Raw genomic sequence first — 125,685 nt, 5'->3', positions numbered from 1 at the left:
CCAAAGTCCCACACCCCTATTCCCACCACCTGGGCTTCGGTGCAACACACAGGGAAACTGAGGCACACACAGTATTCATGCAAAACAGTAAGACTCACATAGGCTCACATACAACATAACAAGGGAAAATCCCCACTTTGTCACGCCCATATCGGGTAGGTAACATGCTCTTCCATTCATCCCCAGGCCTTATGCACACTAGATTGTGTGTCCCCTGCAGATCTAGTTTAGTGACAATCTTGGCAGTACTCAGGCAGTCCAACAACTCTGGGCTGAGGGGCAGGGGAAAGCCCAGATGTGGATTGGCGTCTCCCAAAGGCCGTTAAGTGTTTCTTGATTGGGCACTTCCTGAGAATAGTCCTTTCTCCAGAAGCTGACCAAATGCTTCACTGAGGCTACTTGGAATCAAATACATCTGAGATACAAGTACATAGCCCATATTCATAACTTCAAATATAAAAATGAAACACACATACAGACAACATAATTATAACCAGCAAATCCTAACCTTTCCATAGACACCTCACACAACAACCTTTGTACAATATTTGCTGCAAATATATAACAGTGGTTGCAACAATGATCTATATGGTCATAGCTTACGTCAATAACATCACACCTCCTTCAGTGTGACAGCCCTTCTCAGGGGTCCACTCCCTCTCGGGGGTTAATTCATAGGCCCCTCCGCCTCCTGGAACCACACCTTGCTGAGCCTTAGCACGTCTGTATCTCGCCGTCGTCCCCCTCACGGAGTCCACTCGCTCTGGACCCCCGGGGCCTCCACTCCCAGAGGGAATAATGCCCCCTGTTCTCTAGCCTAGAGCGACTCTCAGCCAGCGTAAAACAGGAGGGTTTATTGAGCGTCTGAACACAACACAGGAAACTCTTTGGACCTCAGCCCTGGCATCCCTCAGCCCAGTATATCTAGGTCTCTCCTGCCTCCAGTGGGTCTCTGGTTGCTCTCTCTCCAGTCCAGAAGCCCCCTCTTTCCAGCTGAAGCATCCTATATCACCGGCCCCAACAGCTCCTCCCCTGTCCTTTGTCTTCGGTCGCAGGTAAACAGGTCACTGGGGCCCTCCCTCGTCCATCCTTCGTTCCCCTATGATAGAACTGGTTGGTCAGGTCACTGGGGTCCTCTCTCCTCAGCCCATTGTCCTCCCACTGGCCAGAACCGGCTGCCTTCCAAGCTGGGGTGGGCCTCTTGGTCACCAGTCGCCAGGGTCTCCCATCTCCAGGCCGTTGTCCGGGGATCCCGGCTGCTAGGCGAGGTCACACCTGGTCCCCTGCAACAGCAAACCCTCTCCCACCACCTTGTTAAACATGCAGCACACAGGGAAACTGAGGCGCGCACACGCTATTCATGTAAAACACTACAAAAATCCCCAACTTCATCACATCTCTCCCCCTTCGAGTCTGAACTGAGCGGGGTCACTCCAGCCAGTGACTTGGGGATGTTTAGGCCCCCCTCTCTGGGACAAAGCATCGGCTTTAAAATTCGCACTTCTCTTAACATGGATAGGGTGACCAGGTGTCTGGTTTTGGACAGGAACACCCAGTCAAAAAGGAATCCAGTCGGCTCCAGTCATAGGTGCCGACGCCATGGGAGCTCCGGGGCTGGAGCACCAATGTGGAAAAATTGGTGGGTGCTCTGCACCCATCAGCAGCTCCCCACTCCCCCCCCGCCCCAGCTCACCTCTGCCTCCGCTCCGCCTCCTTCCCTGAGCGCGTTGCAGCTCCGCTTCTCCCCCTAGCTCCCAGGGCTCGCTCGCAGCCGCAAAACAGCTGTTTCACGGCGCAAGCGCTGGGAGGGAGGTGAGAGGAGGGGGAACGTGGCGCTCTCGGGGAAGAGGCGGGGCTGGGGCAGGGAGTTCGGGAAGGGGGTGGGGCAGGGGTGAAGTCGGGGCAGGGCCGGGGGCAGGCGGGGGTTCAGCACCCACCGGCGCTGGGAAAAGTTGGTGCCTATGGCTCCAATCAGGCCATTTCCGGTTTGCGGTGCTGCAGCAGGGCTGGCAGGCTCCCTGCTAGCGCTGCGCCGCGACCTGCGTGGCTCCCGGGTCCGGAAGCAGCTGGCATGTTCGGCTCCTAGCCTAAGGGGCTGCTGGGAGGTCCGTGTGATACCTGCCCCTCACCTGCAGGGCACAGCGCCCATTGGCTGGCTGCCTGGGTCAGGGCAGGGGAGGAACTAGCACCACTCATGAGCACTCAGCAGGCGGCTGTTGAGGGGTCAGATGGCGGGTGCCTCTCCCGCTGCTGCCCGGCCTCTTCACTGAATCACAGACCATCCGGGTTGGAAGGGACCTCGGGAGGTATCTAGTCCAACCCCTGCTCAAAGCAGGACCAACACCAACTAAATCATCCCAGCCAGGGCCTTGTCAAGCCGGGCCTTAAAAACCTCCAAGGAGATTCCACCACCTCCCTAGGTAACCCACTCCAGTGCTTCACCACCCTCCTAGTGAAATAGTGTTTCCTAATATCCAACCTGGACCTCCCCCACTGCAACTTGAGACCATTACTCCTTGTTCTGTCATCTGGGACCACTGAGAACAGTCTAGATCCATCCTCTTTGGAACCCCCCTTCAGGTAGTTGAAAGCAGCTATCAAATCCCCCCTCACTCGTCTCTTCTGCAGACTAAACAATCCCAGTTCCCTCAGCCTCTCCTCATAAGTCATGTGCTCCAGCCCCCTAATGATTTTTGTTGCCCTCTGCTGGACTCTTTCCAATTTTTCCACATCCTTCTTGTAGTGTGTGGCCCAGAACTGGACCCAGTACTCCAGATGAGGCCTCACCAATGTCGAATAGAGGGGAATGATCACGTACCTCGATCTGCTGGCAATGCCCCTACTTATACAGCCCAAAATGCCATTAGCCTTCTTGGCAACAAGGCACACTGTCGACTCATATCCAGCTTCTCGTCCACTATCAGGGGGTAGCCGTGCTAGTCTGTATCTACAAAAACAACAAGGAGTCTGGTGGCACCTTAAAGACTAACAGATTTATTTGGGCATAAGCTTTCGTGGGTAAAAACCTCACTTCTTCAGATGCAACTGAAGAAGTGAGGTTTTTACCCACGAAAGCTTATGCCCAAATAAATCTGTTAGTCTTTAAGGTGCCACCAGACTCCTTGTTGTTCTTCTCGTCCACCGTAACCCCTAGGTCCTTTTCTGCAGAACTGCTGCCAAGCTACTCGGTCCCTAGTCTGTAGCAGTGCATGGGATTCTTCCGTCCTAAGTGCAGGACTCTGCACTTGTCCTTGTTGAACCTCATCAGGTTTCTTTTGGCCCAATCCTCCAATTTGTCTAGGTCCCTCTGTATCCTATCCCTGCCCTCCAGCGTATCTACCACTCCTCCCAGTTTAGTGTCATCTGCAAACTTGCTGAGAGTGCAGTCCACGCCATCCTCCAGATCATTAATGAAGATATTGAACAAAACCGGCCCCAGGACCGACCCTTGGGACACTCCGCTTGAAACCGGCTGCCAACTAGACATGGAGCCATTGATCACGACCCATTGAGCCCGACAATCTAGCCAGCTTTCTATCCACCTTACAGTCCATTCATCCAGCCCATACTTCTTTAATTTGCTGGCAAGAATACTGTGGGAGACCGTATCAAAAGCTTTGCTAAAGTCAAGGAATAACACATCCACTGCTTTCCCTTCATCCACAGACCAAGTTATCGCCTCATAGAAGGCAATTAGGTTAGTCAGGCACGACTTCCCCTTGGTGAATCCATGCTGACTGTTCCTGATTACTTTCCTCTCCTCTAAGTGCTTCAGAATTGATTCCTTGAGGACCTGCTCCATGATTTTTCCAGGGACTGAGGTGAGACTGACTGGCCTGTAGTTCCCCGGATCCTCCTTCTTCCCTTTTTTAAAGATGGGCACTACATTAGCCTTTTTCCAGTCATCTGGGACCTCCCCCGATCGCCATGAGTTTTCAAAGATAATGGCCAATAGCTCTGCAAGCACATCCGCCAACTCCTTTAGCACCCTCGGATGCAGCACATCCGGCCCCATGGACTTGTGCTCGTCCAGTTTTTCTAAATAGTCCCGAACCACTTCTTTCTCCACAGAGGGCTGGTCACCTCCTCCCCAGGCTCTGCTGCCCAGTGCAGCAGTCTGGGAGCTGACCTTGTTTGTGAAGACAGAGGCAAAAAAAGCATTGAGTACATTAGCTTTTCCCACATCTTCTGTCACTAGGTTGCCTCCCCCATTCAGTAAGGGGCCCACACTTTCCTTGACTTTCTTCTTGTTGCTAACATACCTGAAGAAACCCTTCTTGTTACTCTTAACATCTCTTGCTAGCTGTAACTCCAAGTGCGATTTGGCCTTCCTGATTTCACTCCTGCATGCCTGAGCAATATTTTTATACTCCTTCCTGGTCATTTGTCCAATCTTCCACTTCTTGTAAGCTTCTTTTTTGCATTTAAGATCAGCAAGGATTTCACTGTTTAGCCAAGCTGGTCGCCTGCCATATTTACTATTCTTTCTACACATCGGGATGTTTTTTTCCTGCAACCTCAATAAGGATTCTTTAAAATACAGCCAGCTCTCCTGGACTCCTTTCCCCCCCATGTTATTCTCCCAGGGGATCCTGCCCATCAGTTCCCTGAGGGAGTCAAAGTCTGCTTTTCTGAAGCCCAGGGTTCGTATTCTGCTGCTCTCCTTTCTTCCTTGTGTCAGGATCCTGAACTCAACCATCTTATGGTCACTGCCTTCCAGGTTCCCATCCACTTTTGCTTCCCCTACTAATTCTTCCCTGTTTGTGAGCAGCAGGTCAAGAAAAGCTCTGACCCTAGTTGGTTTCTTCAGCTCTTTTTCACCAGGAAATTGTCCCCTACACTTTCCAAAAACTTCCTGGATTGTCTGTGCACCGCTGTATTGCTCTTCCAGCAGATATCAGGGTGATTAAAATCTCCCATGAGAACCAGGGCCTGCGATCTAGTAACTTGTGCTAGTTGCTGGAAGGAAGCCTCGTCCACCTCATCCCCCTGGTCTGGTGGTCTATAGCAGACTCCCACCATGACATCACCCTTGTTGCTCACACTTCTAAACTTAATCCAGAGACTCTCAGGTTTTTCTGCAGTTTCATACCAGAGCTCTGAGCATTCATACTCTTCTCTTACATACAATGCAACTCCCCCACCTTTTCTGCCCTGCCTGTCCTTCCCGAATAGTTTATATCCATCCATGACAGTACTCCAGTCATGTGAGTTATCCCACCGAGTCTCTGTTATTCCAATGACATCATAGTTCCTTGACTGTGCCCGGACTTCCAGTTCTCCCTGCTTGTTTCCCAGGCTTCTTGCATTTGTGTATAGGCACTTAAGATAACTTGCTGATTGTCTCGCTTTCTCAGTCTGAGACAGGAGTCCTCCCCTCTTGGCACTCTCCTGCTCGTGCTTCCTCCCGGTATCCCATTTCGCCACTTACCTCAGGGCTTTGGTCTCCTTCCCCCGGTGAACCTAGTTTAAAGCCCTCCTCACTAGGTTAGCCAGCCTGCTGGCGAAGATGCTCTTCCCTCTCTTCGTTAGGTGGAGCCCGTCTCTGCCTAGCACTCCTCCTTCTTGGAACAGCATCCCATGGTCGAAGAATCCAAAGCCTTCTCCCCGACACCACCTGCGTAGCCATGCGTTGACTTCCACGATTCGACGGTCTCTACCCAGGCCTTTTCCTTGCACAGGGAGGATGGACGAGAACACCCCTTGCACCTCAAACTCCTTTATCCGTCTTCCCAGAGCCACGTAGTCTGCAGTGATCTGCTCAAGGTCATTCTTGGCAGTACCATTGTTGCCCACGTGGAGAAGCAGGAAGGGGTAGCCATCCGAGGGCTTGATGAGTCTCGGCAGTCTCTCCGTCACATTGTGAATCCTAGCTCCTGGCAAGCAGCACACTTCTCGGTTTTCCCGGTCGGGGCGGCAGATAGACTCAGTCCCCCTGAGGAGGGAGTTCCCGACCACCACCACCCTCCTCCTCCTCTTGGGAGTGGTGGTCGTGGAACCCCCATCCCTCGGACAGTGCATCTCATGCCTTCCAATCAGTGGAGTCTCCTTCTGCTCCCTTCCCTCAGATGGGTCATCTAGTCCACTCTCCGCATTAGTACCTGTAGAGAGAACATGGAAACGATTGCTCACCTGTATCTCCATTGCTGGTGCATGGACGCTCCTCTTTCTTCTTCTGGAGGTCACATGCTACCAAATTTCTTCACCCTCCTTCTGTCCCCGCTGCACAGCCTGCTCCGATTCTTCAGAACGTTGTGCCCGTAGAAGCATATCCTGACGTCTGTCCAGGAAATCTTCTCCTCGCACCGCTGGGCTCGAGCTGCAGCACCCCATCGCCGGCACCCAGGAGTTGGAGGTATGTGTATCCCCATCTCTGAGTGCTGGGAATGTGGCTGCACCCCCATCCCCCCGTCACTGCATCCCTCCCCGTCCCAACCCTCCTCACCCCCATCCTCTGTCACTGCATCCCTCCCCGTCCCAACCCTCCTCACCCCCATCCTCTGTCACTGCATCCCTCCCCGTCCCAACCCTCCTCACCCCCATCCTCTGTCACTGCATCCCTCCCCGTCCCAACCCCCCCACCCCCATCCTCTGTCACTGCATCCCTCCCCGTCCCAACCCTCCTCACCCCCATCCTCTGTCACTGCATCCCTCCCCGTCCCAACCCTCCTCACCCCCATCCTCTGTCACTGCATCCCTCCCCGTCCCAACCCTCCTCACCCCCATCCTCTGTCACTGCATCCCTCCCCGTCCCAACCCCCCCACCCCCATCCTCTGTCACTGCATCCCTCCCCGTCCCAACCCCCCCCACCCCCATCCTCTGTCACTGCATCCCTCCCCATCTCAACCCTCCTCACCCCCATCCTCTGTCACTGCATCCCTCCCCGTCTCAACTCCCCAATGTGACGGTGCTGCCCATGGGAGCCAGCTGAGGTGACTCAATTAGGGTGAACTGCAAACAGAAACGGGGCAGACAAACCCCAAACGCTGGTGGATATTCCAATACTTAGATTTACCAACCAGCACAGAACAGCTTCTGTAGTACCTCACTGGTTACTCAGAGTCCAAACAACGCAGTTCCCTTAAAGTGCCCAGCCTCAGGCCTCCGTCCAGACACACCTGTCAGATATGATGATGATTACTGAAAATCTTCTCTCATCATATAAAAGAAAAGGTTCTTCCAACCCCAAAGGATCAGCCACACACCCAGGTCCAATTATAACTTAGATCTTACCCCAAATACACACATAGCCAATTCTTATTAACTAAACTAAAATTTATTAAAAAGGAAAAGAGAGAGAGTGTTGGTTAAAAGATCAATATACAGACAGACTTGAATTCAATTCTTGAGGTTCAGATACATAGCAGAGATGAGCTTCTAGTTGCCAAAAGTCCTTTTAGAAATAGTCCAGAGGTTATAGTCCAATGTCCATATTCAGGGTGACTCCAGTCAGTGACTGGGGATCTCAATCCTTGTGGCTTAAGGTTTCCCCCTCTTGAAACCCAAAGCAGATCTGAGATGAAGCAGGATCGTGTCCCAATGTTTTTATACATTTCCAGCAGCCTTTTGGCCTGAGAAAACAATAGGCTTAATTCTCCTTCTTCCAAACATCCTGGCAATTAGCACAGGGTAATTTATCCATTAAACAGTTCAGATACAGGTTACCACAACCTTCAAAGAGACATAGAGACAATAATACTATTTCACTCAAGTGTCTTCCTCAGTGTTAATATTCCTTTTTTGATCTTTGAATTAAAGCTATAGCAATAGACAAGACTTGTTTGCTTACATCACAAGCCCTGAGCAAACATCTACCCTTGAGATCTCTAACAATGCCGGCTGCATTTCAAAGCTCTATTCATTTACAGATCTTCCTAACCAGTCTTTAAAGTTCGCCCATGGGTCAGCTCAGTCTGTGAGTTAATTAACTCTTTTGGCCCTGTCACCTTTCAATGAGATATTATATTACACTCATAACGTCATGCCCCGCACCCCCATCCCCCCCTCACTGCATCCCTCCCCATCCCAAGCCCCTGCACCCCCATACCTCCTCACTGCATCCCTCCCTATCCCAACCCCCTGCACCCCCATTCCTCAAACACTGCATCCCTCCCCGTCCCCACCCCTCGTACCCATCCCCCTGTCACTGCATCCCTCCCTGTCCCAACCCCCCCACACACTTATGCCCCAGTGAGAGTGTGACCCTCAGGGGGTGACACACTGAAGGGGTCCCCCTGGGACTGTTCCGGAGCCACGCGAGAGCACCAGGCCTGTGGATCCATGACACGAGGCTAGCCCCAATAAGCAAACCCAAGACAGAGCCCCCCGGTTCCATGGGCACGGCTCCCGTGCCAGGGCCCCCGATACCACAGGCACGGCCCCCGTACACTCTGAGCAGGGGCCTGGCTCAGGACTTAGGCCAGGCCCAGAGGTGTGCAGTGAGGGTAATTCTTCAATGGGTGGCTGCAGAGGAGAAGAAATTCTCACATTTCCTCTACCCCAGTGCCAGGCGCCTGGAATTGCTCAGGGACGAGCACAGACTCGATCTAGCTGCTATTACAGAGACCTGCGGGAGGGTTCGCTCGGTGAATGTTCCAATCAAGGGCTGTAACCTCGTTAGGAAGGATCGAGTGGGCAGAAGGGGGAGGGGAGAGGGTGCCACTCTAATCAAAGTTGGCGTTCCCTGTTTCCGAGTCGCTGAGTGCTGGGGAGCAAAGGGGCGTGAATGCTGACGGATCAATGGCTGAGAACAGCACCAGTTACTGTCTGCTCCAGAGCCCAGCTCACACGAGGGACCAGGCTGAGAGGCTCCTTACGCACGTGTCTCCCATGGGGGACGTCAACCCAAGGGCCGTGCTGCAGCCAAAACTAAAACATCCTTGGAATTTCTCACCATCGCAGACGGCAACCTCCGGACGCCACACGTGCTGCACCAAAAGTGGGGAATTCTGTGCTGGACTCTGTCTACACTGGCCCTGTGTCGCGGCTGCTGCGCTGCTGTCAGGGCGCCCGGGTAGCCGCTCCCTGCCGATGGGAGACGCTCTCCTGCTGGCAATGAGCAGCGGTAGCTGTGGCCCCGGAGAGCATCTCCCGCCAACATAGCACTGTCCACACCGGCGCTTCTGGCGGTGAACGTTTCGTCGGTCAGGAGGGTGTGTTTTTCACACCCCTGACCGACAAAAGTGCTTGTGTAGACAAAGCCTCGGGGGTTCTCAGACTGGGGGTCGGGACCCCTCAGGGGGCCATGAGGTTATTACATGGGGGGTCGCGAGCTGTCAGCCTCCACCCCAAACCCCACTTTACCTCCAGCATTTATAATGGTGTTAAATATATAAAAAGTGTTTTTAATTTATAAGGGGCGGTCGCACTCAGAGGCTTGCTGTGTGAAAGGGGTCACCCGTACAAACGTTTGAGAGCCGCTGTGATAGACCTCGACCTACCAGATAAAGGAGAACTGATCACAGAACTGATAGTGAACAATGGCTTAAGAGCAAGTCATCGTGACTTGATCACAGTTATAATGTGTGAGCAGAATGACGTCCAGACCCATAACACGAACACTTGGTGCTTTAACAGGGACAGCGTCACAAAGCCGAAAACTATTCTGAGCCAGCTCAGCTGGGAGGAAGAATTTAATCAGAAAAGTGTGAATGACAATTGGGAATTGTTTAAGAACATCTTCCGAGGTGCCCAAAAAGCCGCAATGGAGGGAGAAGGCCAGGCTGGTTAAAACACGCACCTGGGTTAGAGGGCAAGTGAAGGCAACTATAAAAAATAGAAAAAGAATATGCAACAAATGGAAGAAAGAGAAGGTGACGGTAATTCATATAAATCAGAAGCTATGGATTGTAAAAAATTGGTAAGGGAAGCAAAAGGACACATGGAGACTGCTATGGCCAACAGCTCTAAGGAGGCTAAGGAGGAGGTTTTTAAGCATATTAAATCCTAGCAATGGTATTCGTCCATAACCCGGTGGCAATGGCAGAATGAGCGATAACAATGCGGAGGTAGACGGGTGACAGTTCTCCGAAAAGGGCCATGTGTTTGCAGATTAATGTACCCACCCTACACACGCCCACATCACCGGTCATTTGAGAGCTTTCGTTAGGTGTGGTGAGGCTGTGTGCTGGAGCTGTCAAGTGGTGCCAGGCGCCTGTAGGCGAGGGGGAACAACCGTCTGCAGAATGAGAACGTGCCATTTTCTGCACAGTTCCAGAACCACTGCAACATGGCTGTGACTGCAGTCTGTACTGGTCACGTTCATTTCAACAGCTGAGTGCGGGGTTTATCGGCCAAAGCTACCGAACAGCCAGGTGTGAAAAGCTTTGTATTGGTTTGGCCGTGGGTTTTGTCCAGAAATGCAGAAGCTGTTTAGCATGTGACAAAAGGGGGAATATCAACAGTTTGCAATGTGCTAACATGAAATGGTTTCATGGCTCATATCTTCATTTTCAGAGTATCTCATAAGTGATGATTTTTTCTCTAGTTTCAATTGAAATTTGCTGGCCAGCTCAGCGTCACGCTGCAGGTTGTGCACCAGTAGCACCAGATTGTGTGCCCGTAGCTTGCACTGCGCAGTGGGGAGATGTGAATTCCTAAGGGAACGCTTCTACATTTGTAAGCTTTTGCACAATGTAGCAAGTGTGCTTGTTAGAAGGTTTTACTCTGTAATTACCTATGCATGCAGTACTAGCCTTTAAAACGGGGGGGGGGGGGGCAGCAAACTTTGTGGCCCAAGGGCCACATTGGCGCTGCAAAACTGTATGGAGGGCGGGGTCAGGAAGGCTGTGCCTCCCCAAACAGCCGGGCCCTTGCCCCCTATCCGCCCCCTCCCACTTCCTGCCCCCTGACTGCCCCCCTCAGAACCCCCGACCCATCCAACCCCCCCGCTCCTTGTCCCCTGACTGCCCCCTCCTGGAACCCCCCGACCCTAACTGGCCCCTGGGACCCCACCCCCTATCCAACCCCCCCGCTCCCTGTCCCCTGACTGCTCCCCCCAGAACCCCTGAGCCATCCAACTCTCCCTGCTCCTTGTCACCTGACTGCCCCGACCCTTATCCACACCCCCGCTCCCTGACAGGCCCCCTGGGACTCCCACACCTATCCAACCACCCCCTGCTCCCTGTCTCCTGACTGCCCCCGGGACCCCCTGCCCCTTATCCCCCCCCCCCCATTCCCCACCCTCTTACTGGCTGGAGCCAGCCACGCTGCCGCGCTGCCCGGCAGGAGCTCGCAGCCCCACTGCCCAGAGTGCTGGTGACGTGGCGAGCTGAGGCTGCAAGGGAGGGGGGACAGTCTCCCTGGCCAGGAGCTCAGGGGCCGGGCAGGACAGTCCTGCAGGCCGGATGTGGCCCACGGGCCGTAGTTTGCCCACCTCTGCTTTAAAATATTCTAGTGTAACCCCTCTGCAAAGTGGTATCATAAGAACATAAGAATGGTGCTACTGGGTCAGACCAAAGGTCCATCCAGCCCAGAATCCTGTCTTCTGACAGTGGCCAAGGCCAGGTGCCCCAGAGGGAATGAACAGAACAGGGAATCATCCAGTGATCCATCCCCTGTCGCCCATTCCCAGCTTCCATACCCAGTTATGGTCTTGGCCTTCACAACATCCTCTGGCAAGGAGTCCCACAGGTTGACTGTGCGTTGTGTGAAGAAATACTTCTTTTGTTTGTTTTAAACCTGCTGCCCATTCATTTCATTGGGTGACCCCAATTCTTGTGTTCTGAGAAGGAGTAAATAACACGTCCTTCTCCACTTTCTCTACACCAGACATGATTTTCTCAGCAGCAGCAAGGGCCGGGTTTGATGTCTACAGGTTCCTCTTAACAACACAGCACAGAACCAGCTTGAGCCCCCATCCAGTAATCTGGGAAAATTACACCCCACGCCTGGGCGCCTCTCAGAGGCAAAGCTTCCCCTCTCCCAAGTCCTGAGTCTAAGTACAATAAAAGAAAACTTCTATTAGAAGGGAAGGGAACCCAGCATTAATCTGGGAAAACGCCACCACAATCATTCAAAAGCTTGTGACCACAAGCAAACACCCACCCCCCCAGTGTGTTGGACAGCGTCCTTTGCCTCAGTTTCCTACCTCATGGTGTGAAAGTCTGACAAAGGAACGTCCCTTTAATGAGCCCCTCTCCCTCCGCCGTGTACTTGGGGAATTTTATCTCTACAGGGATGTTGCAGTGTATGAAGACATGGACGAGACAAGCCCTTTAAAGACTCGCCACAAACTTTGAAAAACTTGTTATTTGTCAAGAAAACCACCCTCTGCCCAGGCCCCAGTGCAGGACTGAACTCTGTGCTTGTGGCCGCACAAGCAGGAGAGATGAATTGTAGCTACTGGACGAGGTTTCTCATTTGGATGATGTGCTATCAATCCTCTAGCACAGGGGTTGTTTTCAGAAATAAACAAGCAAGTCGATTTGGCACATGTCAGAGTTGTACTGGACCCAGGAAAGAAAACAGACTCTGAGTCTGATCAGAAAGCATCACGTTCACCAGTTCTGTAGCCACCAGAGCAAGCACGTCCTCCAGCAACTGGTCCTTTTGCGTTGTTTGCTTGAGAAAAACACACAGGACAGACAAGAAACTTCATAAAATAGAAACATCTGAGAGCACAACCAATCTAAGTGAGGCAGCACTTCAAAGAGAAGCTGCTGCTGCTGTGCAGAAGATCTGTGGAAGACTTGATTGCTAACGATGCAGTTTGTGACGGGATCCCCGGGGTGCAGCCTGGGATTGCGGGACCGCTGTGCCCCCTGAACTCTCTCCAGCCTGGGCTGTGTCTCACAATGCCTTGCTAGTGACCAGCAGCAAACCCCTCCAGGCGCTGTGATCACTCAGCCACCAGCATGTGGAGCCCCACACCCAGCTAGATTCCATGAATGCTCCCAGAGCAACTCATGAATCACCCAGAGACAGGCACCAGCCAAATCCCCCCGCAGCTCCCAGCACTGTACCCCAGGAATATACCGGCTTGTACTACTCAAGATGAGCGGCGCAAATTATTAATTGGTTCAGCACTTGATCAATGGAAAGTGGATATACACCAGCCTTTGCAACCCTGAGCAGATTTACCAACCACTTCAGGCAAACTCACTGGCAAAGATAAACAATTAAACAAATGTATTGACTACAAAAGATAGATTTTAAATAATATTAAGTGATAGGCAAAAAGTCAGCGTTAGTTACCAAAATAAAGTCAAATATAAGCACGCAGTCTAAACTCTCAACCCTATTAGACTGGGCAACATCTAGATTAAGCAGTTTTTCTCATCCCACTGGATATTGCAGTTCATAGTACGCAGGTTTCCCCCTTGAAACCTGGGCCAGGCCCTCTGTTGGAGTCTTCAGTCTTCTCAGTGTCCTTGTTGCTTGCAGCATAGGTGGGGGCAGGAGAAAAGGCCGAGCATGGGGCCCCCGTGTCCTGTTTTATACCCTCAGTCCATGTGCTTGGAGAACACAAGTCCAGGCACGTCTGGGGCATTGCTGAGTCCCCAGGTGAGGTTGAGCAATTCCCCTAGTGTGGCCTCATGCAGGTGACTCATTGCATTGTAGCTCCCTTGCTGGACAATGGCTGGTGATGGTTATTTTGACACCCGCCCGGGTGTCGATCACTTTCCTGGCTGTTGCCTCTGGGGAGCTAATGTCTGGCTGATTCCCCAACTTACAGCATGTTTTAGTGACAACCATACAACACAATTCTCACAACTTCATACGCACTAATGATGTACATATTTAGATGGAACAGTGGGTGTCAGCAGATCAGAACCTTTCCTTGATACCATCCCAGGCCTGCTTTAGATGCAGTAGCACAATTCTATACAGATGAGGAATATGGGGGTTACAGGGCACTCCCCCGAGGTACAAAGTGTCACACAGTTATCACTCCACATGCCTTCCTTCTTTGCTGATGCGATCCAAGCTGCTGGTAATCAGAAGCAGGAACTTGAATCATCCACATGTTTTGTGGGCGTTCTTCTGGCGAGTGAGGCTGACGAACAGCTTTCAAACGAGCAAGCGGGTTCGTATAACCCGGCTCCAATCCTAGCCAGAGTGAAAGCCTCCGAACATTAGCCAAGGTGACTGTAGCCTACAGAGCTCAGCGAGGCGTGAGCCCCAACAGAGACAGAGGTTGGCCTTTGGTTGATAGATAAAGAACGGATAATTCAGCAGCATTGAGTACCAGCCTTCAGAAGACACTCAAAGATGGTGCCACTCAACTGCACAGCGCCTAGCATTCAACAGTTCCAGAGTGTTGACCCCACTGCACACAAGGCTGCCTGCACGGCTACCCCACGAGTTTGGGGCTCAGACTTTCATTGGCAGACTGTATCCTCATGGATTCTGCATCCGGTACGCGGAGCCGAGGCCGTCCATCACTAGTGTGGCAAACACGGAAGTGGAAAGACTCCAGGGAAGCGTCTTCATTCTAAATGGAATCGTGCCATGTCACGCTGGTGGAATCTCATCCAGGAAGGAGGGAATCATATAGACATCAGCACAGAGCCGACTGATGGGAAGCACACCTTCCATCAATGGCTAGAATGGGATTTCAAGAACAGCCTGCAGAGAGCCAGCACCCCAAGAAATAACACTGACGGGTGGGAAAGAAAAGGCACTTACTCTCCCCTGGCAATCAGAGTCTCATAAGAACAAAAGAACGGCCAGACTGGGTCACACCAAAGGTCCATCCAGCCCAGTATCCTGTCTGCCGACAGTGGCCAGTGCCAGGTGCCCCAGAGGGAATGAACAGAACAGGGAACCAGCAAGTGATCCATCCCCTGTCGCCCATCCCCAGCTTCCTGGACCTATCCTCCATGAACGTTCCTAGTTCTTTTTTGAACCCTGTTATAGTCTCTTATGCAATGCGCAGCATTCGCAAAACCTAGCCCACGTCCAGAACCAATCTGCCGTGGCAAAGTCCTCGAGAATATCAACGGTGTCTGTAGTCAGAACAATCTGCCTTGCACTGAACTGTGTCCCTGCCAAGGCAACGGAGACTGTGGTAAGCCGCACACTCAGCAGAGAGCAGAACGATGAACAAGACGAAGATAATGATGTCAACGAGAAATGTCACCCGCGCTATCACATTGCAGCGATGCCGGCACAGACTGATTATTGGTAAGGCCCTACTTCATTTGCGATATGGCGGATCCTGCAGTATTAGGGTTCCAGTGCAATTCTGTCAGTCAGACAGGCTGACGGCAGGAACCCCTCATGCACCCCAGGCAATTGCCTTGCTCACCCCTCCAGAGCTGGTCAAGGCCAAGAAAGAAATTGAAGAGCAACTAGCAAAAGACTCAAAAACTAACAGCAAAAACGTCTTTAAATACATCAGAAGCAGGAAGGCTGCCTAGCAACCAGTGGGGCCACTGGAAGATCAAGGTGCTAAAGGAGCACGCAGGGAAGACAAAGCCATTGTGGAAATGCTAAATGAATTATTTCCATTGGTCTTCACTGGAGAAGACAGGAGGGAGATTCCCACACCTGAACCATTCTTTTGAGGTGACAAATCTGATGAACGGTCCCAGATTGAGGTGTCATTAGAGGAGGTTTTGGAACAAATTGATAAATTAAACAGCAACAAGTCACCAGATGGTATCACCCAAGAGTTCTGAAGGAACTCAAATGTGAAATTGCGGAACTACTAACTGTCGTCTGTAACCTATCATTTAAATCAGCTTATGACGAGGATAGCTAATGTAATACCCATTTTTTTTAAAGGCTCCAGAGGGGATCTTGGCAATTACAGGCTGTAAGCCTGACTTCAGTACCAGGCAAATTGATTGAAACTGGTCTATGCTGGTTATGTGATATGTATGTATCTCGTGATCCTTGCAGCCGATACCTGTAATCCCTCATAACTCAAGCCGGACCCCAGATGTACAGTACCTTCCCTCTTAACTTGTGTCTATTTAATTTTAAACATTAACTTTAATAAAAATTTTAAATCTGTTCTTAAAAAAAACAAAACGGAATTGTCATACATGTAGATCAACATGATTTGTTGTGCAAGAGTCAACATGGCTTTGTAAAAAGAAATCATGCCTCACCAATCTACTAGAATTCTTTGAGGGTGTCAACAAACATGCGGAAAAGGGAGATCCAGGGGATGTAGTGTACTTGGACTTTCAGAAAGCCTTTGACAAGGTCCCTCATCAAAGGCTCTTAAGCAAAGTAAGCTGTCATGGGATAAAAGGGAAGGTCCTCTTATGGATTGGTAACTGGTTAAAAGACAGGAAACAAAGGGTAGGAATAAATGGTCAGTTCTCAGAATGGAGAGAGGCAAATAGTGATGTCCCCCAGGGGTCTGTACTGGGACCAGGGCTGTTTAATGTATTCACAAATGATCTGGAAAAAGGAGTAAACAGTGAGGTGGCAAAATTTGCAGACAATAAAAATTACTCAAGATAGTTAAGTCCCAGGCAGACTGCGAAGAGCTACAAACAGATCTTACTAAACTGTGTGACTGGGAAACAAAAGGCAGATGAAATTCAGAGTTGATAAATGCAAAGTAATGCACATCGGAAAACATAATCCCAACTATCCTTATAAAATGATGGGGGTCTAGATTAGCTGTTACCACTCAAGAAAGATCTTGGAGTCCTTGTGGAGAGTTCTCTGAAAACATCCACTCAATGTGCAGCGACCGGCAAAAAAGTGAACAGAATGTTGGGAATCATTAAGAATGGGAGAGATAATAAGACAGAAAATATCATATTGCCTCTATATAAATCCATGGTACACCCACATCTTGAATACTGCGTGCAGATCTCATCACTCCATCTCAGAAAAGATATATTGGAATTGGAAAAGGTTCAGAGAAAGGCAACAAAATGATTAGGGGTTTGGAATAGCTTCCATATGAGGAGAGATGAATAAATCTGGGAATGTTTAGCTTGGAAAAGAGATGACTAAGGGGGGGATATGATAGAGGTCTATAAAAGCATGACCAGTGTGGAGAAACTGAATAAGTGTTATTTACCCCTTCATGTAACACAAGAACTGGGGTCACCCAATGAACTTAATAGGCAGCAGGTGTAAAACAAACAGAAGGAAGTATTTCTTCACACAATGCACAGTCAACCTGTGGAACTCCTTGCCAGGGGATGTTGTGAAGGCCAAAAGTATAAGAGGGTTCAGAAAAGAATTAGATCAATTCATGGAGCACAGGTCCATCAATGGCTATTAGCCAAGATGGTCAGGGACACAACGCCATGGTCTGGGTGTCCCTAAACCTCTGACCGCCAGGAGCTGGGACTGGAGGACAGAGGATGGATCTCTTGATAAAGTGTCCTGTTCTGTTCATTCCCTCTGGGGCACCTGGCACCGGCCCCTGTCAGCAGACAGGACACTGGGCTGGACGGACCATTGGTCTGACCCAGTCTGGCTGTGTCACAGGTTCACAGGCCCCGTGCTCTCTCGGCTTCGTGCAGACCCTGAGAGGACCCCCCTTCAGTGCGACAGCCTTTCTTGGGCGTCCCACTCTGTCTCTCCTGGGCTCCAGCGCCTCCTGGAGCCGCACCTCTCTGAGCCTTAGCAGCCTGTCTGTGCCGTGGGCCCCCTCAGGGAGTCTCCTCGCTCTGGCCCCTGGGGCCTCCACCCCCAGGCAGCGGGAGCAATGCCCCCCACTCTCTAGCCTGCAGTGACTCTCAGCAGGGTTTATTGGGCTCAGGCCGCTCTTTGACCCCAGTCCCAAAGCGACCTCCTCCCAGCGGCCCCCACTGAATCGCCTCCCAGCCCCTCCTCCGTCCTTTGTCTTCCTTCCGGCAAACACATCACCTGGGGTCTCTCTTCATCCTTGGTTCTCCTGCGGGTCACAAGCAGCATTGGGGCATCAGTCGCTAAGTTACAGTGTCCAGGCTGTCTGTACCCATGCCGCTAGGTGAGGTCACACCTGGTACTCCACAACAACAAACACCCTCTCCCACCACCTCGTTATACACACCGCACATAGGGGAAACTGAGGCACACACAGCATTCATACAAAACATTAACAAAACACTTTGTCACAGGCCATTCTTGTGTTCTTATGAGAGCAAAGGCCGGGACGGAGGGTTGGAGTGGGGGGTGGTGTGGGGAGCAGACGCCAGGAGGGAGATTGGGGGAGGGGGCGGTGTGAGAGGCGCAGGCCAGGATGAGGGACTGGGGAGGTGGACAGTGTGGGAGGCACAGGCCAGGTGGGAGGATGGGGGAGGGGGCAGTGTGGGGAACGCAGGCCAGGGGAGGGGATCAGGGGAAGGGGTGGTATGGGGAGCACAGGCAGAGGGAGACGGTCGAGGGGGGCGGTGTGGGGAGTGCAGGCCAAAGGAGGGGGTCGGGTGGTTGGTGTGGGGAGCGCAGGCCGGGGGAAGGGATCAGGAGAAGGGGCGGTGTGGGGAGCGCAGGCCCGGGGAGGGGATCGGGGTGGTGGTGTGGGGAGCACAGGTTGGAGGAGGAGATCGGGGGAGGGGATGGTGTGGGGAGCACAGGCCGGGGGAGGTGGTTGAGGGGGGCACTGTGGGGAGCGCAGGCCGAAGGAGGGGGTCTGGTGGTCGGTGTGGGGTGTGCAGGCCGGGGGAGGGGGTCTGGTGGTCGGTGTGGGGTGCGCAGGCCGGGGGAGGGGGTCGGGGTGGTGGTGTGGGGAGCGCAGGCTGGGAGAGGGAATCGGGGAGGGGGCACTCAGACCGTGGGGGCGGGGAGAGCCTGACAGACAGGGGCACCATCTCTGGGCCCTCACCAGCCTCCCAGGGCAGAGCCGCGCCTCTGTGGGGAGAAGCCCTTAATGGGAGGTTGGGGGGGTTGCCAACCCTCCAGGATTGTCCGGGAGTCTCCAGGAATCAATTCATCATTAATTAAAGATTGTGTCATGGGATGAAACCTCCGGGGATACGTCCAGCCCAAGTTGGCAGCCCTAGCTGAGGCCCCGCACGCCCCTCCCGGTCACACAGCGGGGGCTGGACTGCCGCGCTGGACGAGCAGTGCCAGGCGGGTGCAGGGCTGCGTGGGAGCGGGGACCCCCCCACAGGAGGGTGCTCCCGGTGTCTGGGGGTTACCCCAACCCCCCCGCAGGAGGGGGCGGGCGCTGGGTGGCTGCATGGCCCCGGGGGGCCTGGAGCGGGGGGGTTGGATGCGATTCCCTCGGCGTCACTGCTGCAGGCCTGGGCTATTCTTAGCAGTGGGGCCGGGGAAGCAGGTGCTGAGCCGGCCGCAGCAGGGCCTGGAACCGGCCCCTCCCCACCGCCTGGCCACAGCTGCCAGACTAATTGCTGGGCCTCCTGCAGCAGAGCCCGTTAATTGGGCGCTAACTGGCCGCGGGGGCCCTGCTGCTGCACGTCTGAGCCGGAGCCCGGCGGGGGCAGGGCAGGCCCCGAGTGCTCGGCCGGGCACCGTGGGATTCTCCTCTGCACGGCCGGCTGCAGCTCCTCCCCCCTGTGCGGGGCGCTCAGCCCTGCGCCCCCAAGCTGCACCTGCCCCCCCACCCCGGCCCTCTCACCCCACAGCCCTGCCTGGGGCCGGGCCCCTCCCACGCTCACCCACTTGGGCGGTTCTAGGCCTGCTGGCGCAGCATTGTCATCGCGGAGCGGGCAGTAAATACAAGACCCACTGAGACGCAGCCTGGCGCAGACCGATGGGGACGGGCCTGGCACACAGAGCGAGCGGGATCGCTTGGTAAGCTGGGCCCAGGCAAACAGCGGCAGAGCCCTCCCCTTGGGGAGCAGGACCGCAGCCGGCGGGCAAAGCGGGGACCGTAGCGGCTCGATAGAGGATGATCTAGGCGTGTCACGGAGCCACAGGGTCGGTGCTACACCCCCAGCTTTGCAACAGGCTCTAGGAGGAACCCGTCAGTGGGCCGGACCTCCTATGGGCTTCGCTCTTCCTCCAGGGTCAGCCATGCGGCCTCTTCGTCTCCTCAGACTGGACCTCTGGGCCTGCAGCCTCCCTGCGTCACCCCGTGAGCTCTGCCTAGCGAGTCCCACTGAGACTGACCCTGATGGAGACCTGTCCACCTGGGGAGCAACGTCTGTATCTCTACAGCTCCATGGTCCATGCGGCAGGTGCAGTCCCTGCCCGTCTCTGTTCCCCGTTTGCCTCTGTGTTGACTGTGCGCCCCACGGCCGGTGGCAAAGGGGGAGCAATAGAGGGTCATTCACTTCAAGTGTCGGAGTTGGAGGACAGAAGGGCCCCCCCCCAGATCTCCCCGTCTGACTCCTGTGTAGCGCAGGCCACCAACACCCACTAGCCCCAGGGCCCCGCAGGCCCCGGAGACCCATCGTCGTGTGCCCAGGCAGAGACTAGTCGGGCCCGCAGGGCACCAGTGCCAGAGGCACCTTCGCTCTAGACGCGCCTGGCTCCCAGCCGGAACGGGTTTGCCAGGGGAGAGGCTGTTTGGCCACACACTCAGCTGGTGGGTCTGGGGTCCGCTGGGGAGCAGCATACTGGCAGAGTGTGAAGGGCAGGCACAGCTCGAGGTGAGGGGCACTAGCTGGGTGAACTGGGGGAGACCTGCCGCCCTGAGCCCCACTCGCCCTAGGGGAGGGGACATGAGATGCAGGCCGGGGCGGCGATGGGCACAGCCGGGAGGGAGGCGTTGGCCGGGGATAAGGATGGTGTAATGAAACTGCCTTTGGTGGGACACTTCTGAGAGCATCAATTCAAGACAAATTGCTCAGAGCAGGGCATTTTTAAATGCAAAAATGATTCATGCATACAGACAGCATAATCATAACCGGCAAACCATAACCTTGTGATAGACACCTTACTTGACCTCCTTTGTACAAGATTTGGGTGCCACTACAGGACCTTGGTTGTAACAATGGTCTATACGTCCCAGTTTGTGTCAATAACGTCACACCCCCAACAGAAAATGGATGCAGGAAGGGATGTCACAAACATCACTGACTGCAGCCTAAGGACTCCTCATTCTGGACAATGCGTCAGCCACAATATTTTCCTTCCCCCTTATGTGGATTATTTCCATTTCATACTCCTGAAGGGCTAAACTCCAACGCAGCAACCTGGAGTTGGTGCCCTTGGTCTTGTGCAGCCAGACCAGAGGGGCTGATCACTCAACACAGTGAATTTTTTGTTGTACAAATAGGGCTTAAACTGCTTGGCAGCCCAGACAATGGCGTAACATTCCTTCTCAATGGGAGCGTCATTTTGCTCAGTGGGAGACAACTTTTTGCATAAGTACGCCACGGGATGTCTCTTACCCCCTGCCCTCTCTTGCATGAGCACAGCCCCCAGCCCAATATTGGAAGCGTCCGTACACGGCAAAAAAGGGCTTTTCAAAATCTGGGCTGGCCAAAACAGGCTCTTTGGCCAAAGCGCTCTTTATGCTTTGAAATCCCTGCTCACAGGCCTCCGTCCACAGCACCCGGTCTGGTTTTTCCTTTTTTGTCAGGTCTGTGATGGGAGCAACAATGTCGCTGAATCCCTGCACAAATCTCCTGTAATAGTTGGCCAGCCCAATGAATGACTGGCCCTGCTTTTTAGTTCTAGGGGTTGGCCAGTTCTTAATAGCCTCCACCTTTACAGGCTCTGGGCGCAGTTGCCCATTGCCCACCCTGTGCCCCAGGTAGGTCACCTCAGCAGCTCCCATTCTGCATTTAGAAACCTTAACCGTTAGATTGGCCTCCCTGAGCTGGTGCAGCACAATCCCTATGTGGTTCAGGTGATCTCGCCATGAACTGCTGAATACGGCCAGGTCGTCTATATAGGCCCTTGCAAAAGATTCTAACCCCCGTAGGACCTCATTTATAAATCTCATGAACGTAGCCCCTGAATTTCGCATCCCAAAGGGCAGCACTTTGAACTCATATAGGCCCGATTCCACTATGAAAGCGGATTTTCCTTGTGCCTCGGCATCTAGGGGTATTTGCCAGTACCCCTTAGTCAGGTCCAGGGTGCTTATAAACCTTGCCCCTCCCAGCGTATCCAGTAGATCCTCTATTCTGGGTGTGGGGTAAGGGTCAGGCTGGGTGATAGCATTTAGCTTCCTGTAATCCACACAAAACCTCATGGTCTTATCCTTTTTTGGCACCATCACAATGGGAGAGGCCCAGGGGCTCTGGGATCTGGTGATTATTCCCATTGTCAACATGCTCTCCACCTCTTCCTGGATCTGTCTTTGCATCTCTCCCTTGGCCCTGTAAGCTCTGCTAGGGGCTGGGCGGGGACCCGCCGTCTGAATGGAGTGTGTCATCCTATCTGTGCCCCCTGGCCTGTTGGAGAATATTCGCTTGTGGTGTTTTAACAACATCAGCAGTTCCTTTCTTTGGGGTGGTGTAGCACAGCGCAGACTCACCCCTGCAGCGCCTCCTGCTGGTCATCCTTGGGAATTAGCTCTTCGACCCAGGAGCGCCCTCTGCAGGCTGGTGATCCGCTTGCCGTTGGCCCCCGTGTCCCTCCCAGGACCCCGGTGCCCTTTCTCTGGGTTTCCCCACCCACTATCCCCACTTCGCCTCAGTTTTGGCTACTGCCCAGTCTCCATCTAGCCCCCGTTCACTGGGGCAGACTGCGGTATCAGCCACTCATCACAGGCAAAGGGGTTTGGACTGGCTGCTTTTACCCACCCTCAGGCTGCCCCTCTGCAAGCCCAATCCCTAGGTGGGCCTAGGACCAGGGCCTGCAGCCTGGGGAGTTGCTGGCCTAGGGCTTCCCAGCTCCTAAGGCCTTTCCCCAGTCCTGCCTCCCTCTAGGTCCCCGGCGAGTTCCCAGCCGCCAGGCCTGTCTCCCTCTAGGTCCCCGGCGAGTTCCCTGCAGCCAGGCCTGTCTCCCTCTAGGTCCCCGGCGAGTTCCCAGCAGCCAGGCCTGTCTCCCTCTAGGTCCCCGGCGAGTTCCCAGCAGCCAGGCCTGTCTCCCTCTAGGTCCCCGGCGAGTTCCCAGCAGCCAGGCCTGTCTCCCTCTAGGTCCCCGGCGAGTTCCCAGCAGCCAGGCCTGTCTCCCTCTAGGTCCCCGGCGAGTTCCCTGCAGCCAGGCCTGTCTCCCTCTAGGTCCCCGGCGAGTTCCCTGCAGCCAGGCCTGTCTCCCGCTAGGTCCCCGGCGAGTTCCCAGCAGCCAGGCCTGTCTCCCTCTAGGTCCCCGGCGAGTTCCCAGCAGCCAGGCCTGTCTCCCTCTAGGTCCCCGGCGAGTTCCCTGCAGCCAGGCCTGCCTCCCGCTAGGTCCCCGGCGAGTTCCCTGCAGCCAGGCCTGCCTCCCGCTAGGTCCCCGGCGAGTTCCCAGCAGCCAGGCCTGCCTCCCTCTAGGTCCCCGGCGAGCTCCCTGCAGCCAGGCCTGTCTCCCTCTAGGTCCCCGGCGAGTTCCCTGCAGCCAGGCCTGTCTCCCTCTAGGTCCCCGGCGAGTTCCCTGCAGCCAGGCCTGTCTCCCTCTAGGTCCCCGGCGAGTTCCCTGCAGCCAGGCCTGTCTCCCTCTAGGTCCCCGGCGAGTTCCCTGCAGCCAGGCCTGTCTCCCTCTAGGTCCCCGGCGAGTTCCCTGCAGCCAGGCCTGTCTCCCGCTAGGTCCCCGGCGAGTTCCCTGCAGCCAGGCCTGTCTCCCGCTAGGTCCCCGGCGAGTTCCCTGCAGCCAGGCCTGTCTCCCGCTAGGTCCCCGGCGAGTTCCCTGCAGCCAGGCCTGTCTCCCGCTAGGTCCCCGGCGAGTTCCCAGCAGCCAGGCCTGTCTCCCGCTAGGTCCCCGGCGAGTTCCCTGCAGCCAGGCCTGCCTCCCTCTAGGTCCCCGGCGAGTTCCCTGCAGCCAGGCCTGCCTCCCTCTAGGTCCCCGGTGAGTTCCCTGCAGCCAGGCCTGTCTCCCTCTAGGTCCCCGGCGAGCTCCCTGCAGCCAGGCCTGTCTCCCTCTAGGTCCCCGGCGAGCTCCCAGCAGCCAGGCCTGTCTCCCTCTAGGTCCCCGGCGAGCTCCCAGCAGCCAGGCCTGTCTCCCGCTAGGTCCCCGGCGAGCTCCCAGCAGCCAGGCCTGTCTCCCGCTAGGTCCCCGGCGAGTTCCCAGCAGCCAGGCCTGTCTCCCGCTAGGTCCCCGGCGAGCTCCCTGCAGCCAGGCCTGTCTCCCTCTAGGTCCCCGGCGAGTTCCCTGCAGCCAGGCCTGTCTCCCGCTAGGTCCCCGGCGAGTTCCCTGCAGCCAGGCCTGTCTCCCGCTAGGTCCCCGGCGAGTTCCCAGCAGCCAGGCCTGTCTCCCTCTAGGTCCCCGGCGAGTTCCCAGCAGCCAGGCCTGTCTCCCTCTAGGTCCCCGGCGAGTTCCCAGCAGCCAGGCCTGTCTCCCGCTAGGTCCCCGGCGAGCTCCCTGCAGCCAGGCCTGTCTCCCTCTAGGTCCCCGGCGAGTTCCCAGCAGCCAGGCCTGTCTCCCTCTAGGTCCCCGGCGAGTTCCCAGCAGCCAGGCCTGTCTCCCTCTAGGTCCCCGGCGAGTTCCCAGCAGCCAGGCCTGTCTCCCTCTAGGTCCCCGGTGAGTTCCCAGCAGCCAGGCCTGTCTCCCTCTAGGTCCCCGGTGAGCTCCCTGCAGCCAGGCCTGTCTCCCGCTAGGTCCCCGGTGAGCTCCCAGCAGCCAGGCCTGTCTCCCTCTAGGTCCCCGGTGAGCTCCCAGCAGCCAGGCCTGTCTCCCTCTAGGTCCCCGGTGAGCTCCCAGCAGCCAGGCCTGCCTCCCTCTAGGTCCCCGGTGAGCTCCCAGCAGCCAGGCCTGCCTCCCTCTAGGTCCCCGGTGAGCTCCCAGCAGCCAGGCCTGTCTCCCTCTAGGTCCCCGGTGAGTTCCCTGCAGCCAGGCCTGTCTCCCTCTAGGTCCCCGGTGAGTTCCCTGCAGCCAGGCCTGTCTCCCTCTAGGTCCCCGGTGAGTTCCCTGCAGCCAGGCCTGTCTCCCTCTAGGTCCCCGGTGAGTTCCCTGCAGCCAGGCCTGTCTCCCTCTAGGTCCCCGGTGAGTTCCCTGCAGCCAGGCCTGTCTCCCTCTAGGTCCCCGGTGAGTTCCCTGCAGCCAGGCCTGTCTCCCTCTAGGTCCCCGGTGAGCTCCCTGCAGCCAGGCCTGTCTCCCTCTAGGTCCCCGGTGAGCTCCCTGCAGCCAGGCCTGTCTCCCTCTAGGTCCCCGGTGAGTTCCCTGCAGCCAGGCCTGTCTCCCTCTAGGTCCCCGGTGAGTTCCCTGCAGCCAGGCCTGTCTCCCTCTAGGTCCCCGGTGAGTTCCCAGCAGCCAGGCCTGTCTCCCTCTCCAGCCAGAGAGAGACTCCGAGCTCCTGGCTCAAGCCTTTATACACAGGCCAGCTGTGGCCTGATTGGGGCGTGGTGTTCGCTTGTGGTGTCTTAACAGCCTCAGCAGTTCCTTCCTTTGGGGGGGGTCAAACCCTCCCCCATCTCAATGCTCTCGAGCGGCGTCTCCTCCTGGCTTTCCGCAACCATGTCAATTAAAGGGACGGACCCTGCCTCTTCCTCAGCACAACAGATCATGTTCACATTTACCTCCCTTGCATGGTAGGCCTTCATTCTGTTCACATGCACTGTCTGCACACTTCCCTGGACCTGGGGCTTCCTCACATCATAGGTAACCTCATTAATCCTTTCCACTACCTCCATGGGTCCAGACCAAACATCTTTCATTTTGTTCTTCCGGACAGGATCTAGCACCAACACCATGTCCCCTATTTCAAACGCTCTCTCCTTAGCATCTCTGTCATACCAGGCTTTCTGCGTATCCTGGCTCTCTTTCAGATTCTGCTCAACCAACTTCATCATCTCCTGCAAACTCTCCTTGAATTGAGCCACATACTCGGCCACCAGCTGCTCTGCCTCCTCCACATTACCTTCCCACGAGTCACGAACCAAATCTAGGGGCCCCTGGACCTGTCTCCCATAGAGCAGTTCAAAGGGAGCAAACCCTGTAGACTCTTGGGGCACACTCCTGTACGCATACAATAGATACGGCAGCATAACATCCCAGTCATTCTGCATCTATCCACGTACATCTTCAACATCGACTTCAGGGTTCCATTGAACCTCTCCACTAGACCGTTAGTCGGGGTGTGGTGGGGAGCAGCTTTCAGGTGCTTCACCCATTGCAACTGCTCTTTAGCCAACCAAACTCTCAATACCAACATTCCAATGTGGATAGCGTGGGGTTCTGACCCGACGCTTCATTGACCTGGTTCTGTGTATCCTGCCGACTACACCTCTGTAACGATGCTGCCTTCGGTGGGGCACTTCTGAGAGTGTCAATTCAGGACAAATTGCTTAGAGCAGGGCAGTTACAGTGCAAGGCTGCGGTTTCTGCACTTCTAAAGCACCAAACCAGCTAGACAGAGAAGACTTTGGTCTCAGCCCACTGGCTAACCAGAAGTCACACAAGCAATTCCCTTAGACACTCCAGTTTCCCAGTATCACCACTAGTGCCACTCGTTATGAGGACAAATGGTTATGAAAACCAATACCCCAGTAAAAGAAAAAGGTTCTCCCGATCCCAAAGGTCCAAGGCCCAGACCCAGGTCAATATACAAGTTAGATCTTACCCACAAATCACGCTGTTGCCAATCCTTTAGAATCTAAAATCTAAAGGTTCATTCATAAAAAGAAAGAAATATAGATGAGAGCTAAAATTGGTCAAAGTAATCAGTTACATACAGTAATGGCAAAGTTCTTGGTTCAGGCTTGTAGCAGTGATGGAATAAACTGCAGGTTCAAATCAAGTCTCTGGAACATCCCCCGCTGGGATGGGTCCTCAGTCCTTTGTTCAAAGCTTCAGTTTGTAGCAGAGTCTCTCCAGAGTCAGAAGCAGGATTGAAGCCCAAAAGGAAAAGGTGCAGCTGCCTTTTATAGTCTCTTGCCATGTGGCCTCTGCTTCCTTTGTTCCAACTACAAGCTGCCCAGCACCTGGCCTGGAAAAACCACAGAGTTCTGTCCATAGGCCTGTCCCTGCCTTGCTGAGTCACAAGGTGTATCTGCCGTCTCTCAATGGGTCAGTTGTATTAGCTGATGGTCCTTAATGGGCCATCAAGCAGGCCAGGCAGAGCTGATGCCAAACTGTCTGGGGTGTCACCCAGAAGCACAGCACACGTTTGAAATACAGACAGTATAGAGCCAACACTTATATTTTAAATACAAAAATGATACATGCACCCAGACAGCATAATCATAACCAGCAAATCATAGGCTCTTCATAGACACTTTACTTGACTTTCTTTGTACAAGATTTGGTGCTACTATGGGACCTTGGTTGCAACAATGATCTATACGGTCACAGTTCATGTCAATAACGTCACAGATGGACACAGACAGGAGGGAGGCGTTGGGCAGGGGTGGGGATGGGCACAGCCGAGATGGAGGCATTGGCCGGGGGTGGGGATGGGCACAACCGGGAGGGAGGCATTGCCCGGGGTGGGGATGGGCACAACCAGGAGGGAGGCGTTGCCCGGGGTGGGGATGGGCACAGCCGTGATGCAGACGTTGGCCCGGGGTAGTGTTGGTTGGGGTGCCAATGGGCACAGCTACGCTGGGGTGTGTGGGAGTGGGTGCATTTGGGGGGATGGCAGTGCCAAGGTGAGGATGGGCACAGCTGGGGCTGTGGGACAGGCACAGCTGTAGAGTGGGGATGGGCACATTTGGGGTGAGAGTTTGGGGTGGGGGGATGGGCACAGCTGGGGGCAGGGGCGGCAGGTGACTCCAGTCCTGGTAGAAGTGGCCAATCACCTCCTAGTACATTTTCATCACCACCGGGCACTTCAGCTTCACCGTGGGATATGCCGGGGAGGGAGGGCAAAGGGGCAAGGCTGGCAGGTGGGAGGGCAGAGGGGCAGGGCTGGCAGGCGGGAGGGCAGAAGGGCAGGTGGGAGGGAAGAGGGCAGGGCTGGCAGGCAGGAGAGCAAAGGGGCAGGTGGAAGGGAAGAGGGGCAGGGCTGGCAGGTGGGAGGGCAGAGGGGCAGGTGTGAGGGAAGAGAGGCAGGACTGGGCAGGTGGGAGGGCAGAGGGGCAGGTGGGAGGGAAGAGGGCAGGGCTGGCAGGCAGGAGAGCAAAGGGGCAGGTGGGAGGGCAGAGGGGCAGGTGTGAGGGAAGAGAGGCAGGACTGGGCAGGCGGGAAGGCAGAGGGGCAGGGCTGGCAGGCGAGAGGGCAGCATGTCCGCACGGGGCGGGCACCCCTAGCCTGCCTGGTCACTGCACAGGCCACAATTCTGGGCTTCGCAAGCTGCAGGAGCACGAAACAGAGGGGCCATGAGTGACTAATAACTGCTGGTGCCTTGTGGCCCCCAACAATTCAAAAAGCTCCTCCCCCCTGGCCCCGATACCCCCAACCCAGGATCCCCTTTGGAAGAAAAGCCAGTAAGAAAGCATTCACATCCCGGGAGACACTTTGTCTAAGGCCCCACAGTTCCACTCCCCCATATCAGAAACGAAAATGGCTAAATGAGATTATTGCCAACAGCCTGAGCAAGAATCTACCTTAATCTGAATATGGATAAAACGTCTTTCTCCCTCCACCCTGGCTAAAAGACTCCACGGGTACCAAGGATGGGTCACGCCCAGCTTTCCCCCGCACGCTGCCTCTCTGTGCGGGGATCAAGAGATAGGTGGCAAAGCTACACATGAAGCAAACCAGAAATGTGACGCCAAAGAGGGCGAAATGCCTGTTACCCCAAGAAATCCAAGCGCAAATGATAACCTATCCCTTGCGTTCCTCGTACATCACATATCCCGGGGATAATCGGTCTTTCACCCATGTCAGAATCTGCACATTTGTTTGCCTTATGAGTCAGATCTACGTCCTTCTGTAACTGGGAAGTGTCTCGCTATATTGTAACTTGAAACACTTGCGTACAATCAAAGAATGTCCAGAGCGTGTTCTCCAAATGGAGATTATAAGGGTTTGGTTCGCTGTCGTTGTAAATAATTGCTGCACTCTAGAAGTAATAGGAATTGTCTGGCACAAGGAAGCAGAAATGTTAAAAGATTAAAGCCAGGATGTAACTTTGAGATATCAAGAGAATTGCTTAAAATCATAAAAACAACGAGGAGTCTGGTGGCACCTTAAAGACTAACAGATTTATTTGGGCATAAGCTTTCGTGGGTAAAAAACCCACTTCTTCAGATGCATGGAGTGAAAGTTACAGATGCAGGCAATCCCTCACTCTCACAGACCTTGAGAGGCAGGCCGGTCCTCACTTACAGACAACGCCCCAACCTGAAGCAAATACTCACCAGCAACTACACACCACACCACAGAAACACCAACCCAGGAACCAATCCCCATAACAAACCCCATTGCCAACTCTGTCCCCATATCTTCTCTAGCGACACCATCAGAGGACCCAACCACATCAGCCACACCATCAAGGGCTCATTCACCTGCACGTCCACCAATGTTATATATGCCATCATGTGCCAGCAATGCCCCTCTGCCTTGTACATTGGCCAAACCGGACAGTCTCTACGCAAAAGAATAAATGGACACAAATCAGACATCAGGAATGGTAACATACAAAAGCCAGTAGGAGAACACTGCAATCTCCCTGGACACTCAATAACAGATTTAAAAGTAACTATTCTTGAACAAAAAAACTTCAGAAACAGACTTCAAAGAGAAACAGCAGAACGAAAATTCATTTGCAAATTTAACACCATTAATTTGGGCTTGAATAGGGACTGGGAGTGGCTGGCTCACTACAGAAGCAATTTTCCCTCTCTTGGTGTTGACACCTCCTCATCTATTATTGGGAGTGGACCACATCCACCTGATCGAATTGACCCTGTCAACACTGGTTCTCCACTTGTGAGGTAACTCCCTGCTCTCCATGTGTCAGTATATAATGCCTACATCTGTAATTTTCACTCTATGCATCCGAAGAAGTGAGGTTTTTACCCACAAAAGCTTGTGCCCAAATAAATCTGTTAGTCTTTAAGGTGCCACCGGACTCCTTGTTGTTTTTGTGGATACAGACTAATACGACTACCCCCGATACTTAAAATCATAGAATCATAGAATCTAAGGACTGGAAGGGATCTCAAGAGGTCATCTAGTCCAGTCCCCTGCACTCAGGGCAGGACTAAGTATTATCTAGACCAGGGGTGGGCAACTTATGGCACGTGTGCCAAAGGTGGCACACGAGCTGATTTTCAGTGGCACTCACACTGCCCGGGTCCTGGCTACCGGTCCGGGGCGCACTGCATTTTAATTTAATTTTAAATGAAGCTTCTTAAACATTTTAAAAACCTTATTTACTTTACATACAACAATAGTTTAGTTATATATTATAGACATATAGAAAGAGATCTTCTAAAAACGTTAAAATGTCTGACTGGCACGTGAAACCTTAAATCAGAGTGAATAAATGAAGACTCGGCACAGCACTTCTGAAAGGTTGCCAACCCCTGATCTAGACCATCCCTGACAGGTGCTTGTCCAACCTGCTCTTAAAAATCTCCAATGATGGAGATTCTACAACCTCCCTAGGCAATTTATTTCAGTGCTTAACCACCCTGACAGTTAGGAAGTTTTTCCTAATGTCCAACCTAAACTGCCCTTGCTGCAGTTTAAGCCCATTGCTTCTTGTTCTAGCCTCAGAGGTTAAGAAGAACAATTTTCTCCCTCCTCCTTGTAACAACCTTTTATGTACTTGAAAACTGTTATCATGTCCTCTCTCAGTCTTCTCTTCTCCAGACTAAACAAACCCAATTCTTTCACTCTTCCCTCATAGGTCATGTTTTCTAGACCTTTAATCAGTTTTGTTGCTATTCTCTGGATTCTCTCCAATTTGTTCACATCCTTCCAGAAATGTGGCACCCAGAACTGGACACAATACTCCGGTTGAGGCTTAATCAGTGTGGAGTAGAGCAGAAGAATTACTTCTCACGTCTTGCTTACAACAATCCTGCGGATACATCCCAGAATGATGTTTGCTTTTTTTGCAACTCATATTTAGCTTGTGTTCCACTATGACCCTTTCCGCAGTACTCCTTCCTAGGCAGTCTCTTCCCATTCTGTATGTGTGTAACTGATTGTTCCTTCCTGAGTGGAGTACTTTGAATTTGTCCTTATTGAATTTCATCCTATTTACTTCAGACCATTTCTCCAGTTTGTCCAGATCACTTTGAATTTTAATCCTGTCCTCCAAAGCACTTGCAACCCCTCCCACTTTGGAATCGTCCGTAAACTTTATAAGTGTACTCCCTATGCCATTATCTAAATCATTGATGAAGATATTGAACAGAACCGGACCCAGAACTGATCCCTGCGGGACCCCACTCATTATGCCCTTCCAGCCTGACTGTGAACCACTGATAACTACTCTCTGGGAACCGTTTTCCAACCAGTTTTGCGCCCACCTTATAGTAGCTCCATCTAGGTTGTATTTCTCTAGTTTGTTTATGAGAAGGTCACGCGAGACAGTATCAAAAACCTTACTAAAGTCAAGATATACCATGTCTACTGCGTCCCACCTAGCCACAAGGCTGGTTACCCTGTCAAAGAAAGCTATCAGGTTGGTTTGACATGATTTGTTATTGACAAATCCATGCTGACTGTTACTTATCACCTTATTATCTTCTAGGTGTTTGCAAATTGACTGCTTAATTATTTGATCCATTACGTTTCTGGGTGCGGAAGTTAAGCTGACTGGTCTGTAATTCCCCGGGTTGTCCTTATTTCCCTTTTTATAGATAGGCACTAGATTTGCCCTTTTCCAGTCTTCTGGAATCTCTCCCGTCTCCCATGACTTTATCTCCTCAAAAAGAAGAACAGGAGTACTTGTGGCACCTTAGAGACTAACAAATTTATTAGAGCATAAGCTTTCGTGGACTACAGCCCACTTCTTCGGATGCATATAGAATGGAACATATATTGAGGAGATATATATACACACATACAGAGAGCATAAACAGGTGGGAGTTGTCTTACTAACTCTGAGAGGCCAATTAATTAAGAGAAAAAAAAAAAAAAAAATATATATGCATCCGAAGAAGTGGGCTGTAGTCCACGAAAGCTTATGCTCTAATAAATTTGTTAGTCTCTAAGGTGCCACAAGTACTCCTGTTCTTCTTTTTGCGGATACAGACTAACACGGCTGTTACTCTGAAATTTATCTCCTCAGTCAGCTCCTTGAGTATTCTAGGATGCATTTCATCAGGCCCTGGTGACTTGAAGACATCTAACTTGTCTAAGTCATTTTTAACTTGTTCTTTCCCTATTTTAGACTCTGATCCTACCTCATTTTCACTGGCATTCACCGTGTTAGATGTCCAACCGCTACTAACCTTTGTGGTGAAAACCGAAACAAAAAAGTCATTTAAGATCTCTGCCATCTCCCCATTTTCTGTTATTGTTTTCCCCCCTCACTGAGTAACGGGCCTGCCCTGTCCTTGGTCTTCCTCGTGGGGGATCCCAGCTGACAGTAGGGGCTAATATTGAAATACAATCCTTGAAATGACGAAACTTAAAAAGCTTCCAGGAGGAGGATTGAAGGAATTGGTTACACACCATCGCCATCTACTGGAGACTGACAGAAGCAGCAAAGAAACCGAGAGAGAGAAAACCAGAGCAGTCACTTGGCACATGTCCAGTGACACCCCCTCCCCCCCCCCAAGAGCCCAGAAACGAGGGTGTATAAACGGGTCGCCAGCGGCTACAGAGAGCTGACTGCACCCAAGAGCGGGAGCTGCAGAATCGTACGTGCGACCCAACGCCCGGCCCAGCCATGCGGCCAGGACTCTCCCCCAGCCCAGGGATAACGGGAGAAGTGGTGAGATTTCATTCCAAAGTTTGTATTTCCCCTGCTGGTCTTTAACATCAATGGCTGTGGGTTCTCTTGGTGAGTCTGCGCTCTGTAGCGAGACCTCACGTAACCGTATTTTAGATTTTAACTGCTTTATAAGTCCAAGAAAATTGACCTAAGAGAGCTTGGAAAGAATTGTTTGAAGCAATTACTTTTAATATTCTAAACATGTCCCTTTCAGACCAGTCTGGTGAAAGAGACGTAACCAGCCTTTTCCAAGTGCCTTCAAGTCAAGTGCACCGTGGGAAGTGGGACCCATGTGTGACGGACTAAGGAACTCAGAACCGATGAGCATAAGTAAACGCAAGAAGCAATCTTGGTGGTTTGCACTGTTCCTCGGTACAGCCTCAGCCCTAGCTGTGATAATTGCCTGCAGAACTGGATTGTGCACGTAGTGCACACAACCGGCCGTGTCTCCGTTTGAGTGGGGAACTGCTGATTGCATAGTAACGTGGGGCTGGGGGAATTTATAAATTGTAGGTTGGTTAAGAACACGCCATGTCCTGACATGAGAAATACTGGTCACGTTAAAAGCTGCCCTGAAAAGAATCCAGTGGAAAGGATGCAGATCAGGCCAAGTAAATCAGCGGGGCCGGATGCTATTCACCTCTGGGTACTGAACGAATTAGCTGAAGAACTCTCGGAGCCACTGGCAACGATATTTACAAGCTCATGGCTGACAGGAGAGGTCCCGGAAGCCTGGAGAAGGCTAACGTAGGGCCCATCTTTAAAAGAAGGGGAACAGGAGGAGCCGGGAACAATCGACCAGTCAGCCTGACCTCGAGAAGCGACTAGAGCCATGCATAGAACATTCAATTTGCAAACACCGGGAGGACGGAGGGTGATCACTAGCAGCCAGCATGGATTTACCTAGAACACATCATGCCAAACCAGCTTGATTTCTTTCTCTGACAGGGTAACTGGTTTGGTGGCTGGGGGAATGCAGTGGACATAGTATACCTGGACTTCAGCAAGTCTTTTGACACCGTCCCAGGTGACATTCTGATAGCTAAGCTGGAGAAATGCGGGCTCGACAGAACTACTACTAAGTAGATACATAATTGGCTAAACAACCACAAAGATTAGCTATTAATGGAATGATGTCAGGAGGTCTCAAGTAGGATTCCACAGGGATCTGTTCTGGGTCCAGGGTTGTTTAACATAGAAACATAGGAGTAGAAGAGACCTCGAGGGGTCTCTCGTCCAGTCCCCCGCCTCAGGGCAGGACTAAGTGTTATCTAGACCAGGCGTGTCAAACTCAAATGACCGCGAGGGCCACATGAGGAATAGTACATTGGCCCGAGGGCCGCATCACTGACACACACCCCCATGCTGCCCCCGGCCCCACTCCACCCCTTCCATGAGGCCCAGCCCCTGCCCCCGCCTCTTCACACCCCTGCCCCACCCCCATTCCAACCGCTTCCCTGAAGTCCTCACCCCAACTCTGCCCCCTCCCTGCCCCCATTCCAACCCCTTCCCCAAATCCCCACCCCTGCCCCACCTCTTCCCCGCCTCCTCCCCCTCCCTCCTGGAAACCGCTAAGCACCGCCAAACAGCGGGCAGCGCATGGAGGTGGGCAGAGGAGTGGGGACAAGGCACGCTGGGGGGAGGGTCGCGTGTTTGAGACCCCTGATCTAGACCATCCCTGACAGGCAGAGGCACTGACTTTCTGGTTTCCCCGGGGTCCCTTTCTGACCCGCGCTCCACCTCAAGCCCCGCCCCCACTCCATCCCTTCCTCCAAGGCCCCACCCCGCCCCACCTCTTACCACCCCGCCAGCCGGCCCCAGCATTTCACTACCCCGGCATACAAATAGGAGGAATAGATTCAGTAGATCATAACTTTTACAGAGGTATGTTACATGGCACATGTAGCATAAAACATATTCCAGTTATGTCATAGATACATTCATAAACATATTCCCATAAAGCCTTATGGGGTGCAACGTCACACACACGTCTGCCACTTCCGCCCCCTGCACAGGGCTTGTTACCCTGTCAAAGAAAGCTATCAGGTATGGGCGGCGGGTGAACTACTGGCTCGGGGAGACTAGCCCCCCAGTCCCGCCCCTTCCACCCGAGGCCCCGCCCCTTCTGCCCTTCCCCTGCCTGAGCCCCCCACTCTGGCTGCTGGTCCCCACCCTAGGGTTACCATACGTCCTCTTTTTCCCGGACATGTCTGGCTTTTCGGCAGTCAAACCCCCGTCCGGGGGGAATTGCCAAAAAGCGGAACATGTCCGGGAAAATGGCGGCTCTGTTTAAGAGCCCGGCTGCCTGAACGCTCCCGGCTTCGGGCAGCCCCGTGCCTGGAGACCCTGCGCCGCTGGAGCCCGGGAGGGGAAGTGCCCGGCTGGGGGCGCAGGGTCTGGAGGCACGGGGCTGCCCGAAGCCGGTAGCGCTCGGGCAGCCCGGCTCTTAAATAGAGCCGCGGGGACTGGAGCCTCCAGCCGCCGGGGCTGTGTGTAACTGACCCAGTGTTGCACTTCCCCTCCCGGGCTCCGGCGGCGCAGGGTCCGGAGGCACGGGGGCTGCCCAAAGCCGGTAGCGCTGGGGCAGCCCGGCTCTTAAACAGAGCCGAAGAGGAGCAGAGCCTCCAGCTGCGGAGGCTCTGCTCCTCTTCGGCTCTGTGTAACTTATACAGTGTAAGTTACGCAGAGCCGCCGGAGCCCCGGAGGGGAAGTGCCCGGCTGGGGGCACAGGGTCCGGAGGCAAGGGGGCTGCCCAAAGCCCGAGCGCTACCGGCTTCACGGTTTGCTGGGCAGCCTCCAGACCCTGCACCCCCGGCTGGGCGCTTCCCCTCCCGGGCACCAGCTGCGCTGGGGAAGCGCCGGCCTGGGGCGCAGGGTCTGGGGGCTGCCCAGGAAACCGTGATGCTGGTAGCATTGGGGCAGCCCTTTCCCCCTGGCTGGGAGTGGAAGGGAGGAGGGGGCGGAGTTAGGGTGGGGGAAGGGGCGGAGTTGGGGCGGAGCTAGGGGTGGGGAAATGGGCGGGGCCATGGCCCGTGGAGGGTCCTCTTTTTTTATTTATGAGATATGGTAACCCTACCCCACCCCAGGCTAGTGCCTCCAGCCCCGGAGCGCCAGGAGACCAGGCAGTGCAGACCCAGCCCCAGCGTGTCTGGAGGGCAGGTGGCGCGGCCCCAGCCCACCCAGCCCTGGAGTGCAGGGAGGCCAGGCAGTGCAGACCCAGCCCCAGAGTGCAGGGAGGCCAGGCAGTGCAGACCCAACCCCAGAGTGCAGGGAGGCCGGGCAGTGCAGACCCAGACCCAGCCCCGGAGTGCCAGGAGGCCGGGCAGTGCGGCTGCAGCGCCAGCCCCGGAGCGCCAGGAGGCCGGGCAGTGCGGCTGCAGCGCCAGCCCCAGCTGGGGCCATGGCACAGGGGAAGAGCCGCCCGCAGAGCGGGAAGGAGGAGGAGGACTGGGGGTGAGGCCGCACCTGGCTGTTGGGGGAGGCTCAGCCTCTCCCAGCCTATGATACCCGCTGCTTGTACTATTCGGTTGGTTTGACACAATTTGTTCTTGACAAATCCGTGCTGACTGTTACTTATCATCTCATTATCATCTAGGTGTTTGCAAATCGACTGCTTAATTATTTGATCCATTATGTTTCCGGGTGCAGAATTGAAGCTGACTGGTCTGTAATTCCCTGGATTGTCCTTATTTCCCTTTTTATAGATGGGCACTAGATTTGCCCTTTCCAGTCTTCTGGAATCTCTCCTGTCTCCCATGACTTTTCAGAGATAATCGCTAATGACTCAGATATCTCCTCAGCTCCTTGAGTATTCTAGGATGCATTTCATCAGGCCCTGGTGACTTGTCTAAGTAATTTTTAACTTGTCCTTTCCCTGTTTTAGCCTCTGAGCTACCTCCTTTTCACTGGCATTCACTGTGAGACGTCCAACTGCTACTAAACTTTTTGGTGAAAACCAAAACAAAGAAGTCATTTTGCACGTCTGCCATTTCCACATTTTCCGTTATTGTTTCTGCCTCATTGAGTAACGGGCCTACCCTATCCTTGGTCTTCCTCTTGCTTCCAAAGTATTTGTACAACGTTTTCTTGTCTCACGCTAGTTTAGTCTTGTTTTATGCCTTGGGACTGGAGGAGCTCTCACTCCCCAGTGCAACCCCAGGGTCCTGGTGGGGACAGAGATTCTCCAGTCTTGGGGCCACAGTGGGGCAGGGGGAAGGAGCAAATGAGTTGTAACGATGCTGCCTCTGGTGGGACACTTCTGAGGCTACGTCTTCACTACGGAGGGGTCAGGGGGTCGATTTAAGATACGCAAATTCAGCTACGGGAATAGCGTAGCTGAATTTGACGTATCCGAGCCGACTTACCCCGCTGTGAGGACGGTGGCAAATCAACCTCTGCGGCTCCCCCGTCGCCAGCGCTTACTCTTACCTGCGCTGGTGGAGTACAAGCGTCGATTTGGGGATCGATTGTCGCGTCCCGATGAGACGCGATAATTCGATCCCTGAGAGATCGATTTCTACCCGCCTGGGTAGGCGTAGCCTGAGAGTATCAACTCAGGACAAATTGCTCAGAGCAGGGCAGCTACCGCCCAAGGCTGGGGTTTTTCCACCTCTAAGGCACCAAACCAGCCAGACAGAGAGGACTTTGGTTTTGTCCCACTGGCTAACCACAAGTCACACAAGCAATTCCCTTAGACACTCCAGTTTCCCAGTATCACCACCAGGGCCACTCGTTACGTCACTCATGTCCTGCACTGGGCATTTAACAGGGACACGCACAGGCCAGTCCCAGGGCTGGAGCATCCATAGACAAAAATTAGTGGGTGCCCAGAACCCACTGGCAGGCAGTTTCCCCCTCCTCCCTCCCAGGGCCTCCCACCCACCGTGATCAACTGTTTTGCGGCACGCAGGAAGCTCTGGGAGGGAGAGGGAGAAGTGGGGATGGGGCGACCACATCTGCATGCAGTATTCAAGATGTGGGCATACCAGGGATTTACATAGAGGCAATATGATATTTTCTGTCCTATTATCTATCCCCTTCTTAATGATTACCAACATTCTGTTCACTTTTTTGCCGGCCACTGCACATTGAGTGGATGTTTCAGAGAACTATCCACAATGACTCCGAGATCATTTTCTTGAGTGGTAACAGCTAATTTAGACCCCATCATTTTATATGTAGAGTTGGGATTATGTTTTCCAATGTGCATTACTTTGCATTTATCCACATTGAATTTCATCTGCCATTTTGTTGCCCAGTCACCCAGGTTTGAGAGATCCTTTTGTAGCTCTTCGCAGCCTGCCTGGGACTTAACTTGAGTAATTTTGTTCGACACAACATGGCTCTGCATGGCCGGGCAGGGCTTGATTCAGCACGGCACAGCTCGGCGCAGCATGGCAGAGCACGGCTCGGCACAGTAGAGCATAGCATGGCACAGTTTGGCACAGCACGGCATGGCACGGCACAGCTCAGCACAGCAGAGCCAGCACGGCACAGCACGGCTTGGCGCAGTAGAGCACAGCACGGCAGAGTTTGGCACAGCGTGGCACAGCACGGCTTGGCGCAGTAGAGCACAGCACGGCACAGTTTGGCACAGCATGGCACGGCACAGCTCGGCGCAGTAGAGCACAGCACGGCACAGTTTGGCACAGCATGGCATGGCGCAGTAGAGCACAGCACGGCACAGTTTGACACAGCACAGCATGGCACGGCACAGCTCGGCACAGTTTGGCACAGCATGGCACGGCACAGCACGGCACGGCACAGCTCGGCACAGCACGGCATGGCGCAGCACAGCACAGCTTGACACGGAGCAGCTCAACACCTGGCGGAGGCTCCCTGGGCAGCTGCCACACGGATTGGCTTGGACCTGCCCTTTCTCCAGGGTGATCCCCACAGCTCCAATCAGCAGCACATGGCTCTGCCGCCCACCCCTTCCCAGACAGCCCTGCCCCAGCCCTGCACTCTGACCCAGCCTGGCAGCTTTGAGGCCTTATTGAGAAACTGAGGCTCGGTGCCTCCTGCACCAAGAGCACGAGGCTGGTTCCCAGGGACACAGGATGCAGCCTCATTACTGCAGCCAACATATCACGCCTGGCCAAGGGTGCTCAGGAGAGAAGAGCCCAGGGCTGGGGCCACCGGGGGCTGGGGGGCAGGACAGAGGGGCACTGGCAGGGCTGGGGCAGCCGGGGGCTGGGGGGCAGGACAGAGGGGTACTGGCAGGGTTGGGGCAGCTGGGGGCTAGGGAGCAGGACAGAGGAGCCCAGGGCTGGGGCAGCTGGGTGCAAAGAACAGGACACTGCAGGTCGGCCTGAGGCAATACCATGTTGCACTGAACTTACCTCTCGCTCGGAGTCCTCTGCTCGGGGCTCTGGGCCAGGGGCAGTTATAGGCCTCAGCTCACAGCTCGCACACATCACCGGTTTGGTTTTCCTGCCAGCGCCCTGCCGGCCGGCACAGGGCAGGGACCAAACGAGCCGGTGATGGCGTCACCCGTGGTAATAGCAGCCGCCACCTGGGCTGGGTATTACCCCCTCCCCTCCCCTCCCGGGCATCGTGCGCTTCCCTCCCCAACCCGGCCTGGCGTCGCAGCCCCCACCGGCCCCAGCCCAGGGCGTGGGGGCAGCTGCAGCTGTTGAGGAGTGGATCTGGGTTCTTTGCAGTGGGTGGGAAGCTGCTCCCAGCCCTCTGTGCAGGGCCGGCTCTGGCTCTTTTGCCGCCCCAGGCAAAAAAGCCTCCCACCACCCCCCGCAGGGAGCGCGGCAGGGGAGGGCGGCGAGCCCGGCCGCGGCCCCGCTCTCCCCGGGTGAGCGCCGCCCCCCTCCAGGTACCACCCCAAGCACATGCTTGGAGGGCTGGTGCCTGAAGCCGACCCTGCCTCTGTGCAGGTCCGTGGCCCGGCTCACCCCATGGCAGGGGAGGAAGGAGGCATTCACCCTGGCGGGCGTTCCCCTCCTGAGAGCCTGGGACTCCAGGCCTCAGCCTCTGCCCCTCACCCACAGCTCCCAGCCAGCAGACGCCCCCACCCTGGCACAGCAACTTGTCCCCATGGTGCCCCCCCCGGATCATGGGAACAGCCTGTGACGTGATTGATATACTCTGGGACCATATAGATCATTGTTGCAACCAAGGTCCTGTAGTGGCACCCAAATCTTGTATAAAGGGGGTCAAATGGGGTGTCTAGGACAAGGTTATGGTTTACTGGTTATGATTATGCTGTCTATATGTGTGTATCACTTTTGTAGTTGAAGTTAGGAATATTGGCTCTATACTGTCTGTATTTCAAACTTAGGCTATGCTGCTGGGTGACATCCCAGACAACATGGTGTTAGCTCTGCCTAGCCTGCTTGATGGCCCATTAAGGACCATCAGCTATACAATGGGCCCATTGAGAGAAGGCAGATACGCCTTGTAACTCAGCAAAGTATGCAGGGACTGGCCCATGTGACTCCAGACTCCATTTTGCTGTAATTTTCCACGGTAAGAACAAAGGTGTTCTTACACCTGGAAAAGACTATATAAGACTGATGCCTCATCTCCATCGGGTCTTCAATCCTGCTTCTTACCTCTGGAGGAACTTTGCTACAAGCTGAAGCTTTGAACAAAGGACTGAGGACCCATCCCAGCGGGGGATGTATTCCAGAGACTTGATTTGAACCTGCAGTTTATTCCATCGCTGCTGCAAGCCTGAACCAAGAACTTTGCCATTACTGTATGGAATTGATTCCATTTAACCAATTCTAACTCTCATCTCTACCTTTTTCCTTTTATGAATAAACCTTTAGATGCTAGATTCTAAAGGATTGGCAACAGCGTGATTTGTGGGTAAGACCTGATTTGTATATTGACCTGGGTCTGGGGCTTGGTCCTTTGGGATCAGGAGAACCTTTTTCTTTTACTGGGGTATTGGTTTTCATAACCATTTGTCCCCATAATGAGTGGCACTGGTGGTAATACTGGGAAACTGGGGTGTCTAAGGAGATTGCTTGGAGACTTGCGGTTAGCCAGGAGGTGAGACCGAAGTCCTCCTAGTCTGGCTGGTTTGGTTTGCCTTAGAGGTGGAAAAAACCCCAGCCTTGGGCTGTAACTGCCCTGTTTAAGCAATCTGCCCTGAATTGGCACTCTCAGTTGGGTTCCGCCGGAACCGCATTGTCACAGTGGCGTAGTCGTGCTTGGATCCACAGAACCAGGTCAATTAAGCTTTGGGTCAGAACCCCACGCTATCCAAATTTGAATTTTGGGATTGAGAGTTTTGTTGGTTAAAGAGCTGCTGCAATGGCTGAGCAAAGAGCATATGAGGGACTTGGCAAAAAAGCCCTGGAAAATTTGTGTTCAGAAAAGAGGATAAGCTTTAGAAAGAAAGCTACAAAGGAAGAACTGAGAAATCTGTTAATAGCCAGTGATCAGGGGGCAAGAGCACAGCCCTTACCTGAGGCTACAGAAGATGCAGAAAAAATTAGGATGCAAAGGGTGACAAGTAAACTGCAATTTGAGCATGAACAGAAGCTAGCAGATCTTCGATTGCTGGAGAAGCAAAAAATAGCAGAGTTAGAAGAGAGAGCTTGTAAGGGGCGTCTAGAGCTGCTCTCTGCAGAACAGGAGACGGCCAGACTTCAGCTCCAAGTAATGGAAGATCGGAGAAAGTCATCCCCACCTGGTACTCCACTTCCCCCCCGCCATGAGAAAAACTGGGAAAGGATGTGTCCCATTTACAATGATACTGAGGACATAGAGGAGTTTTTGTCTACCTTTGAACGCCTCTGCAATCTGTACCAGATCCCTGAGGGTCAGCGAATGCCTGTCCTGCTGACCAGACTGACTGGAAAAGCCAGGGAGGTGTTCAATGACTTGGGGGAACAAGAAGCCTTGGATTATGGGCTGTTTAAAGATTCTGTGTTAAGGCGATTCAAGGTTACTCCTGAATCTTACAGAGTTAAGTTTAGAGAGTTTAAAATGTCTAAGGATTGTACTTCTGTAGAATGTGCTCATAAGCTGATGGGTTTTGTTAAAAAGTGGGTTGTGGGGGCCAAGGCGCATGGGAGTTTTGAAAAATTGCTGGATTTAATAACTTTGGAACAGTTCTTAGATATTGTGCCTGACCATGTGAGAGCAGCTGTGTGTGACAGGGACCCTGAGTCCGTCCTACGGGCAGCAGAGATTGCGGATGCCCATATCCAAAACAGGACTCGAGAAGGGTGTAAAACCCCGGGGAAAACTAATCACCATTCTCCCCAGTTCAAGAGGAGGGAGGGATTTAAAAGTAAACCTGTCCCTGACTCTTCTAGAGGAGTTCAAGGGGGCCCGGAGGGTAGGAACTCTCATCCCAGGACAGAACAGATTACATGCTATCACTGTGGTATGCTGGGCCACATGAGACCAGATTGCCCGACCCTGAAGGGCAGCCCAAAGCCAGCAACCCCAAATGCCACGATAAATGCCAACTCCATTACCCTGAGCACTCAGGCTGAACCAAGCCACAACAGCTCCACCTTAAGTTCAGGTGCAAGCACAGCAGTAGCTAATGTTAACCCCATCATCTCCAGTGGCTTGGGAGGAGGTGATAAGCTCACCAGGTATGTCAGGACTGAGGCATGGCAGGGGAGTGAGAGGTTTATCATGGAGGCAAAGGTCAATGATGTTGTTATGCACGGGATGGCGAGACACTGGCTCGGATGTAACTATAGTCAAGGGACATCTGGTGAAGCCGGAGGACATGCTGCCGGGGGAGTATGTGACGGTAGTGGCGTTATCCGAGTATTCTGTGAACCTGCCGATGGCTAGAATCCACCTGGAGTGGGATGGCTTTAAAGGGGATGTGAAGGCTGCTGTCCGGGATTTGATTCCGGCTGATGTCTTGGTAGGAAATAACATATTGGGGGTGCCTGGCCAAGTTAATGTAGTGACCAGGTCTCAGAAAGAATTTGGGGCTGTGGCAGATACCCTGACTGATGGCAGTGAGGGGGGCAGCAAACAGACAGAGAGTGCCTCTCAAGATGGATCAGGTGAGGGTTTGTCTGAAATATCAGAGATGATTCTGAATCCAAACAAAACCCAGAGTGAATTCATTGTGGCTCAGCAGAGTGATGTATCTCTAGAGAGGGCCAGGAATGATGCTCAGAGTCAGGTCCCGGCCTGTGAAGAGAGAGGCAGGTTTTTTATGCAGGATGGGCTGTTGTATAGGGAACCACCTAGGGGAAGGAAGAATTCCCAAGCAGCAGCTCGCAAACAGCTTGTGGTACCTGAGAGTTACCGCAATGATTTGTTGAAGTTGGCTCATGATAGTCCCTTTGCAGGACATCTGGGTATAGGCAAAACGTGTGACAGGCTAGAGCAGAATTTCTACTGGCCTCACCTTTCGGGGTCAGTGAGAGATTACTGCAGGAGCTGTGAGCTGTGCCAGAAGCGTAAGGGGTTAAGGGGGCCTAGCAAGGTGCCCCTCCAGCCTCTGCCCATTATTGGGGAAGCTTTTGCCAGAGTAGCTGTGGATATTGCGGGGCCACTCCCAAAACCTTCCAGAAATGGGAAGAAATACATCCTGGTGTTGGTAGATTTTGCTACCAGATATCCGGAGGCTGTAGCCTTGGCTAATGTCAAGGCAGAGACAGTGGCAGTGGCCTTGTTCTCTATTTTTAGCAGAGTGGGTTTTCCCAAGGAAATATTGTCTGACCGTGGGTCTAACTTTATGTCTGTGGTTTTCAAGCAGTTGTGGGAGTTATGTGGGGTGAAGCACCTGAAAGCTGCTCCCTACCACCCCCAGACTAATGGTCTAGTGGAGAGGTTCAATGGAACCCTGAAGTCTATGTTGAAAATGTATGTGGATAGATGCAGAATGACTGGGATGATATGCTGCCGTATCTATTATATGCATACAGGAGTGTGCCCCAAGAGTCTACAGGGTTTGCTCCCTTTGAACTGCTCTATGGGAGACAGGTCCGGGGGCCCCTAGATTTGGTTCGTGACTCGTGGGAAGGTAATGTGGAGGAGGCAGAGCAGCCGGTGGCCGAGTATGTGGCTCAATTCAAGGAGAGCTTGCAGGAGATGATGAAGTTGGTTGAGCAGAATCTGAAAGAGAGCCAGGATACGCAGAAAGCCTGGTATGACAGAAATGCTAAAGAGAGAGCTTTTGAAATAGGGGACATTGTATTGGTGCTAGATCCTGTCAGGAAGAACAAAATGAAAGATGTTTGGTCTGGACCCATGGAGGTAGTGGAAAGGATTAATGAGGTTACCTATGATGTGAGGAAGCCCCAGGTCCAGGGAAGTGTGCAGACAGTGCATGTGAACAGAATGAAGGCCTACCATGCAAGGGAGGTAAATGTGAACACAATCTGTTATGCTGAGGAAGAGGCAGGATCTGCCCCTTTAATTGACATGGTTGCTGAAAGCCAGGAGGAGACGCCTCTTGAAAGCATTGAGATGGGGGAGGATTTAACCCCCCCTCAAAGAAAGGAACTGCTGATGCTATTAAGACACCATAAGCGAACATTCTCCAACAGGCCAGGGCTCACAGATAGGATGACACACTCCATTCAGATGGTGGGTCCCCGCCCAGCCCCTAGCAGAGCTTACAGGGCCAAGGGAGAAATGCAAAGACAGATCCAGGAAGAGGTGGAGAGCATGTTGACAATGGGAATAATCACCAGATCCCAGAGCCCCTGGGCCTCTCCCATTCTGATGGTGCCAAAAAAGGATAAGACCATGAGGTTTTGTGTGGATTACAGGAAGCTAAATGCTATCACCCAGCCTGACCCTTACCCCACACCCAGAATAGAGGATCTACTGGATACGCTGGGAGGGGCAAGGTTTATAAGCACCCTGGACCTGACTAAGGGGTACTGGCAAATACCCCTAGATGCCGAGGCACAAGGAAAATCCGCTTTCATAGTGGAATCGGGCCTATATGAGTTCAAAGTGCTGCCCTTTGGGATGCGAAATTCAGGGGCTACGTTCATGAGACTTATAAATGAAGTCCTACGAGGATTAGAATCTTTTGCGAGGGCCTATATAGACGACCTGGCCGTATTCAGCAGTTCGTGGCAAGATCACCTGAACCACATAGGGATTGTGCTGCACCGGCTCAGGGAGGCCAATCCAACGGTTAAGGTTTCTAAATGCAGAATGGGAGCTGCTGAGGTAACCTACCTGGGGCACAGGGTGGGCAATGGGCAACTGCGCCCAGAGCCTGTAAAGGTGGAGGCCATTAAAAACTGGCCAACCCCTAGAACTAAAAAGCAGGTCCAATCCTTCATTGGTCTGGCCAACTATTACAGGAGATTTGTGCAGGGATTCAGCGACATTGTTGCTCCCATCACAGACCTGACGAAAAAGGAAAAACCAGACCGGGTGCTGTGGACGGAGGCCTGTGAGCAGGGATTTCAAAGCATAAAGAGCGCTTTGGCCAAGGAGCCTGTTTTGGCCAGCCCAGATTTTGAAAAGCCTTTTTTATTATGTACAGACGCTTCCAATATTGGGCTGGGGGCAGTGCTGATGCAAGAGGGGGAAGGAGGGAAGAGACATCCCGTGGCGTATCTAAGTAAAAAAATTGTCCCCCACTGAGCAGAATTACGCTCCCATTGAAAAGGAATGTTATGCCATTGTCTGGGCTGTCAAGCAACTTAAGCCCTATTTGTACAATAAAAAATTCACTGTGTTGAGTGATCAGCCCCTCTGGTCTGGCTGCACAGGGCCAAGGGCAACAACTCCAGGTTGCTGCGTTGGAGTTTAGCCCTTCAGGAGTATGAAATGGAAATAATCCACATAAGGGGAAAGGAAAATATTGTAGCTGATGCATTGTCCAGAGTGGAGAGCTCTTGGGATGCAGTCAGTGATGTTTGTGACATCCCTTCCTGCATCAATTTTGCGTTGGGGGTGTGACGTGATTGATATAATCTGGGACCATATAGATCATTGTTGCAACCAAGGTCCTGTGGTGGCACCCAGATCTTGTGTAAAGGGGGTCAAATGGGGTGTCTAGGACAAGGTTATGGTTTACTGGTTATGATTATGCTGTCTATATGTGTGTATCACTTTGTAGTTGAAGTTATGAATATTGGCTCTATACTGTCTGTATGGCAAACTGATGCTATGCTTCTGGGTGACACCCCAGACAAGCTGAGATTAGCTCTGCCTAGCCTGCTTGATGGCCCATTAAGGACCATCAGCTATACAATGGACCCATTGAGAGAAGGCAGATACGCCTTGTAACTCAGCAAAGTATGCAGGGACTGGCCCATGTGACTCCAGACTCCATTTTGCTGTAATTTTCCACAGTAAGAACAAAGAGGTGTTCTTACACCTGGAAAAGACTATATAAGGCTGATGCCTCATCTCCATTGGGTCTTCAATCCTGCTTCTTACCTCTGGAGGAACTTTGCTACAAACTGAAGCTCTGAACAAAGGACTGAGGACCCATCCCAGCGGGGGATGTATCCCAGAGACTTGATTTAAACCTGCAGTTTATTCCATCGCTGCTGCAAGCCTGAACCAAGAACTTTGCCATTACTGTATGTAATTGATTCCATTTAACCAATTCTAACTCTCATCTCTATCTTTTTCCTTTTATGAATAAACGTTTAGATTTTAGATTCTAAAGGGTTGGCAACAGCGTGATTTGTGGATAAGATCTGATTTGTATATTGACCTGGGTCTGGGGCTTGGTCCTTTGGGATCAGGAGAACCTTTTTCTTTTACTGGGGTATTGGTTTTCATAACCATTTGTCCCCATAACGAGTGGCACTGGTGGTAATACTGGGAAACTGGGGTGTCTAAGGAGATTGCTTGGAGACTTGCGGTTAGCCAGGAGGTGAGACCGAAGTCCTCCTAGTCTGGCTGGTTTGGTTTGCCTTAGAGGTGGAAAAAACCCCAGCCTTGGGCTGTAACTGCCCTGTTTGAGCAATTTGTCCTGAGTTGGCACTCTCAGTTGGGTTCCGCCAGAACCGCATTGTCACACAGCCAGAGGGGATCAGAGCCAGTGTCCACCCAGTGCCCCGCCCTGCCAGGGGGGCGTCAGAACCCCCCGGGATGGGATCCGCGCTCCAGGGACCCCCTCGTACCCCTCGCAGTTAGAGGCCCCCGTGAGCCCTGCAGCGGTGGTGCAGTGTTCGTGGGGACCGTATCCTGGTAGCGGCTACTGCTGCCAGCCCTCGGCAGCAGGAAACGCAGACAAGGGCATTAACTGCACCCTGAAGCCTGGCCCATGAGAAGACATTCGAGGAGCTCTCGGCCCCGGCGCATGCAAGGTCACAGTTGCCTCTGGATATAGATGGAAAACCTCATAGGAAACCCAAGTTACAACATCAACTGGTCTTACCCGACCAATAGAAAAGACAGAGAGGTAGGGTGTGTGTGTGTGGGGAGGGGGGGAAGATCAGGGGCCCAGCAGGGAATCAGTCGCACAAGAGGGTGGTTTTATTGGCCACAGATGAAAAGGGCCATCGGACATTATATCAGTGGAGTCTGTACACATGTCAAGCAAAAGAAACCTCGGCGGTTCCCAGAGCTCCACTCACAGAACAGACACAAGGGAGAGTCTGGGTACGTTAGTCAGGGTATCGCGTCACTAGGTTTCTCCAAGTCAGACAAGACGTGGCAGACAAGAGCTTCAGTGATGTTGGCTTCCCCCATACGCTCCATCATGGCCAAGAGGCAGAGTTTGAATAGAATTTATGCAGAAGGTTGCGGCTCTATGATCACATTGAAACCTCCAGCACAGCCCCACGCTCCCCCCAGGCCCGCCGAGCTGAACTCTACTGAGAACCTGGCCAGAAGAAACTCGCCATCACGTCTATGCCTATAACTGGACACACAAGGAGGCTATGAGGTTCTCACCCTTCCTTGCCCGCTGGTATCGCATTTGACCTCCTATGAATTCTGACTCTGCAATGGAGACCTCAAAGGTTACACTGAGAGATGGAAACAGCAGGTGAAACAAGCCGATGAGATGGAATCAAAATGTTCTCAAATCTGCTGCTCGTGGAATGAATCGTTATGGGCCAAAAGTCCCAGAGCTGCCCTCTTGCCCGGTGACCGAACACTTGCCTGGAACCTTCCAGCGGCCACGTCTACACGACATTCTGCGGTCAATGCAAGATACGTCGGCGCACAGCTGCCTACATCTGTAGATGGCTCCGGCGTTCCCATGCCAGCACCGTGCGTACTCACCAGGAGTGTCTGTGTCAGTGTGACGTGCAGTGCACCATGGGCAGCCATTGCAGGGTGCCACTTGCCACCACCCAGTGCAATGGGGCAGTAATGACTCACCTAAGGCCCTCTGGGAGCTACGCTCAAGTTCCCAGCATGCAACTTTCTCCATCCCATAATGCAATCTATTTCCCATCGTTTTTTAAAAATCCCACCAATCCACGGGGTGCTTTTCAGTCCCTGCCAGCTGCGACAGAAGCATGGAGCCTGCAGAGTTCTGCACTTTTCCCGGGAACGTTGCAAACACAGGCCGCACGACTCTCTCGGATTTCTTCGAGGGCCGTTTGATGACAGAGACAGCAAAAACAATTCGAGCTTGGTGGTGTTCCCAGAGCAGCTGCAGAGGGTGGAGCCCAAGAAACAGGCACCGACTGCTGGGATCACATCGCAGTGCAGGCGTGGGATGAGGAGCGGTGGCTGTGAAAGGCCCCAGTCCCGGAACTGTGTGCCGCGCTCACCACAGCCCAGGGACAGCAGAACGAGCTGCATTGGCAATGCAGCGGGGATTGCCCCGTGGGAGCCTGCGACCCCGGCTAGCTCCCAGCTCATCGTGGAGCTGGAAAATCCACCGCGGGGGCCGTTGTCATGTGAGCGTGCAGGGTCATTGTCTCCTGCCCCACTGCTGTGACCCCCAGCAACGCACAGAGCAAAGCGCAGAGATTGGCAGCACTGGGGGGACAGACGGCACACACAGCCCTGTTTTGTACCAGCCCGTCTCGCCCCAGAGCGCACCCCGCAAACGGCAATGGCACTACACACGGGCGCTATTGTCCACAGCCTGAGGGGCACAAAGGCACAGCTCCAGCTGGCGTCCCGAAGCTGCCTGGGCCCCGTATGCCCCCGGCTGTTGTGACGTTTGGGGCTCAATCCAGGCCAGGGAGGGGCTGTCACTGCCTGCCCTGCCGCTCTGGGGCCTTCAGTGCTACGCTGCTGTGCTCACAGCTGGCCCCCAACAGCCACACACAAGCCTGCAGGTCACCCCAACTTCCAGCACCCAGTTACTGTTTGCAGGGACACTACCACCTCCTAACCCCCAATCTCCCCACAACTCTCTCCCTGCGGTGGCCAGTAGCCCTCCAAAACGTTGTCTTTGCTATATAAAACCAGACAAAATCCCTCTCTCCTGCTGGGGCAGCTGCCGTGCTGTCTTCTCCCCTGCTTGGCTTACCTTACATGTAAATGTACCTCCCTTGTCTCTGCCGGACGGCCAGGCTGCTCAGACATTCCTTTGTCTCAGGCAGACCGGGCTGGTGCATGGCTTGCCAAAGACACGCCTATAACCCTTTGTACACACCCCACACACATCACATATACTGGGATCTGACATGCCTCTCAGAACCCCACTGTGTTAGGTGCAGTGAGTATGTTGGGCCCGATGAGCTGCTGACACAGAGCCGTGAACCCCCCGTCACGCCTGCTTGCCGCAATGGTGCCAGCTGAACTGACTGCAGAGCGGCGTGGGCACGTGTCCTGCCACAGAGGAAGAATGAGGCAGCCACCCCTAGACACCTGCGCTCCTTTGCTTCCACGCTGATCCCGCTCAGACCCCTTTGCCTGCAGCCCCAGTGCAACGTGCCCCTGGACGCCCACATCGCTATGGCTGGTCAATGGCTGAGCTCGCTCAGCCTCTACTCCCCACAGGGCCTGGAGAGCAACACTTCCTGTCTGCTCCAGGCAGGCGCATCCGTGCATGGAGCCGGCGTGGTCAGGTGCACTCATGGGGGAGCTGCTGGGGGTGCTCTCAAGGCAGCCAACCAGGAAAAGACAGATGAAAAACACAGGTTTTAAATGTGAGGGGGAGGGGGGCTTCTGGTTTCTGACCCTTGGGTGGTGGAGTGCAAAACTGTACCCAGAGCGGTCACTGTCGCAGGGAATGGGGCATTATGGGATAGCTGCAGGAGGACTGTTAGTGTCGACGATGTAAGTCATTTAGGGTCTGGGCTCGCCCTGTGAGGACAGGCAGTCGGGCAGCCTACGGAGGCTGGAAGAGGAGGGGTCACGGTTCTCCACCGCTATCCTGCACTCCCTGTGACAGCTCCCCTTGCACAGAGCACGTGGGGAACACGGCACGGCCGCACAAGAGGACAGGAATGGGGAGCGAAGGCACCAACTGAACCAAACCCCCCAACCCGCGAGCCTCCTGGTGCATCCTCCACCCGGGGCCAAAACACACTGCAGCCACGTGGGGGGAGGGAGAGCTCAGGGGTTTGAGCCTCCTGGTGCAGCCTCCACCCGGGGCCAGAACACACTGCAGCCATGTGGGGGGAGGGAGAGCTCAGGGGTTTGAGCCTCCTGGTGCATCCTCCACCCGGGGCCAGAACACACTGCAGCCACGTGGGGGGAGGGAGAGCTCAGTGGTTTGAGCATTGGCCTGCTACACCCAGGGTGGTGAGTTCAATCCTTGAGGCTTGATCAAGGGATCTGGGGCAAAAACCTGTCTGGGGATTGGTCCTGCTTTGAACAGGGGGTTGGACTAGATACCTCCTGAGGTCCCTTCCAACCCTGATAGTCTATGATTCATGTGGCTTCCTGCCCTGGCGAGGTGCCCAGACACTGCAGGACCAGAGCCTGGACAGACTAGGATGGACAGGCAGCCACAGCCCACGTATCACACGCTCCCCCGTCGGGCATCACACGCCCCATCCCTGGGCATCACACGATCCCCCCATTCCTCTGCCCTGGGCATCGTGTGCTCCCCTCCCCCAGCGCAGCCTCTTCCTGCGGGGCGGGAGGCCGACCCCCCTGCCCAGTGTGAGCCCCAGACAGCCGGGGGACGGGCACCGGGACAGATGGGCGAGCAGTCACACAGGCTCTCTCACAGCGCTTTAATTGAGGAGTTGGTTTGCCCAGCGGGGCTGGCGCTGCGTCTGTCGCTGCAGCTCAGCCTGGGGGCCAGCCCATCTGACGCCCGCCCAGCACGTGCAAGTGCAGGTGGTAGACGGACTGAGACCCCCGCTTCCCGTCGTTGATCACTGAAAGGCAGAGAAACGGGGTGAGTGTGCCAGGCCCTGCAGGCGGGGCGAGTGGGGCACAGCTGGTCCCATGGGCAGGGCGAGTGGGGCGGGGCAGGGCACGTGGGGTGGCACGAGGGTGGGGCCGGCCCCTGCAGGCAGGGTGGGGCAAGTGGGCTGGGGCGAGTGGGGCAGGGCCATCCCCCTACAGGTGTGGCATGGGGGCTGGTGGGTGGGGCGGTGTCCGGTCCCCTACAGGCGTGGCATGGTGAGAAGGCAGGACAGGGCTGGCCCCCTATGGGCCGGGTGAGTGGGGTGGGGCCAGCCCCCTGTGGGCAGGCCGGCCCCCTCCACCCAGAGCAGGGTGCTAGGGCAGCGGTGGGGGGTACAACACGTGCTGAGGCCATGGGTGGCGCATGCAGGGCCCCAGCCCATGGGCGCGATGGGGAGATGACGCTCCAGGGCAGCAACGCAGGGAAGTGCTGGGGGGCACCAGTGGCTCTCACACGTCTGGGGCAGGGTCACAGCTGGGCTGGCAGCGGGCGATGCTGGCGAGCGCCAGGGAAACCCCTAGGGCAGGGCAGGCAGCCGGGCGCTCCCCAGTGCAGGGGGTCCCAGCAACTCACCCACTCGGTAGCCATCCACCAGCCCCTCCACCTTCGCCGTCTGACTGGCCACCACCAGCAGGTGCCCCAGGAGCTGGGCGTGAGCAGAGGGGCAGGTTGAGGGGGGAAATGGGCACCCAGGGCAGCACCCTCAGAACCCCTCCCCAAGGGCCTAGAGCGACGCACCCCTGAACCTCCCCCAGAGCACCCACCTTCACACCCAGCCCCGGGGGACCCCAGGGCCTCACTGACAGCCAGGCAGGGGGCACCCCAAGGTCAGAGCCAGTCCGTACCAGGGCTGGAGCCAACGCCCTCCTGCCCCGTGGTTCTGGTGCCAGCACCCTCTCCAGACAGCACATGGGGCTGTCCAGCCCCCTTCCTGTGCCCAGCACTCGGCTCCCCATGACCCTCGCTGTTCCCTGGGCTGCGCTCTCCGCCCCACCCCAGCCGGGACAGAGGCACCTCGGGGAAGGGTCCTGTCCAGTCGCTCTGCTCACCTCTGCGTCCCCCGTGGCCACAAGGCTCAGCCTGGGGATGGGGTGCTTGGGGATCACCAGGAAATGCACGGGGGCCTGCGGGGCCACGTCCCGGAAGGCGAGGCACTGCGGGGAGAGCAGCGTGAGCACTGCTGCCAGGGGCACCCACCGCCCACTGGGGGGCAAGCACCAGCTCGGCCAGGGCTGGGACTGCAGGGTCACTGCCCCTCCCCGCCCCCCACTGTCCCCTCCCCCTGCAGCTCATAGCCCTCCCCCTCCCCACAATGCCTCCAGGGGTCACATCACCCCCAGCCCTGCTCCACACCCCACTGGGTTGGGGCCCATGCCAAGTGCCAGAGCGTTTGCCCTCTGCACTGTGAAACTAAACCCAGGGCTGCAGGGACGCAAGGGGGCTGGGCCAGGGAGCTCTGGGGGGGGCGCACACGGGCGAGTTCGGGGGGCTCTGGGAGGCAGGGGGGCACTCACCCCTCAGCCATCACCCAGCCCAGCCAAGCTGACTTCCGCTACCCCTGGCAGCCTGTTCCCAGCAAAGGGGAGGGCCCAGCTGGAGTCCCGCTGCCCTAGCCAGGAGCCGAGCTGTGAAGGGGCCGGCGGGTGCTGCCCCAGGAGCAGGGCAGGGCTCAGAGCCCCGTGTGCATTCAGAGCGACCTAGACAAATTAGAGGATTGGGCCAAAAGAAACCTGATGAGGTTCAACAAGGACAAGTGCAGAGTCCTGCACTTAGGACGGAAGAATCCCATGCACTGCTACAGACTAGGGACCGAATAGCTAGGTAGCAGTTCCGCAGAAAAGGACCTAGGGGTTACGGTGGACGAGAAGCTGGATATGAGTCAACAGCGTGCCCTTGTTGCCAAGAAGGCTAACGGCATTCTGGGCTGTATAAGTAGGGGCATTGCCAGCAGATCGAGGGACGTGATCATTCCCCTCTATTCGACATTGGTGAGGCCTCATCTGGAGTACTGTGTCCAGTTTTGGGCCCCACACTACAAGAAGGATGTGGAAAAATTGGAAAGAGTCCAGCGGAGGGCAACAAAAATGATTAGGGGGCTGGAGCACATGAGTTATGAGGAGAGGCTGAGGGAACTGGGATTGTTTAGTCTGCAGAAGAGAAGAATGAGGGGGGGATTTGATAGCTGCTTTCAACTACCTGAAGGGGGGTTCCAAAGAGGATGGATCTAGACTGTTCTCAGTGGTACCTGATGACAGAACAAGGAGTAATGGTCTCAAGTTGCGGTGGGGGAGGTTTAGATTGGATATTAGGAAAAACTTTATCACTAGGAGGGTGGTGAAGCACTGGAATGGGTTACCTAGGGAGGTGGTGGAATCTCCACCCTTAGAGGTTTTTAAGGTCAGGCTTGACAAAGCCCTGGCTGGGATGATTTAGTTGGGATTAGGTCCTGCTTTGAGCAGGGGGTTGGACTAGATACCTCCTGAGGTACCTGCCAACCCTGATCTTCTATGATCCTATGGCAGAGACCTAGGCCTGCCCCGCCTCACCCCAGGACCTGGCCTTCCCGGCCCAAGGACTCCGAGGGAGCTGATCTCCCAGCCCCAGGTCACGGCATCCTCCCCTCAGCCCCACCCGGCATGCTGGGAGCCAAGCGGGCAAGGCCTCAGCAAGGCGTGCCCAGGGCAGGGAGCAGCGTGGCCCCCAGCTCAGCGGGGGGCAGGCCCGGCTGCAGGGCAGCACAGGACGTTCCTGAATGAGGCGCAGGGGGTCACCTTGTCGTCTTCGTAGAGGATGTCGGCCCGGATGGTGCGGTCGATGATCTTGCCGAAGATGGTTGGGGGTCGCTGGCCTGGCTCCTCACTGGCCTCGGCCGCCCGCTGAGCCTTCTGCACCTCCCCGTCCTGCCCCCCGGCAGCCACGTAGCATCTCTGGGGTGGAGGGGCATCAGCTCAGGGGCCGGGGCACTGCCAGGTGTACCCCTGCCCTGCGCACCCCCGCCCCAGGAACAGCGCAGCCCCACAGACACAGCTGTGGAGGGCCCAGCCCCCCACCTCCCACCCTGCTCGGGCCACCCCACGGCTAGCAAGACGGGGCTGAGGCCAGCAGCACAAACCCCAGGATCCGGGCCGGGAGCTGCTCCGCACTGAGCTGGGAGCGGGGTGGGAGCACGGCGGGGCCCAGCTCGGCGAGTGGCACGGAGCCGAAGGCACGTCCTGCCCAGGCCAAACCTAACAGGCTGCGGGAGAGCAAAGGGCCGTGCCACACTGGCGCTCGCCAGCTGCCCCAGGCAGGCCCGGAGGGGCGCGGAGCTGCAGGCGCTGCTGTGCCGGAGCTGGGGGAGTGGCGAGCAGCAGCCCCCCAGCGTCACACAGCCCAGGGCCATCGCTGGGGGCTCAGCCCTGCCCTCGGGTACCCCATCCCCGCGCAGACGCAGCCCGGTGGGGAAAGAGCTCCTGCACCCAGCGACCTGCTGCCCCTCGCAGGGGGGTCGCGGCGCGGCCGGAGAACCCCCTTCCCTCGCTGCGGGGAGCGTCCACACGGCAGCGCCGGAGCTGAGCCCTGCCCCCGGAGCCGCGGGTTCGGAGCGGCGCCTTCGCCGGCTCGCTGCTCCCACGGTCACCAGGAGGTGCAGGGCTGGGGGTGCGAGGCCATCGCCCCAGGTACTGGGCTCCCAGCCCCCCCATCTACCCCACAGCCGGGACGGGACCCAGGAGTCCGGCTCCCAGCCCTTCCCCCCATCTACCCCGCAGCCGGGACGGGACCCAGGAGTCCGGCTCCCAGCCCCTCCCCCATCTACCCCGCAGCCGGGACGGGACCCAGGAGTCCGGCTCCCAGCCCCTCCCCCTATCTACCCGCAGCCGGGACGGGACCCAGGAGTCCGGCTCCCAGCCCCTCCCCCCATCTACCCGCAGCCGGGACGGGACCCAGGAGTCCGGCTCCCAGCCCCTCCCCCCATCTACCCCGCAGCCGGGACGGGACCCAGGAGTCCGGCTCCCAGCCCCTCCCCCTATCTACCCCGCAGCCGGGACGGGACCCAGGAGTCCGGCTCCCAGCCCCTCCCCCCATCTACCCCGCAGCCGGGACGGGACCCAGGAGTCCGGGTCCCGCGCGGTACCTGCCCCCAGCCCCGGGCCAAGCCCCGAGCCCCGCGCAGCGCCGCGGCCGCCATGCTGAGCCCGCCCCCGCCGCCCATTGGCCCGGCCGGCCCGCGGGGCGGGGCTTACTCCCCATTGGCCGCTGCCTCTGCCACTCCTCGGCCCTTAAAGGACCCGTGTCCCGCCTTCCGGACCCGGGTCGGTGGGGGGAGGGGCCGGGGCCGTGCCTCAGTTTCCCAGCTGGTGCCCGTGACGGTTCCGTCCCTCCCATGAAGCCAGCGGGGACGTACGTGTGTGTGTATGTGTGGACATGGTGCACAGATGCACGTGCACACATTCGTGTGTGTGCACACGTTGGTGCCTGTGTGTGGTACGTGTGCACACGTTGGTGCCTGGGGAATGTGTGTGTGTACATGGTGCACAGATGCACGCGCACACGTTCCTGTGTGTGCACACGTTGGTGCAGGGCACACGCGCAGGCTCGGGCTGGTTGCCATTCCGTGTCAAACCGAAGGTTTCGGGGCCGTGTTCACGTCTCCCTGGGTCTCGGGGGCAGCTCGTGGGGGGGAGAGGGGCAGTGCCGCATGCCGCAGCCCTTTGGGTCTGACCTGCTGGGCGTGTGCCCCAGGGAGTTTGTCGTGTCTCCACCCCCGGTTGTGCATCCCCAGAGCCGGTGTCACCGTGCGGCCCTGGGTGCTGGGTGTCTCCAGCGGGGCGCCGTGGAGCTCACTGGGCCAGTCCCAGGGTGGCAGAGGTGACAGCAATCACCCTGGCAGGGTGGGGCCCAGAGCGGGGTGTGCAGGAGGCAGGGGCACCCTGGGGCCACAGCAGATGCTGCCGGGCCGTGTCTGGACGCCCCCGAGAGGCCTGCAGGGCTGTGGGAAGCCAGGTAGGACCCAGCCCCTCTGGGCTGCACATGGAGGGGGGCCGGTGGTACCTGCACTGCCAGTAACTCCCCCGCAATGAACATCACAGAATTTCCTGAGCCCACCACAGCCTCTCCAGGTGGGGGGCACGTGGGCAGGGCAGCGTCTTCTTCGGTGCAGCCCCCAGGGACAGCTCCCCTCTCCGGGCGCCAAGGAACCCCAACAGCGGGCAAAGAGCTGGGAAACCAGCAAGTGCAGATTGCGACAGCCCGGGTACAGGTGCAGCGCTGGCAGGACATCCCCCCCAAAACGTCCAAGAATGAAAATAAGTGGAAAGATTTCCCCCCTTCAGCTCACTTCTGCCCCACTGATCATGCGCTCCACCAGCCCCATGCCCCCGGCCCCTATCCCGTCTGCCAACAGGGGCCGAGTGCCCCAGAGGCAAGGAACAGACCGGGGCAATTTTGAGTATCCTCCCCTGTCATCCACTCCCAGCTTCTGGTAGCCAGAGGCCTAGGGCCACCCGGAGCAGGGGGCTGCATCCCGGACATCCTGGCTAATAGCCAGTGAGGCACTTGGCCTGCAGGGACTTTCGGGGGTTTTGAACCCAGTTACACTGGAGTTCCACAGGCCGGCGGGCGTTGGGGGAAGAAACACTCCCTGGTGTGTCTGAACCCAGTGCCTGTTCCTTTGCTGGGGCGAGCCCTGGCCTTGTTAGAAGGGGGAAATATCCGGTCCCTCGCCACTGTCTCCGCACCGCTCATGCTTTGACAGACCCTCGCATCACCCCCCGCCTCTCTGTGCACAGCCCTGCTGCCTTCCCTTGCCGCTGGGGGCCCCCCAGCTTGGGGGGCTGTGATGGCCATGAAGCACACCAAGCTCCATCCAGGACTCTTGGGCTCTGTTGTCAGGGGGGGGGCAGGTCCTGCCCGGGGGAGCTGTCACTCAGCAGGGCTTGCCCACTACCGAGGGGGCAGTGGAGATGAGTATGTGTCCATTGCACTGGGGACCCCGCAGGGTGGGAGGGAGCTAGGAAGAACCCCACCCCCTATCCCCTCCCCATGGACGGGGGCCAGAGCCCCTCTCTCGCTCTCCAGCATCTGTCACAGAAAATCCTCAGCCCAGCGGCCCCTGTAGCTCGGGCTGACGGGGCCCACGACTCGCTGCTGCTCCTGCTTCAGAGAAAGGGGCAGGAAACCCTGCGAGGGGCAACTCTGGAATATCCTGCCCTGAGGGGTCTTTCCCACAGCCACTGAGGCAGGGTGAACGTACGTGACGGGCTATCCAGTGGCAGTGAGTTCCGCAGGGCAAGTACATACTGCGCATTGCTCAGAAGCAGGCTCATGGCTGGTTTTCCTGGGTGCCCGGGTCAGTTCTCCAGCCCCCTGCTCCCGTGACCCTAGAGGTCTAGGGGGAGCAGCGCTCAGGACACAGGCGTTTCACCGCTCCCCTTGGTGAGATGTGTGCCAACGCCCTGCCCCAGCTACACCCATAGGCCTGGGCTCTCCGTGCCCCGAGCAGCAGGACAGCCCTCTGCGCCCAGCACTGCCCCTGTGCCCAGCTCCCCGGGGATTGGTGCCAGGCCCTGCCCCAGCCGAGCCCTGCGGAGGCAGTGGGGGAGTCACGCACTCTCCTTGCTCCCGGCTGCAGTGTGGGGCCGGCTGGATGGGGCAGCCGGAGCAGGGGCCCTGGAGGGGAACAAGCCACAGGCCCAGCGTGGCTTCCCACCCACCCCTGCACATGGCAGCAGCGGCAATGCCGGCGCTCCGCCCACCCTGCCTGGTGCCCGAGAAACCACAGCGGCTGACACCTCCCAGGCCCCACGAACCTGCTGCCACGTGCTGGGGGTCAGGCCTGCTCCAGCCCCACGGCACAGACAATGCCCAGGCGCTGTCTTTCCCTGTTTATTGAGTTATCTGCACCGGCCAACAGCCCCAGGGCTGAGGGGCCAGGCTGTGGCTGCGCGGACACCGTCCCCAAAGACCGCCGCCCATCCAGACACCGCCCGCCGCGGCGGGTCTCAGAAGCCCATGCGGGGCCGTTTGCGGCGGGGCTGTGACGCTGTGGAGCGCTGGCTCTGGGAGGAGGAGCCCCAGTGCTGGCTGCCCAGGCTGGAGGTCTGGCTCGCAGGCAGCTCGGCCGGCGGCTCGGGGCAGGGCTGGGTGAAGATGGCCAGGTAGTCCCGCAGGGTTTTCCTGCGCTCCTTGGGGATGCCCCGCGAGCTCAGGGTCTGGGACGAGAGCAGCTGGGAGGAGTCCTGTGTGTCCTGGCTGCCCCAGGCCTCCTGGGCGCTGCGCTGGGAGCTGCTGGCCAGCGGGGAGGCCGGGCAGAACTGCCCAGGGGCTGGGGGCGGGTCTCCCCATCCCGCCCTCGGTGAGGAAAGGTCCTGGCGGCACACAGGGGCCGGGGGTTGCTGCTCCTCGCGGGGCTGGCCGGGGGGCTGACTGCAGGCGGAGAAGTCACTGAGGTCGGACTGGTAGGTGACGGAGGAGGTGAAGCTGCCCGACAGGCTGCGGCGGCTCCGCGCTTGCTTCAGGCGCCGTCTCCGGTCCCTCAGCGCGTGCAGCTTGTGGGCCCTGGTCACGCCCAGCTTCTCCTCCCACCACTCGCCCCAGCCGCCCGCCCACGACGCCGTCAGCCGCTTGCTCAGGTCGTCGGGCCAGGCCCCGGGCTCCACGGGGTGGGGCATGGCCGGAGGGGTGGGGGGCGGCCCCAGGGCCCAAGGCGCCAGGCAGCCCCGCTCCCGCATGGTGCGGCGCAGCAGCTGGCGGGCCTGGCGGTAGAGGCCGTCCCCGGCCGGCTGCCTCAGCTCTCCGCGGGTGAAGAGGCGCTGATGGCTGATGGTGCGGGGGGCCTGGGGCTGGCTCTGCTCCGGCAGCCGGCTCCAGTCCCTGATGAGAGCTTTCACCCAGCAGCGGTAGCGGGCAGCGGCTGCCGGGCTGGGGGCGGCGGGCCCCACGCTGGACCTGGCTTCCTCTGGGGCTGCTGCCTGCCCGGCATTGGCGGTGCCCTCAGAGACAGTCCCTGGCAGGCGGACACTCTCCTCGCTGCCCGAGCCCAGGGAGGCGCCCCACGCGGGCGAGGGCAGGCTGGCCGCAGCAGGAGCTGGCAGGGACGGGGGCGAGGCGGGGGCGGCTGACGACTCGCTCTCCGCCAGCGGCTCGTGCAACAGGGTTTGGTAGAACAGGTCCCCGGCCTCGGAGAGCTGGAAAACCAGCAAGGGCTCCAGCGGCCCCTGCCCGGCGGGGGTGGCCGTCACGCCTGGGGGGAAACAGAGGTGAGGGGGCTGAGTGCAGCAGCTGGGGACAGAGCCCCCCAGGCCCCACACAGAGCTAGGGGAGACCCTCCCAGGCCCACGCAGCCCCACACAGAGAGCTGGGGAGACCCCCACTGGGCCCACACACACAGCCCCACCCTAGAGAGCGGGGGAAGATCCCTGTCCCACCCCTCCCAGCTGTCCGGAGCCCCCCCGTCAGAGGCACAGGAAGGTGAGAGCAATGGCCCCTCCCTTCGGCTGCACCCCAGCGATGGGGGCCTGGGACTGCTGGGACATGGGGGGTTCCACACCAGGCCACCCCCACCCTACCCCCAGCCACCTACCAGCCGCGGGCGCGGTCAGCCTCTGGTGCAGCAGGTCCTGCCAGGGGGTCACCTGCGGGGGGAGGTACTGCAGGCCCTGGGAGATGGGATGGAGCCGCCGGGGGGGCCCTGCGAGCTGGCAGGCTGAATGGCTGCCACCTGGGCGAGAGGGGAGCGTGAAAAGCCGTGCGGGAGCTCTGCCCCCCCCCCCCCCAGATCCCCCCGCACTGCCCCCACAACAGCTGAGACCCCCCTGCTCCCCCCATAGCTCTGCTCCCCCCAGATCCCCCCGCACTGCCCCCACAACAGCTGAGACCCCCCGCCCCCCACATAGCTCTGCTCCCCCCAGATCCCCCCGCACTGCCCCCACAACAGCTGAGACCCCCCCCGGTCCCCCCATAGCTCTGCTTCCCCCAGATCCCCCCGCACTGCCCCCACAACAGCTGAGACCCCCCGCCCCCCACATAGCTCTGCTCCCCCCAGATCCCCCCGCACTGCCCCCACAACAGCTGAGACCCCCGCGGTCCCCCCACATAGCTCTGCTCCCCCCAGATCCCCCCGCACTGCCCCCACAACAGCTGAGACCCCCCACCCCCCACATAGCTCTGCTCCCCCCAGATCCCCCCGCACTGCCCCCACAACAGCTGAGACCCCCCGCCCCCCACATAGCTCTGCTCCCCCCAGATCCCCCAGCACTGCCCCCACAACAGCTGAGACCCCCCGCCCCCCACATAGCTCTGCTCCCCCCAGATCCCCCAGCACTGCCCCCACAACAGCTGAGACCCCCCACCCCCCACATAGCTCTGCTCCCCCCAGATCCCCCCACACTGCCCCCACAACAGCTGAGACCCCCCCGGTCCCCCCATAGCTCTGCTTCCCCCAGATCCCCCCGCACTGCCCCCCCACAGCTCTGCCCGCACTGCCCCCCCACAGCTCGGACCCCCCAGCCCCCCTCGCACTGCCCTCCCCAGCTCTGAACCCACAGACCCAGCCCAGCTCCCCACCCCCACACTGCCCCATTCATGGCTGTTACTCAGCCCCTCCTTGACAGACCCCCATGTGGCTGGGGGAGGGGCACCCCGGCTCTGGGGACCCCCATGTGGCTGGGGGAGGGGCACCCCGGCTCTGGGGACCCCTATGCTAACATGAGCACACGCTCCAGAGAGCCCTCTACACCAGAGGTCCCCAAACTTTTCAGGGTCGCACCCTCCCCCCTGCTGGAGCCAGGAATGGGGCTGGGTTCCCGGGGCTGCAGACAGGGGTAAGGGGGCCAAGGCTGGGGTTGCAGCTGGGGGTGGGGCTGGGTGGTGTTCCTTCCCTTCCCCCCCCCCCCCCCCCCCGTGGGGGCTGGCCTGGGCTTGCTGGGCCCCCCTGAGCGTTCCTCTGCACCCCCTGGGGGGGCACACCCCAGTTTGGTGACTCTGCCCTATGCCATCCCTGCAGGAAACAGCCCCCCCCCCAGCCAGGGACTGCAGCAGGAGCAGCTCCCAGCCCCCCCCTCACATCACATGTACGGCAGCAGCTGCCCCTGGGCCCAGCCCCCTCCCCCCCCATGTAGTGCAGCGCCTGCCCCCCCCCCGCCCCCGCTCACCCGAGTACTGCAGCAGCAGCAGCTCCTGCGTGCGGTGGGCGCCCAGCAGCACCTTGTGGCTCGTCTCCTGGGACCGGCCCGGGGTGAGATGGGCAAAGACGGGCGGAGCCTCCAGCATGTGCTCCCAGCGCAGCACCGGCACCAGGGGGAAGCGCTCGTCCAGCACGTACACCGAGAACTGGGGGCAGGGCACCGGGGGGAGGGGGTCAGTGAGAACGTCCCAGAGAGCCCCCGGGCTGCTCCCCTCCCCTGCCTGTAACCTGGGAGGGTGGGGGGGCAGTGCCCGCTTCCCCCAGACACTCCCCGAGCTGTAACCGGCACGGCCCAGCCCCTGCCCCGTCAAGCTCACGGCCACACAGCAGCTTTTCACCATCATGCCGGCCAAGCTGTCCAGCCAGGCAGGCCCCTGGAGCCGCCCTTGGTAACCGAGTTGGCAACGCAGAGAGCGGACGGGCACCGAGCTGCACGTCAGGCCGGGCTCTGCAGGATGGGCCCGGCCGCCCCGCCTCCCCCCAGCACTGAGGGGCTGGAGCGTTGCCCGCCCAGCTGCCCGGGCACTCACCTGCGTGGCGACGAGGTGCTGGCAGGGGTGGGCCCTGCCCAGGTACATGGGTAGCATCACTCGCTCTCCTCTCTGGCACTCGGCTTCTCCTCCCACCTTGAACAGATCAAACTGGCGACTGGCGGGAGCCTGGAGCGGAAGAGACCAGGGCGCGTGAGCACCAAGGGAGGGAGGCCCCCTGCCCCCCCGTGAGTCCCAGTCCCCTCCCTCCCGCTCCCTGCACCCAGGCAGCCTCACCCGCACGTCGAGGCACTGCAGGCCAGTGCGGTCGGCGCAGCTCAGCACCCGCGGGTGAGCGGTGAACTCGCTCCAGCGCCATGGGGACGCCTCTCGGAAGAACGCCGTCTCGGGGTCCTGGCGCACTCGCTGCAGCCTGAGGACACAAATTACCGCTGGGCTGGCACGGGGGTGAGGGGGTGGGATGCACAGGAGCAGGGGTCACTGCCTGGGCCGGCGTGGGGGGAAGAGGAAGGGAGGACCCTGGTGTGACGTTATGAGTGTAATATAACATCTCATTGAAAGATGACAGGGCCAGAAAGAGTTAATTAACTCACAGACTGACCTGACCTATGGCCAAACCATAAGGACTGGTTAGGAAGATCTGTAAATGAATAGAGCTTTGAAATGCAAGTCTGTATTGTTGGAGGTAAAAGGGTAGATGTTTTAGGTCTTGTAATATAAAGTCTTGTAATATAAGCAAACAAGTCTTGTCTATTGCTATAACTTTAATTCAAAGATCAAAAAAGGGGTATCAGTATTTAGGAAGACACTTGAGGGGAATAGTATTATTGTCTCTGTGTCTCTTTGAAGGTTGTGGTAACCTGTATCTGAACTGTTTAATGGATAAATTACCCTGTGCTAATTGCCAGGATGTTTGGGAGGAGAGTTAGGCCTATTGTTTTCTCAGGCCGAAAGGCTGCTGGAAATGTATAAGAACCCTGGGACATGATCCTACTTCATCTCAGATCTGCTTTGGGTTTCAAGAGGGGGAAACCTTAAGCCACAAGGATTGAGATCCCCAGTCACTGACTGGAGTCACCCTGAATATGGACATTGGACTAGAAGCTGTGGACTATTTCTAAAAGGACTTTTGGCAACTACAAGCTCATCTCTGCTATTTATCTGAACCTCAAGAATTGAATTCAAGTCTGTCTGTAGATTGATCTTTTAACCAACACTCTCTCTTTCTTTTTTAATACATTTTAGCTTAGTTAATAAGAATTGACTATAGGGTGTATTTTGGGTAAGAGCTAAGTTATAATTGGACCTGGGTGTGTGGCTGATCCTTTGGGGTTGGAAGAACCTTTTCTTTTATATGAGATAAGATTTTCAGTAATCATCATCATATCTGACAGGTGTGTCTGGACGGAGGCCTGAGGCTGGGCACTTTAAGGGAACTGCGTTGTTTGGACTCTGAGTAACCAGTGAAGTAACACAGAGGCTGTTTTGGGCTGGTTGGTAAATCTAAGTATTGGAATATCCACCAGCGTTTGGGGTTTGTCTGCCCCGTTTTGTTTGCAGTTCACCCTAATTGAGTGACGTCAGTGGGCTCCCACGGGCAGCAACGTCACACCTGGGCAGAGCGATCAGCACCTCACGTGGACAGGGGACAACGCAGGGCATGGTGCGCCCTGCCTGGGCCGGTCCCTGCCTGTTTGCGGGGGGAGGGCGATATGCAGCTCCCAGCACCAGGCTTCATAGTGGTTAGGAAGAGCCACAGCCACCCCCCACCCGGGAGCACCCACCCTCACCCATGCACGCTCTCAGGCTCCCAGGTGCCTGCGCTGCCCCCCCTTCCCAGAGCCCCAGCCCTTGGCCCCCCTTACCCAGTCTCGACATTCCAGAGGTACACGGCCCCACTGAGGGTGCAGACGGACAGCTCCCCGGGGAGGTGGGGGCTGCGGGGAAGGGCAGAGCGTTAGCACAGGGTGGACCCTCCCTTGGGCACAGGACGGACGGGCCAAGCAAACGCGGTTTAAAGGCCTCCACTGGCAAAGGGCTCATTGCTGTGTCAGACCAGACAAACTCACTCCACCTCCCACGCTGCGCCCGTGGTAGGAGGGCCGGACCGGCAGCGCAGCACATCCGCGGTACCACGGCCGTGAGTCGTGCGCACTGGTGGTCCCTGAGCCCAGCCTGGACAAGGGAGGGGCTGCAGGGGAAAGCCCCGGGAAGGGAGCTCCGGGCGGCTGGGGAACATGACCCCAGTGGAGGGGAACCGAGCACCAGCCTCGGGCGCGGAGTGGCTGACCTGGCGTGGCCGAGGAAGGCAGATGGGCCCCTTTCTTTCCCTGCACCACAGAATCAAATGGACAGCGCCTTCTGCATTCCTGAGGCCAGCTCCCGCCCAGGGCAGGGGGTGGCGAGGTGCCCCCCAGGCCAGGGCCCGCGGCTGCTCCAGCCGGGCCAGCCCAGGCACGTACCTGACGGTGAGGCAGGAGGCGGGCGCGTCGGTGCGAATGACCTGGAGCGGGACAGGGGCGGCGCCAGCCCGAAGCCGCCAGGCACCACAGTGATGATCTGAGCGAACGCCGACGAGGGCTGCACGTGGGGAGGAGACACCGCGGTAAGCCCTGGGGGCAACGGCTGCCGACGGGACCAAGCCCACAGGGGACGGTGCCCCGGGCCCAGCGCCTTGGCCGCCCCCAGCAGGAGGCTGTTCCCTGCCCCATGCACCCAGGGGCTCAGCCCTTCTCCAGGGAGCAGGCGGCCGCTCTCCAGGGCCACACGTAGCCAGCAGCAGAGCCTGGCACCTCCCCAGGGCCTCACTCACCTTCCCCGGCCACCTGCGCGGCAGCCACCTGGCGGATCCGGCCCCTGAGCTCGAACTGCGCGGGGCGGCCGCGGGCGCGGGGCTGCAGGGCACCGGCCACCTGCTCCAGAGCCACCTCCTGGAAACCTGGCACCCTGTCAAGGGCCACGCTCCGCCTGCAGGGGCCACGGCCAGCCCCACGCCAGAGGGTCAGCCCCAGCCCAGGGACAACAGCCGGCCCCCGGCCCAGCCAACCTCCCAGCCCGGCCCTCAGCCTGGGGACAACTCTCAGCACCCGGCCCGGCCAACCTCCCAGCCCAGCCCAGCCCCCGGCCCAGCCAACCTCCCAGCTCCCGGCCCAGCCAACCTCCCAGCTCCCGGCCCCGGCCCGGCAAACCTCCCAGCATGGGGACAACACTCAGTCCCCAGCCCAGCCTGGGGACAACAGTCAGCCCCTCCAGCCTAGCAAGCCCCCCAGTCAAGCCCCCCGCCTCCCCAGAAATGGAGCAGCGCCGTGCCCATCCCATCACCAGTGACAGATCAGCTGGGTCCTGGCATCAAACCCCCTATCCCCAGGGGTGCAACAGGGACCTGATGCCCCCAGCCATGAGCTCTGCCTCCCCCAGATGCCCCCCAGGCTGGGGCCACACTCAGCAGCCCCCTGCACCAGCCCCGCCTGTCTGCAGAAGGATACAGAGGAGGTTCATGGCCTCCCCTCCTGGGTGGACCAGGCAGCCTCTGGGGGCAGGAGCCACGTCCTCAGTGGGGAGCCAGGCCAGCGCCCCCCCAGTCGGGGCGTCGTCGAACAGCAGCTTCGCCCACTGCAGCGCCAGCTCCTCATGGACGCACTCGGCCAGCAGGCCCAGGGGCACCTCGAACAGCCAGTCCCGGGACAGGCAGGAGAACCAGCGCAGCCGTGGGCTGGGCTGGACCTGGGGGCAGTGACTGTGGGGCAGCCGGGTTTCAGGGACAGCTCAGCCCTGCCCCCCGTCAGCCCCCGGCCAGCCTGGCAGCAGGGAGGGCGCTGCACAGGACAGACGTGCAGGGAGGGGCCCCCAAACAGCTCCTCCCCAGCCCCCTGCTGGGCCCGGTCCGCAGCCCCCCCGCCCAGACTGTGTAACAGACAAACCGTTCCCACTGGGGTGGGCACCAGAGGCAGGGGAAGTCTAGGCCCTGGGAACAGCCCCCGGCCTCTCCCCTGCTACCCTGCAGGCCAGACTTTCTGGGGGGTCTCCCAGCCGCCCTGGGGGGCAGCACTCAGACCTGCGCTGGACGGGGGCGCTGGCACGCAGGGTCTGTGCTGTCCATGCCCGACACATGGTGCCTGGAGAATGAGCTCTGCGCTGCACCCGGCTCTGCACCCCTTGCCCCCGGGCTGTGCCCACGGCACTCGGAGCGGAGGGGAGATTGCAGTCCCTGGGGCTCCAGGGCCCGCCCAGGCCGGGCACCACTCACCGCCTGCCCTCCCTCCGGCCAAGCTCCTGCACCAGGGTCTTCACCGAGATGGCGTTTTCCCGCGCCTTGCTCTGCAGGGAGGGAGGGGACAGGCCGAGGTCAGGGAACACGTGCTGGGGGAGGGGTACCAGGGCACTGCGGGGGCGGGGGGGGGGGAACACGCGCTGGGGGAGGTGTACCAGAGCAGTGGGGGGGGAGGGCACACGCGCTGGGGGAGGGGTACCAGGGCACTGGGGGGGGGGAGGGCACACGCGCTGGGGGAGGGGTACCAGGGCACTGGGGGGGGGGAGGGCACACGCGCTGGGGGAGGGGTACCAGGGCACTGGGGGGGAGGGCACACGCGCTGGGGGAGGGGTACCAGGGCACGGAGGGGGGGAGGCACACGCGCTGGGGGAGGGGTACCAGGGCACGGAGGGGGGGAGGCACACGCGCTGGGGGAGGGGTACCAGGGCACGGGGGGGGGAGACACACACGCTGTGGGAAAAGGAATGAGAGCACGGGATGGGTGGAGGGCAAACAAGGTGAGGGAGGGGAACAATGGTGCTGGGGCAGGCAGAGGGCACATGAGGTGGGGGCAGGGAAGGCGGGCCTGCTGGGGTGGGCGGAGGGCACACATGCCAGCAGGAGCCCTGCCCGCCATGCTGCCCCACTGTCTCCTCGGCGCCCCCGGCTCATCTTTGAGTGAGAGCCCTGGGAGGAGTGGGGGGGCAGTGCCTTTGTTCTGCGTCCGCGCAGCACCCAGTGCGGTGGGGCCCCTGGGTGTGGGGGGGGAAGGGGGGCTATTCCCACAGCTGGGGTCAGGGGCTGGGAGTCGCGGTGGCTCCCCATGGAGCAGACACAGCGCAGTGGGTGCTGCCCCATCCCAGCTCTGGGTCAGGCACAGCAGGGACCAGAGGAGTCGGGGGGGCCGTGCCCCGGCGAGGAACGCTCACCCGCAGCCGCGCCTCCCCCAGGTAGAAGTTCTCCTGAAGAAGCCGCCCCATGGCGCCGAAGGCCTCCTCGGGGTGATCCAGGAAGAAGCGAGCCAGCTGCCGGGGAGAGAGGCAGGGTCAGTGCGACAGGCTTGGCCTGGAGGACCACGTTCCGTGCCCGGATCGGCCAGCTCCCCGCGAGACCTTGGCCCCGTCCCTGGGCTCTGCCCCCGGCGCTGCAGCACGTGGGTACGGAGCTGGGCAGAGCACGGCTGACCCGACCCGGGGGGCTGGGAGCTGGAGCCAGACAAGCTGAGCCCGGCGATGGAGCATCAGCATCGAATGGCGAGAGATTAACCACAGAGCAAATGGCCGGGGCCAGGAGATTCTCCATCTGCACATCCAGATGGGCAGGTCTCCTAGCAGCTCCCTCGCGCTCAGCCAGGGATTCCTGGGGAGCAGGGCTCAGACTAGCTGGCCCCAGTGACCCCTCAGCCTTGGCATCTACAACAGCCCTGCCCTGCCGCATCAGCGGGGGCGCTATGGGAATGGCCGGGAGGCTTGGACACCGGTGTAGGACACTGTCAATGGGGACGGGGAACCTCCCAACCCAGCCCCATTAGGGACGTGCTGCGCAGAGACGACAGGGCCCAGCATGCAATGGGGCCAGTCTGTGGAGCAGGGCATGCTGGGCCCACGTGATACTTGTCTGAACTCTGCGCCTGCCAGGGGGCTGCTCCCCATGGGCACAGAGGGGTAAAGCGGCTCCCAGGCAGAGCAGGGGCCGTCTGGGCGGCTCACTGGAGGGTCAGACAGGGGAGCGCCAGGGGCCGGGACCATCACACCTGAAACCAACCACCCAGAAGAGGGCGGTTTTCCCCAAAGCCCGGGCAGGAGAGCAAAGGGGGAAGGTGCCAGGGCCTGTGGAGAGACACACTGCTCTCACCCGGGACAGACAGACGGGGATCCTACAGCAGTTGGCGGGTGGGGCCCTGACAGGGGCCAGACTGTGCTGTCTTCACCTTTGCCTCCCTGGGCTGCCCTACCGGCGTCCGGGGCCAGGCTCCAGACAAACCCTGCTCCGACTGGAAGGGCTGGGCACCAGCGGGGGGCGTCGGTCCCTGCGGCGGGGACACGTCTCGCCTGGACCCTGGCTCAGGGGGACTCATGGGCTGGAGCCCAGGGGTCAGTCTCGGGGGCTGGCCCACAGAAGGGATCCTCCTAGAGCCTGTTTACAAGCTGGGGCTTAGCACAGGCCCTGCGGAGCCATCACCGACAGAGGCAGCTCCCTGGAGCGCCCGGCTGGGCAGAGCCGGGGCCCTGCCCTGGATTCCTCGGGGTGCAGCCCGCTGGGCTGTGGTGGGGAAGGGCCCGAGGAGCCAGCACGTCTCACTGAGATCGGTCAGCACCTCTCGCTCTGCCCCACGCCCCTGGGGAGCTCCCGGATGCCCTCTCTGTGGTGAGAGAGGCCTTGCATCACCCTCCCCGGGGCTGCTCCCCGCCTGGGCCCCACGCCCCTGGAGCCCAGCCGTCAGGCAGGGCCTGTTAGGAGCTGCTGGGCGGGCCCACGGGGACCCCACCTGCCAGGGAGCGGGGACGGCAGGGAGACCCCCGTGCCACACCACCGCCTGCAGGATTACCTGCCCTGTGAAGTCCAGCGCAGCCCCCCCAATCTTGCCGGCCTGGTGCTTCCTTTGAATCTGCCCCACGTAGAGGATGTCGTGGGGTGTCAGCGTGGGGACACGGCAGCCTGCGTGAGAGAAGGGCAGGGCGAGGTGGTTACCGCAGCCCTGGACAGTGGGGGGAGAGCCAGGCATACACCCCCCATGGGGTGGGCTGGGGCACTGCTGGGAAGCCCCCTGCCCTCTCATTGCTACCCTGCCCCCAGGGACTTACGGGGAGGAAGAGATCAGGGGCCCCAGGGTAAACTCATGACACAGGCCCCGTCCCACCCCACACAGACACTAATTAACAAATGGGTCCCGTGGTGCCTGGCTCAGGGCCAGCTGGGCCCCTCCCTGGTAGGGCCCCCAACCCCCCTCCGCTCGGGGCCTGGCCAGGTGAGCTCTCACTCGCGTTGGGGGGCAGGAACGGCACCGCACACGCCTCGGCAGGGGCCCAGCTCTCGCCCTTCTTGCTGTGAAGCGGAATAAATCTCTCCTGGGGCTGAGGGGCACAACGCAGAGAGGTTAATACAACCCCCCACCCGGCCCGCACGACGCACCCCGAGCTCCCGCCACACAGCCCGGCCAAGGCCACTTCACCCCAACCCACAGCTGGAATCCCCCGCAGCTATGCCGGTGCCCCTCACTCCCGACCCGCAGCCCCCGCTCACCCGGCCCTGCCCCCTCCCCCGCTCTGCTGGTGCCCCTCACTCCCGACCCGCTGCCCCGCTGGCCCAGCCCTGCCCCCCCAGCTCTGCCGGTGCCCCTCACTCCCGACCCGCAGCCCCTGCCAGCCCAGCCCTGCCCCCCACAGCTCTGCCGGTGCCCCTCGCTCCCGACCCGCAGCCCCTGCCAGCCCAGCCCTGCCCCCCCCAGCTCTGCCGGTGCCCCTCACTCCCGACCCGCAGCCCCTGCCAGCCCAGCCCTGCCCCCCCCCCCAGCTCTGCCGGTGCCCCCCACTCCCGACCCGCAGCCCCTGCCAGCCCAGCCCAGCCCCCCCCCAGCTCTGCCAGTGCCCCTCACTCCCGACCCGCAGCCCCTGCCAGCCCAGCCCTGCCCCCCCCAGCTCTGCCGGTGCCCCTCACTCCCGACCCGCAGCCCCTGCCAGCCCAGCCCTGCCCCCCCCCCCAGCTCTGCCGGTGCCCCCCACTCCCGACCCGCAGCCCCTGCCAGCCCAGCCCAGCCCCCCCCCAGCTCTGCCAGTGCCCCTCACTCCCGACCCGCAGCCCCTGCCAGCCCAGCCCTGCCCCCCCCAGCTCTGCCGATGCCCCTCACTCCCGACCCGCAGCCCCTGCTAGCCCGGCCCTGCCCCCCCCAGCTCTGCCAGTGCCCCTCACTCCCGACCCGCAGCCCCTGCCAGCCCAGCCCTGCCCCCCCCAGCTCTGCCGATGCCCCTCACTCCCGACCCGCAGCCCCTGCCAGCCCAGCCCTGCCCCCCAGCTCTGCCGGTGCCCCTCACTCCCGACCCGCAGCCCCTGCCAGCCCGGCCCTGCCCCCCCCAGCTCTGCCGGTGCCCCTCACTCCCCCCCCCTCGGGCGGGCTCCGGGGCTGCGGGGGGGGGCGGGGGGGGGACGCACCTGGCTCGGGCCGGGCCCCTGCACGTGCCCGTAGCCCCCCCAGCCCGCGAGCGGGGCGGGGCCGGGGGCGGGGCCGGGGGGGTCGCGGGGGGGCCCGGCGCTGCAGAAGGCGGGGAACAGGGACCCCGGGAACGCCATGCGCCGCGCGGCGCCACGGGACCGCAGAGCCCCGCCCCCTCGGCTCCACCAATCAGCGCCCGGCGGGGACCATAGAGCGGCGGGGGCGGCTAGAGCGGCGCCGCCGGGGCCGGCAGGGACCAGCCATCGCGCCCCCTGGCGGCCGGAGGGGAGACCCCGCCCCCTGCCCAGGGCACGAGCTGGGCGGAGCCTCGGGCGCAGGCCCCGCCCCCGGGGAGCCAGGCAGCCCCGCCCCCAGGTCACAGGCAGGGCGGGGGTGTCAGGGGGCCCCGGGCGGGGCTCTGCTGGGGAGCCCGCCCACCCGGTGCCCCCCATCCCTGCCCCACCAGCCCCGGCGGCAGGAGCAGCCTGGGGCCGGGTGACGAAGCCGGGGGGGTGTTTCTTGTTTTCCCTGGTTTGCAGGCAGTGCGGTGCGACTCAGTTTCCCTCGGTGTTACTGGTTTAACGAGGTGATGGGAGAGGGAGTTGTTGTTACCGAGGGTCAGCGACCGGCCTGGAGAATGGGAGGGGAAAGCGCCGGAGCTGGACAGACCTAGATGTGCTGGGCTGGGGGAGGCCAGGCCTGAGGCCCGGAGAGTTTCCTGTGCTGGGTTCAGACGCTCAGTAAACCCTCCTGTGTTACTCTGGCTGAGAGTCACTCCAGGCTAGAGAATGGGGGGGCGGGGGGCGCATTATTCCCTCGGGGTGGAGGCCCCGGGAGCCCAGAGCGAGGGGACTCCCTGAGGGGGCCCACGGCAGAGACAGACGTGCTAAGGCTCAGAGAGGTGCGGCTCCAGGAGGCAGAGGCGCCTAACTCTCGAGAGCGAGCGGACCCCTGGGAAAAGGGCTGTCACACTGAAGGGGGTTCCCCCGAGGGACCATATGGAGCCAGGAGAGAGTACGAGTGCTGGGGGTCCATGACACCCTGCCACCTCACTGCTCCTGGCCACCAGCCAGCCACTCCCCCAGGTATCCCCTGGCCGGCTGGTAGAGAGGGACTGGGAGCCAGCTCCCCCATCTCATACCTCAGCCCAGGCGCCCCCTGTGCCAGGGACCCCTGCACCCCCTCGCTCCACAGCCCCCAGCTGCCCCATGGGAGGAACCCTGGCCCTCAGCGGGACGACCAGAGACACCTGCGTGGAGGTGGGGGTGTGACGGTGCTGCCTGTAGGAGCCAACTGAGGTCATTCAATAAGGGTGAACTGCAAATAAAACGGGGCAGACAAACCCCAAATGGTGGTGGATATTCCAATACTTAGATTTACCAACCAGCACAAAACAGCCTCTTTATTACCTCAGTGGTTACTCAGAAGTCCAAACCACGCAGTTCCCTTAAAGTGCCCAGCCTCAGGCCTCCGTCCAGACACACCTGTCAGATATGATGATGATGACTGAAAATCTTCTCTCATCATATAAAAGAAAAGGTTCTTCCAATCCCAAAGGATCAGCCACACACCCAGGTCCAATTATAACTTAGATCTTACCCAAAATACACGCTATAGCCAATTCTTATTAACTAAACTAAAATGTATTAAAAAATAAAAGAGAGAGAGTGTTGGTTAAAAGATCAATATACAGACAGACTTGAATTCAATTCTTGAGGTTCAGATACATAGCAGAGGTGATCCTGTAGTTGCCAAAATTCCTTTTAGAAATAGTCCATAGGTTATAGTCCAATGTCCATATTCAGGACTGACTCCAGTCAGTGACTGGGGATCTCAATCCTTATGGCTTAAGGTTTCCCCCTCTTGAAACCCAAAGCAGATCTGAGATGAAGCAGGATCGTGTCCCAGGGTTTTTATACATTTCCAGCAGCCTTTTGGCCTGAGAAAACAATAGGCTTAACTTTCCTTCCAAACATCCTGGCAATTAGCACAGGGTAATTTGTCCATTAAACAGTTCAGATACAGGTTACCACAACCTTCAAAGAGACATAGAGACAATAATACTATTTCACTCAAGTGTCTTCCTAAATACTGATACTCCTTTTTTGATCTTTGAATCAAAGCTATAGCAATAGACAAGACTTGTTTGCTTACATCACAAGCCCTGAGCAAACATCTACCCTTGAGATCTCTAACAATGCAGACTTGCATTTCAAAGCTCTATTCATTTACAGATCTTCCTAACCAGTCCTTAAGGTTCACCCATGGGTCAGGTCAGTCTGAGTTAATTAACTCTTTCTGGCCCTGTCACCTTCCAATGAAATATTATATTACACTCATAACGTCACAGGGCGGCAGACCCCTTGGTCCCTGCTCCAGCAAATCCTGCGCTCAGTGGCCTCTCAGTGGTACAGCTCGGGCTGCCCCCTGCCACTCCCCGTGGGGCCCTCGGCTCCAGCATTGGCAGGGTTGCCAGGAGTCCGGTTTTTGACTGGAACGCCCAGTGGAAAAGGGACCCTGGCAGCTCCGGTTGGTACTGCTGACCAGGCCGGTAAAAGTCCGGTCTGCAGCGCCACAGGGACCCGGGGCTCAGGCTGGCTCCCTGCCTGCCCTAGCTCCACGCCGGTCCCCGAAGCGGCTGCCAGGTCCTTGCGGCCCCTAGGCGCATGGACAGCCAGGGAGGCTCCATGTGCTGCCCCTGCCCCTAGTGCCAGCTCCACAGCTGCCATTGGCTGGGAACCGCGACCAATGGGAGCTGCAGGGGCGGTGCCTGCAGGCACCAGGGCAGCATGCGGCGCCTCCCTGGCCACACATGCACCACCGCTTGGTGCTGCAGGGACCTGGTGGCCACATCCTGGGAGCCACGGTCAGGGCTGGCTCCAGGCACCAGGTCCCTGCAGCACCAGCAAGCAGGTGCCTGGAGCGGCCAACGGAAAGGGGCGGCACGTCCTGCTCTTTGGCAGCAATTCGGCGCCGGTCCCTCACTCCCTCTCTGAGCTGGGATGAGGTGTAATGGGGAGTGGTCACATTCTGGGGTGCAGCCCAGACCAGTGAGGGGCTGTGGTACCTATTACCCTGTGACCCCGAGCGCCTCTCAGTGCTGTGTCACTGTGGCTCTGCCTGGGATGCCCACAGCCTACACCAGGTGTCACTCTGCCTACCGGGCAGCCCTGGTCCTAGGCTTTGGATCCCAGAGCCTGCTGCAATACCAGATTCCCACTGGCTTCCACCAGCCGGGGTTAACAACTGAGGTGACTCCACGCCCTTGCCAGCCCGAGTTTTCCCCAAAACGTGTGTTCTAAAATGTCCAGCCCTCTCCTGGAACAATCAGAGGGATATTAAGGTTCATTGGCCCTGTAAGGAGTCAATATTCAACAGTTTATTACTGTCAGGGTTCCCTCCCCACTTTGAACTCTGGCGTACAGATGTGGGGACCCGCATGAAAGACCCCCTAAGCTTATTTCTAGCAGCTTAGGTTAAAACTTCCCCAAGGCACAAATCTTTCCTTGTCCTTGGACGGTATTGCTGCCACCACCAAGTGAGTTAGACAAAAATTCAGGAAAAGGGTCACTTGGAGTTCCTATTTCCCCAAAATATTCCCCCAAGCCCTTTCACCTCCTTTCCTGGGGAGGCTTGAGAATAATATACCAACCAATTGCCTTTAATGTAAGTACAAACCAGATCCTTTATCCTTAGGACACTAAAATCAATCAGGTTTTTAAAAGAAGAACTTTATTATAAAGAAAAAGTAAAAGAATCACACCTGAAAAATCAGGATCGAAGGTAACTTTACAGTGTAATAAAAAGATGTAAAACACAGAGGATTCCCCTCTAGGCTCAGCTTCAAAGTTACAAAAAACAGGAATAAACCTCCCTCTTAGCCTAGGGAAAATTCACAAGCTAAAACAAAAGAAAATCTAACGCATTTCCTTGCCCTTACTTACAATTTCTGTAATTTTAGATGGATCATTTCAAGTATGTTTTCAGGAGATGTTTTACCTGCCTGGTCTCTCTCTCCATCCAGAGAGGGAACAAACGAAGAGAGCACAAACAAAACCTCTCCCCCTCCACAGATTTGAAAGTGTCGCGGAGTGTGTGGGACTCAGGGCCCTGTACCCCTCTTCCTGAATTCACCATGACTCTTAGCCAGCCAGTAAAGCGGAAGGTTTATTGGACAACAGGAACACAGTCTACAGCAGAGCTTGTAGATACAACCAGGACCCCTCAATCAAGTCCTTTTGAGGAGTGCAGGGAGCTTAGACCCCAGATTGGGGTTCCCTGTGTTGCACCTCCCAGCCCCAAACTGAAAAACTCCCAAATCCCTCCAGCAGCTCTCTCCCCCTCCCCTCTGCTCCTCCTCTCCTTTGTCCCTCTCCCGGGCAGAAGGTGTCACTTCCCCCACCCCCCTCCTGGCTCAGGTTACAGCTCAGGTAACTCAATGTAACTCCCAGTCTCCATTCCCAGGTCAAATCCGCCCTGCTCCCTGCTCCGTCACATCTCCCCCGCTTGGAGACTGAACTGAGCGGGGTCACTCTGCCCAGTGACCTGGGGATGTTCAGGGCCCCCTCTCCGGGACAACGCGTCCGCTATCAGGTTGTCACTTCCCTTCACATGGACCACATCCATGTCATAATCCTGCAGGATCCGGCTCCATCTCAGGAGCTTGGCGTTGGCTCCTTTCATCTGGTGCAGCCAGGTCAGGGGAGAGTGGTCGGTGTGCACGGTGAAGTGTTGCCCAAAGAGAGATGGCTCTAGTTTCTTGAGGGCCCACACCATGGCCAGGCATTCCTTCTCGATGGCTGCGTAGTTCTGCTCTCGGGGAAGCAACTTCTTGCTCAGGTACACAATGGGGTGTCTCTCCCCCTTTTCATCCTCCTGCATTAACACCGCCCCCAGTCCCGTGTCTGAGGCGTCGGTGAACACCAAAAAGGGCTTGTCAAAGTCTGGGTTTGCCAGAACTGGGCCACTAACCAGAGCCTCCTTGAGCGCCCGGAGCACTTTCTGGCACTCCTCGGTCCAGACCACCTTGTCTGGCTTCCCCTTCTTGCACAGCTCAGTGATGGGGGCGGCTATGGCGCTAAAGTGGGGCACGAACCTCTGATAGTACCCTGCCATCCCGATAAAGTCTTGGACCTGCTTTTTGGTTTGAGGAGCGGGCCAGTCTCTGATCACCTCCACTTTGGCTGGTTCTGGCTTTAGGCAGCCGCTTCCCACCCGGTGACCTAGGTAGGATACCTCAGCCATCCCCACCTTGCACTTCTCCGGTTTTACGGTCAGCCCAGCCTCCTGGAGTCGGTCCAGCACTTGTTTAACCTGGGACACGTGGCCCTCCCAGGTCTGGCTAAAGATGCAGATGTCGTCAATATATGCCACAGCAAAACTCTCCATCCCCCTCAGTAGCTGATCCACCAGGCGCTGGAAGGTGGCGGCGCTCCCTTGAGGCCGAAGGGCAGGGTCAGGAACTCATAGAGCCCCAGAGGGGTGGTAAAGGCCGATTTCAGCCTGGCATCTGCATCCAGCGGCACTTGCCAATAACCCTTTGTAAGATCCATGGTGGTAAGGTACCGAGCGCCTCCCAGTTTGTCTAGGAGCTCGTCAGGCCTGGGCATGGGGTAGGCATCGGCTACAGTGATGGCATTGAGCTTCCGATAGTCCACACAGAACCGGATCGACCCGTCCTTTTTGGGGACCAGCACCACCGGTGAGGCCCAAGGACTGGAAGACGGCTGGATCACCCCCAAAGCCAGCATGTCCCCGACCTCTCTTTCCAGGTCCTGAGCAGTTTTCCCTGTGACTCGGAAGGGGGAGCATTTTATAGGCATGTGAGATCCTGTCTGCACCCGGTGGACAGTCAGATTAGTGCGTCCAGGCTGGTTGGAAAACAGCTGTTGGTACAGATGCAGCACCCCTCCGATCTCAGCTCGCTGGGCAGGGGTTAGCCAATCAGAGAGGGGAATTGCTTCCAGGGGGAAGCCAGCTCTTGTCCCAGGGAATAGATCTACTAAAGGGTCATCTCCCTGCTCCTCCCAATGTCCACACACGGCCAACACCACATTCCCCCTGTCATAATATGGCTTCATCATATTCACATGGTACACCCGGCGATGGTGCGCCCGGTTCGACAGCTCCACCACCTAGTTTACCTCATTTAGTTGCTTGACAACCTTGAAGGGCCCTTCCCAGGCGGCCTGGAGTTTGTTCTTCCTCACAGGGATGAGAACCATCACCTGATCCCCGGTGGCGAAGGCACGGGCCCGCGCTGTGCGGTCATACCAGACCTTCTGTTTCCTCTGGGCTCTGGCCAGATTCTCCCTGGCCAGGCCCATGAGCTCGGCAAGTCGTTCCCGGAAGGTCAGGACATACTCCACCACCGACTCTCCATCGGGAGTGGCCTTCCCCTCCCATTCGTCTCTCATCAGGTCTAGGGGCCCCCTTACCCGCCTTCCACATAACAGTTCGAAAGGCGAAAACCCGGTAGACTCCTGGGGTACCTCCCTGTAAGCGAACAGTAGGTGAGGTAAGTACTTGTCCCAGTCCTGCGGGTGCCGATTCATAAATGTTTTCAGCATCATTTTTAGCGTCCCGTTGAACCTCTCCACCAGCCCATTGGATTGGGGGTGATATGCTGAGGCCCAGTTGTGCCGGACCCCACATCTCTCCCACAAGCACCGGAGTAGGGCCGACATGAAGTTGGACCCTTGGTCCGTTAAGACTTCCTTGGGAAACCCCACTCGGCTGAAAATGGTCAGCAGCGCATCTGCCACAGTGTCCGCTTCGATGGACGATAAGGGCACTGCCTCGGGGTAGAGGGTGGCGAAATCTACCACCACCAGAATGTATTTCTTCCCAGACCGGGTCGTCTTGCTGAGAGGTCCCACTATGTCCATGGCCACCTTCTGGAAAGGCTCCTCTATGATGGGCAAAGGCCTTAACGCTGCTTTCCCCTTGTCCCGGGCCTTCCCCACCCTCTGGCAGGGGTCACAGGATCGGCAGTACTGCCGGACGTTGGTGAAGACCCCGGGCCAGTAAAAGTTCTGTAGCAGCCTCTGCCTGGTGCGCCGGATCCCCTGGTGCCCTGCGAGAGGGATGTCATGGGCCAGGTACAGTAGGTTGTGGCGAAACTTCTGGGGAACCACCAGCTGCCTCCTCATCCCCCAGGACTCCACTTCCCCTGGGGGAGCCCACTCTCGGTACAGGAACCCCTTCTCCCACAGGAACCTCTCCTGGCAGCCTCTCCCCATGGTCTGTACCACCCTGAGGTCAGCCAGGCCCCTTAGCTTCCGCAGGGAGGGGTCCTTCTGCAACTCGGCCTGGAACTCAGCAGCTGGGACAGGGCTGGGCACCTGCTCTATCTCGCTGGCTGGGTCTGAGGCCGCAGCCTCCCTGAGCCATGTCCCTGGGTGTTCCCTCTCTACCAGGTTAGGGTCCTACGCCTCGGGCAAGGTCAGGGCACAGTGTCCCTCGCTGGCTCTGACTACGAGTCATGACAGGGCACCCTGGGGGTGGCTTGGCCAGTCCTCCAGGTCCCCCCCCCATCAACACCTCAGTGGGCAAATGGTGGTGCACCCCCACATCCTTGGGGCCCTCCTTGGCCCCCCACTTCAGGTGTACCCTCGCCACAGGCACTTTGAATGGGGTCCCGCCCACCCCCGTCAGGGTCAGGTAGGTGTCAGGCACCACCCGATCTGGGGCCACCACCTCGAGCCGGGCCAGCGTCACCTCTGCGCCCGTGTCCCAGTATCCATTGACCTTCCTCCCATCCACCTCCAGGGGAACAAGGTACTCTCTCCGGAGGGACAGCCCCGCGCCCACCGTATAAACCAAAAACCCTGAGTCTGGAGCATCCAGCCACCCAGAGGAGCTGGCCTGGAGCTCTCCTCCCTCCTTAGCAGGTGGTACTCTGCCAGCCCCCCTTCCCTGGGAATGCTGCCTCTCGCCGGGCTGGGTCTCTACCCAGTCAACCCTCTGTGGGTTCGGTCTGCTCAGTCTGTCCCTGAGCCTGAGGCACTGGGCCCGTATATGATCTCTCTGGCCACAGTGATAGCAGCCCATGTCCCGGGGGTCCCCTCGAGTGGGTTGGATGGACCTGACGCTGGATGTTCCCGTTTGGTGGGGGTTCTCCGTATTTCCTAGCTGGGAGGTCCCATGGTGACTCTCTCTCTGCGTTGTGGCGGGCCTGTTCCTTTGGGACTGCTCCCGGTTATCCCCTGCCGACTGTTCACAAACTCATCGGCCAGCTGGCCTGCGTGCTGCGGGTTCTCTGGTTTTTGGTCCATCAACCATCGCCTCAGGTCGGATGGGCACCGCTCATACACGTGCTCCAGTACGAATAGGTCAAGCTGGTCCTCTATAGTTTGGGCCCCAGCTGTCCACTTGCGGGCATACCCCTGCGCCCGGTTGGCCAGTTGTAGGTATGTGACCTCACGGGTTTTACGCTGACTCCGGAACCTTTTCCGGTACATCTCAGGGGTCAGCCCAAACACGCGGAGCAGGGCCTTTTTGAACAGTTCGTAGTCCCCTGTCTCCGCCCCTTTCAGTCGGCTGTACACCTCCCTGGCTGTGGGGTCCAGTGAGGGGATGAGAAACTGGAGCCTGTCTGCAGGGTCAACCCGGTGCAGCTTGCAGGTATTCTCAAAGGCCGTCAAGAAGGTATCCATGTCCTCCCCCTCCTGACGCTGGTACAGGAAGCACTTATCAAAGCTCTTTGCAGTCCTGGGTACCCCCTCGCTCACCGCAGCCGGGGCCCCACTGCTCCTCAGCCTGGCCAGTTCCAGCTCATGCTGACGCTGTTTTTCCTTCTCTTCCCGCTCCTGCTTCAGTTCTTGCTGCCTTAACTCGAGCTCTTTCAGTCTCAGCTCCCTCTCATATTCCAGCCGCATCCGCTCCCGGGACGATCCCCTGCTGGCGGCCGGGGTCGGGGTGCCCTCGGTATTCGCTGGGCTTCCCCCAACCCCTCCCCTAGGTATAGGTAGGCAGGGTCTCGGGATGTCCTCGGCAGCAGTCTGACCCCTCCCAGCCATGTCAGGCCCCGGGGTCCACGCTGCATCCGCCGGGCGGCTTCCCTCAGGGACAGGGCTCGGTTCATCCAAGCGATCCCTCTCCTCCAGCTGGGCAGTGAGCTGTTCTTTGGTGGACCTCCCAATGCGCAGCCCCCTCTGCTTGCACAGCTCCACCAGGTCGCTCTTAAGGCGTTTAGCATCCATCCTCCTGCTGGCCACTCGCCGGCCTGTGCTCTCCTCTTTCCACCGTTCCAGGGGGACCCCTAGTGTGCCAGCCCTTCTTCAGGTCACCCCCTCTCTGCCAGGGTCGAGCTGCAGACTCCTCCACCCCGGGACCGCTCGCTGCGATCCCCCCGGGGGACCCTGTTACTGCAACAGTCCCTCTCTCTGGTCACACACTCCCAGGGGTAATGACCGTCTCTCTCTCACTCTTCAGCACGCTTGGTCCCCGTCAATCCCCCTTCGTTTTACTGCTCCCCAGTCACTTACTGCAGGAAGCGCCGTCCACAGGGTGCAGTAGATCCCACCTCTGCCACCAGGTGTCACGGAGTGTGCGGGGACTCAGGGCCCTGTACCCCCGGCTTCCTGCGATTCACCATGACTCTCAGCCAGCCAGTAAAGCGGAAGGTTTATTGGGTAACAGGAACACAGTCTACAGCAGAGCTTGTAGATACGACCAGAACCCCTCAATCAAGTCCTTTTGGGGAGTGCAGGGAGCTTAGACCCCAGCTTGGGGTTCCCTGCATTGCACCTCCCAGCCCGAAACTGAAAACTCCCAAATCCCTCCAGCAGCTCTCCCCCCTCCCCTCTGCTCCTCCTCCCCTTTGTTCAGTGTCCCGGGCAGAAGGTGTCACTTCCCCCAACCCCCTCCTGGCTCAGGTTACAGCTCAGGTAGCTCCATGTAACTCCCAGGCTCCATTCCCAGGTCAAACCCGCCCTGCTCCCTGCTCGTCACAGAAAGTATCTTCTTTCCTTATTGGTCCTTTTGGCCAGGTGCCAACCAGGTTATTTGAGCTTCTTATCCCCTTACAGGTAAAGATTCAGTACAGCTACCCAGGAGGGATTTTATGGTACCCTTATCTGTATGTATATGACAATTACTTTAACTGGAACTACCAAACAGTTCAGTTCAAACACAGCACCGGGCTGGTTTGGATTCAAAACAAAACAAAAGAAGACAGGATCTGAAGTGAATTCAAGTCTAAGAGCTAAAGTTAGAGACGGTTACCAGCAAATAAAAGTGAAAACATGCATCTGACAGTCTGAAACGTAACCTAGCAAGTTTTGGCTCCAGGCTTTGTTTAACCTGGTTTCCCCTCCCCCCCCCCCCCCCCCCCCCCCCCCCCCCCAGTCTTCCAGCAAGATGGTGATGGACCTGCTCCTCACTCCAGATCTCTCCCAGGAAACCAAAGGTGCTGGGGCCTTTTTCTTCTTAGGTGAAAGAGAGAGAACTGGGGGTTCTCTGCCTCCTGCTTTTATCATTCAGTGAACCTGTGAAGTGGATTCTTCTGCAGGTTACCCTCAAAGTAAAGTTCATTCAAGCTGTGAGGAAGGCAACATGGAGTCTGGTGGGGAAGGGAGCTTTGTACTATTTCTTCCCTTACTTGAGTTTGCTGAAATGCAGATTGTTCCGTTCCCAGCCCTCTCCTACCCCTGCTGTCTGGAAGACCCTGTTCACTACATATGTCAATGGCGGTAAACACACATTCCTTCGTCGGGGATAGGCCAGTTTGACAACCTTTGCCTTGGCAGGGCGGCCTGGTTTGAACATGTGCTAATAACATCGTACAGGGGGAATTCATATACTGGTGCTACAGACATTTCTCCATGATATTATTGACCAGCAGGTTATTAGTTTTCAAATGCTACCCCCAAGGTACATGTCATACGCAGATGTTCACAGTGGTGTGCAGGGTGTGAATACAAGGGTGTTTTGGGTCGCAGGAGTGAAATAGGATGCTAAACTGCATTATAGTGTTCAGCCAGCAGGTGGTGCTGTGTATATAATGCCTTATTTAAATGATGCTCAGCCCTACCTGGCCGGGCATTAAAGGATCTCATGAGGAACACAGCTGGTCTGTAAGCAAGCCCTGTCGCCAGCCGGTATCTGGGACAGAGGAACATAGCGTGGTGTCAGGAGTAAACTAAGAACAGGAGCAAAGGTTGCAGGATCTCATCAACAGGCCACTTTTCAGTGCTCCAGAACTTCAGCTTTGACAAGCCTTCCCAATGGACAGACTGGATGCCATATATTGCAAGATTCTGAACTGCAAACAAACTCCACCAAAACACTGAAGATAGACAGGTTTCAGAGTAGCAGCCGTCTTAGTCTGTATCCGTAAAAAGAACAGGAGGACTTGTGGCACCTTAGAGACTAACAAATTTATTAGAGCATAAGCTTTCGTGGACTACAGCCCACTTGGTTTGCATCCGAAGAAGTGGGCTGTAGTCCACGAAAGCTTATGCTCTAATAAATTTGTTAGTCTCTAAGGTGCCACAAGTACTCCTGTTCTCTTGAAGATATACAGGTATCTTTTAAAATTTATGCTATGGGGAAGCCAGCAAAGGATGTCTTTAAATCCTTTGACTTTACTGAAGACAATTACAAAGATGACTATGAAAAGATTCCTGCTTTGTTTGATTCATACTTTATACTGCAGAGAAATGTGGTCTATGAAAGAGTATGTGTGACAGTGCACCTCATAAGGCTTTATGGGGAGGTGTTTATAAATGTATGTATGACATAACTGGAATATGTTTTGTGCTGCCTGTGCCATGTAACATATCTCCGTAAAGGTTCTGGTCTACTGTATCTATTCATCCTATTTGTACATATATATCATTTTCTACTTGAGGTTAAGAATATGGGCTGTATGCTGGCTTGGTTTCTAAGTAAGCTTTGGGAGGCATTTGGTCAGCTTCTTTAGGAAGGAATTCGCCAGGTTAAGTACCTGATCAGGAAACACTTGGGGAACAATGCATCTTGGAATGCTCCAATCCACATGAGAAGTCTTCCTGGAGACATGCAAGATACCATGTGGACAATGGCGTCGGCCTGTAAAGACTGAGTCATGCAGGGGCATGTGACTTGCCCAGGTGACTCCAGAACTCCATCTTGGAGCTGGACTTTGCATAGGAGGGGGGTCTCCACCCACAAGAGAGAGTCTATTTAAACCCGTGGGAGACCCCTCCATTTTGTCTTCAGCTGGCTAAGGAAGTAGCCTCTCCACCCCCCCAGGATACTTGAAGGGAACTGGAACAAAGGACAGTAACTACAGGGGGTGTGAGTGATTGCTGGACCCAGGCTAAAAGGAGATTAGCCTGTAAAAGGGAGCATTCGGGAACTGCTGAGGAACTTATCTGTATTTAGTTTGATTAGACATAGATTTGCGCATTTTATTTTATTTTACTTGGTGACTTACTTTGTTCTTCTGTTACTACTTGGAACCACTTAAATCCTACTGTCTGTATTTAATAAAATCACTTTTTATAGGGTTACCATTCGTCCAGATTTACCCGGACATGTCCTCCTTTTTGTGTTAAAAATAGCGTCCGGGGGGGAATTTGTAAATCACTAAAAATGTCCGGGATTTCCCCCCCATGCAGAGCGAGGCGCGGCTGGGAGGGCTGCAGGAAATTCATCCGCTCGCATGGGGCTCTGGCAGCCAGAGCCCTTCCCCCGCAGCTTGCCGGGCTGGACTCCGGAGCAGCCGTAGAGCTCCCCCCGCACCCCCATTCTGAGCCGGCCGGCCTGCCGGGCCGTTTGCATCAGCCTCGGCAGCTCCTCCTCCCCTGCAGCCCAGCGCCCCGGTCCGGCAGCACTGTGCGGGGGCAGGGACCGGGTTGTGTGTTGTGCTGGGGAGCGCAGCCACGTGTCCAGCTCCGCACAGAGCCCAACACCATGTTCTAAGCGGTGGGGTAAGGGGGCCAGGGGGCCGGAGAAGGGGCAGGGAGATTTTGGAGGGAGCAGTCAGGAGACGGGGGGGGGTCAGGAGTTCGGTGGGGAGGCTTTTTTGGGGGGGGCAGAGAAGGTTTGGGGCAGTCAGGGTACAGGTAGGGGGTAGGGTCCTGGGGGGCAGTTTGGGGGGGGTCTTAGGAGGGGGCAGTTAGGGGACAAGGAACAGGGAGGCTTAGGTAGGGGGTGGGGTTCTGGAGGGCAGTTAGGAGCAGGGGTCCCAGGAGGGGGCAGTCAGGGGACTGGGGGGGGGGTTGGGAGTTCGGGGGGGGGCTGTCAGGGGCCAGGAGTGGGGAGAGGGATTGGAGCAGTCAGGGGACAGGGAGCAGAGGGGTTTAGATGGGTCAGGAGTTCTGGGGGGGCTGTCAGGGAGTGGGGAGTGGTTGGATGGGGCGTGGGAGTCCCCGGGATCTGTCTGGGGGTGGGGGTGTGGATAAGGGTTGGGGCAGTCAGGGTACAGGTAGGGGGTAAGGTCCTAGGGGGCCATTTAGGATGGGGGGAGGGTCTCAGGAGGGGGCAGTCAGGGGACGAGAGGCAGGGAGGCTTAGGTAGGGGGTGGAGTCCTGGGGGGCAGTTAGGGGCAGGGGTCCCAGGAGGGGGCAGTCAGGGGACAAGGAACGGGGGGGAGGGTTGGAGGTTCTGAGGGGGGCGGGAAGTGGGAGGGGCAGGGGCGGGGCTAGGGCAGGACGAGGGCGGGGCTCCTCCCGTCCTCTTTTTTGCTTGCTGAAATATGGTAACCCTAACTTTTTACTTATTAATTCACTCAGAGTATGTATTAATACCTGGGGGAGCAAACAGCTGTCCATATCTCTCTATCAGTGTTATAGAGGGCGAACAATTTATGAGTTGTTTTATCTGGGTTTAGACCCCATTGGGAGTTGGGCATCTGAGTGCTAAAGACAAGCACACTTCTGTGAGCTGTTTTCAGGTAAACTTGCAGCTTTGGGACAAGTGATTCAGACCCTGGGTCTGTGTTGGAGCAGACGGGAGTGTCTGGCTCAGCAAGACAGGGTGCTGGAGTCCTGAGCTGGCAGGGAAAACAGGAGCAGGGGTAGTCTTTGCACATCGGGTGGCAGCTCCCAAGGGGGTTTCTGTGATCCAACCCGTCACAGTGTTTTCACCACAGGCTTCAAGGATCAGGGGGAAATGTTGACAGTTTTATAAGAGCTCTGCAAGCATTGGCTGAAAACTGATTTGGGAAAAGCAAAACATGACAATATCGGAGACAGGCTGGTTACTGTGTTAACCGATAAAAACCGTTCACAGCAGCTACAGCTGAACAGAGATTTAACCCTACACACAAAACAATACAGCAAAGCCGTCTGAACTAGTCCAACAACAGAACAAAAGGTCGGAGCGACTTGAAAAAACGGAAACTAGCTATAAAAAGCACTTCAGTGTTAAAAGTTATTATAAACCCCCCGAGGCCAGGAGCGAGAACTCCCTGCTAAGAGGGACAAATTCCAGCCTACGTGCACAAGGGGTGGAAAACATCCCATCCCAAGAGATGATGCATGTCCAGCCACCGGCACACGGTGTAATAAAAGCATGAAATATGGACGTTCTGCAGCTGTTTGCTGCACCAAAACCGTCGGGGAGTTGGCTGCTATTACTGGCAATCCAGAGCTGTTGTTTCTGGGATCTATCACTTGTGATGACGCTGAGCCTGCCTGGAGAGTGAACCTGAATATTCCTGGCAAGACTATTGACTTTAAAAGTGACTCAGGAGCTGATGTCACACGCCTCTGAGAAGGGACTTACAGTCACCTTCAACCCCTCCCAGAGCTGACATCTCCTGGCCCAGCTCTGACTAGCCCTGGGGTGTTCTGCAGGGGCCACTTCACCTTAGAGACAAAGGCGGCGCATTCACGGTGCATGTGGTCAAAGGATCAAAGCCCAACAACCTTCTCAGCTGCAACGCGGCAGCCATGATGGGCCTAGTGAGAAAGGTGGAAGAACTTGATGGAGGATTTGATGAGATTGGATTTTTGAAAGGAGACCCAGTACAAATCACCGCTAAGAGACAATGGACCACAGCGTGTACAAACATCCCTACCAGAGAGACCTTGAAAGAGACTAGCTGCGGATTATGCAAGTTCAGAGGACATCCCTATCTGGTCATAGTGGCCTGTTTTTCCAGGTATATGGAAATAATGTACTTGAAAGACATCCCATGTCACGGTTACTGACGTTGAAGTGCACTTGTGCTCATTCGATATTCCAGAACAACTTGTGACGAACAACAGGCCACAGTGCACTGCAGCGGGATCTAAGTCATTTGGAACAAAATAGGATTTTGATCCTGTTACTAGCAGCCCACATTCCCCACAAGCGACTGGAGAGGCTGAGAGAGCTGTACAGCCAGCCAAGAAAACCCTGCAGCAGGAAGATGCACTCCTTGCTCCTCAGAGTTACAGATCAACACCAATAGCACAACTCCTGATAGGAAGACAACGTTCCAGCTTTTTTCGGCGGGGAGGGAGTGGGGGGAGAATCTATCTCTGAAGTGACCAGACATGCAGAGAGCAGCCAAATCGGCTAAAAAGGCTAGAAGGACTTACGAACTCGTTACAACACACATCATTCAGTTACAGAGCTGCCGGGTCTAGCACCTAGTGGCTGTGTCCATGTCAAACTGGATGGGGAAAATGGATGGGCAACTCCAGCTGCCGTAAAGACAGAGAATTCAGTGCCCAGCTCATGTGAGACCAAGGCCCAAGTGCAGAGTCCAACAGGAACCGTCGACCGCTGCCGTTTGTTCCACAGAAAGAACAATCAGCACAGCAGATGGCGGATGCAGAACAAGACGACTCAAGGATTCCAAACCGGCCACAGCCGCTCACTGTAACTAACGGACAGCCTGCCGAGCGAGCCACCATGTGTTCGAGTTGTGGAATCAGAGAACCAGGACGATTCAGAGACGCTTCACAGACTGATCCATCCTGAACTTCACAGACAGCGCGATCCTGTAACTACGGTGAATGAGAGGAACGTAGAACTGGAAGGGGGAGATGTGAGGGGATGCTAAACTGCGTTGTACTGTCCAGCCAGTAAGTGGCGGTGTGCATCACACCTTATTGCAGCTTCCCTCAGCGATCCCTGGCAGAGCAAAGGACCTGATGCTGAACACAGCTGGTGTAGAAGCAAGCGCTGTAGCTGGCCCGTGTCTGGTACAGAAGAACATGTCAAGGAGGGAGGGTAGCTGTGCTCACAGCCCCAGGAAAGGCTGCTGAGTGTCGCTTCGCTGAGGTGGGTTGCTCCGGGCTCCAGTGCCTTGTGCGGTGACTCCAGAGGGAACGGGGCAGGGAGGGTGCCGGGATGGACAGCTCACCTGGGTCCCCTGTATGGCGTCAGCTCAGAATAGGTGACCTCTGCAGAGAGACCTGAATGAGTTAGAAAAGGGTCCTGGGACCCCTCGCCCAACGCTGGGGTGAGGGCACCAGGGCTGCTTATACAGGGACCCGCCTGGCACAGAGATGTGCCTGCCTCTGGGGTGGGGGCACCAGGGAGGCTTACACAAGGACTCCTCACCCACGGCGGAGATGCAGCCCCTCTGGGGTGGGACAACAGGGGCTGTTTATACAGGGACCCCTCGCCCAGTGCGGAGATGCGGCCCCTCTGGGGTGGGACACAGGCTGTTTATACAGGGACCACTCGCCCGGTGCAGAGATGCGGCCCCTCTGGGGTGGGGCACAGGGGTTGTTTATGCAGGGACCACTCGCCCGGTGCGGAGATGCGGCCCCTCTGGGGTGGGGCACAGGGGTTGTTTATGCAGGGATCCCTCACCCAGCCGCCTCTGGTGTTTAATAAGCACACAGCAACGCTGAACCACAGCTTCCCCCGCCCCCGTGGGGTGACTCGCTGGGGCTGCCTCCCACCAGGCCTGTGGTGGGGAGAAGGAGGCGTCTGTCAGGCCATGGCGGTCAGGGCCAGCTCTGGCTTTTTGGCAGCCCCAAGCAAAAAAAAAACAACAAAAAAACAACGGGGCGGCCAGAACGGCAAAGCAAAAAAAAACACAAAACCCTGCGGCGCGGCCGGAGCCAGGGTGCAGGGGGACTCCCAGCCCTGCAGACGTGCCCCGGCTAGCGGGGGGAGGGGGAAGGATCTGGGGGGAGAGAGAAAGGGGGGCAGCCAGGGCTTCAGCGGGGCGCTGCCATGCGACCCCTCCCGCCGTGCCCCCTGCCGGGAGGGCTCTGCACCGTGGTCGGGTGGGAGCGAAGGACGCGGGCTGCCCTGCCGGGCTTGCTGCAGGGCGTGTCCGTCCTCCGCGCTACCGCCCCCTACAGGGCAGCCGGAGCGGAACAACAACAACAACAACAAAAAGCGGCCGTGCCGCCCTAGGATTGGGCCGAATGCCGCCTCCTCCAAGCTGCCGCCCCAAGCACCAGCTTGTTCGGCTGGTGCCTGGAGCCGGCCCTGATGGTGGTGGGTGTCCCTTCCCCCCATGGGGTGTGGGGTCGTTCGGATGGTGGGCAGAGCTCCCGCTGGTAATGCGTGACGAGGGGGCGGTGCCCAGCAGGGCCACAGGAAACCAGCGACTCTCCTGCAGTGGGGCCCTGGGGGTGGCTCAGCGTGACCCAGGCCGCTGGCCGGGCTCTCCCCCCGGGGGACACTCGTCTCCGGGCGTCCCCACCAGGCCAGTCCACCGTGGCCAGAAGCGCCACTTACCTTCTGCTGGCGCTGGGGGGCTCTGGGCTGCGGGCTGGGGACCTGAGGCAGAGGAGTCGCGGTTAGCAGGACGGGCGCCAGGGAAAGGCCCCACACACCCTGCCCCCCCCCCATGGCCATGCTGCCCCAACGAGCCCCCACCTGGGGCCCACTGCTGCAGGAGAAGCAAACACTGCCTTGCCAGCTGCTGCGCCTCCAGCCCCCCGCGCTCACAGGGCCTGGGCCCTGGCACAGCAGGGGAGGCGGGATCCCCCTCCAACACCCAGCCCCACGCTCAGCTCCATGCCAGTGTCTGCCAGCCCTGGCCTAGCGAGGGAGCGTGCTCTGGGCGTGGGCCGTGGGCACAGATAGCGCATGGCTGGGTCAGGAGGGGCCAGCGCTGATACAGCCAGGGGAGGGGTGTGCAGGGCATGGGGCCGGTGCCAGGTCAGCACCGCTGCAGCACGCCCTGGTCTGGGGCTGCAGGAGGAGCAGGCTGGGCTGGGGGTCTGTGTCCTATGGAGCACGGGGCTGGGTGGGGAACCATCCCCTGCAGCCTGGCACGGAGCAGAGATAGTCTGGGATCCTTCCCCAGCCCGGCTCGTCCACTCACCTCTCCTGCCGGCCCCAGCGCTGGGGAAGGTCAGATCTGCGTAGGTGCAGCTGTCCGCGTTCTCTGCTGGAGACACAGCGGAGCTGAGCCCAGGCTGGGGCAGGGCCTGGGCAGGAGGCAGCCCATTGGCATGAGCCGCTGGCTGGCAGGGAGTGCAGGTATCGGCCACACGAGGCTGAGCTCTCCCTACGCTCTCCCGTCCTCCTGGCGAGGAAAAGAGAAAGGAGCATGGACTCCGGGAAGGCACGTGTGTAAGTGTGACGAGGCCAAGAAAGCAAGTGATGAGCATCAAGCTAAAGAGACAAAAACTAACAGCCGAAAATTTCGTAAGTCCATCAGAAGCAGGAAGCCTGGCAAGCTATCAGTGGGGCCCCTGGCCGCTGGAGGTGCTAGCGGAGCACTCAGGGAAGACAAGGTCGTTGCAGAGAAGCTGAATGAATTCTTTGCATCAGTCTCCACTGCAGAGCATGGGGGGGAGAATCCCACACCTGAGCCATTCTTTAGGTAACAAATCTGTGAGGCACTGCCCCAGACTGAGGTGTCAGTAGAGGAAGTTTTGGAACAAATGGATAAATTAAACCGCAACAAGTCACCAGGCCCTGGTGGTATCACCCAAGAGTTCTGAAGAAACTCAAATGTGAAATTGCAGAACTACGAACGGTGGTTTGTAACCTATCATTTAAATCAGCTTCTGTACCCGGTGACTGGTGGAGAGCTAAAGTAACAATGACTTTTTAAAAAGGCTCCAGAGGCGATCCCAGCAATTACAGGCCGGTAAGCCTGACTTCAGTACCGGGCAAATTGGTTGAAGCTTTAGCAAAGAATGGAATGATCAGACACAGAGATGAACGTGATTTGTTGGGGGAAGAGTCAACATGGTTCTTGTGAAGGGAAATCATGCCTCACCGAGCTATTACAATTCATTGAGGGGTCAACCATGTGGACCAGGGTCGATACAGCGTACTTGGATTTTGAGAAAGCCTCTGACAAGGTCCCTCACCAAAGGCTCTTAAGCAAAGGAAGCTGTCATGGGATAAGAGGAAGGTTCTCTCAGGGATCACTAACTGGTTAGAAGGCAGGAAACAAAGGATAGGAAAAATGGACAGTTTTCACAGTGGAGAGAGATAAATAGCAGGGCCCCCTAGGGATCTGTACTGCGACCCCTGCTGTTCAAACAATTCATAAATGATCTGGAGAAAGGGGTAAACAGTGAGGTGGCAAAATTTGCAGATGATACAAAACTACTCAAGGTAGTTAAGTCCAAAGCAGACTGCGAAGAGCTACAAAAGGATCTCTCAAAACTGGGTGACTGGGCAACAAAATGGCAGATGAAATTAATGTTGATAAATTTAAAGTAATGCACATTGGAAAACATAATCCCAACTCTACATATAAAATGATGGGGTCTAAATTAGCTGTTACCACTTTAGAAAAATCTTGGAGTCACTGTGGATAGTTCTCTGAAAACATCTGCTCGATGTGCAGCAGCAGTCAAAAAAGCGAACAGAAGTTGGGCATCATTAAGAAAGGGACAGATAATAAGACAGAAAATATCACATTGCCTCTATATAAATCCATGGCACGCCCACAGCTTGAATACTGTGTGCAGTTCTGGTCGCCCCATCTCAAAAAAGATGTATTGGAATTGGAAAGGGTTCAGAAAAGGCAACAAAAATGATTAGGGGTATGGAATGGCTGCCATATGAGGAGAGATTAATAAAACTGGGACTTTTCAGCTTGGAAAAGAGACGACTGGGGGGGGGGGATATGATTGAGGTCTATAATATCATGACTGGTGTGGAGAAAGTGAGTAGGGAAGTATTATTTACTCCTTCTCATAACATTAGAACCAGGGATCACCCAATGAAATTAGTAAGCAGCAGGTTTAGAACAAACATAAGGAAATATTTCACACGGTCAACCAGTGGAACTCATTGCCAGAGGATGTTGTGAAGGCCAAATGTAAACTGGGTTAATAAAAGACTAAGTTCCTGGAGGACAGATCCATCAATGGCTACTAGGCAAGGTGGTCAGGAATTCAACCCCATGCTCTGGGTGTCCCTAAAACCTCTGACTGCTGTGAAATTGGGAATGGGCGACAGGGGATGGATCACTTGCTGATTCCCTGTTCTGTTCATTCCCTTTGGGGCACCTGGCATTGGCCACTGTCAGCAGACAGGATACTGGGCTAGATGCACCTTTGGTCTGACCCAGTCTGGCCGTTCTTATGTACAGGCAGGGAATGGCTGAATTGGGGGGGGGTGGGGGGGAGGGCAGGGCTGGGCAGCCCTTGGGGCGGCAGGGAGGAGACACCTGGCGCCATGCAGTCCCCAGGGATGCATGACACGCACATGGCAATGGGGCAGCTGGTCAAACCTGCTGGGTTTGGTGAAGGCCCTTTCGACTTGGGCTGGGGGTCGGGGGCGGTGCAGGGGGCTGGGCCTGCCTGGCTCATTCAGATTGGGGGGGGGGGGAAAGGCAGCAAGTTTTGATGCCAAAATATTTTGTTTTTTTAAAGTTACTAATTTTTTGGTACTTCTGGGGGGGGGGGGGGGGGGAATTGGCAGATACTTGGTATGCCCCCCCCCAATGTCCCACATGCCCTCCCCAGCCCCCCACATGCCCACACGAGAGGCGCGGCGAGGTGCCGTTGGCCTGGAACGCTGCCTGTGCTGCACCTACCCTGAGGCCCCCCCTCCCCCCGCCCCCGCCCCGTGCAGCTGGCCCAGGGCCATGCCCGGCTCCTACCTGTGCAAGGTGCATCCTGGGTGGGGCCCGCCGGGGCTGCCGGCTCCCTGGGAGAAGGAAGCGGGTTAGACACGGGAACTAGGCCTGACTGCCCAGGGAGAGACCAAGCCCGGCCCCTCATAGCACCATCCCTGGCACACGCTCTGGGGCGCCACCAGGCCAGCCCAGCTGCTGAGCCCAGACAGACCGAGCGGCCTGGCCCCACAAGCCCGCTGGGGCGGGGGGGTGGGGGCATTTCGTCTCCTTCCAGCCATGAGCAGAGCAAAGTCTCCAGCTCAGCCCCCCGCCCTGCTGTGATCGGGGTGCGAAGAACCAGTCTGTGGGGGCAGCACCAGCGCGGGGCACGAGGAAACGAGTGGGTGAGCGGCACAGGGTGGTGCAGAGAACATGGTGTCACAGACCCCCCCTGCCCTCACACACCCGCTCACACACACCTGCCCTCGCACACTCACCCAGACACACCTTCTGCCCCTGCACACCCGCCCAGACACACACAACCACCCATTGACACCCCCTGCCCTCACATACCCACTCTCACACATACTCTTCCCTTACAAACACCCGTTCACACTCACACCCTTCCCTTATGCTCACACCCAGACACTCCCTCTGCCCCTGCACACCCACCCACCCAGACACACACAACCACCCATTGACACCCCCTGCCCTCACATACCCGCGGATTTTGGTAAGCTCAGAGAGCTGATAGGTAAGGTCCCAAGGGAATCAAGACTGAGGGGAAAAACAACTGAGGAGAGTTGGCAGTTTTTCAAAGGGACACTATTAAGGGCCCAAAGGCAAGCTATTCCACTAGTTAGGAAAGATAGAAAATGTGGCAAAAGACCACCTTGGCTTAACCACGAGATCTTACATGATCTAAAAAATAAAAAGGAGTCATATAAAAAATGGAAACTAGGACAGAATACAAAGGATGAATACAGGCAAACAACACAGGAATGCAGGGGCAAGATTAGAAAGGCAAAGGCACAAAATGAGCTCAAACTAGCTATGGGAATAAAGGGAAACGAGAAGACTTTTTATCAATACATTAGAAGCAAGAGGAAGACCAAAGACAGGGTAGGCCCACTGCTTAGTGAAGAGGGAGAAACAGTAACAGGAAACTTGGAAATGGCAGAGATGCTTAATGACTTCTTTGTTTCGGTCTTCACCAAGAAGTCTGAAGGAATGCCTAACATAGTGAATGCTAATGGGAAGGGGGTAGGTTTAGCAGATAAAATAAAAAAGGAACAAGTTAAAAATCACTTAGAAAAGTTAGATGCCTGCAAGTCACCCGGGCCTGATGAAATGCATCCTAGAATACTCAAGGAGCTAATAGAGGAGGTATCTGAGCCTCTAGCTATTATCTTTGGAAAGTCATGGGAGACGGGAGAGATTCCAGAAGACTGGAAAAGGGCAAATCTAGTGCCCATCTGTGACGGAGCAGGGAGCGGGGCGGATTTGACCTGGGAATGGAGCCTGGGAGTTACATTGAGTTACCTGAGCTGTAACCTGAGCCAGGAGGGGGGTGGGGGAAGTGACACCTTCTGCCCGGGAGACGGAACAAAGGGGAGGAGGCGCTGGGGGGAGGGGGGGAGAGCTGCTGGAGGGATTTGGGAGTTTTCAGTTTTGGGCTGGGAGGTGCAACGCAGGGAACCCCAAGTTGGGGTCTAAGCTCCCTGCGCTCCCCACGAGGACTTGATTGAGGGGTCCTGGTCGTATCTACGAGCTCTGCTGTAAACTGTGTTCCTGTTATCCAATAAACCTTCCGCTTTACTGGCTGGCTGAGAGTCACGGTGAATCGCAGGAAGCCGGGGGTACAGGGCCTTGTGTCCCCCACACTCTGCGACACCATCTATAAAAAGGGAAATAAAAACAACCCAGGAAACTACAGACCAGTTAGTTTAACTTCTGTGCCAGGGAAGATAATGGAGCAAGTAATTAAGGAAATCATCTGCAAACACTTGGAAGGTGGTAATGTGATAGGGAACAGCCAGCATGGATTTGTAAAGAACAAATCATGTCAACCCAATCTGATAGCTTTCTTTGATAGGATAACGAGCCTTGTGGATAAGGGTGAAGCTGTGGATGTGGTATACCTAGACTTTAGTAAGGCATTTGATACGGTCTCGCATGATATTCTTATCGATAAACTAGGCAAATACAATTTAGATGGGGCTACTATAATGTGGGTGCATAACTGGCTGGATAACCGTACTCAGAGAGTTGTTATTAATGGTTCCCAATTCTGCTGGAAAGGCATAACGAGTGGGGTATCGCAGGGGTCTGTTTTGGGACCGGCTCTGTTCAATATCTTCATTAACGACTTAGATATTGGCATAGAAAGTACGCTTATTAAGTTTGCAGATGATACCAAACTGGGAGGGATTGCAACTGCTTTGGAGGACAGGGTCATAATTCAAAATGATCTGGACAAATTGGAGAAATGGTCTGAGTTAAACAGGATGAAGTTTAACAAAGACAAATGCAAAGTGCTCCACTTAGGAAGAAAAAATCAGTTTCACACATACAGAATGGGAAGAGACTGTCTAGGAAGGAGTACGGCAGAAAGGGATCTAGGGGCTTTAGTTGACCACAAGCTAAATATGAGTCAACAGTGTGATGCTATTGCAAAAAAAGCAAACATGATTCTGGGATGTATTAACAGGTGTGTTGTGAGCAAGACACGAGAAGTCATTCTTCCGCTCTACTCTGCATTGGTTAGGCCTCAACTGGAGTATTGTGTCCAGTTCTGGGCACCGCATTTCAAGAAAGATGTGGAGAAAATTGGAAGGGTCCAGAGAAGAACAACAAGAATGATTAAAGGTCTTGAGAACATGACCTATGAAGGAAGGCTGAAAGAATTGGGTTTGTTTAGTTTGGAAAAGAGAAGACTGAGAGGGGACATGATAGCAGTTTTCAGGTATCTAAAAGGGTGTCATAAGGAGGGAGAAAACTTGTTCACCTTAGCCTCTAAGGATAGAACAAGAAACAATGGGCTTAAACTGCAGCAAGGGAGGTCTAGGTTGGACATTAGGAAAACGTTCCTAACTGTCAGGGTGGTTAAACACTGGAATAAATTGCCTAGGGAGGTTGTGGAATCTCCATCTCTGGAGATATTTAAGAGTAGGTTAGATAAATGTCTATCAGGGATGGTCTAGACAGTATTTGGTCCTGCCATGAGGGCAGGGGACTGGACTTGATGACCTCTCGAGGTCCCTTCCAGTCCTAGAATCTATGAATCTCACACACACACTGTTCTCACACACCCGCTCATGCTCACACCTTGCCCTTGCATGCCCACCCAGACACACCCTCTACCCCTGCATACCCACGCACCCAGACACACACAACCACCCATTGACACCCCCTGCCCTCACACACCCACTCACACTCACACCCTTCCCTTACACTCACAGCCAGACACACCATCTGCCCCTGCATACCCACGCACCCAAACACACACAACCACCCATTGACACCCCCTGCCCTCACACACCCACTCACACTCACACCCTTCCCTTACACTCACAGCCAGACACTTCCTCTGCCCCTGCACACCCACCCACCCAGACACACACAACCACCCATTGACACCCCCTGCCCTCACATACCCACTCTCACACACACACTGTTCTCACACACCCGCTCACGTTCAAACCTTGCCCTTGCACGGCCACCCAGACACACCCTCTACCCCTGCATACCCATGCATCCAGACACACAAAACCACCCTTTGACACCCTCTGACCTCACACACCCGCTCTCACACACAACCTGCCCTTGCACACCCACAAACACACACTCTTCCCTCGCACACACACCCAGACACGCCCTCTGTCCTTGCACACCCACACAGACACACAGAGCCACCCACTGACACCACCTGTCCTTGCACACCTGCCCAGACACACACCTCCCCAGACATACACGCTGCCCTTGCACACCTGCCCAGACACACACCTCCCCAGACATACACGCTGCCCTTACATACCCGCCCAGACACACACAACCACCCACTTATACCCCATGTCCTCGCACATGCACCCAGATACACACCCTTTCCTCGCACACCTGCCCACACACACACCGTGCCCTCACATACCCACCCAGACACACCTACCAATATGCACTTCCCACACACAACCACCTACTGACACAGACACCTGTTGACACCCCCTGTCCTCGCACACCTGCCGAAACACACACACAAGCATCCACTGATACGCCCTGCCCTCGCACAGGCACCCAGACATGCACCCTGCCCTTGAATGCCTGCCCAGATACACCTACCTATATGCACGTGCCCACACACAACCACTCCCTGACACAGGCACCTACAGACACCCCCTGCCCTAGCACACCCACCTACTGAGACACACACTCAGGCCTCACACACACACTTACCTAAACTTACCTGCCCAGACACAGCCCCTGCCTTTGCACACCCACCCCCTGACACTCCACCCCAGGCCTTGCACACCTGCCTACTATGCACCCCTAGCCCTCACACACCCACCTAGACACAACCCCACTGACACAAATCCTGCCCTTGCACACCGACCCAGAAACACACACACACACACACCCCCTGCTCTCACACACCTGCCCAGGCACACACATGCAGGCCTTGCACACCCACCCACTATGCACACCATGTCCTCGGACACCGACCAAGACACAGCCCACAGACACACCCGCCTAGACACACCCGCGGCCCTTACACACCCACTGACACACACAGGCACTGTGAGGACACTCACCTCCCCGGGACCCGGCACTGGCCTGTAAGAGAACAAAATGGAGACGTCAGAGATGGTGCCGGTGCCAGCCTGGGCCCCGTCCTGCACCCCCTGCCCACCCCACTGTTCTGGAGCCTGCGGCATTGCAGAGACCGGTGCCATGGAAACGCAGCTGTGAGCAAGGGGCAGTGCCAGGGATCTGCCCCCACCCCACAGCACTGGGGCGCAGGGGGTAGCTGGGGGAGGGAGCCCCATACCTCAGCCCTGGGACCCCCACAGCACCCGTTGGGACCCCTCCCCCACTCAGCCCTGGGACCCCCACAGCGCCCGTCGGGACCCCTCCCCACTCAGCCCTGGGACCCCCACAGTGCCCATCGGGACCCCTCCCCACTCAGCCCTGGGACCCCTGCAGCGCCGTCAGGACCCCCTCCCCACTCAGCCCTGGGACCCCCGCAGTGCCCATCGGGACCCCTCCCCACTCAGCCATGGGGACCCCCGCAGCGCCCGTCGGGTACTGCGCTGTGGGCGGGGCTGCTGGGGGTCGTCCTGCGCGGGCAGCGCACCATGGGGCGGAGGGACGACTTCACTGCAGCGTGGCCTGGTTTGCTGGGGGCTCTAGGGGTGGCGCTGAGCTGAAGCCCTCGCTGCAGCCACTCCAGCCAATGCCTGCCCTGGCCCGTGCCCGCTGCGGGGGCTGCTGCAGTGTCAGGCGGGTGGGGGCTGCCCCGGGTGCGCCTCGCCCCTACCTTTCCATCGGCAGCAGAGGACGAGCAGCAGGAGGCCGGCGAGCAGGAGCAGGGCTGCTGGAAGTAGGACGATGAGCAGCAGGGGCAACCCAGTGGACCCCACAGGCACCGAGCGCTCAGCCCGGCCGTGCACGTTCTCCGCCCGGCAGGTGTAGGTCCCGGTCTGGTTCACTGACACCACCTGCGTCGTCTGGTACCGGGGCCCAGGAGTGTCCTGCAGCTGCACCACCTCGATCCCCGCCGGCCCCCGCCATGAGATGTTGGGCCTGGGGATCCCCTCGGCTGTGCAGGCCACCCACACAGGGAGGGGCCCGGGGAGCAGCGTGAGGTTGAGGATGCTGGGTCGCGCTGTGGGGAGAGGAGAGGAGGCACCGATGGGGGAGCAGGCAGCCCATGGGGGGGCTGGGATCACCCCCCCATCTGCTTTGGGGCTGGGCACTACGGAGACACCCCCACTGGGGCAGGGAAAAGGCCTGGGGCCTCCCAGGGTGGCTGAGCCATGGCAGAGAGCAATCCCCTGGGCAGGCCCTGCCCGGGCACGCAGCATAGGGGCACCGGGGGCAGGTGCCAGGGAAGCTGCCGGTCTGGCCCCACAGCAGGCAGGGGTCAGGAGGGTGGGGCCCTCACACAGCTCCATGCTGCGCTCTGCCCGCGGATGGCTCCAGGCCATGGGGGCTCTGCACGGGGCCATTCTCAGAGGGGAGCAGCCCCACCTCTGGGAGCGAACGGAGCCCAGGGCCCCCGGCACCACATACATCCCTCCCCCCCTGCACCAGGCTGCGGCCAGCAGCAGGGCCCTGGCTGGCAGAGAGTGCGTGACCCCGGGATTGCCTAGACGGGCTTCGAGAGCTCAGCCCCTGACCCTGGGCACGGTACCTTCCACGGTGAGCGTTATCCCAGTCTTGTTCTCATAGGCCCATTTCGGATCTTCAAGGAGCACCACGCGGCACTTGTACTCTCTGCTGTCCTCGTAGTGCAGCCCTGCGATGTGCAGGGAGAGGTTGTGCCGCCGGGGGTCCCCAGCCAGGCGGTAGCGCCCATTCGGTCCCTGCCCCGTCGTGCAGTTGTCGAAGCTGCTGGTGTCGGTGCTGCTGTTCCTCACCACGCATTGGAAAATATCGGGCTTCCAGATCACCTGGATGTCACGCGTGTAGTCGGGGATCGGGTGTGCGAAGGTGCAGGGCAGTACAGTGGAATCTCCTCTCAGCCCCGTTATCCGTCGGGGGACATACATGGACCAGCCACGCTGTGCCCAGCCGCCCCGCAGCGCGCCCCCTAGAGACACAGACAGAAGGTGTGATGGGCTGTGAACTATATTACACTGTTCAGCCACTCGGGGGCGCTGAGTGTAACACACCTTGTCTAAGCTAACCTGGGCCCTACCTATCAGAGCCTTAGAGGATCTTACGATCAACACATCTGGTGGGTCTCTCTGGAAAGGAAGCTCTGTCGCCAGCCCGTATCTGGCACAGACGAACATGGTGTCAGGAGTAAACTCAGACCAGAGATGGAAAGAAAGCAAGAAGCGAGGTTGTGAACAGAAGGAACAAAGCAACAAACGCTGCAGGATCTAATCAACGTGCACTCGCCAATGACCCAGAGAACTTCAGCTTTGAGATCAGTATTTTGCAAGGTTTTGAATTGCAAACAAACTCCACAAAGACACCGGAGATACACCGGTATCAACTTTAATGTGTGCTACGGGGAAGCAGGCAGAGCAGATAGTTAAATCCTTTGACTTTACTGAAGACAGTCACAAAGATGGCTAGGGAAGGGTTCTGGCTGTGTTGGATGCACCCTTTATACTGCAGAGAAAGGAGGTCCATGAAGAGTGTGTTTTCACCAGAGAATTCAAGGAGCAGGGGAAAATGTTGACTGTTTTATAAGAGCTCTGCGAGCGTTGGCTGAAAAGTGATTTGGGGCGGCAGAACATGACAATATCGGAGACAGGCTGGTTCCTGGGTTAACGGATAAAAACCGTTCACAGCAGCGACAGCTGAACAGAGATTTAAACCTCGCCACAGCCGTACACATAGCAAAGCCGTCTGAACTAGTCCAACAACAGAACAAAAGGCCAGAGCGACTTGAAACACCTAAAACTAGCTTAGAAACCGTAAACAGACACTTGTAAAAGGTCATTATCATAAAACCCTGAGGAAAGGAGAGAGAATTCCCCTGACTAAAAGGGACAAATTCCAGTCTATGTGCACAAGGGATGGAAAAAGTCATGTCCCAAAGATGACACATGTCCAGCCACAGGCGCACGGTGTAATAAACGCAGGAAATATGGACGTTCTCCAGCTGTTTCCCACACCAAAGCCGTCAGGGAGTTGGCTGCTATTAGCAACAATCAAGAGCTGTTGTTTCTGGGATCTATCACGTGTGATGACACCGAGCCTGCCTGGAGAGTGAACCTGAATATTCCGATGTGACGAAGTGAGGTTTTCCCTCGTTATGTTGTATGTGAGTCTTACTATCGTATATGACTACTGTGTGTGCCTCAGTTTCCCAGGTACTGCACCAATGCCTCGGTGGTGGGAATAAGGGTGTGTGACTTTCGCTGTGGCCCTTGGGGGCAGGTGAGGCTGCCCGGCTGCCTCCACATAAGCAATGGCCGATGCCCTTCGTCACCTGAGAACCAGGAGGGGGATGGACCAGGTGACACTTTGCCCGGGAAGCCAGACAAAGATCAGAGGATGGGCAACGGGCGTGTCTGAGGCCAGGCAGCTGGGTCCAGTTCAGTCTGCGGTGGGGGACTCGGAGAGGGGGGAGTCCAGGGCATCTGGCCCAGGGTTCCCCCAGAGGGACTTGGCTGAAAGTCACTGATTTCTGTGCTAACAAGTTCTGTTCCAAGCTGTGTTCCTGTCGACTAATGAACCTTCCATTTTACGCTGGCTGAGAGTCACGTCTGACTGCGGAGTGGGGGTGCAGGGCCCTCTGGCTTCCCCAGGACCCCGCCCGGGCAGACCCGCTGCAGGATGCACACGGTGAGGACAGGGGTGCTGAATGCTCTGAGGTCAGACCCAGGAAGGCCATAGCGGAGGAGGAATTTTGCCCTGGATTGTGTGCCCTGAGGGGAGCGACACTGCTCCAGAGTCCTGGCTGGATTCATACAGAGCAGTCCCAAAGCATCTGGTCTGTGACTCCGTGACATCCTGGCAAGACTATTACCATTAACAGTGACTCAGGAGCTGATGTCACAGTGCTCTCATAGGGGACTGTCACGGAGTGTGGGGAGACACAAGGCCCTGCACCCCCGGCTTCCTGCGATTTACCATGACTCTCAGACAGCCAGTAAAGCAGAAGATTTATTTAGACGACAGGAACACAGTCCAAGACAGGTCTTGCAGGCACAGACAACAGGACCCCCCCTCAGTTAGGTCCATTTTGAGCTCCCAGGGCACCTCAGCCCCCTTGGGAGGTCAGAGCCCCGTCTGCCCCCCAGCTCCTGAAACTCTCTGTCACGGAGTATTGGGGGACTCAGGGCCCTGCACCCCCGGCATCCTGTGATTCACCATGACTCTCAGCCAGCCAGTAAAGCAGAAGGTTTATTTGGATGACAGGAATACAGTCCAAGACAGGTCTTGCAGGCACAGACAACAGGGACCCCCTCAGTTAGGTCCATCTTGGGGTCCCAGGGCATCCCAGCCCCCTTGGGAGGTCAGAGCAATCTCTGCCTCCCCACCATCTCACCACCCAGCTTCCAAAACTCTGCCTTCAGCGACCCCTCCCACAGCCTTTGTTCAGTTTCCCGGGCTAAGGTGTGACCTGGCCTCCAACCCCTTCCTGGGTTCTCATGTTACATGCTCAGGTATTCTCCTTTGGGCAGTCTCCCATCCCCCAATGCAGACTATCCTAGCCACATTCCCCTGTCAGCATTCACAGACCACAGTAAGAACAGGCCCAGTTCGTCACACTCTCCCTTCAGCGACCCCACCCACAGCCTTTGTTCAGTTTCCCGGGCAAAGGTGTCACCTGGCCTCTAACCCCTTCCTGGGTTCTCATGTTACATGCTCAGGTATTCTCTGTTGGTCAGTCTCCCATCCCCCAATGCAGACTATCCTAGCCACACTCCCCTGTCAGCATTCACAGACCACAGTAAGAACAGTCCCAGTTCGTCACCTCTCTCCCCCCTTCGAGACCGAACTGAGCGGGGTCACTTTAGCCAGTGACCTGGGGAAGTTCGAATCTACCCCCGTTCCCATGGATGCCCCAGCATCCCTCCCATTCCTTGGTGAGAATTACACCAGGCCCTTCCAGTTTCACGCCCCCCCTTAGGTCAGGGGTGCTCGATGACACTCGTAGTTCGCATGTGGGAAGGTTTATGCGGCCTGTGCCCTTTTCCCACCCCAATACCCCTGGGGTTCCAACTGGGCTGTGGTCTTCTCCCTGCGTTCCAGTCTGGAGATCTGTGATTTGGGCTCTCTTGGTTCAGAGCCCCCCTTTTAGCCTTGGCCAACCTCCGGAAAGGCTCCTCTATGCTGGGCAAGGGTCCTAAAGCTGTTTTCCCCTTGTCCCAGGCCTTCCTCCCCCTCTGACAGGGGTCACAGGATCTGCAGTACTGTTGGACAGTAACAAAGACCCCAGGCCAGTAAAAGCTCCGTAGCAGCCTCTGCTGGGTACGCCAGGTTCCCTGGTGCCCTGAGAGGGGAATGTCATGGGCCCGGCACAGCAGCTGGCGGCGATACTTCTGGGGTACCACCAGCTGCCTCCTGATCCCCCCTGACTCCATTTTCCCTGGGGGAGCCCATTCTCGGTACAGGAACCCCTTCTCCCACAGGAACCTTTTCCGGCCACCTCGTCCCATGGTCTGTACCGCATTGAGGTCGGCCAGGTCCCTTATCTTCCGCAAGGAGGGATCTCTCTGCAACTCGGCCTGGAACTCAGCAGCTGGGACAGGGCTGGGCACCTGCTCTATCTCGCTGGCTGGGTCTGAAGCTGCAGCCTCCCTGAGCCGTGTCCCTGGGCGTTCCCTCCCCACCAGGTTAGGGTCCTGCGCCTCAGGCAAGGCACCCCCCCCAAGGCCAGGGCGCAGTGCCCCTCGCCGGCTCTGACTGCGGGTCACAACCAGTGCCTTTTGGGGGTTGCTTGGCCAGTTCTCCAGGTCCCCCCCCATCAATACCTCAGTGGGCAAATACGGGTGTACCCCCACATCCTTGGGGCCCTCCTTGGCCCCCCACTTCAGGTGTACCCTTGCCACGGGCACTTTGACTGGTGTTCCGCCCACCCCCGTCAGGGTCAAGTAGGTGTTGGGCACCACCTGATCTGGGGCCACCACCTCGGGCCGGGCCAGCGTCACCTCTGCGCCCGTATCCCAGTATCCATTGACCTTCCTCCCATCCACCTCCAGGGGAACAAGGTACTCTCTCCGGAGGGACAGCCCCGCGCCCACCGTATAAACCAAAAACCCTGAGTCTGGGGCATCCAGCCCCCTAGAGGAGCTGGCCTGGGGCCCTTCTCTCTCTTGAGCAGTTGATAAGCTGCCAGCCCCTCTTGCGTGAGAAGCCTGCCCCTCGTCCGTCTGGGCCTCTACCAAGTTAACCCTGTGCGGGTTCGGTCTGCTCAGTCTGTCCCTGAGCCTGGGGCACTGGGCCCGTATGTGGCCTTTTTGGCCACAGTGGTAGCAGCCCATGTCCCATGGGTCCCCCCGGGTGGGTCGGATGATCCTGACGCCGGATGTTCCCCTCTGATGGGGTTTTTCTGTATTTTCCCACGGGGATGTCCCATGGTGACTCTCTCTCTGCGTTGTGGTGGGACTGTTCCTTTGGGACTCCTCCCTTCTATCTCCTGACCGGCTCTTTACAAACTCATCGGCCAGCCGGCCTGCATGTCGCGGGTTCTCTGGCTTTCTGTCCACCAACCACAGCCTCAGGTCGGATGGGCACCGCTCATACAGTTGCTCCAGTACCAGCAGTTTGACCAGGTCCTCCTTCATCTGGGCCCCATCAGCCCACTTGCTGGCGTATCCTTCCATGCGGACGGCTAGTTGCAGATATGAGATCTCAGGGGTTTTATCCTGACTCCGGAACCTTTCCCGGTACATCTCAGGAGTCAGCCCAAACTCACGTAGCAGGGCCTTTTTGAATAGTTCGTAGTCCCCTTTCTCTGCCTCTTCCAGTTGGCGGTACAATGCCACAGCTTTGGGGTCCAGTAAGGGGGTAAGGACCCGGAGTCTGTCCGCGGGATCAACCCGGTGCAGCTCGCAGGCCGTCTCAAAGGCCTCCAGGAAGTCATCCATGTCCTCCCCCTCCTTGCGTGGGGCCAGGATGCACTTATCAAAGCTCCGTGCAGTCCTGGGTCCCGCCTCACTCACCGCAGCCGGGGGTTCGCTGCCCTTCAATCTCGCCAGTTCCAGTTCATGCTGACGCTGTCTCTCATTCTCCTGTCTCTGTCTCTCATTCTCCTCCTGTTCATGCTGATGCTGTCTCTCTTTCTCCTCCCGTTCATGCTGACGCTGTCTCTCTTCATGCTGTCTCTGTTGTTCACGATCCTCCAGCTCTCTCAGTTTTAGCTCTTTCTCCCATTCCAGCCAATTCCGCTCCACGGATGCCGAACGTCGCTGGGAGGATCCTCTGCTGGCCGGCGGGCTTCGCTGGGAGGGTCCCCTGCTGGCCGGGGGGGCCACGGCGCCTTCGGTATTTGCTGGGCTCCTCCCCACCCTTCCCCTAGGCATAGGAAGGAGGGGTCTCAGGAAGCCCTCAGCAGCCGGCTGACCACTCCCAGCTGGGACAGACACTGGTGCCTGCGCTGCATTTGCCAGGCTGCTTCCCTGAGACACAGGGATCAGTTCATTCGCGCAATCTCCCGCCTCCAGCCGGGCAATGAGCTGTTCTTTGGTGAGCCTCCCACTGCGCAGCCGCCTCTGCTTGCACAGCTCCACCAGGTCGCTCTTAAGCCGCTTGGCATACATCTTCCTGCTGGCCACTCACCGGCCTGTGTGCTCACAGCTCCCCACAGTTCCCAGGGGGTCCCCTAGTGTGCCAGCCCTTCTCGAGGTCACCACCTCTCTGCCAGGGTCGAGCTGCAGACACCTCCGCCCCTGGGACCACTCGCTGCGATCCCCCCGGGGGACCCTGTTACTGCAAAAGTCCTTCTCGCTGGTCACACACTCCCAGGGGTAATAACCGTCTCTCTCTCACTCTTCAGCACGCCTGGTCCCCGTCAATCCCCCTTCGTTTTACTGCTCCCCAGTCACTTACTGCAGGAAGCGCCGTCCACGGGGTGCAGTAGATCCCGCCGCTGCCACCAGTTGTCACGGAGTATTGGGGGACTCAGGGCCCTGCACCCCCGGCTTCCTGCAATTCGCCATGACTCTCAGCCAGCCAGTAAAGCAGAAGGTTTATTTGGATGACAGGAATACAGTCCAAGACAGGTCTTGCAGGCACAGACAACAGGGACCCCCTCCGTTAGGTCCATCTTGGGGTCCCAGGGCATCCCAGCCCAGCCCCCCTTGGGAGGTCAGAGCCATCTCTGCCTCCCAGCCATCTCTCCAGCCTGCTTCCAGCACTCTGCCTTCAGCGACCCCTCCCACAGCCTTTGTTCAGTTTCCCGGGCCCCGGAGTCACCTGGCCTCCAACCCCTTCCTGGGTTCTCATGTTACAAGCTCATGTATGTTCCCTCGGGCAGACTCCCATCCCCCGATGCAGACCATCCTAGTCACACTCCCCTGTCAGCATTCACACACCCCAGCAAGAACAGTCCCAGTTCGTCACACTGGGTACGCCAGGTTCCCTGGTGCCCTGAGAGAGGAATGTCATGGGCCCAGCACAGCAGCTGGCGGTGATACTTCTGGGGTACCACCAGCTGCCTCCTGATCCCCCCTGACTCCATTTTCCCTGGGGGAGCCCATTCTCGGTACAGGAACCCCTTCTCCAACATGAACCTTTTCCGGCCACCTCTCCCCATGGTCTGTACCGCACTGAGGTCGGCCAGGTCCCTTATCTTCCGCAAGGAGGGATCTCTCTGCAACTCGGCCTGGAACTCAGCTGCTGGGACAGGGATGGGCACTTGCTCTTTCTCGCCAGCTGGGTCTGAAGCCGCAGCCTCCCTGAGCCGTGTCCCTGGGTGTTCCCTCCCCACCAGGTTAGGGTCCTGCGCCTCGGGCAAGGCACCTTCCCTAAGGCCAGGGCGCAGGGCCCCTCGCCGGCTCTGACTGCAGGTCACCACCAGGGCACCCTGGGGGTTGCTTGGCCAGTCCTCCAGGTCCCCCCCCATCAACACCTCAGTGGGCAAATACGGGTGTACCCCCACATCCTTGGGGCCCTCCTTGGCCCCCCACTTCAGGTGTACCCTCGCCACGGGCACTTTGACTGGGGTCCCGCCCACCCCTGTCGGGGTCAGGTAGGTGTTGGGCACCACCTGATCTGGGGCCACCACCTCGGGCCGGGCCAGCGTCACCTCTGCGCCCGTATCCCAGTATCCATTGACCTTCCTCCCATCCACCTCCAGGGGAACAAGGTACTCTCTCTGGAGGGACAGCCCCGCGCCCACCGTATAAACCAAAACTCCTGAGTCTGGAGCATCCAGCCCCCCAGAGGAGTTGGCCTGGAGCTCTCCTCCCTCCTTAGCAGGTGGTACTCTGCCAGCCCCCCTTCCCTGGGAATGCTGCCTCTCGCCGGGCTGGGTCTCTACCCAGTCAACCCTCTGTGGGTTCGGTCTGCTCAGTCTGTCCTTGAGCACCCTCACGTCCTGCGTTTGCACAAGGCCCCGTCATCCCGCCCCGTCTAGAGGAGCCACCTGCCCTGGGCACCTTGGAACTGCCCCAGACCCTTCCTCGCTCCCCACTGCCAGCCTCACCCGCAGCACTGACCTGCCTGCACCCCCCGGGGGCAGAACAGGGACCAGCCAGACCCACCTGTGAGCAGACCCCAGAGCCAGAGGCAGTGGGTCTGTCACTTCGGGCGGGGGGTGAGAGCGGGACCTACCTGTGAGCAGACCCCAGAGCCAGAGGCAGCGGGTCCGTCACTCCGGGCGGGGGGTGAGAGCGGGACCTACCTGTGAGCAGACCCCAGAGCCAGAGGCAGCGGGGGTCCATCGCTCCGGGCGGGGCTGGGCGCTGTCTGCTCCGGGCGCCGGAGGGTCTGGGCTCAGACGGAAAGGGAAGTCCCAGACTGGTTATTTCATTATGTCCTGTCCCATGAGATAGCAAAACCACAGTCTCACTCTCGGGGAATGAGGCTGGAGCGCGAGAGGGGGAGGTGGTAACCAGCGGCCCACAGACGGAGGGGCACAGACGCCCGCCCCCACCGCACAACCCAGGCAGCAGCAGCCTGTCCCTGCCTCGCGACTCCTGGTCTAGGAGCGGGCACAGGCAGGCCGTGGTGGGGCCCCGTGGCAGAGCTGTGTGTGTGTGTGGGGGGGGTGTTACATTCTGGGGCCCAGGGGGACGGAGAGGGAGGGTACTTCCCTTTTTCACTCTTTGCTGCTTCTCAGAAGCACTCGCTCAGTGACCAGGCATGAATTGTCTCCGGCATCAGGGCAGCTCCCCCCAGGCAGACGGGGCCGCTACCCCCCTCCCCCCCCGCAGAGCCTGGGAGCCAGGGCAGCTCCCCCCACCCCTCCCGCAGACCCTGGGGGCCAGAGCCACTCCCCCTCTCCGCAGAGCCTGGGGTCCAGGGCAGCTCCCCCGTCCCCCGGCAGAGCCAGAAGGGGCCAGCAGCTCACCCAGTCTGGCCTGCTGGTAGCCCAGGCCCTTGCCCCCGTCCCGGCCCCCCTGCGTCGCGCCCAGAACTCGTGTGTGGCTGAAGCCGGCTCCGGCCTGGCTCTGGAGGTAGGAAGCGACGGAGACTCCGGCAGCCTGTTCCCAGGGATCATCAGCCTCCCTCCTGCCAATCCACCGCTCACTGCTGAGCTGCCCTGGGCCATGGGGCCGAGCTCGGCCTTTCCCGGCTGGGTACAAGCGCCCAGGGCAGCGCCGGGGGTTCTGGCTGTGCCGGCGTCACACCCTGAGCACGTCACCTCGCCAGCGACTGTCTGTCTCTCGCACTCGCTGCCTGGCCAGTCACCTGGTGGCTCTTTCCTGCCCCCCTCCAATCTCAACACCCTGTTTGAGCCGTGGGCACCAGACGTGGGCGCAGGGCCCAGGGTCGGTCCCCCAACACCGAGTACACAGGTAAAATCCCCCCCTGCCCCCTCGCTCGGGGGGTGTTGGTCAGGTAGCGTCACCTAGTGGTCAGGGCTTAGGCCTGTGACGTGAGGGGGGTTGATGGTAGGGGAGCCTGGGCCCTCCCGCTCCACTGGACTCCGATCCAGGCCCCACAAGGGCTGTCAGTGCGTACGGCTGCCCTCCCCGGGCCTCGTCCTAGCCCCCCGCGCTCGTCTCCAGGTCGCCGTCCGGGTGAAGGCAGCGTGAGGGTGTCTGCTCACCACCGGATCCCCTCGGTGCCTGCAGATAGTGGGGCAGCTCTCTTCCTCTCTCACCGGTAGCTGCCCCCTCCCGCGGTACGGCCCTCCCAGGCCAGCACAGTCCACGGGCCGTCCCTGCTGGGGTGGACCAACAGAGCCAAGGGGAATGACCAGGCCTCGGAGTCAGGGACGGCTTTAGGAAGTGCGGGGCCGAATTCGAACATTTTCGGCGGGGCCCCAGTGTGGATGACTAAAAAGGAAAAAAAACCACGTAAAAAAACCCCTTTACTTTCTTCCATGTGTTATTTACGTTCCATAACTATATAAATAAAAACAAAATTATATGTTACGTACATTGCTGGCTGGAGGCAGGGCAGGGGCAGGGCAGGGGCTGACTGGAGGTGGGGTCAGGCTGGAGGCAGGGCAAGGGGTGCGGGGCTGGCTGGAGACAGGGGCTGGCTGCAGGCAGGGCAGGGGGTGGGGGGCTGGTGCAGGCAGGGGGTGCAGCAGGGGCTGGTTGCAGGCAGGGCAGGGCGTGGGGGGCTGGTGTGGGCAGGGGGTGCAGCAGGGGCTGGCTGGAGACAGGGGCTGGCTGCAGGCAGGGCAGGGGGTGGGGGGCTGGTGCGGGTGGGGGGTGCAGCGGGGGCTGGCTGCGGGCAGGGGAGGGGGTGGGGGGCTGGTGCGGGTGGGGGGTGCAGCGGGGGCTGGCTGCGGGCAGGGGGTGCGGGGCCGGTGCAGGCAGGGGGTGCAGCAGGGGCTGGCTGCGGGCAGGGCAGGGGGTGGGGGGCTGGTGCGGGTGGGGGGTGCAGCGGGGGCTGGCTCCGGGCAGGGGAGGGGGTGGGGGGCTGGTGCGGGTGGGGGGTGCAGCGGGGGCTGGCTGCGGGCAGGGGGTGCGGGGCCGGTGCAGGCAGGGGGTGCAGCAGGGGCTGGCTGCGGGCAGGGCAGGGGGTGGGGGGCTGGTGCGGGTGGGGGGTGCAGCGGGGGCTGGCTGCGGGCAGGGGAGGGGGTGCGGGGACGGTGCAGGCAGGGGGTGCAGCAGGGGCTGGATGGAGACAGGGCAGGGGGTGGGGGGCTGGTGCGGGTGGGGGGTGCAGCGGGGGCTGGCTGCGGGCAGGGGGTGCGGGGCCGGTGCAGGCAGGGGGTGCAGCAGGGGCTGGCTGCGGGCAGGGGAGGGGGTGGGGGGCTGGTGCGGGTGGGGGGTGCAGCGGGGGCTGGCTGCGGGCAGGGGGTGCGGGGCCGGTGCAGGCAGGGGGTGCAGCAGGGGCTGGCTGCGGGCAGGGCAGGGGGTGGGGGGCTGGTGTGGGTGGGGGGTGCAGCGGGGGCTGGCTGCGGGCAGGGGAGGGGGTGGGGGGCTGGTGCGGGTGGGGGGTGCAGCGGGGGCTGGCTGCGGGCAGGGGGTGCGGGGCCGGTGCAGGCAGGGGGTGCAGCGGGGGCTGGCTGCAGGCAGGGCAGGGGGTGGGGGGCCGGTGCAGGCAGGGGGTGCAGCAGGGGCTGGCTGCGGGCAGGGCAGGGGGTGGGGGGCTGGTGCGGGTGGGGGGTGCAGCGGGGGCTGGCTGCGGGCAGGGGAGGGGCTCCCCTGCTTCTACCGCCCTGAACCTTTAAATAGCTGCCGGAGCCGCGGGGAAGCGGTGGGGCTCCGGCGGTTATTTAAAGGGCCGGGGCGGTAGAAGCAACGGGAGCCCCGGACTTTTTAAATAGCCCCCAGAGCCCCGCAGCCGTACCCCAGGGCTCCAGCAGTGGGGCTCTAGTGCCAATTTAAAGGGCCTGGGGCTCCAGCCCCTGCTGGGACCCCCAAGCCCTTTAAATTGCCCCTGGGGAAGCCGGGCCGCCCTGGTATGGCGTACCAGTGGCAGCAAGGTCGCTGGGCCCTCTTAGGCGCGGGACCCGACTCAGGGGAATCGCCTGAATTGGCCTAAAGCCGGCCCTGCTCGGAGTCCATCTGCGGGGAGAGCGGGTGTCACGGACTCACAGGTCGTGCCCACTCGTGGCCCCGGGCAGTCCGGGGGGGGGGGTGCCCCTTTTAGTGCGACAGCCCTTCTCGGGGGTCCACTCTCTCTCGGGGTCAGGCCCCTCCACCTCCTGGATCCGCACCTCTCTGAGCCTTAGCACGTCTGTCTCTGCCGTGGGCCCCCTCAGGGAGTCCCCTCGCTCTGGACCCCTGGGGCCTCCACCCCCGAAGGGGATGATGCAACCCCGTTCTCTAGACCAGAGCGACTCTCAGCCAGCGTAAAACAGGAGGGTTTAATGAGTGTCTGAACACAGCACAGGAAACTCTCAGGGCCTCAGGCCTGGCCTCCCTCAGCCCAGCACATCCCAGTCTCTCTGCATCCAGGTGGGCTCTGCCTGCTCCCACTCTACAGCCCCGAAGGCCCCCTGCTTCCCAGCTGGGCATCTGATACCCCAGGCCCCAAGCCCTGCCTCTGTCCATTGTCTTCTCGCCAGGGAAACAGGGTTGCCTCAGCCTCCTCTCCTCTCCCCGCAGCCCATTGTCCTCCCACTGGCCAGAACCGGCTGTGACTCCTGCGCTGGGACTCCAGGCCACCCGGTCACCAGTCACCGGGGTCTCCATCCTCCAGGCCATTGGTTGGGGTCCCAAGTTCTCTCTCCAGTCCTCAGAACCAACAACCTCCCTCTCCCCTCACCTCGTTAAACCCATAGCACCTAGGGAAACTGAGTCCCGCCCCTCTGCATGCAAACCCCACGAAAACCAAGAAAATCCCCCATAGGAAACAAGGAAAACCAAGAAACTCCCCCACATCGTCACAGGGGGACGCTCCCCCACAGGCGGTCTCTGTGGCAGACCCTCCGGGAGGGGCCGTTGTCCTGGGGAGAGATTCTACCTTCCCTCCGCTCTCTGAAGGTCTGCGCTGACCCCTGGGCTGCCCCCACGAGCTGCTCCCCTGCCTTGTATCTCCTCCTCCAGCTGGAGCATTTCCTGCGGGTGGGGCTGGGCCCGGGGCAGTTCCTTGGCCCCTGCAGCCAGGGCGAGGTTTGTGTACCCCAGCTCGACACCCCCGATCACGTTAGCTCTTTGGGCCCCAGCATCGCCCTGGGAGCTCGCGTTCAGTGCTCCTGTGAGGGCCAGTGCCTGAGCTGGGGACCCCCCAGCCTGGCTGGGGAGCGGCTCTGCTCGGCCAGGGGGACGATGCTTCAGCCTGCAGGTCTCTGGGCTGAGCTCAGGGCTGCCCATGGAGGCTCCAGGTGCCGGACAAACCCTGCTCTGGCTGGACAGGCTGCCGGGCGCCGCTGCAGACCCCGGCTGGGGGCGTCGGTCCCTGCGGAGGGGCCACGTCTCACCCAGGGGCTGGCTGGGTGGGACTCGCTGGGCAGGACCTGGGGTGGAGCAGGAGGGAGGGAGCCCAGGGGCTCTGGCTGGGAGGGCTGAGTCCTCGTGGCCTCTCCTGAAGGGCGGGTAGGACCCCCAGGGTGGGAGAGGGTCTGGCCCACTGACCGGCTCCTCCAAGAGACTGTTCCAAAGCTGGGGCGTAGCTCGGATCCTGGGGAGCCCTGACAGCCTGTACATCCCGGTCAGAGTTGCTGTGTCCCAGGGCAGAGCCCCCCGGCTCTAGGGCCGGCTGCATTCCTGGTGCCTGGTGCCAGCCCCTGTACCTGGCTCTATTAACCCGTTTTGCTGGAAGGGGCCGAGCGCGGTGCAGGACCCAGCGGCTCTGCAGGGCTGCCCTGAGCTACCGCTCCGCGGCCTGGCCCATCGCCAGGTTTGATCAGCAGGGATTGTACAGAACCCAGATGGCAACGTGGGCTAGTGACAGCACAGCGGACACAAGGGCCGAGCGGCGCGTGGCCAGAGAGGCAGGAGGCAGCGAGGGGGGCTGGGGTCTCAGCCACCAGGCCTCTCAGCAGGGACTTGGCGCAAGGAGGAAGGAAGCCAAGGTGGTTCCTATGCAGCCGGGGGCTGGCTGGCCTGCTGCGTGGCTTCCCCTTGGCTGGGGCCCAGCCAACCCCCCTGCTGTGCTGGGCACAGACGGCTGCTGTCACCACAGACACTGGCTGGGTGGGACTCGCTGGGCAGGGCTCCGGGGTGGAGCAGGAGTCCGGAGTCCCAGGGGCTCAGTCTAGGGGGTGCTGGGGCTGCGGGGCCTCCCTTGGAGGAAGAGGGAGACCCTGGGTGGGGAGGGGTCTGGCCCACAGACGGGCACCTCCAAGGGGCTAAGTGCCGGGCTGCAGCCCCCATCCTGCGGCTCTGGACAAGCTCGGGGCCAGGATGTGGCCAGCTAGCCACAGACCTGTGACCCGCTCCGAGGGAGCCCAGGCAAGCCCCATGCCCTGGCCCTGGGAGAGCCATGGCTGCTGCTGGCCTGCCTGGCATGGATCAGCCCCCGCCTGCCGGGGGAGTGCCCACCCCATTGGAGCCAGGAGCAGGCTGGGCCATGCACTGCTAGGATCACAGCCCCCCGAGCTCTTCCCGCCCGGCAGTCCGGAGCCCAGCGGCCACACTTCACCCCAGGGACCTGGCGGGAGGCAGCGTCGCCATTGGGGTGGGAGGCCAGAGGGGCCCATTCACTCACCCAGTGACCGGCCAGGGCCCCGCACCCAGCCCAGCCTGAGCTCCTCCCTGGCCTGGACCTGTTTCGGTCACTGTGCCCTGGCCTCCCCTGGCTCTGCTTGGGGGTGTCCCTGGTCAGTCGGGGCCTGGGGCAGGGCTGGGTGGGGTCCCCTCACTTAGTGGGGTGAATGGTGCCCCCCGCTGCCTCTTCACCGTGAGCCCTGGGTGGGGCAGGTCAGCTGTGACAACTGGGACTGTTCTTATTGTGGTCTGTGAATGTTGACAGGGGAGTGTGGCTAGGATAGTCTGCACTGGGGGATGGGAGACTGGCCGACGGAGAATACCTGAGCGTGTAACATGAGAACCCAGGAAGGGGTTAGAGGCCAGGTGACACCTTTGCCCGGGAAACTGAACAAAGGCTGTGGGAGGAGTCGCTGAAGGAGCTTTTGAGGAGCTGGCTGGTGATGTGGCTGGGAGGCAGAGATGGCTCTGACCTCCCAAGGGGGCTGGGATGCCCTGGGACCCCAAGATGGACCTAACTGAGGGGGGTCCTGTTGTCTGTGCCTGCAAGACCTGTCTTGGACTGTATTCCTGTCATCCAAATAAACCTTCTGCTTTACTGGCTGGCTGAGAGTCATGGTGAATCGCAGGAAGCCGGGGGTGCAGGGCCTTGTGTCCCCCCACACTCCGTGACAGGCTGCTACAGAACTCTACACACTCTGTGACACCAGCGTCCCGGCCTCAGCACCAGGATGGGTGCCCGGCACCCTCGCTCGCGGCTGGGGCATCTGCACAGCATCACTCTGGTGATTTGGTCCCCAAGAGCCGCCGACCACCCCGGCCCCAGAGAGCCTCCCACACCCAGAGTGCCCCTCTCCCGAGAGCCCCCCGACCATCCCAGCCCCAGAGAGACCCCACCCCCAAAGTGCCCCTCCCCCAAAAGCCCCCGACCACCCCTGCCCCAGAGAGACCCCACCCCCAGAGTGCCCCTCTCCAGAGAGCCCCCCGACCATCCCAGCCCCAGAGAGACCCCACCCCCAGAGTGCCCCTCCCCCAAAAGCCCCCGACCACCCCTGCCCCAGAGAGACCCCAGCCCCAGAGTGCCCCTCCCCCGAGAGCCCCCCGACCATCCCTGCCCCAGAGAGACCCCAGCCCCAGAGTGCCCCTCCCCCAAAAGCCCCCAGACCACCCCGGCCCCAGAGAGACCCCAGCCCCAGGGTGCCCCTCCCCCGAGAGCCCCCCAACCACCCCGGCCCCAGAGAGACCCCAGCCCCAGAGTGCCCCTCCCCTGAGAGCCCCCATGACAGCTGATGGGCAGGGTGGGGCTGGGGGCTGCAAGCCCGTTCATCCTGCCATATGGTGCAGTGAGAGCTGCCTGGGCCCCCCCATCCATGGGTCCCAGCAGCACTGGGCGCTGCCCCACTGAAATCGCTGGGGCTCTCTGACAAGCTGTGGGTGTCACACTCCCCCAGGCCGGCTCTCAGTGCGTCACGGGGGAGCCTGGCTGGGGGTTAGGGCCAGGCTGGCAGCATGCGGCAGCGGCTCACACAGGCGCCAAGCAGCTCCGGGGTGGGCCATTGGGTTGGGCCAGGAGCAGGAGCTCTGCCTCCAGGCTGGCAGCACACAGGGCTGCTCCCAGCGTATCCCCCCACCTGGCTCGCTCACTCCGTCCCCCTCCGTCCCTCGCGCACGGCGCTCCCTGGCCCAGAGATCTGCCCCACAGCCGACGCCCGCACGCCACACGTGCAGAGCCAAGTCCCTTTATTGGTGGCTGCCGCGGGGCGGGCCTCACGCCTTCTTGCCGCTCTGCTTAGCCGGGCTCCGCAGTCCTGGGGAGGGAAAAGGCAGAGCATGTGAGGGCGGGGCAGGGAGTTCCCCCAGCGGGGCCTGGGGGGCAGAGCTGTGCCCCGGGTGTCCCGTCAGGACGGCGTTCCGCAGCTCTGGCATCTCGGCAAAGGGCAAGTAGGCTTCTCCTGGGGGCAGAAGAGAGAGGCAGGCGTGGGACGGAGGCCACAGGAGGGGGGTGACACAGGGAGGATGGGGGCCTGGAGAGGGCCAGAGCCATGGAATGGGGCTGCAGGGCCTGGGGGTAACAGCAAGGGACGGGGGCCATGACAGTGGGGGTAACATGAGGAGGAGTGGGAGGCAGACACGGGGTGTAGAGGAAACATGAGGAGAGACGGGGCCATGGGACGGGGGCCATGGGGCATAGGGGTAATTTGGGAGGGGAGAGGGGGTAACACGTAGGGTTGCCAGGTGCCCAGTTTTCGACTGGAAAGTCCGGTCGAAAAGGGACCGTGGCAGCGTTCGGTCAGATGTACTGACCGGACACCAATAGTCCAGTTACCGCGGGGTGTGGGAGGCGCCAGGTCATCAACCCCCGCCAGCCCCTGCTCAGCTGGGGCCACCTCCTCCCTGCATCTCCTGGGCAGGCTCCGGAGAGAGGGGTCCCAGCCGGAGCGGGGGGGTGGGGGGGTGGGGGGAGAGGCAGCTGGAGAGGAGCCAACTACGAGGAAGGGGGAGGGGAGAGCAGCGAGTGGGGGCTGGGGCCTTGGGGAAAGAGGTGGGGCAGGGGGGTTCAGTTGTCCACAATTAGAAAGTTGTCAACCCACATGGGGAGCACAGGGACCATGGGACATGGGGGTAACCCGGGGAGGGACGTGCCCATGGGTGTGGGGGTTACACGGGGAGTGCGGGTAACATGGGGAGTGGGGGTAATACAGGGAGAGGTGGCCCATGGGTGTGGGGGTAACACAGGGAGGGACGTGCCCACAGGGAGTGCGGGTAATACAGGGAGAGGTGGCCCATGGGTGTGGGGTTAACACAGGGAGGGACGTGCCCACAGGGAGTGCGGGTAATACAGGGAGAGGTGGCCCATGGGTATGGGGGTAACACAGGGAGGAATGTGCCCACAGGGAGTGCGGGTAACATGGGAGGGACATGCCCTTGGGGAGTGCGGGTAACCCGGGGAGGGACGTGCCCACGGGGTGTGGGGGTAACACGGGGAGGGATGTGGGCCCTGTAAAGTGACACCTGCCCAGGAGGCAGGGAGCAGAGTGAGGCCTGGCCTGGGGGCCGCACAGCCGGTTAGGGCCCAATAGATCCAGCACCCCACAGCATTTCCCGCTGCCCTCGCCCCCAGTCAGGTTCCCCCCCCACATCAGATCAATGGGCCCATCCAGCCCAGGGTCCCCCCAAGATCAGGCCAATGGGCCCATCCAGCCCTGGGTTCTCCCACCCCCCGAACAGCCCAATGGATCCATCCTGGCCCCACAGGAGGGGCTCCCAGCTGTGCTGCTCAGCTGGTCCCCCCCCCCCCGAGCTTGGCCGGGGGGGAGGGGCTCAGGGGAAGGCAGGAGGCGGTGTGGGGTTGAGGACACGGGGCGGGGGCCCGGTCTGGGGCTGAGCTTTGCAGAGGGCCTGTGACAGGGACGGCTCCCCACAGACCTGCACTGCGATACCCCTGGTGCTGGCGCTGCGCCGGTACAACGCCCGTGTGGACGCCCTGACTCTGGCGTGAGTGGCCTTTTCCCAGCTTAGCTTCAATCCCCCCCAAAGTGACATCAGTGAAGGCCAGGGCGGAGGATGTAGGAAAACGCTGTATTAACTTTATGGACAAAATAAGTGTGCCTCAGTTTCCCCACTCACTCTGCACTGTAACCCTCTGGGAGTGAAGGGGTTAATTTCTTTCCCGGGACAGAGACGGGGTAGGAGGCAGTAGGCGGCTGGGTTGGGGAATGGTGTTAACTTGACGAGGGGCTGGGAACTCCTGGTGGCCAGTGGCCATGGGGTGTGGCACACTCCAATGCTGTGGGAGGGCTGATGAAGCAGGAGTTTTTGGTAATATTTTTATGAAGCTGATGCGTGCCTCAGTTTCCCTCTCTACGTTGTATTGTTTCTCGGTGGGCACAAAGGGGTTAACGCTGCCCCTGGCCCAGCACAGGGGACACGGGGGGGGGGTCGCCTGCTGTCGGGGTGCAATGAATCGGGTCCTTACGGAACCGGCTGGAAGCGACCCAGACTAGGGCTCCGGAGAGACCACGCCGGCTGCGAGGCTCAGCAGTAGGGGCTCCGCGCGGGAGCTCTGGCGCGGGGGCTGGGACGCAGCGTGGCCCTGCCTGGAGACCAAAGGAGGGGAGGGACCGAGGGGAACCCAGTGGGGGCTCCTGGAGGGAGCTGGCTGCTGGGACTGACCTGCCGAGGGAGCCAGAGGGGGCCAGCGCCTGAGCTGGGGCCCCCCCAGCCTGGCTGGGGAGCGGCTCTGCTCGGCCAGGGGGACGATGCTTCAGCCTGCAGGTCTCTGGGCTGAGCTCAGGGCTGCCCATGGGGGCTCCAGGTGCTGCAGACCCCGGCTGGGGGCGTCGGTCCCTGCGGAGGGGCCACGTCTCACCCAGGGGCTGGCTGGGTGGGACTCGCTGGGCAGGGCCTGGGGTGGAGCAGGAGGGAGGAGCCCAGGGGCTCAGACTCGGAGGTGGTGGGGCTGCGTGGGGCTGGCGGAAGGAGGTGGCCTGCCCCCGGGATCCTCCAAGGAACTGTCTAGCCGCCGGGGTGTAGCCCCCACGAGAGAGGGAACAGAGCCGAGGTCTGAGGGGTCAGGAGCGTCTCTCCGGAGCAGGGAGGGAGTTGGGCTCCGGGGCGCCTGACGCCTGTGCAGGCTTCGCTTGCCCATTCCGGCCCCTTTGCTGCTGGACGGCGTGAACAGGCGCTGGGCGCGTCGCTTCTGTGCCACTGGAGAGCCATAGCGAGTGGGGGGGCGCAGCGTGGGGGGGCCACGGCGCGTCCCCGTGTGCAAAGTGCAGGCCCAGGGCCTAAGCCGGAGGGGGCTGTGCCGGGGGAATGGTGCAGACATGCCTGGGGCTCTGTGCCAGCCACTCTGTCCCAGGACAGGCGTGGCCCTGGGGCTACGCTGGGGGTGACAGCGCTGCCATGGGACGGGGTGGGGGTTCTCCCCAGGGTGACAAGCCCTGACGCTCCAGAGGAGACGGAGCTGCCGGGGCCGGGGCTAGGCTGGGGGCCCCACTGCCCCGGCCCAGACCCTATGTGCTGCCATGGGAGCGAGGGGGGCAGAGGCCAGGCGCTGTGCGTACCATAGGGCCGGCCCCCCTTTCGCCGCGTCTCAGCCGTCTCGAAGAAGGTCTCGTGCTCCTCCCAGCGCCGGTCACAGGCCGCACACAGGAAGTTGGACTCGAAGCTGACGCACCAACAGCCTGTGCGGGGGAGGGCAGGGCTCAGCCTGGCAAGGATTCGGGGCCCCTGGGTCTTGGCCACAGTACCCGAGAGTCCCCAGCACCCTCCCTCCTCCTCCCCATAGCACTGGCAGCCAGAGACACCCAGCCACAGGCACCAGGGAGACGCTTTCTGTGCCGGGGGTTGGCACACTCAGAAATGCCCAGGGGACATGCAGTGACAGCCCAGGTGTACAGCCACCCACAGCGACAGCCCACGTGCGCACACACACACACACAGTGACAACCCACAGGCACACACACACAGTGACAGTCCATATGTACATGCACACACAGTGACAGCCCATGTGTGCACACACACACACAGTGACAACCCACAGGCACACACACACACACACACACAGTGACAGTCCATATGTACGTGCACACACAGTGACAGCCCATGTGTGCATACACACACACAGTGACAACCCACAGGCACACACACAGTGACAGCTCATATGTACACGCACACACACGCACACACAGTGACAACCCACAGACACACACACACACACACAGTGATAGTCCATATGTACATGCACACACAGTGACAGCCCATGTGTGCACACACACACACAGTGACAACCCACAGGCACACACACGTACACACACACAGTGACAGCTCATATGTACACGCACACACACGTACACACCCACCCATATGCACACACACAGTGACAGCCCACAAACACACACACACGTACACACAGTGACAACGCACAGACACACACACACACAGTGACAGCCCACGTGTACACCCCCCACGCAGGCACACACACTCTCTCCCCCGCCACCGCACGCCCTGCCCGTAGCTGCGCCCACCTGTGGCCCGACAGGCGCGGCTGGCGCTGGGCGCATGCTCCTCGTGGCTGTGTTTGCAGCGGCACGTGGCCCGCCAGGTGGAGGGGTCGAAGCCAACTCTCTTCCTCAGCCAGAACTCGCCCACGTCCTCGGGCCGGGAGGGGATGAAGATGAAGCTCTGGCACTTGCAGCTGAGCACGGTGCAGGGCACCCGCGCACGCGTCTCTGCAGAGCATGCGCCCGTCACCCTTGGGACACACGCAGCGAGCCCTCCCCACCCCAGGCTCAGATGGCTGCTCAGAAAGTGCCCGGAGGGTGCTGAGCTGGGGGCTCTGCCCATGTGACGAAGTGGGACTGTTCTTAATGTTTCCTCTGAATACTGTGTGGGTGCCTCAGTTTCCCCTATGCATTTCTTAAGTCTCTAGGGGGTGGGATAAAGACCAGTGTGCATAAATCACTGACACTCTGTCTCCCTGGCAACAAATGGCCAGGGCCCTTCCCCCCTGCAAGGAAATAGCTAAAGGTGAACAAAGAGATCAGGTGACCTCCTGGCCCGGGAAAGAGACAAAGCCGGGAGAAGGAGGGGCTGGAGGGGGTTTGAGAGTTGGAGCTACCTGGGGACTAGGAGTGAGGGCAGACGTGGGTGTCTGGCTCTCTGAACCCCATAATGGACCCGGCCGAGGGGTCTCGTTCACCGCTGTACCTACAAGCTGTGTGTTAGACCGTGTTCCTGTCATCTAATAAACCTCTGTTTTACTGGCTGGCTAAGAGTCACATCTGACTGCGAAGTGGGGGTGCAGGACCCTCTGGCTCCCCCAGGACCCCGCCTGGGCGGACTCGCTGTGGGAAGCGCACGGAGGGGCATATGCTGAATGCTCCCAGGAGAGACCCAGGAGGTGAAGCCGTGTGAGCTCCTTGCCCTGGAGACAGTCTGCTCCATGGGAGACGAGGCTCCCCAAAGTCCTGACTGGCTTTGTGGGGAGTGTCACGGAGTCCTGCCTGCTCTGTGCAGGGCCCCACCCCAGCACCCCCTGCCCCACAGCCTGGGCCCAGCGGAGGAGCAGCCGAGCTCAGAGGCAGCAGGAGGGGATTGGAGCTGGGTTTGCAGTGGGGTACCCCTGCCCTGGCCCTGGGGATGGGCACACGGGCTCCATGGGACAGAGTGGGGCTGACCCATCACTGCCAGCCTTGAGTGCACGGGGCTGGCGGGGAGCAGGGCCATGTGAGGAACTGGTGCCTGGAGAGCTCGCATGCTACCCCTAGGCCCTGCCAGCCCTTTCCCATGGCACCCGGGCAGCCCAGACCCCCGACAGAGGCCTGAAGCCCCCCCAGACTCCACCAACCCAGACCCCACAGTTCCCGGCTGCCACAAACTCACCAACAAAGACCTGGTGCTCCCCAGACTCCGTCAGCCCTTCCCCACGACACCTGGGCACCCTGTACCCTCTGACACAGGCCTGGCACGCCCCCCAGACCCCGTCAGTCCTGCCCCATGGCACCCGGGCACCCCGCACTCACCAACACGGGCCTGGTGCCCTGCCAGCCCTGCCCCATGGTGTCCGGCTGCCCCATATTCACCAACACAGGCCTGGTGCTCCCCAGACCCCGCCAGCCCTGCCCCAGAGCACTGGGCCGCCCCGAACCTACCGACATAGACCTGGTGCTCCCGCAGGAGGTGCCCGCAGAAGCACTTGGAGAGGTCACCCACACGGAAGCAGTCCCACAGATACTCAGGGCAGCGCCAGCCGATGTAGAGACCTGCGGGCGGGAGGGGGTCAGCCATGCCCAGGATCCCCCATCTCCTGCTCTGGTGCCCCCCAGCCAGGCCCTGGGCTCCCAAGTTACGTGCTACTCCCCCCAGCTCCAGCCCGCTGCGCTCGGCACCATTCCCCAGCGAGCAGAGGGGTCCCGCGCCCCCCAGGAAGGGCCCTACCTGTCTGCATGGCCGTGAGCGCTGCCTCCCTCTCCAGGTGGAACAGCTCCTGCACCTCCCTGCCGAACTGGTCCCGGTGCATGGCCTTGGCCACCGCCACCAACTCGGCCCTCCTGGCCGGGACGATGGGCCGCACCGCGTAGCCTGGGCAGAGATGGGCAGGGTGAGTGGGCAGGGGCAGCTGCTCCAGGGGCCCTCCCCGACCCATGGGCCAGTCTCTGCTCTCTGCATGGGACTGACTCCCCGGCCCCTGGCTCTGGTGAGGAGCAGCCCCCACTCAGGGTAGCACAGCTGGTAGCCAGCCCTCCCTGGCTCTGTGCCTGGAGTGCAGAGGAGGCGGCTCCAGCTCCAGCTCCGTGTCCCTTGGCCTGCGGCTCCCAGAGACTCCGTCAGGGCCATGCTCAGCATGGCCTGGGCCTCTACATGCTTGTCACACGCAGCCCTGCCAGTGCCCCTCAGTCCCGACCCACGGCCCCCGCTCGCCCAGCCCTGTGCTCCCCCACCCCACAGCTCTGCCAGTGCCCCTCAATCCCGACCCACACCCCACTGCTCCCCCACCCCTGTGCTCCCCCACCCCACAGCCCTGCCGGTACACCTCAATCCCGACCCACGGCCCCCGCTCGCCCAGCTCTGTGCTCCCCCACCCCACAGCTCTGCCAGTGCCCCTCAGTCCCGATCCACACCCCACTGCTCCCCCACCCCTGTGATCCCTCACCCAACAGCCCTGCTCGTGTCCCTCAGTCCCGACCCACGGCCCCCTGCTCCCCCACCCCACAGCCCTGCCGGTACACCTCAATCCCGACCCATGGCCCCCTGCTAGCCTAGCCCTGGGTTCCCCCCCCCAGCTCTGCCGGTGTCCCTCAGTCCTGACCAATGGCCCCCGCTCCCCCACCCCTGTGCTCCCCCACCCCACAGCTCTGCCGCTGCCCCTCAGTCCCGACCTGCAGCCCCTGCTACCCAAGCTGTGGGTTCCCCCTACTCCTGGCCCCCTCAATCCCCATTCATAGTCTTGGGTGCTGGGGCACATTTACACCCTCTTCTCCTAGCCCTGCCCCCCCCCCCAGCCCTTTACCTGGCGGGGCGGGGACGCGAGAGCCTGGCTGGGACTGGGGCTTGGGGTCAGGGTGGGAGATCGGCTGGCTCAGAGCCGGGAGGTCGCTCTGGTGCTGGACGCAGCTTCGCAGCCCCGGATCCCGAGGCCTCAGCTCACCCCATCGAGCCCCCGCCCCAGCAGAGGGGAGATGGGGCCCCGTGGCATTGCCAGCCCCAGTGCCAGCTCTGGGTCACTCCCGGGGGCGGGTGACCTACCCACAGCCGCTTTCTTGGCTGCTTTCTTCTTCGTGCCCCCCTGGGGCTTGTGCTTCGTCTGGGTGTGGCTGTCGGTAACCTCCACCTCCTCCTTGTCCTCCTGCTCGTCGGCCCCCACCCCAGCCCCAGCCGGCGCCTCGGCCGGCGAGCGGGACGGGCCCGAGGGCTCCTCGGCCGGTGGGGGGGACGGGCCCGAGGGTTCCTCGGCCGGTGGGGGGGACGGGCCCGAGGGCTCCTGGGTCGGCGGGGGGGACGGGCCCGAGGGCTCCTGGCCTGATGGGGGGGACAGGCCCGAGGGCTCCTGGGTCGGCGGGGGGGACGGGCCCGAGGGCTCCTGGCCTGATGGGGGGGACGGGCCCGAGGGCTCCTGGGTCGGCGGGGGGGACGGGCCCGAGGGCTCCTGGGTCGGCGGGGGGGACGGGCCCCCCATGCCCTCCATGCTGGCCGCCTCGCCCTCCATGGCTGGTTCTGCCCAGAAAACAGTGAGCAGAGCCTGGGAACAGCTGTTGTCTGTTGCTAGGTAACGGCTGTTGTCTGTTGCTAGGTAACTGCGGTGGCCATGGTGACTCTGGGAGCAGCCCAGGGATGGGCCAGGGAGAGAACTGGGCTGGGCTGCTCTGGGTGATGCCTCCTGACTGGCACAGCTCTGATCGCCCTGGGGACAGGGCGGCGGGGCCACAGGGGCAGCACCCCAGTTCCCTGCGGGGATGTGGGGTCATAGTGGTGGTTTCATGCTCGGCCAAGGGGGAATCAGATACCAGGGTGATGGGTGCAGGAGACTGACAGGCGCGGGAGGCAGGTGTGGGGTCAGGGGGGCCGGGGGTTACTGGGGAGCAGTGACGTGTTAATTAGGAGGGACAGTGTGGGGTAGTGGTTAGAGCAGGGGGCTGGGGCCAGGACTCCTGGGTTTAGGGTCCTGGTTACACAGGGATGCTAATCTACCGGGCGGGGGGGAAGGGTGCCCCAGCAGCGCACTCTACAGCACAGCAAGGAGACCCCGTTCCCACAACAACAGGAAGCGGGTCCATCTCCATAGCAACAGGAACAATGGGAAGGAGGATCAGGCACGGTTAGGGTAGTGCTTAGGTCCACGTACTTAGGTCGATGCAGTGTTAGTGTTGCTTATGTAACCCTGCCACCAGGTGCAGCCGGCAGCAATCAGGGCCGGGTTCAATACCTGGGGGTCCCTTTCCATCGATACAACACAGAACCGGCTCGAGCCCCCACCCAGTGACCTGGGACAATCGCACCCCACCCCTGGGCGCCTCTGAGAGGCCAAACTTCCCCTTTTGCAAGCACAGAAAGAAACTTTTAATGAAAGGAGGGAAGTCACTCGGCGTTAATTAGGGAAAGCCCCACACCCAGGGTTCATAAACCTAAACCATGAGCAAAAGACCCACCCCAAGTCGGTTGGGCAGTGCCCTTTTCCCCCAGGGTCTTAACTCCAGCAACCCAAAAGTCCCTGTCGCATCCCGGCCTGGCCCCTCTCTGCACCCCACTCACAGGCACTGTCCGGTCAGTGCAGACACAGAGTTCAGGGGTGCAGCTGCAGAGTTCACCTCTCCCTGGGGAGTGGGGTAAGGAGGCACCTAACTCGCTCCACTGCTTGGGCACTGACCCACCGCCCCTCTCCACCAGCCGCCCTGCTAGCCACTCACTGGCCGCTCCCGCCTGCCGCCCACTCACCACTCTCTCCGCGCCTCTCCAGCCACTCGGTCACCAGCCGACTGTCAGTTGCCTTCTGCTGCCACCTCAACGCATCCATCTCTTAGCGACTGTCAGCGCTGTACAGAGTTTCTTTAACCAGAGAGAAAAAAAGTTAAAGCAGACCAGGAAAAACCTCTAAGTGGGTGTAAACCCCCACTCCTCTTATTTTCCCAAGGCGCTGACATTCAAGCACCTGACTTAATAAGGTTGTTTCAACTGAGGGTGACAGGTTAAGCACAGTCCTGCTTTCCTGTATTCCTACAATAATTACAACATTGGGAACCATATTTCACTACCTGGCGTTCAGTACTAAGGTGATTTGTACCCAACATCAGCCAAAGTTGATCACTTTTTGCTGAATATGTAAGCAGAGCAGGAGCAAACTGTATTTACATAAACACACCCAAGTCTCCCCCCTCCCAGCTCGCTGTCAGGGAAGGATTCATTCAGCCCTTGCTCACACTTTCACTGACTGTTGCTGCCTTTCAGAACCCGTCCCACGATGCCCCCACTGACAGTTAAATTGGTGCATGCGCTCCTGGTGAGAATGCACACCACCAACACAAGGAGTGTAGTGTGGACGTGTAAAACCGATTCAATTACTGCAGTGACTGTATGTCAATGTAACTTAGGTCAACTTAAATTTTGTAGTGTGGACTTGCCCTTATCCTGCCCTGAGAGCAAACAATCCTTTTCCACCCAATGGATAACTGTGACGAACTGGGCCTGTTCTCACTGTGGTCTGTGAATGCTGACAGGGGAGTGTGCTGGGGTAGTCTGCATTGCAGGATGGGATCTGCCCGAGGGCGCATACCTGAGTGTGTAACATGAGAACCCAGGAAGGGGTTGAAGGCGAGGCGACTCCTTAGCCCGGGAAACTGAACAAAGGCTGTGGGAGGGGTCGCAAAAGCAGAGTGCTGGAAGCAGGCTGGAAGGAGGCTGGAGAGATGGCTGGGAGGCAGAGATGGCTCTGACCCCCCAAAGGGGGGTGGGCTGGCATGCCCTGGGACCCCAAGCTGGACCTAACTGAGGGGGGCCCTGTTGTCTGTGCCTGCAAGACCTGTCTTGGACTGTATTCCTATCATCCAAATAAACCTTCTGCTTTACTGGCTGGCTGAGAGTCATGGTGAATCGCAGGAAGTCGGGGGTGCAGGGCCCTGAGTTCCCCAATACTCCGTGACAATAACACTGAAGCACATTGGGGAAACTGAGGCACACACAGGCTTCATAAAAATATTAAAAAACATTCCCCCTTCATCACTGGGGTCCCTGTACTATCCCACCCCAGAGGGCCACATGTCAGCACCAGGCAAGGGGTCCCTGTATAAACAACCCAGTGCCCAGAGGCAGTTACAGAAGGGCAGGGATCTAGGCTGTCCCAGGGCACTCTGGTGGCGATGTGCCGTGAGGCTGAGTGGCCTCCCCCCCAACTCGAAAGCGAGGGACCACTGTGCCCTATGCCCTGCCCTGTGCTCCAGGGGGTATTTCAGCCCCTTCCTGATGGGTCTCTGGCCCAGTCTGGCTGCAGGATGGGGTAAAGGATTCTCTGATTGATCCTCTGACCCCATTCTCCCTTGCAGCTTGTCCCCACGGAGCTCAGAGCCACAGTGCAGTGTGGGGATGGAACACCCCCGTGACACTGGCAAGCCAGATGCCAGCTCATGCCAAGGTCCCCAGGCCTCAGCTGAACACTGACAAGTACCTGGATGGCCCCAGTCGGACTCACCTGGGTGTTAGTGTTGTTAAAACAGGTGTTAGAGTAATAGGGAGGTGACGTTATTGACATAAACTGTGACCATATAGATCATTGTTGCAGCTACTGTTATATATTTGCAGCAAATATTGTACAAAGGTTGTCGTGTGAGGGGTCTATGGGAAGGTTAGGATTTGCTGGTTATGATTATGCTGGTTGTATGTGTGTATCATTTTTGTATTTGAAGTTATAAATATTGGTTCTGTACTTGTAGCTCAAATGTATTTGATTCCAAGTAGCCTCAGTGAAGCATTTGGTCAGCTTCCGGAGAAAGGACTATTCTCAGTAAGTCCCCAACCAAGAAACACTGAACTGACAATGGACTTTGGGAGACGCCAATCCACATCTGAGGTTTCCTGGGAAAGTTCAAACTAACATGTAAACAATGGCATCGGCCTGCAAACTGAGTCATGCATGGACATGTGACTTCCCATGTGACTCCAGACTCGATCTTGATGCTGTAATTTTTCATAGTAAGAACAAAGGGGTGTCCTTCCATGGGCAGAGGATATAAAAGGCCCTAGAAACTCCTCCATCTTGTCTTCAATCCTGCTTCTGACCTCTGGAGGGACCTTGCTACAAACTGAAACTCTGAACAAAGGACTGAGGACCCATCCCAGCTGGGGATGTTCCAGAGACTTGATTTGAACCTGCAGTTTATTCTATCACTGCTACAAGCCTGAACCAAGAACTTTGCCATTACTGTAGGTAATTGATTCCATTTAACCAATTCTAGCTCTCGTCTCTATCTTTTTCCTTTTATAAATAAATCTTTAGATTTTAGATTCTAAAGGATTGGCAACAGCGTGATTTGTGGGTAAGATCTGATTTGTATATTGACCTGGGTCTGGGGCTCAGTCTTTTGGGATCAGGAGAACCTTTTTCTTTTACTGGGGTATTGGTTTTCATAACCATTCGTCCCCATAACGAGTGGCACTGGTGGTGATACTGGGAAACTGGAGTGTCTGAGGGAATTGCTTGTGTGACGTGTGGTTAGCCAGTGGGGTGAGACCGAAGTCCTCTTAGTCTGGCTGGTTTGGTGCCTTAGAGGTGGAGAAACCCCAGCCTGGGGCAGTGACTGCCCTGCTCTGAGCAATTTGTCCTGAATTGACACTCTCAGAAGCGTCCCACCAAAGGGAGCATCATTACAAGGAATGTGTTAAGGTTTGGACTTTATTGCATGCTGGTGAGTTGCTGATGGTGTTAATCTCCCTGATAACATCTATGTCCCTCATTGTAGGCACCAGGGCACTCATGGCCCACGTGGTCCGGGCGGCCAGCTTGCGCGGGCAGCCCTGGTGCCCACCACCCTGCAGGAGTCAGGCCAGCCAGCCCGGGCCAGCCAAGGCAGAGTGCTCTGGGAAGGGAACCACAGGAGGAGGGGGCCTGCCTGGCCCGGGAGCAGAGTGTGGGTGGGGCACAGCCTACCCTTGCCTACAATACCCACCACCCATAAACCCTCCTGTTTTACGCTGGCTGAGAGCCACTCCGATCTAGAGAACAGGGCTGCATCATTCCCTCTGGGTCTGGAAGCCCTAGGGGTCCAGAGCGAATGGACTCCCTGAAGGGGACGAACAGCGAGAGACAGGCGAGCTGAGGCTCAGAGTGGTGCGGTTCCAGGAGGTGGAGGGGCCTACAGCTAAACCCCCAAGAGAGAGTGGACCCCCAAGAAGGGCTGTCACACGGAAGGGGGTTCCTCCCAGGGACCATCCGGGGCCGAGAGAGAGCATGAGT

The 125,685-nt window shown here is 58.5% G+C and overlaps 4 protein-coding genes across 5 annotated transcripts; all 4 read right to left on the bottom strand.

The window, feature by feature from the left end:
• Positions 1-50,678: 50,678 nt before the first annotated feature.
• Positions 50,679-55,047, bottom strand: HINT2 (histidine triad nucleotide binding protein 2). Of its 2 annotated transcripts, none has more exons than XM_054031903.1 (5): positions 54,989-55,047; positions 53,646-53,801; positions 51,924-52,028; positions 51,448-51,520; positions 50,679-50,842 (listed from the first exon to the last, which is right to left on the bottom strand). In XM_054031903.1, exons 1-5 carry the CDS (start codon positions 55,040-55,042, stop codon positions 50,751-50,753), a joined length of 480 nt encoding a protein of 159 aa, XP_053887878.1. In that variant the 5' UTR covers positions 55,043-55,047; the 3' UTR covers positions 50,679-50,750. The 2 variants fall into 2 exon arrangements, with proteins under 2 accessions (XP_053887878.1, XP_053887877.1); XM_054031902.1 differs by lacking the exon at positions 54,989-55,047 and adding an exon at positions 53,987-54,646.
• Positions 55,048-57,725: 2,678 nt separating this feature from the next.
• TAF1C (TATA-box binding protein associated factor, RNA polymerase I subunit C) lies at positions 57,726-70,063 on the bottom strand. The gene is made up of 14 exons (XM_054032874.1): positions 69,926-70,063; positions 68,757-68,850; positions 68,325-68,434; positions 66,706-66,801; positions 65,774-65,844; positions 65,013-65,263; positions 64,340-64,465; positions 63,990-64,107; positions 63,393-63,464; positions 61,804-61,939; positions 61,567-61,695; positions 61,005-61,182; positions 59,435-59,572; positions 57,726-59,095 (listed from the first exon to the last, which is right to left on the bottom strand). Exons 1-14 carry the CDS (start codon positions 70,061-70,063, stop codon positions 57,855-57,857), a joined length of 2,898 nt encoding a protein of 965 aa, XP_053888849.1. The 3' UTR covers positions 57,726-57,854.
• Positions 70,064-86,186: 16,123 nt separating this feature from the next.
• On the bottom strand, positions 86,187-105,407 carry LOC128839610 (sialic acid-binding Ig-like lectin 15). The gene is made up of 6 exons (XM_054032731.1): positions 105,368-105,407; positions 97,250-97,648; positions 96,374-96,721; positions 88,141-88,344; positions 87,549-87,590; positions 86,187-86,251 (listed from the first exon to the last, which is right to left on the bottom strand). Exons 1-6 carry the CDS (start codon positions 105,405-105,407, stop codon positions 86,208-86,210), a joined length of 1,077 nt encoding a protein of 358 aa, XP_053888706.1. The 3' UTR covers positions 86,187-86,207.
• Positions 105,408-112,971: 7,564 nt separating this feature from the next.
• Positions 112,972-122,256, bottom strand: FAM221B (family with sequence similarity 221 member B). The gene is made up of 7 exons (XM_054031243.1): positions 122,178-122,256; positions 120,492-120,959; positions 119,184-119,327; positions 118,898-119,008; positions 117,272-117,475; positions 116,309-116,428; positions 112,972-113,194 (listed from the first exon to the last, which is right to left on the bottom strand). The coding sequence occupies exons 1-7, from the start codon at positions 122,254-122,256 to the stop codon at positions 113,010-113,012; spliced, it is 1,311 nt and encodes a 436-aa protein (XP_053887218.1). The 3' UTR covers positions 112,972-113,009.
• Positions 122,257-125,685: the final 3,429 nt, after the last annotated feature.

Source organism: Malaclemys terrapin, chromosome 6 (assembly GCF_027887155.1).
Source record: "Malaclemys terrapin pileata isolate rMalTer1 chromosome 6, rMalTer1.hap1, whole genome shotgun sequence".
NCBI lineage: Eukaryota > Metazoa > Chordata > Testudines > Emydidae > Malaclemys > Malaclemys terrapin.
This window is presented reverse-complemented; position numbering and strand designations above follow the sequence as displayed.

Bases quoted from the DNA above. Each gene is read 5' to 3' on its own strand.
- HINT2 (XM_054031902.1), bottom strand. From the start codon at position 54,256: ATGGCCCTGGGCTGTGTGACGCTGGGGGGCTGCTGCTCGCCACTCCCC. The intron at 53,802-53,986 runs GTTTGTGCTGCT...CCTCCACCCCAG, and splicing joins CTCCCGGCCCGGATCCTGGG to AGATGCTACGTGGCTGCCGG. The intron at 51,521-51,923 runs GTGAGCAGAGCG...GCTCACGCCCAG, and splicing joins TGGCCACGGGGGACGCAGAG to CTCCTGGGGCACCTGCTGGT.
- TAF1C (XM_054032874.1), bottom strand. From the start codon at position 70,063: ATGGCGTTCCCGGGGTCCCTGTTCCCCGCCTTCTGCAGCGCCGGGCCC. The intron at 65,264-65,773 runs GTGAGTGGTGCC...GCTGCCCCACAG, and splicing joins GGCCGGAGGGAGGGCAGGCG to TCACTGCCCCCAGGTCCAGC. The intron at 61,183-61,566 runs GTGAGTGCCCGG...CCCTGCCCCCAG, and splicing joins AGCACCTCGTCGCCACGCAG to TTCTCGGTGTACGTGCTGGA.
- LOC128839610 (XM_054032731.1), bottom strand. From the start codon at position 105,407: ATGGACCCCCGCTGCCTCTGGCTCTGGGGTCTGCTCACAG. The intron at 97,649-105,367 runs GTAGGTCCCGCT...CTGTGTCTCTAG, and splicing joins GCTCTGGGGTCTGCTCACAG to GGGGCGCGCTGCGGGGCGGC. The intron at 86,252-87,548 runs GTAAGTGGCGCT...GTCTCTCTGCAG, and splicing joins CCCCCCAGCGCCAGCAGAAG to AGGTCACCTATTCTGAGCTG.
- FAM221B (XM_054031243.1), bottom strand. From the start codon at position 122,256: ATGGATGCGTTGAGGTGGCAGCAGAAGGCAACTGACAGTCGGCTGGTG. The intron at 120,960-122,177 runs GTGAGTGGGCGG...TTTTCTGGGCAG, and splicing joins GGAGAGGCGCGGAGAGAGTG to AACCAGCCATGGAGGGCGAG. The intron at 116,429-117,271 runs GTGGGCGCAGCT...TCCCCCGCACAG, and splicing joins CCGCGCCTGTCGGGCCACAG to GCTGTTGGTGCGTCAGCTTC.